Below are 142,888 nucleotides of genomic sequence, written 5' to 3' on the forward strand. Positions count from 1 at the left end.
ATTTACACGGTTTTCGGTCTCGTTCATATTCGGTGTAGTGCACTGAGCAGGTCCCCAGAGAGGAACTCTAAAGAAATCGTGAGCACTCAGTCATACAGTCGCTAGTCCGGCTGTTTCAACTGCTTCCCCATACAAAGGTGTCCGCGCGAGCCCCAATGAGTCCTCCAGGTTGAGAGAAGAGTATGCCTCACCGGGCGCTGTGGCCAACCCCTTGCTCCTCGAGAAGCTGCAGCCCATTCCGATGCTAGGCTGCAGGGAATTCCTCTCTATGTATACAGACGACCACGCTGGCGAGAAGTCGCGGCGAAACTTGCTACCTGAACCAACGCGCCACATTCAGCTTGCCTTTAGTTGCTATGCCGCAGGCCTTGGCTTCTAAAAGCTGGCCTTCGATGAACGGGTCAGTGGCATTATCTCGAAAGCATGTCCCAATATTGTTAAAATCATTATCAAAAGTGTGAGTCTGTCGCAGGTCTCAAAAGGAAATCTCGATAGCACATCTCAGCAGCATGTCCCAATAACATTTATCAATATAATTTCTCGAAAGAGTCTGCAAAAGCCTTCTTCAAGAGCGCCGTTGAAATCATTTTTTAGAACCATATGTCAGGGCTCAGTTGCTGCTGCTATTAGCGGCCCGTTTCGGTTAATCGCTGGCAACTTTTTCACGGCGCAGCTGCTAAGCACCCATTACTGGCTTTGGTGGCGTCCTATGGGGGTGTAACAGATGACGTGCCGTCTCGTGGACATGACGTCATCGGGTGCGCGAAGCCGTCCGAGTGAGCTCGCATAGGTGTTGGTGGATTCTCGTAATTGGCGTTGTTGAAGTATATCATGTGACCATGCTTCGTGAAGTCACTGCGACCATTCAGCTGTCCGAGCGTGACCAGCCCCGGCCACGTGATCAGCATCGGTCTCCTGACCTCTCGCCGTGACGTCACCACGAGCATGTAGCCGTCCGAAAGCACTTCCCACTCACTGACCACGTGACTTCTCGACTACGAGCGCCTGCATCGCCGTTAGTCCCATCGGTCAAAGAAGGGGTGAGAACACGCTAAAAGCGGCTGTGGGGCTCAATGGACGCCACGCCGTTCGCGCCGCAAAAGCATGCAACAGGTGCCTTGATCCAACGCATTAATGAGAAAGTGTAATAGCAAAGTCATTTTTTTTACATCACTTGCTGTATAAGGCAATGTGGACCGGTTTCGCGCTGCCCGTAGGCAACCACAAACACGGCACGCTTCCGTTCGCGGCACGTTGGCTCCTTTAGAGTGCGCCAAGCTGCACACCGTTCGGAAAAAAGTTCCGGAAAGTTTGATAATTGTGGAATGCTATGGGAGAGCTGTCTCTCCAGCAGCGAGCTCGAGGTCCAGAGGGCCTTGGTACAGCACGCTGTTGAAGCGGCACGACTCAGTGGAGCCCTGGACTGAGGGCCCACCCTTGCTCGAAGACTCAAGTCGCCAGCGCCCAAGCAGGACGACCAAGAAGTCTTCATCTCCGCGAATCTCTTGAAAGAGCAATAAAAGTTTTCTCTCTCTCTCTCTCCGGAAAGTTCACTTCACATTCGATTCACTTTCGCCCTCAGGTTCGCCGTGGTTCCCGGTCGGTATTCGCCTGAGTTTGCCGAGAAAGGGAGTTAAAAGCATTTAATGCTTAAAATGACTTTCCCAGATTACAGTGCGTGTAGTGCGTGGCTCGTAATCGTGCCGTCACTTAGCCGCTCGCCACCGCGGTACAGAAGATGGGCTGCCGGAAACCCGAAACAACTCGCAACAAGAACTTTGCGAACGTCGCCGCGAACTCGTGCGCAAGCGAAGACTCTTGAAGATTCGGAGTTGCGCCCCCCTGAATTGGAATGAAAGCGTCAGTGGCGATAGGACACGGACGCGTGAGCTCGCGATGCCGAGATGCGGCAATGACACCAGGCTGTCCCGCATTCATGAGCGGGCGTCACGTCGTCGCTCCTTTTGTGTATGAGAACCAGCGCAAAGATGTTCCGGCCCCGGATTTGCAGTGACGAAGAACGTCGCCAGTGTACGCGAGCGAGATCGAGAACGCAACCACTAGCAAAGAGGAGACCTCGGCCAGCCCAACCACCTCCTGACACACCGTAGTTGAAGAGTTGCAGTTCACTCTTCCAGCTGTCCAGAGATCAGAGCAGACACAGAACACATTTCGTATTTATGTAACACTACTCCTGTTCTAAAGTGCCCGGTGCAAACAGTTCACCACAAATCCACTGAATTCTCTGATCATAAAACTATAATTATCATCCTGGAATAGTTATAGATTACGTGTGAAGTCATATGTGTTGTCTTAATTAGCATATGTCTTACCTCTGCGAAGACAGCTTGCACAACATTGTCATCATCGATTATCAGTTAAGCGAAGGTACAGTGTAAGCGAAGGTTAAGCAGATTATCATGATTATCAGTTAAGCGAAGGTTAAGCATACAATTAGCACAAAAATGCGCAGCATATTTGATGGTTGCCAGGTAATTTTTCTCTTACCGTTAACGCACTTCGTGTTTGTCATGCTACACCACGGTCGAGATCGAGCGGTCGTGGCTACACCTTGTCTATGTCTTAGCTTCGCCACTGCTCTCTGTATCTTGACGACTCAAATGTTTGTGCTTCAAGACAGTTCTTGCGTCAGAATTGGTGCAGAAGCTTGCAAATCTGCACTATATTGGCTGACATGCCGAACTGATACGACGTACTCAGACGTGGCAGTAACACGGCCTCTGGAGCGACCATAGTAATAATAACACTGCTCTGACGACATGATGATAGTGAATATGTACAGCTGTTCAGTGGCAATAAACTAGTTCGAAGCTGCAACATTCCGAAATGCTTTTTTACTTTTGCTATTGCCACCTACAATGCAGGTACATCACACAGAAAATTTCGAAACATTTTCTGAGTCAAGGAATACACCCTAACTATTGTGTAGACAAACCACCAAAAAGCAAAATGTGGCAGACCGTCGTCTGGCAACGCTCCGACTGTCACTGGTATAGTGTGCCGCAAAAGCACCACCGACGCAGACCGAAGCCAGCAAATCGCGCTTAGAAGCAAAACTAAAAGTGTCTGATAATAACGATAGAAACTGCCACTCGCGAACACTCCGTGATACATCATCTGGATGACGTTTTAATCAGTCTCGACGAAGAGAAAAATGAATCTCGAAGCTCGCTTCACTGGCGCGCATCACGCGGCAACGTGCCCTCGAACTGCGTTCGGAGGTCATCTTAAAGCGAACGTGCCAGGCCTACTGCGAGCTGCTTCGAAGTCGTGAGGTTTGCGACTGCTTCTTCATTAGTATGACACCTGCGCCTGCAGTCGGTACATGCTGCCTGCAAGTCCGGAGCATTGTCATGGCGTTTCCGCGTGCTCTTAAACCGCAACAGGCAGTGACGGCGGGCTTTGGACAAGGCAGCATCGAAGCTTGGCACAGCTGCGAAGCCTTACCAGTCGAAGTTCCGCGCAGAACTCGAGCCGAAGGCAGTGCCCACAGGCGAAGCATTCCTACTCTACTGAAGGCTTGCGATGCGAGATTCGCTGCGACCGTGCAGCCCCGCAGGTTTGAGCTGAATCAGCGCCGGCCAACCAGGAAACATTTTCCGGCACTTCGTAAGAACTTGCCAAGGTATGAGTCGTTACAGTTCCCTAACGGAACGGGCGTTGCTTGGAGAGCATTTGCAAGAGTTCGCTTTCTCAACTCTCTACCGACGAACGCCCTGACGAACGTCACCGAACGCCGCCACGAGTTTACGCAGAAGAAACACCTTCTCTCCATTCACCATCCACGTAAACTGCATATCCCAGATGATAAAGAACGCCCTAGTCAGCATCAACAGCTGGTCGGGATCGGAGTCGGCTTCACGCGCAACGTCACCGTCGTCCGCACACAGCGCGTAGTGGATCTTGAAGCAAATGGCCCGCAACATCATCACGGTACACGAGAACGCCACGTGCTCCCGGTCCTCGACTACGCGGCCGGTCCACCAACCCATTTTACGGCACACCAACCTGGAGTGCTTACGCTCGCGCTACATGGGCCATGCTTCGTGAAGTACGGGTTAAAGCTCGCCGATCCACTCCAAGGTGCACGGGTCGGGATGGGAGTCGGCTTCAGGCGCATCGTCATCGTCGTCCCCACTCAGCGCGTAGTGGTTCTCGTCGGAAATGGCCCGCAACATCATCGCGGTGCATGCGACCGCCTCGTGCTCCTGGTCCTCGACTACGCGGCCGGTTTACCAGCCCATTTTGCAGTACACCGACCTGGAGTGCTTACGCTCGCGCTACGTGGCCCATGCTTCGTGAAGGACGGGATAAAGCACGCCGACCTACTCCAAGGTGCACGGTTCGAGATCGGAGTCGGCTTCAGGCGCAACATCATCGTCGTCCCCAGTCAGCGCGTAGTGATTCTCGTCGACAATGGCCCGCAACATCATCGCGGTGCATGCGACCGCCTCGTGCTCCTGGTCCTCGACTACGCGGCCGGTTTACCAGCCCATTTTGCAGTACACCGACCTGGAGTGCTTACGCTCGCGCTACGTGGCCCATGCTTCGTGAAGGACGGGATAAAGATCGCCGACCCACTCCAAGGTGCACGGTTCGATATCGGAGTCGGCTTCAGGCGCAACATCATCGTCGTCCCCAGTCAGCGCGTAGTGGTTCTCGTCGCAAATAGCCCGCAACGTCATCGCGGTGCACGCAACCGCCTCCTGCTCCTGGTCCTCGACTACGCGGCCGGTCCACCAGCCCATTTTGCGACACACCGACCTAGAGTGCTTACGCTCGCGCTACATGGCCCATGCTTCGTGAAGGACGGGATAAAGCTCGCCGACCTCCTCCAAGGTGCACGGGTTGGGATCGGAGTCGGCTTCAGGCGCAACATCATCGTCGTTCCCACCCAGGGCGTAGTGGTTCTGGTCGCAAATGGCCCGTAACATGATCGCGGTGCACGCGACCGCCTCGTGCTCCTGGTCCTCGACTATGCGGCCGGTACACCTTCCCATCTTGCGTTACACTGGCCTGGGGAGTTTACGCTCGCGCTACGTGGCCCATGGAGGACGTGATAAAGCTCGCCGGCCTAGTCCAAGATGCTCGGGGTGATACTGAAAACCTACTTGCGACGGACCCTGTCGCTGGTGCGCGGGCGTTTCTGCCATCTAGCCACCAAGGTGTGAAAGAGGAGGAGGAGGAATTTGTGGAACTGCAGCTGGCTTTCGTCCAGGCTGCAAATCGGCTCCTGCGCCTGGCGGCAGTATGCCCCTTTGCTGAACCTGCTGCTCGTGTGGCACCTGGCCTTCGCGTCGTCGACGAAGGAGGTGATGACCTTGCGAGTCACGTTGTGCAGTATGATCACTCCACGGATGCGGCAGGCGATGGTCATCGGGGCGTTGTCGCCGTACTGATACGGCTACGGAATGACTCTGATCATTAGGAGAAAGTATTTGCTTTCTTCGGAAGTCAGCACTTGCCCCATCTTCGTCGTGGTGACACCGTTGCCGCCCAGTATAGTGCTGTCTTCATTCGCGCTGGTCGCTGGACAGCCCCGATGTGTTGCCATTTGCAGTTGTGATGAAATAGCGGCGAGAAACCGACCCAAGCGCTGCGATGTAAAAAGAGTGAAAGCTTCTATTTGATACGCGAGACTTGAAATTTAGATCATGGTTTTGTCGTCTGCAAACTGCTTGCAAACGCCCCCCATAGTAAGTTTTCTCGTAATTTGAGCCCAGTCACGCCTTATGTGCCGTGCGCTAATGTCATCTCCGCCAGAAGTTCGAGTTTCCACAGTGATTCTACCCAATATGCATCATGTAATCGGTAATATATTAAAGCTTATAATGACCAAATATGTTGAAAATGTACGACATCAAGCCGGTCTGATTAAATTCTTGCGCTTGACCAAGACTGCCCTCCTATTTTTATGAACTGAACTCAGACCTGCGCTCTGTTTTCCGAATCAGCACTAGAATCCCCTGGGGATGTCTGAGGCGAGAACGTGAACAACGGCCAACGAACTTGTAGCCTCAGATACCACTCTCTTTCAAAAACGAACATTTTTTTTTATGCAGGCCGCATCACGGCGTGAAATTAAACAAGCGGTACCCCTTCAAATGTGGCTTTCAAACAGGGTGGCCTAATATGTGCCACTGGAACAGTATTCGTGAGACGAAGATAGAATGTAGTCATCGGGTCCCACTGGAGACACCAGGCACGTTCATTCCCATCAGCCCACATCGCCCACCTCCTTTCCCACCTAACTGCATCCCCACACCATAACACTATATCTGGGGATACCCTCACCCAGTAAGAGTAATCCCTATTCCTAGTCCCAACCGTTTCTTCCGGTTTAGCCGCCCTCTGTCCACACAGCCCGCCGAGCAGCTCCGTATGATTAAGCGCGCCGTGCTGGAAGGGACAGCCAGAGAACTCCTGGACTGAGGAGACCTCCCGGGCGAAGGCTCATCACGTGTGCTGATACAATTAAGTTTCTTCATCCTCCTCCTTCATCGCGACTTACGTGAAAGGCTACTCGTAAGGCTCTGACAAGTCCTAGACAGGGTCTGGACGTGTTGGGGTAGACCTGCGAGTTAAGGGGCAGTTGGAGGTTGGCAAGACTGGCGTGAATACGATTGGAGGGGGCTCAGTCGTGCTGAGTCGGCTCGCTGTCGCAAAGAAAGGTTTTGTGCGCCGTCAAATATTCGCGTTCATTTTGTTATTGAAAAGCATTGTATGAAAAAATACTGCCCCCCCCCCCCCCCCCTTTAAAAAGAACATTCGTGCTTTTTCCTGGGAGTAATCGCAATCTGTGACGCGACCTACTTTTTGAGCGAGTGCCATTAATTTCTGAAACGTCACTGTCATACGGATTTCCTTTTGCCCTGGTGTACAGCCCATTCATGCTCGTCACACCTACCCCCATTGCGCATCCACGCTTGCAGTTGTTTTTGGTTGGTTGTTTTTTGAGAAAAGGAAACGGCGTAGTAATTGTCTCAGCTACATCGGTGGACACCTGAACCGCGCCGTAAGGGAAGGGATAAAGGAGGGAGGGACAGAAGAAAGAGAAAAAGAGGTGCCGCAGTGGAGGGCTCCGGAATAATTTCGACCACCTGGGGAAACTAACACTGACACTGGGGACACTGACGTGCACTGACATCGCATAGCACACGAGCGCCTTTGCGTTACGCTTCGATCGAAACGCGGCCGCTGCGGCGTGTTTCGAACCTGGGAGCTCCGGATCAGTGGCTGAGCGCCCTAACCCCTGAGCCAACGCAGCGGGTGCAGTGGTTTGCCTTTTGTCTTTTCGGACATTTTAGTGCGAAAGCACTACTTCACGAGGTCTAACCGGCCCACAAAGTTTGTGTGAAGCTTGACCTTGAGTGTGAGCGTAAATAAATAAAATAAATATTACCACGACTGGGATTCGAACCCGCGGCGGCGGCGAACAGATTACCTTCGCTGGCCACTGCACGAGAGTGCTATGCTAAAGCCGTAACCGATCACGCCTCGTGTTAAAGGCGACCCTCTCGCGCTGTGCATCGAACATCGTCGTCTTCAATACTACTATCGAACTAATATTGCCAGACGTGCAGACGACGCAGCAAAGCAAAACCATGAGCCAACCAGGCTAAACACATGCTTTCGCACTCTACTCGGTTCAACCACGTGAAAACCCATCACTTCTTCACCAACCCCACTACAGCTCGCATGCTTTGTAGCACGAGGTGGGTATTGCTACCGGCAGCTTTGGACTCATCGGAAGATAACTCGCATCACTGATCTGTAAACACTATCACGTTAGCCAAATACCAACGAAATTATATATTTCCTAATTCGTATAGTAGTGCAAAGCAAGTATGCATTAAAACCCCGGGATGTCCGACGTGGAGCTGCAGCGTTTTTGCGGCGAGTAAGCCCGGTGTCACCACCAACATGAGTGCTGCAATAGATCATGCGAATGCCATTGATACCTCATTTTCCAAGCGCGTTATTAATCCTAATGTTGTGCCCGAAGCATTCGTGGCATGACAGCCAAAGTGCTAACAGGTCATGAAAAAGCGTGCACTGTAGATTTGTTTAGGGGAAAGCCGGCGGTCCCTGCACCAACGTGTCTGCCACCAAGTGCTTTATTGTGCCCTGTCTCCTGGCACAGCGCAGCGACGCGTAGCCGTTCGCTTAGGAAGGCGACTTCATGATGCGCTCCTTGAGCATGGCCAGCTGGTCGGCGATGGCCGAAGGCAGCGAGCGGCCCACTTGCTCGTCGAAGAAGGTCTTGATGTCACGGCACTCCTTCATCCAGAACTCCTTGTCGACGCGCATCAGCTCCGCTATGTTGACCGGCTCCGACAGGCCGCTCAGGTTGAGCGCATCGTCGGTTGGCACGTAACCCAGGAACGTCTCCTGAAAAAGAATCACATGTAGCGTGCGGTGAAGATGAGGAATGCCTTGCATAGTTGGAGTGTTTCGTTATCTCGTACTTTCTATTTTATTTTCGACAGCCTAAGCGTAACGCGCAAAAGTCTAGATGCAATTGTAAGTGCGTATTGAAGCACACTATTTTTTGAGCTTACATAGAAAGGTTGCTTTTTTTACGGCTTGCAACCTATTCATGAAAGTATACGTTTCTTATTGTGTTTTAACCCTAGATGCTGGGCTTAAAGTCAGGGGGGTCTCGGGGAGTCTCAAACTCCCCCCCCCCCCCCCCCACACACACACACACACCTGTATCGACAAGGGATCAGACCCTCGTGCTAAACTGTACAGACTGCATGAATCTGAAGCAGGCAATCATTTTTTTTCTTGTCAATGGTGGTAGGACCATTTCTTATCTGCCCCGCCGCGGTGGCTCAGTGGTTACGGCGCTCGGCTGCTGACCCGAAAGACGCGGGTTCGATCCCGGCTGCGGCGGCTGAATTTCGATGAAGGCGAAATTCTAGAGGCCCGTGTAATGTGCGATGTCAGTGCATGTTAAAGCACCCCAGGTGGTCGGGCGTCCCTCATAGCCTGAATCGCTTTGGGACGTTAAACACCAATAAACCAAACCAAACCATTTCTTCTCTAACGCTTCGAAAATTTCCCCCTTTTTAGCAAGAATCATTTACATGTGTTCTAAAACCCGAGACTGAGAAAAAAAGTCGGCAGCACTGCACAAAGGCTGGGATAAAAATGGAAACCCATGCCGTCACACCACGAGTCTGCCCAGAGTTGACCACTCAGCTCCAAGGGTGCACAACGACGAGTACACAACGACCACACTGGCGGAGCGTGGGGATCGCAATTGTTCTAGGTCTGTCATAAACTGTGCAAACGACGACGTTTAAAAATTATTTTTCTTCCCTTTGCATAAAACGATGTGTAAACCAGGGCGCCAGCCGCCACTTTCCCTCTCTCCGTTTTTATTTTTCTCTCGACCTTTGCTCGAATCACAAGAGACCCCCTTCGACGGAGCCTGACTTCGAGCACTGCCAAGATGTTCAGTAACCGGTCAGCACAGAAAATGTCTGCACCCAGCGCGTTGAAATTTCTGTACACGCAAACGAAATCTTCCCGGTGTATTTGGACAAAAAGGGAAAGGACATGCCCTGGCGATGTTGACTTCACCGTCGACGCGACGTATAATCCAGTCCAGGACGCGGCTGTTCTCGCCGAAGCCTGGCCACAGGAACTTCCCGTCGGCGCCTTTGCGGAACCAGTTGACGTGGTAAATTTTGGGAAGGCGGTTGCCTTCCTCTTTGGCGAAGCTCAGCCAGTGGGTCAGGTAGTCGCCAAAGTTGTAGCCAAAAAATGGTCGCATCCCGAAGGGGTCATGCATGATAATTTTGGCTGAAAAAAAAAAGAAAAGCATACGCGTATACAGCGCAAGGTGTTAGTTATGCAGCCAAAGCGAACTGTTAACCGTGAGCACATGATATCGCGCGCCGTATGTCATGCAACTCGCGTAGTTCCGTATGTCATGTACAGCTAAATCCTTTCCCAGCTCACTCAGCCCAACTAATCAGGCGATTATCTAAAGAAACTGAAAGAACGCTTACCTTTGTGCTCGGCAGCTGCCGTCGTTTCAGACCTCATACAGGCGCCTAGGAAAACGCCATGGTTCCAGTTGAAAGCCTCGAACACCAGAGGAACTCCTGAAACGACGTCCGCCGAGTCAAGCTTTTTAGCCTCCATATTTGGGCACAAAAAAATATATTTTTTTTTTCAGCAGCCCAACGTGCAAGTCTCAATTTCTAACCCATTCATTATTATGTTAGAGCTAATGCTGAAATTAAAAACAGGCAAATGCGTTTACACTCTTCCTCAACCTGGTTGCATTCGCATCCAGTCCTTCGCGCGTGTCTCGCAATCGCCTTGTGCACGTTCAGAACTGTCCGCGAAGAAAATGGACTGTAGAGTATGTGCACGTCAGAAGAGCTCGCCAATATACGAGTCTTATCGAAGACCGGACCTTCAGGCCGGCGGCCACCAAAGATGATGGCTGAGACGGGCACGCCTTTGGGATCCTCCCAGGCCGGATCGATGATGGGGCACTGCCCGGCCGGGGTGCAGAAGCGCGCGTTGGGATGCGCGGCTGTCTTGGACTTGTCGCCAGGCTTCCAGTTGAGCTCGTTCTTCCACGACTTGATGGTGATGTCAGGCGGCGGCATGTCCAGACCCTCCCACCAGACATCGCCGTCGCTCGTCTCAGCCACATTCGTGAAAATGGTGTTGGTCTGGATGGTCATCATGGCGTTCGGGTTGGTTTTCATCGACGTTCCTGCATGTGACCCGGGTCCAGAATGTGAAACCAGGCACAGAACTGAGCTCTCTTTTCGTAGTTCAAGAGACCGGGGCTGGGAAATCTGTTCACATGCCTTAGCTCCGTTCATAAATGACTGGCGACCATGACAATCAGTCATAAAGCGATCATATAGGTCTATGAAACATTGTAAAGCTAACCCCAGCACCTCAATTTTTTTCTTTTATTAGAACACTTATTAACATCAATCCTATCCCTTACCGAGGAGGTGCAAGCCAATAGAAGGATTGCCTTTTGTTATTAAGAGTGTAAATGAGTGAGTGGCACTGGATACTCCATTCACCTCGGAAGCCAAGGCATTATTTTATCGAAGAGGCTGGCCGTTAGCGTTAGGAGACGAGACCCCGCGCTGTGTCTCGTCTCCTTCGTTTCTATTGTCCCTGTCTTTCTGCGCTAAGAGTCCGGCAATCTATACACCAACCAGCCTGCAAGAATGTTCTGACGCTTTTGCTTGGGGAGCATCCAGCTTGGCGCGGAGGAGGAGGAAAAACTTTTCTCAAGGCCAGCACTAAGGCCCCAGTGAAAAAGAGCGCTTGCTGCGCTAAGGCCCATTCATTATCTGCTGAGTCAGAGTGAAGCCAAACACTACAGGAAAGAGGGGGAAGGTAAGCGAAATAAGGAGAGGTAATGGCAGTGTTACATGAGTAGAGAATGTGGTCTGTGACTGCCCTCACCTCCGGACGGTTGGGACAGTGAGCTGTGTCATGCCATCCGAAGCTGCAGAGCATTTGTAGGGTGAGGAGATCGTTAAACTTTTCGAAGGACATGTGCTTGTCCCGTGTTGAGTGACTGGTGAGTTTTGGGTAAAATTGTACCATTTTCCCTGGTACTCCAGTATACGTGTTCAGCTATTCGCTCTTTGTATATTATGCCGTCTTCTATTGACGTTGGATTTGGCCAGGGTATCGAAGGCGCCCGGATGTTGATGTCGCGGTCCCGTTGATGAACCAGCACATTTCCCCCGATCCCAGCATAACCAGGCATCCAACACAGGCTGATTGTAATGTTCGTACTGCAGTTATGGCACTCTGTTAGAATATGATATAGGTGGGCTTCCGGTAGTCGGCGTTGTATATGGCGCATGACTTTGCTGGAGTCGGTATAAATGTCTGTTAGTGGACAGTTGTTTAGCGAGTAGACATGCTTCTTGTACGGCATATATTATCGCGTGAGTATCTTGAGTGGTTAAGGCAGACACTGACCGTAGTTCTGGTTGCCTCTCCAAGCGTTGTCTATTCTGTATTTGATACGCCTGCACGCTTGTATTTTTGTACACTGACAATCTTCAGTGCTATCCCCTCTAGGCTCACGAAAAATACAAATGACCCTCTTTTCTTTCACACACGTTTCACTACTAGCCTTATATTGAACACTGAGTTACTCTGGATTGGCACTAGTCTACTTCTAGCTCAGTAAGTTCAACTAGTCGCCATAATTTTCCTTTTCATCACATGAACAGGGTACTTAACATATGATACCTAATGAAAAAATATACTCGACTCCTTTTCCATCTGGTGCTATCACCACTCGACTCGCACCCTATCAAGTACAAAGCTCGATCACGCGTTCCCCTGCGAACATCACGCGCACCCCCGCACAGGCGGCAAGTATGAGCACAATGGTCCAGTACATTGCTACGCGTTACGAGCACGGGCGCTTCCTGACCCCTCCTCCCCTGCCATCGTCCCGCAAACGCACTGAAAATTAGCAACAAAAATTAAAACCTACACCTCAGCCAGCCGTGAAATACTTCCTGCTCTGAGGTTACACGCACCCGCCACGGCAATGAATTCAGCGCTGCTGTTAGACACCTTTAGCATGCCGTGTACCGTGCTACCGTTACCGCTATGCCGGTAGCCCGCCTATCGCCCGGAAGCCCGCACTGATTGGTCCCAATGCGGCTGGCGCGCGCTCAGCTGCCGGCTACCTGGCGATATCTGGAGCCCTCAAGGCGCACTGACGACGCACGGGCTCCTGGTGCTCCGGTAACGGTTACTGTAGACGGTACACGGTACCGCCTCTTGTTAACCATCCGCTCTTTGTAACGGAAAGTCATATAAACGTCACTGAATTGTTTTGTGACCAACGCGGTTATATGATAACCTCGAACTCAGGTGGTAGATTCACGCGATCCAGCTCGTTGACCGCGCTCTGAACGCTGCGCAAAACTCCAAATTACGGCGATGCGTCGAGAATCCGCGCTCGAAGCTGCGAGACTGTCACGATGCCGGTGCGCGAGTACCTGGGCAAACGCCGAAAAAGCCGTTCTCCGGGTTCACCGCACGCATGATGCCGTTCTCGTCGAAGTACAACCAGGCTATGTCATCACCAACGCACTCGGCACGGTAGCCGGGCAGGGTGGGTGTGATCATGGCCAGGTTGGTCTTTCCACATGCGCTGGGGAACGCACCCACGATGTACTGCTTGCTCCCCGACGGCGTGGTGACGCCCAGGATCTGCGAGTGCCATCACCGCGCTCCTTTGTACTACGTGCCGCGCTCTGCTTTGCCGTGCGCTTGGCAGCTCTGCGGCAAAGCTAGCTTTAAAGAAGCATCAGTAAACCAATGAAACACGGCTTTGAGAGCGCGAAGGAACCGCTAAGTCCTTGACGCTAGGCGAGGACACGGAATAGATTGCTTAAAATATCGGTGCCAAAATAGGTAAAAAAAGTTGCTGCTCAAGATCTTTCAGATTGAGCAGGCTGGCTTGCATTTTCGACCTTTTTTTTTCATAAGCTTCACATACTTTGGAAGAATATAGATTTACGCAAATCTTACGTTGAAAATCCAAAATTCAAGCTGAATTGGATTACTCGAGCAAGCTCAAGGTTCCTTTGCTTTCTCTGTACAATTTCAATTCAGCCGGTTCTGACTGACAATTGTGGTTCCCGAAGGTGTACGCAGTGTGTGGATGACAAGCTGAAAGAGCTCTCTCCGCAACCTGAAAGAGATCTTACCAGCATGTGCTCGGCGAGCCAGCCTTCGCGCTTTCCCAGGTTGCAGCCGATACGCAGGGCGAAGCACTTCTTTGCGAGCAGCGAGTTGCCGCCGTAGCCGCTGCCGAAAGAGATGACTTCGTTGTCGTGCGGTATGTGCGATATGATCGTCTTCTCGGGGTTGCACGGCCAGTTGTTTACCAAGGACTCTGCAAGAGAGTCGGTCGTGTGCGCGCGTACATAGCGAGTAATGACGCGCGCAAGAAGCCGCACTGGCGCTTTATTGGGCTCAAAGCAGTGATATTAATTTGCGGATTTCACTACTTAAGAAACGCGAGCCTTCTGCGATGTATTCGACCATGGTAAACTACGTGACGACAAGTAACGACAGAACTAGTCACGCACTACTACTCGCGTACTTGCTACTCACGTACTAGATAACTGCGGTCAACGTTATCACTGAAAGTAGACATCGTGTCCCAGCTGACGTGAGCCAAGGTTAATAAAATCTGGTACAGGTCGCCGTAATGAACCTAAAACAGTGTTGGTGATAGTCGCCCAAGTTTTAATTGATGCCAATTGAATTAATATAAATTACGTAGTCACCTTTTGAATAGCTGCAAGTGCGCAAAATTTTTCAACTCAAAAAATCGTACAGCGTCAGGACTCGGGAGGAACCATAAGTGGCGCAGGGCCGCCGCTTCATCGCGAAAGTGCTGCTTCGTACCCCCGAATAAAGGACTATAAATTCAGAATATTCCGTGCACGAGTGCGTGTTTTCAACGTACCACGGCTGGAAATACTCTTAGTGGCCGTTGGCTCAGCGCGGCAAAGTTCGCGCAGCGGCCGAAATCATCTACCGCTTAGGGTCCACGCGTTTCGCTTCAGAGCGGGGAAAAAAAAAGTTAAAAATATAGTTATCATTTGAAAAATTAACGCGATTCGGAGTTCATTTTGACGCTACACAACTTTCTAACTGGAACCTGTTGTGTAGCTCTATTTTATTGAAAGATTAATTCTAACAAATTACTTCCAGGAGGTCGGAATATAACATATATGCGTCTGTTTCAGGCTACCACCAGCAACGCTGTTTTAATTTTATTTCCGCAACTTGTATCAGATTATTTTTTAACCCTGCACTCATTTTAGCTGGGTCACACGCAAGAATTAAGCATAACACGCATTAATTACGCTGCTAGCTTAGCTCATCCTAAATATGCAAACCCAGCTGGCGCAGTGACTGGTTAAAGGTTTGTGAAAGTGCGCGTGCTGTGCTAGAGTTGAGCCCCATAATAGCCCCAATGCTGCTGGACCGAAAACGAACAGGCACATCTGATCATCCAAATGCAAAGCTATATCATAAGCGCTGAAAGGGCTGCGGGATGAACTGCTAACATTCGCTACTTATCGCCATGGCTGGTCTTCGTCCTCTCACTTTGTTAAATTGTTTCTTCAGCTAAGTTGAAACTCGATTCTACTTCGGTGATTTGTCTGGATGTCGTAAAATTGTCGTTGCGTGCTTATGTTTTATACGCAAACTATACTTAAATACATCCGCGGCCTTTCTACAACATCCCCGCGCTCGCAGCAGCCGTGCTTGCAATCAGCGGTCGCCCTGGAACTCAGTTTTGCAATTCAGCATCTCTGCGGGGTTAAAACGAGGCTCACGGAAATATTCACTTCGTTAGTAAACACGCTTTCTGAGGTGTGTTTTTACGAAACGTTGCAGCGTCACTTGGGCGGAAAGCGCGGTAATTGGAGCTAAAATTACTAGTCCCTTAAAAACACTAGTTCCCGCTGCGGTATCCACTGTCCGTCGCTTGCTTTTCACACTTTGGCTTTGGCTGACCCCCTTTTAGAGAAGAATGCTGCTAGAGCATCGACACCACTGAAATACCTGCACCGCGTAATGACGAACTACAGAGTCGCACATGTGGCATGATGCCCAGTTCATATGCGTGCCTCGCCTGTGGGGCGGCGCCGCTGAGACAAGCGCACCTTTGAGTGGCAGCGGCTGGCCCATGCTGTGCACGCACTTCACAAACTCTTTGTCCTTGGTGGCCGCCAGCGGCTTGGCTCCCATGCGGGTCATGATGCGCATGCTGGCCACCACGTACGGTGAGTCCGTCACCTGGACGCCCAGCCTGGACAGCGGCGACTCCACGGGGCACATGCTGAAGGGGATCACAAACATGGTGCGCCCTGCAAGGCATACGCAGCCCCGCAGTGGAGCAGCTCAGGCGTTACGGCCAGGCTAAACAGGCAGAGCCAGCAAATTTTTTTTTTTTTCTGCTGCGGCTGACTTCGACAAAAGGTCACGTGCCACCAATCTTTACGAGACATGCGCGGACCAACAGCACCCGACCGGCTGCACGTGCATTCTCTGTACCTATAGCAGCTCCTATGGATGACGTCGGAATAAAAGAGATCAAGACCTCTGTTCCAAGGGGAACATCAACGTCGTCTCCGAAAGTGCAAACCCATGCGCCGTCCTCCTTGGGAGCTCGTACCTTTCATGCAGCCGGGCATGCACTCGGAGAGGATTTTGCGAAGCTCCTCGGGGGCTATCCAGTTGCCGAGGATGCCCTTGACACCCGGCGCTGGAATGGGCGCGGTCTCCTCTTGGCGCGCCGTTGCTATGCAGGTTCGCCCTTCGACGCGCGCCACGTCTCGAGGGTCCGTCCGCACCAGGTAGCTGCAAGACGGCCGCCGGCTCACGACTGTTGCCTATAGCCGCATATTAAGCTCTTCTCTCAGAGAGTTGCACTTATGGGCAGTGCGAACAGATGACCCGTCGCTGTTTAGGACAGCAGCGGAAACACGCCCACGCCGCCCGAGCGGAATGTTTCTGAAGCAGAGATAAGCACTGGTCTGACCAAAACTACTATAAAAAAATATTTAAGCGGCAGCTCTTAGTGATGCACTGGTCATTACAGTAAGCAAACCAGGCTTCTGCGACTAAATACGCACACTTCTGCTCGGTGCATGTTTTGCATTTGAGGGCCACATATGAGCACCTGTGCGCCAGCAACCGATATCGTACGGCGACTTTTGTTTTACACCGTCCAGGCCCCTGAGCACTGAAATACATTGAAAAAAAAATCTTATATCAAAGTATTGCTCGGCCATATGGCACACTATAGGAGACACTAGACTCAGGAGGCGATTACAATTCGATGACGCAGAGGCAAGACGCACCAGTTGGTGTGCTTCTTCAGAGGCACCGCGAGTCCCAGCTTGATCATGAAGGCTATGATGGCCTCGTTCTCCTCGCTGCTCCCGTCGCACACGTACACGCTCGCCGGTTGGCAAAGGCGGCGCTGCTCCTCAACGAAGTGGCGCACTTTCTTGGGCAGGTCGGTCACGTCGTGACCCTTCCACACCGCCGGTGGCTTGAACACCCAATCCTCGTCCACGGGAGCAGCTGGCTTGTGCTCCGCGGGCGGAGGTGGCGCCGACTCGGGCGTTGGGCCGGTCGGTGGTCTGCTCGTGTCCTGCGCAGCGCGCACACAAGGGTTTCCGCAAGCGTGCTCGGATTACGCGGCCCACGGGAGTGCAGCGCCCCCCTTTTACGCGAGTTACACATGTACGACCTAATTTGACTTCTCTTTCATGTGCTTTTCAAGAAGTAGGGATTGTTGGCTGGTTGGCAGTAACGAGCTTACATGCTACTGACCTAAACGATGATGCTGCAAAGAAGTGATGATGGAGGACAGCCGGTAGCCAGAACATGCAGGGACACATAGCCGGCCGAAACTCAATAGGGTGCGGCCTCCGAACCTGTAGCGCGACCGTGGCAAAGCGGGAAAAAATGCGGATGGCAGCGCAGGTGCGTGCCGCTATGCGACACAATCGACGGGCGCCTCTGTCATTCATCCGAATTCCCCACTTAAAGTCTCCACCCCGAAAGTCTGACAAGCACGAATGAGGACCCCAGCCGCGAATTCGCGCGCGAATCTCGGAGGCTGCTTCCCTCTGGACTGCACTGGACGCTGGTCGAACCTAGCGAACGCGTGCACGCGACCAGCGAGATGACAAGGATGCATTCCACGGCTGTCGCTTGGAGGGAAAAAAAATAGAACACGGACATCTCCATGCTTCGCGCGCTGAAGGTCGGCGCAAGCCCACCGAGCCAAGACAGGGACAGAGCTCTACTCACCATCATACCCGCTGTGACGCAGAGACGGCAGCAATTTTGACGGACTGGAGCACTGGTGCTTCGATGGCGTCGTAACAGCGGCTGGGGCTCGAGCAAGCTGACACGCACACCTCGTGCGTTCAACCTCTTCGTCTTTTGCGCCGCCTAGCTCGCGCCTCCCGCGCAATACAGGCGCAAAAAATTAGCGCACCATAGCGTCTTCGAGAGTAGGTGGACAAGCAGAAAATACGCACGTACACATTTCTAACGCAGTTCATAATGAAAGGCTTTATTTCGAGGGCTCGTACCACCTGCAGTTACTGCCCGCATTCACGGTAGTACTATAATATTTTCGTCGCCACTTCCATCATTCTGGACAGTCACAGCGAACGCAGTGTCATGACTACTGCACCTCGTTTGAACTGCTCTGCGGCGCACTGTAAGGATGCAGTTTTCATTCCTCGCTTGGCCATTGTGAAATACGATGGTGCCTAAACGCTTGGTCTGAACGCGAATATGTAGTAAACAGTTTAATACGCTCCAAAATGCTCGTTTCTGGTCGATGATGTCGAAACCTGGCGGCTATTTTTGGCAGCTCATGTGAGGTGGAAAGCGTCATTAGGCAATATAGCGTCATTCACCGCTTTCTGCGCGACTGCTTAGGGCCGTGACTCATTCGCACTCGCTCATTTCGACTCGCGACTCATCTCGGCTCACTAATTTCGACTCACCTGGAGTCATTTATTTTGACTCGTGACTCATCTGTACTCGCTCATTTCGACTCACGGCTCATCTGCGCTCACTCATTCGGGTCCACTCGCGCATTTCAACTCATTACTCACCCAGGCTCACCTTGGCGCAGGTCTACTATAAGCTCACACATCGGACGCCCAATGGCCTAAGTTACGCGCCTAAAGTGCAAGAAAAAAAAGTTGTTAAAAACACGGTGATGCGATGAGCTCTTAACTGCAGCTAGCCTGTCACCAGGCCTGGCTGAGAAGCTTGTAGTTGCCGCTCGTGGGAAGTAAAGATCTAAGGCCGCTGCATGTGCTTTGCAACCAATTAAAACACAGCAAAAGAAAAAACTACAGCAACCACGATACAGCAAGCCACAGCTAATATCCAACGAGACGAATCATGGCGACTAGTCAACTTTTCTCGCCTCTCAGTAATGTTCTAGAGTGCAGCAACCACAAAGATTACATATCACGAAACAATGAAATTGTTCTACATCATTATCTCGAACAAAAGTGTATTCGTATTACGAGTGCTCAGGAAACTCGAGTTTATGAACGTTACAAACTCGTGCCCAATCGGCATCATAGATTCGCTTGGGATCATGGGATTGTTCAACCTCACATCATGGGCTTGTTCGATTTTATAGGCCCAGACTACCGGACTGACCAGGAGGCCTCACATTCGATCTGAATGTGAGCCCACTCTCACCACGACTCAGATCATGATCTGAATGTAAACCCCCACTCACTACTCGAATCATGATCTGAACGTGAGTCCGGACTCACTCACGACTCAGATCATGAACTGAATGTGAGTCTGGGTTCACTCACGACGCAGATCATGATCTGAAACGAGCCCGAGTGAGTCGACTCATGAATGAATCCGCCGACCTATGCAACATAACAAATGTAAAGGGGGATAGAATCAAAAGCTGTTCTATGTGCAAAGGCAGCGCACAGAGGATCCTCAGCATTAGAGAACATGGGGCTGAAACGTTATAAGTAGACCCATGGTAGCTGTAGAGATCCAAAACAGCAGCCAGAACGACACTGTGCTCCGCCACAAGATCAATGAATGCATGAATGCAGATGTCGCCCGCTTTGTGTGGTTCAAGTTAATCTAAAATATTTCATAAGAGCGATGAAAAGATGGAAAGAGCCTTGTTAAATGGAAATCCAACAAAGTGGGCCAGTTGCCACAAATAGGGACAAGAGACCACGCAAGGCAGGAGGCGACAGCCTAGTCTAACAACAAAACACGTGGACAGCAATGTTCCTGTTTTGTACTTAACATCTTTATTTTGGGGCATATAACGAATTCCCCATCCAGATTCCTCGTAAATATTCCGGAGAAAGCGCAATCGCCCTGTCACCGTAGATATATTTGATCTCTTTGAACGCAAAGAGTGGCGTACACTTGAGCAGGAAGTAGAAGAAGCCGCCCTCGTACGGCTCGCTGTCCATCGCCACCATACGGGCGCGGATATTGCTGCCACCGTACTCCTCTGGCACGACGAAGTCCACGAATCCAGTGCTTGAAGACAACCTAAATGGCGCCCGCATAACGAAGACGGCACCGCCGAATCCAAGAGCTCAGCAGGCCCAGGTGCGCCTTGCCGTTCTCGTGGCGGTTCGGTACCACTCGCATCCGGTCTGCAGCAGCTACTGTCAGGCTCTCGCAGGTTTTAAACTTGAGCAGGAAGTGGAAGAAGCCGCCCCAAAATGGCGCACCTGCGAGTTCCACTTTGCGGGCTTGGATCTTGGTCACGCCGCGCTCCTCTGGTTCCACTCCCTGCTTTCGATGCTCGGTGGTGTCCACAATACCGCGCAGAAAGGCCAGAGACCATCTCCCGGTCCAGTGCTTCGGCACGCCGTGGCTCGAATTTGCGTTATTGTAGAGGCTTGGTACCAAGGGCATTCGGCCTGCGAAGGTAATTACCTGGCGCTCGCCGCGTGGTCCGGCCGCCAAGAATGTCGTACACTTGACCAGCTGACTGAAGAAACCACACTTGTACGGTGGCCCACCGAGTAGCAGGATGCGGGCGTGGATATTCAAGTCGCGCCGCTCCCCTGCCTCGACGACGAATCCCTGGATTCGCTGGCCGATCACGTCCACGGCGGTAGGTTCGGCCGCCGAAGACCATAACCGGCACGGCCGCTCACGACTGAGTTGGTCGAAGATAACATCCCGGAAGACCTCAGAATGTGCTCGTGCCGCGCCTTCTGAACCACTCAGTGGCGCTGCGCGTTTGTGCATCTTAGCCTAGCTTGAAGGGTTCCTAAATCGCAGCCTGTGAAGCGTGATCACGGTGATGATGTCCTCAGGCTTAATGGCGCATACCCACGGCCAGATTCGTTCTTCTTCTTCTTCTTCACCATATGAAAATGGCACATACCCACGCGGGGGGATTGGACGGTGGTGAATGCCAAGGAAAAAAAAAAGCGGGAAAAAAAAGCTAAGTAAAATAGTAGAATGCTTGAAATTAGCTCTACGTTCGTCTTCTTAGTTTTCACTGAAATTTTCCGGCTCGTATCCAATGCAGTCATGAAACTGAAAACTGTACGAAAATTTTGCTTCTAGTTTATTTTTAACCGATCGCAAATGAATGTCTTGACTTTCTCTCAGCTGCCACCCATGTGGCTGTGGCATGAATGTATGCCTTCCCGCTTTGAGGCGTTTTAGTGAACTATCACTAGATAGGGCACTATAGCGAAAAAGCGATGTGCGGATGAAGCCTCGCAGTAACTCCGGTAAGCTCGGAATGCCATCATCACCATCATCAGCCTGACTACGCCCACTGCAGGGCAGAGGCCTCTTGCATGTCTCTCCAATCAATCCCGTCCTTTGCCAACTGCAGCCAATGGGAGGAAGCTCGGGTAAGCTCGGAAGAACGTCGCGCCAGCTGCTGCAGCCGAGTAGAGAGAGGGCGTGAATGAGAAATGCGGTTGCGTGCACATGCGAATGCCAGAAAGAACAGGCGAAGGAAGTCGCCGGAGGAACGTGTGCAGTGGGGGTATGTACCATCTTTTGTAATTAGGCCAACGACAACAACAAATCATGGATGAAGCCGGTCCTTAGAAAGATTCGGAAGCCGAACGACGTGCACGGCGATCTGAACAATGCAAACGGGGAGAGCGCCAACGTGCGTCAACCGATCCAGTGGATACAGCGAGGCGGCAAGCCGGAGCACAACGGCGAAGACAGTTAGCCTTGCTAAACGAAACGCGGAAACAGATGAAGAGCGAGAAAGGAGATGCGAATGAAGACGCCGGAACATGCAGCAGAGAGACAAGTGGCTCCAGAGACCGCCCAACAAAAGGTACAACTCGAATCGCAACGAGCAGCTCTAGGCGGCTTACCGCAAGAGGAAAGCCGAAGAATGGCTGCAAGAACATTTAGGTGCAACTAGAATTTTCAGGCTGATAAAAAGCTATAAAAATATACACAATTATAAACAAGGGCAAATGTGCTGGCGCACCTCATAGCATTTAGCTTGACCATGGGTAAATCTGGGGGTGGAATTTGGCCCTCATGTTTTCTTTTTTAGTTTTTATGTCTGTTCTAGTCATATGTTTTAATGTGATAGCATCAGGTGTCCGGCGGGGTCGGCGGCGCGCCTGTTTGAAGCCACCAGGGATATTTGCCTCTTTCCACCTACCTCCTCTCAACCGCAACCCTCTCCACTTGTAAAGGACCGGAGGGAGACGTCGAGGCCGAACGAAGAATGACTCAGCAAAAATGAAAATGACTTAGAAGAAAAGGACACACAACAGCAGGACTACCTGCAAAAAAATAAACAGCCTCCCATGCAAATAGAATCTGAACGCAATCTGCGCAAAAATGCGGTTATTCCTCCTCGCATTGCTCGGGAAGATCAACCTGGGGTCTCACGCCTCACCACGGTGGCTGTGTTTGAAACAGCCACCTGCCAGTGCAGTAGTGCATCGCTTAACCGCTGCGCTGGTATTGGTACGCGGACTTGCCGCGATTATGAATGCGACACATTCTGCGTAACTGCGAAGTCGGAATTGGAACAGATTGAGAATTAGAATAGATTCTGCAGTGAAAGACAATGAACTCAGAATTCGAATAAAACCAGAACAGGACCATATTGGCGAATGAAAGAAGCACGCTATCGCATTTCCCCCACATGAATCTAATTGATCGTCCCCGATTTTTTTTTTTTTTTAATTTTCGACTACACTTAAATCTTGAGAAGTTCCTATTTTTAACGCAGGAATGCTTTTAACATCAACATTCGCAGCTTGCAATGTCCGTCACGCCCGAGGTTTTCCATCCGAGCACCATGCAAATAGCTGCACGACGGCCAAAATGGAAGAACACTTGTCCCTATATGCGAACACGGCGTTACGTCTGTTTTGTTGCCACCAACAGTGGGATTGTCTATTCGAACGAGGAAGCAGTGGGTGGCGTGTCCTGCTTCGGCAAAGTTATATCTACGATAATTTAGAGGCGTAGGGTAAATCACACAGACTATTTGCAAGGTATATAACGGGCGGGCTACACGCACATCGTACGCGGTTACCTCGGCAACGCACATTTCTACGACTCGCTGGCTGTGCCGGCTCTCCTTCAGATCGTCTGGCGGGTCGTGCCTAGACTCCTCCCGGGAGCAGGGTGGTCAGCCCTGGCCTGGTTCTCCCTTTTTAAGGGGCCCTCCCGACCCTGAGGCTATCAGTTCATGGAATAAGGATAATCTAGGAAGGAAGCAGGGGCTCAGTAGGGGGTCATAGAGCCGATCCATGTTCCAAGAGTTCGGGCTTTCCTTGCTCTCGCCGCACATCCCACTTCGAGTTACGTGCGCCACGCGGAAAGCCAATCAACAGCCTCAGAGGAGCACCGCTCGGCAACAGCGCATGGATCCAGGATCAGGTATAGTGGAGGCAATGGTATAGTCTATGGTATGTATAATGAACTAGATTGTCAGGGAACGAAGTGGTCGCCACATTTACGCCGCGCGGAAACCGCGTTCGTAGGCCTGCGGCTGCATTTTCTTTCAATGTTGATTTTAGAGTTCTGCTACGCAGCTGGTTGGTGAGGAATGGGTTCCTTTTGTGCTGTGGGATGCTCAATTCGTAGCTCGAAGAGATTTTGTGTAACAAATACATTTTTTGTCAGCAAAAATATCTTAGACTAACATTAAGCAAGTTCTGACAAGTTTCCAGGAATCTTTTTGAACAAATAGGAAATATGGTAGAGCGCAATATCCGGGACGTTTGTCGTGGAATGTGACCCAGAGGCCAACCAAAGTACCTAAATGTGCTCGAAACAAACGGGCCAATGCTCAGTTGCTAAACCTGTGCGAAATAGAAAAACAAAGTATCTACAAGTGCGTCAGGTTGGCTCGTCGCATGCATGAAATGTCTAAATATGCTTCTGCCAGCGCTACCCTCTTCGTTGCATGCCTGCGCCAGATCTACCTTACCTGCTGGAAACACCGGTGATTCTAACTAGCTTTCACTGAATAATGTGCTAAGCCAGCAAGCTTAGCTATACTGATTTTTTATATTTTTCTGGCACGTCTGCATGTGTATGAGCTGAGACAGGAGAGGAGTCATTTTTAATATATTCAGTATTAATGATGCTAGCTTAAAAATTTATTAAGCACGGCGACCAGTGATGGAGTTAAGATCACTCGTACACTTTTCCTAGCATGAGTCCATATTTTACGGTAACGAGTGCTGACATCACACAGTACACTAATTTCGTATTCCACCTCCATCGAAATAGGGCTGCCGTGACCGGGTTCGAACCTGCGACCTTGGGATCAGCAACCGAACGCCAAAGGCATTGAGCCACCACAGCGGGTCACCTTGGGTGTACGCTTTTGTTAAAATCTTCAATGAACTTTATAATACATAACATGACACAAGTGGCATGCTGAATAAATATGCTTTATTACAAACAAACTTAAAATTTTTTCTGTGCGTGTGAGACCTGGCAATGTTGTGGCTTTATGTCTGGAGAACCACACCTGAAAAAAATTTGGACATTCCATAAAAAATGAAAATAGTTCTTATTTCCAACTATGAATATATTGTATTAAACTTTTTACTAGTATTCTTGGCACACATTCTCTGTATAATCAGTGCCTGAAAGTATTCAAAAGTGCAATTTGACATCCCAAAGTAAAACAAGAGCCATTCAGAGACAGACAGCACAAGGGAGGGATTTAGATTCATTTTAAGCACCTGGTGTTCTTTAAAAGGGCTCTGAAACGTCTGAGGCAAGTACACTCTGCGTCAGCCTTGTGTATAGCGCTCGAGAGGTGCACTGCCCTGCAAACAAGATGCCACCTCACTGCAGCTTTTGGGCTGCAAAGAAAATGCTCACGTGAAAATAGCACCACAGACCTAGAAGCCACATGGGCAAAAAAACAAGCCGAAAATTATAGCCTGCTGTACTGTATTTCAGTTTTTGTCGAGTGGTGCACGCTGACTGAGCATTCTACACAAGGGTGATGCAGACTCTACACAAGCTAGCTCAATCACTGCATTGTATTGTCATGGACACCTGAACAAAATAACACTTCTACATGCAGCAGAGAATACGCAATCATGCGCGAAAATTGGCAAGCCCTTTCCAGTGACTCATGCTCGCGCCCTCCTCCATTTCGCACTCCTGCATATGCCAGTTAACAGATGGCTGTTAATTCTTTCTGACGTCACACAGCTACGATGGCTCCGGCGATCAGGAAGCAATGCCCACATGCGTCGGTGATGGGGCCGATGAATGAGTGCTGACCTTTCAGCGTGCAAAAAGTGACGAGAGAAGAGGGGAAGGCGTGAAGACGCTGAAATTTTAATTTTGTCTGCTGATAACACAGCTACTGTAAAATTCCGAGGAAGTGACCCCACCCCCGCAAGTATAAATTACTGGCAAAGTAAGAAGGGGGGGAAGGGCGCTACCCTGGAACAGCGCTGAAATTCAAGATGGCGGCGACATTTTCCCGCCAGAAAAAAAAAGAAAACGTAGTGCACATGGATTTAAACCGTCCTGACGTTCTTTCCCGCTCGAAGAACGCGAAAAGAGCGCATCGTCCACGTATTCACTAAACACCGGCGCGCCGTTACTCAACTTTGTTCGAAGTTTTGCCTTCCCATAGTTTTGCTGTAGCAACTTCTCGAAATTCTTGCCCCATTCCTATATCCGTTTCCAGTCGAACTTGAAGTCTTGAGACGTTTGGTGAACGTTTCTTCCACTTTCCCGATGCCATTTTATGACCACAAGTCTCTTCCCCACTGTGCACGAATGCATTACCGAATTGACAGCACCAAAACAAGACAAATTGGTTTGGTTTATGGGGTTTAACGTCCCAAAGCGACTAAGGCTATGAGAGACGCCGTAGTGGAGGGCTCCGGAAATTTCGACCACCTGGGGTTCTTTAACGTGCACTGACGTCGCACAGGACACGGGCCTCTAGAATTTCTCCTCCAAAGAAATTCTAGCCGCCGCGGCCGGGATCGAACCCGCGTCTTTCGGGACAGCAGCCAAGCGCCATAGCCACTGAGCCACCGCGGCGGCAAAACAAGACAAATGGCACGTGACGAATGGGCATGCGAATGGCTTGAAAAGCAGGATTAGATTGGATTGGATTCTTGGACTGCATGGGGTAGGCCAGTGTTGCCTAGGTGTGATGCGTGATAAGGACGCGGAGCAGGCAGGGGGGGAGAAGAGCCCTTACCCGGAATGGCGCAGAAATGTGAAAGTAACAGTGAAGTTAGGGGGGGGCCCTTGCATGGGCAGGGGCGCGTGTTCGGAATTTCACGGTACTATGAAGCGCATTAAAAAAATTCTTGCTGGAGGATATTCGTGAAGTGGCATCCTTTAACAACCCAGCTGTACCACAACTTTATCTAAAGTCCCTTTCAGAGCCCTTTTAAATGCACTGAAATTGTGCCGTGTATGGACATTTTCACATTTCCTCTCCATCGAAATGCAGCTGCCACAGCTGGGTTCAATCCAATGTCCTTGGGTTCAGCAGCCAAACACTGTAGCCACTTTGCCACCATGGCTGGTGCCTGAATATGCTACTATTTTCCTTAACCCCCCCCCAACCTCTACAGCAGGCAAAGTAAAAATGCAAATGATCTGTTACTGCCCAATAAGCCTCAGTTACAGCTGGCCTAACTCCAATTTTCTTGCCTGATTGATCAAATTTTCTGTCCTGGGAACTACGTCACATTGCAGATGAAAATAAACAAATGATAAGCACTTCAAATTCATTTTTTTTTACACATTACCTTGGTGAGTTAAGAAAAGAGCGAACAAGACGGAAAACTCTGAACCTTTAAAAAAAATCACCCTCACCTACTTACCTTGACAGAATAAGCCTGATCCTCCTCTTTTCCAGCTTTCAAGAAACTGCAAAATCATTTTTACCCAAGTTTAGTTCACTTGTGAATTTCCTCGTCTTAAAGGGTTACTGCACTAAGGTTTTTGTCTTCAGTCTACCTCAGCTAAAATTGATGCCTAAACTAATTAAAACAACACTTTTCCTTTGCACAAAAAATGCACAAACAAAGCACAAGCCATTTATCACTTTTTCTTGCACTAGTGTACCAGGCAGTGCCTTCTAAAACAAATGCTGTTTCGTGGTTACAGCACTGCACATACTCAATGGGTGCGTCTGTTGCAGCTGTGTTGGCCCTGTCAGCACACAGGAGCTGAACAGATTATGCTGTCAATGCATGCCATAGCTTTTACAACGGTGTACGATGCATCTAGCTATTTGGTAACAAGCAAAAGAGGACACAAAGGTGCTACTTGTCTCAAGTTGTAACAACAGTGCGGTGCGGACACGCCTCGTGTCATTCAATTCTGAAAGGTGAAATGCAGTCATTCTGCAGGCGCTTGATTGCATTGTTGACCACAGACACACAAACCATCCAAGAATCCACCCCCTTTTCCCTCTGCACAATCTCCATTATATTGATAACAGTCTTAGTCGCCCTACCTGCATGCATTGCGGTGGCTAGCCAAACTTGTCACACTTACAGCCTCGAGTGGGATTCGAACTCACGGCGGCACGAACAAATCAGCTTCGCTTGCTGCTGCTTTAGACCATTCAGCCATCGCCACAGCCTTACACCCCACATGTTAAACTGCCGGCCTCTCATTAACTTTCATCAGTGCACAAATTATCCAAACACAAGAACACTTGGCACTTGCACGTGCAAGCCCAAGTTTGAATGTGTGGCCTATTTTGGGAGACCTCTTCGAAATGAATGAGCATGCGGGCACTCGGAACCCAAAAAGTACCCCTCAAAAAAAGTCGCACGGAATGACGGGAGATTTAAAGCACCGGAGCAGGGTAACAAAGAAATTGTCATCATGGTTTATGGCTTATGGGGTTTAACGTTCCAAAGCGACTCAGGCTAGTGCAAATGAACTCAGTTTGTCAACACAAAGCGCTACACAATCAGGAGCCCACATACTAAAGCAGTCTCCTCTGCATTAATTGCATTGATCGACTGTTAATTTTAATTTTTTTTTCTGACAGAGGAAGCGTTTCCCAAGCTTTTTTACTTTTTTTTTCTCTCCGGCCCGTGCCAATCACCATTCCCGTGCCTATGCGATTTGAATACTTTATGCGCAAGCCGACTGTGACAAACATATTCAAACGTATTGAGTATTTAGCGATAACAGCTGCTAGAACAGTGACCATGATGCTGTGCTGCTGCGCCTTCGCATGAAAACTTTGTTTTGTGAACAAAACCAAAGCTTGACATTGAAACTGCCAATGTTCATTGGCAGCTTTTAGAAGCAGGTGTGTTATGTTCCGATTGGCAAAAAGAAAAAATCAATAAAGAAGAGATCAAATCTGATAGTAGCCCAACGTATGCATACTGTCACAGTGGCTTCTTTCTTGTTGAAAGCCCCAATAAATATAGTGTGTGAAAGGAAAACAGGATATATGGTTTGGACTTGCTGCACAGCAGTAATGGGACATCATCCACCTGAGCTGTAGAGTGAACTGGGAATTTCATTTCCGCTATCTGCTAAAACCATGATGTCAACGTTGTGAAGACCAGTACAACACATGCGACTACAGCTCCTTCGGAGCGGAGCGTTGCCCCAAAAATAAGAGTTCAGAACCACATCAAAATGACTACCATAATATCCCGAGTCATCCGCCATCCTCCGTTTAGGCAAAATATTGATACTGTGAAAACCACCGAGTCATCACTTGCCCCTAAAAAACGTAAACCAAGAGCCTCGAAATTTGCGAAAAATACCCTCCCAAACATCGTGACCACAAAAAAAAAAGTACAAATAAAATAAAGAGGAGACAAACTGTTTTGTTCCTGCATCCTCCCAAATTTTCATGACCACAAGGCTGAAAGAAGGACGTACAGAAGAAAAACAATTGAGATAACGAAAGTAAGCATTCTTTTGTTCGCAAACGCAAGGAAGTCTGTTTGCATCCGATACAGAACAGGAGGTCGCTATCTCTTTGTACCGTGATATGCAGCTCTGATACAGACATTACCGCAATTCGATTGCCGGTCGACCCCTGCATAATGATGTCAGGACTAGTTGCAGTGGTGTGCACTTTCGAAGGGGTCTACAGTTTTGCAGTCCGTATTCCCACTGTCTCTGTCGCTGCCAGTGGTGCTGCTGCCTTTTTATAGGAGATGAGGGACAGCTACACAGTGAAGAAGAAAGTGGAGGTCATCGAATGGCACCAGAACCATGGAACAAACATGAGTGCAACCGCACGTCATTTCAACGTGGACCGCAAGCCTGTGCGGGAGTGAGACGTTAAGTTCGAAGCGCTGCTGCAAGAGTGGCATAGGAGTACCGTATAAACGTGTGTAAGGGCCACACCCGTGTATGGGCCGCACCCCGTTTTCCCGAAGGAAATGTTTAAAAAAAAAATAACTCCGTGTAAGGGCCGCACCCGAACTTTCCATGACCCAGGCGGGTATAGCCTTCTAAATGCACGCGCTGTGGCCTCCGCGATCGGCTCCGGCTGCGAACAATGGTGCGCTTGATCGTAGAGGCCAAGCACGCGCACAAGAGCTTCCAAAAACCGTCCATGGATGGCGCGCGAGGCCACAGCCATCATCATCATCGTCAATCCCCCCCCCCCCCCCCGCGTCTTACTGCTATCTACATCGGCATCAGTATTGCCAGCTCCAGCCTTTTATGGCGTGTTGGCGCGTTCTCCGTAGTTGTGGCTTTCGCGTGCTGCCGCCAAGTAGTTTTAGCACGATGGGCAAGCACGTTATCAGCTACACGGCTGGGAGTTAGCTCTCGAACGCGGCAAGCGTGCGGCGGACAGGGAATGCAACGTGGCCGGGAAGTGCGTCCGATGATCGTGCTATCAAAAGGGGGCATTGAGAAACACAAGCTGCAAAAAGCGCGCTTTGGACAGGGAATGCGACGTGGCCGGGAAGTGCGTCCGATGATCGTGCTATCAAAAGGGGGCATTGAGAAACACAAGCTGCAAAAAGCGCGCTTTGGACAGGGAATGCGACATGGCCAGGAAGTGCGTCCGATGATAGTGCTATCAAAAGGGTGCATTGAGAAACACAAGCTGCAAAAAGCGCGCTTTCCGAGGCGAGCCGTGCAAGTTTCCCGAACTGTAAGAAGAGCTGCTCTGCTATGTGATGAAAATGCGGAGCAACGGCTATGCGTTGACAGCGGACATGCTGCACGGCTTCTTTGGGATGAGCGTGCACCAGAGCACAGCACCAGCTCAGAGTCGAAATACTCCGCGAGTGACGATTGAACGTAGAATAAATGCCGCTCATTCCCTGATTGGTGTTTTTGCTTAAAATTTTTTTTTTTTTTCGTACGTCGCGTGTATGGGCCGCACCCCGAAAATTGGCCCCCGAATCTCGAAAAAAAAGTGCGGCCCTTACACACGTTTATACGGTAAGTATAGACGCACCATTAACAGCAGCTGTGCAATCTTCAGTGAAGAAGTCAACATGGAACTGATGGATTTCCTTACAACAGAAAGAGCAGCGGCGTGAGCGGTGAGCAACTGGAGCCTCCGAAAGCATGCGAGGCAGCTTGCCAGGGAGATGGGCCCCTCTCCTGATGGAAGAAGCGGTGCAACGTTTCACTGCGTGCTGCCACCAGCGACAGCCAAAAGCTTCTGGCAGACTACACAGAGGAGATCGCCACCTTCCGGAGTGCTGTGCATACATTTCAGCGTCAGAATGAGTACAGCAACTTCAGCACAGAAAACATGTGCCAAACGATGGTGGGGATGGATGCCCCTGCCACTAAAACCAACAACCCGGTAAACAAGTCCAGCATCCAGGTATTGCACTTCTTTCTTACTTTTAAGTTATTTACCTAAATTTTGTAGTGTAGAGAGAGATGGCAAAGCTTATGATGCTACAATCCTTAATCGACAATTACACTGATTGCAGAAAACGTTCCAGTGACGTGCTCAAAAAATGGCTGGATGACGTCTTCTGTGCTGACCCAATGGGTCACCAAAGTCTGGGGGCTAAACAAGGACGACGTCCGGCACCTTCTTGTGCTGGACCAGGCATCCATTCACAAGACAGAAGTAATCCGGAAGGCCCTAAACGAGGTGGACATCGACATCGTGTTCATACCAGGCGGATGCATGTCAGTCGTGCAGCCTGCACATGTGTCCTAGATCAAGGGCTTTTAAGGCCCATCGGCAATACATATGGGCCAACTTCATGAGCAGTCAGCAACCACGCCTAACAGGAACCTCAGGAAGCCCTCCAGACAAGACGTGATTAACTTTGTGGCAGAGGCTTAGGCTGCTATTTCCAAAGAATTGTCCATCGGTCTTTCAAGCAGTACGGTCTCTCCACTGCCCGCGGCAGCTCGGAAGATGGCGAGTTGAACAAGCGACTGGCGGCTGCAAATGAAGCTACAGCTTCAGCACTGGAGCCGGAACACCAAGAGGGGTTTGGACAACGAAACCCTCAGAATACCTTTTCATTCGGAAAGCGATGTTTCCTCTGATGGTTTTGACGAGGACACCGAGTACATACTAAAGGTTTTCTCGCACACCAAACACGAATGTTTTCTTCCAGTTCTTCCACGAAAGCCATGTGTTCGTCATGCTCGATTTAGGTCGAGTGGTGTGTCATCCACGCTTCCCAGACACCCAGTCAGCCACCACTGAGTACATAAAGCAAGCAGACATGCACGCATGCACGCCACCATGACCGACGACGAGCTCTCCAGTTCTGTTTGCTTACAAATCGCTTCCTTATCTGCATTTTGTGATTAAATTTGAGTATCTCTAGTCAAGCCAAGCTAGATGCAAACAAAAAAAAATGCATATTTTCTAGCTTTTTCCAATATTTTTTTTTCATTTGGTCCCCGAGACATGGTGCGCCTCACTTTTTCTATGAACTTCAAGAAGCGGAGAGGGGGGGGGGGGGGGGGGGATATTACGGTAGGCACACTTTTTTTCCGACCACTGCAACCTTATGATCTTACCTGCTTACATTGGTTAAGAAGCTTCAACAACACTCTTTAGGGTTTGTGAAACAGTGTTCAGCTCCTCTTCAAGGTTGAGTATCATGCCTAGAAAAATGAAAAACAAAAGGAAAAATATCAGCAGTTAAACAAATGTAAGAAACAGGCCACACAAAATAAGACAAGGTGTACACAAAGACATAGCAAGATGCACAAACAAACTAGACACAAGGACGCTGCAATAGCAGGGCACGGCGATACAAAGCAACTCTCTTCTCTCAGCTTGTCAGCTTGGATAACACAGCTATTGTTGGTCACCAATATGGCATATATACTGGCTACCCTGCCAATAAAGATTTTTGTTGTCAGTAAGCACAGCATTGCATATTCTTTGCTTTGTCCATGTCTGTTGAACTGTAGCTACGGCAATCAGCTGCTGCCCAAAGATGCAGTTCTGAGTCTTCAGGCAAGATGCTTTTACACATGTACAGCCTTTGTCAAAAATATACAGTCCAAAGGGTTTGACTTTGGGGCAGTGCAGTGAGGCCCATTTCGCACCGTCAGCATTTCAAATCTTTTGAAGCCTAGCGGAGCTCTTGTCCTCACTTCTTCGAAGCTTAGGACTTCCAAGCGTGCTAGAGGCCCCAACCACACACTGCTTAGTAACTAAACCCTTGGGCTGCATCCTTTTGACAAAGGCTGTACTCCCTGCAGTATATTTTTGTGTTGCACAAAATGTGCTTAGCTTCTTATCAAACAGAAGACCCAGCTAACTGCTTGTCATGGGCAGTGGACAAGGTCACCTTAGAATGTCACATACAGGCACAGAGGGATGTAAACTAAGAACCAAGAGGGTTTCAAATTGGGCTAGTTGGTAGTTAACATGGTCAAACATAATTGCGCTTTTGAAAAGATGGGACAAAACAGGGACGACACAAACTCTTGTGCGCACGAGAGTTTGTGTCGTCTGTTTTGTCCCGTCATTTCAAAAGCGCAATTATGTTTGACCATAAGAACCAAGTACAGGAACGTTGCAACAAGCAGCGACATTATGATAAATTGCATTTGAGAGCAATTTTTGGAACACTACCATTTACAATTTGAAGCACTCTGGAGAAATAAAACTGATTAAGAAGACTGTGTAGCATGCAGTTTTTAGTTTCTCAAGCTCTAAGAGACAATACTAATAATATAGGCTAATAGTTCCGTTTACAAATTTCTAACACTGGAAAACAATGCTGTAAATGTCTGAGCGTACTATGAAGGTGTGCTACACTATTATGTTCGTTGCCATACAATTGAAGACCTCTTAGTTTTATGTCATATAATTGAAGCTGAGACACTTTCAGGAAATCGGCCACCTAAGTTTTATTCTTAATTTTTATTTGAAGAGCATGAGGATCACATGCTTTGCACATAATGCCCTTTTTCATAGAGAGACCTTTTTCATAGTTTAAGAACCATTTTCAAGCCACTCTCGGCGATTGCTGAGGCCACAAAAAACTGAGCACCGAACGTCGGAGAGATAGGCTTCCCCACAAACGACTGCAGCACATGGCGGTGGCAGGTCAAACAGGTCAGCACATTTAGTGACCAAACACGCGTTTGCAAACACACGTTTGCAAACACACGTTTGCAAACACACGTTTGCAAACACACGTTTGTAAACACACGTTTGTAAACACACGTTTGTAAACACACGTTTGTAAACACACGTTTGTAAACACACGTTTCCAAACACACGTTTCCAAACACACGTTTCCAAACACACGTTTCCAAACACACGTTTCCAAACACACGTTTCCAAACACACGTTTCCAAACACACGTTTCCAAACATTTGTTTCCAAACAAACAAGTGGACTGAACTTGAAGTGGCACGACAAAACGAGCCGAAATGCACCGGTAATCCCCTACCGTAGTGGCTTCGCTGCAGTACCTAGATGCAAAAGGGCGAAAAGCACACACCCAAAAAAAAATGCGCTAACCTAGGAAGGGGGCCATTCCTGCAGGGACATGACATGAAGAGGAGAAACGCTCAGGCTCCTTTGCAGAGCCGAAGTGTTAGGGGGCTAAGCATTTGAGAACTACAAAGATGCACTTAAAAACGAACGGGCTGAGTCTGGGGAAGGCAGCATGAAAATCAAGAACACCGCGACAGCCAGCCACTGCAGCAGCTTCCCCATGCTGCTTAGATGCAAGGGGGGCAAAGCATTCGAAAAATGAACTTGGCTACTCTAGCCATTTCCTCCTAGGGACCGAGTGTGTTGTGAAGTTCCTTCCGTGCTTCAGACAACGCAAATGTGGACCAAATTCTGCGGGCACTACAAAAAGAGCTGTTTAGCCCTTGTGCCAAGAAATGCTAATCGACATTTTTAAGAAGTGAAATTGTCAATGAATGCCTTTGGAGTTCATTCAGCAGTTAACATTTTTCAAAATGAAGCGGTTTAGATCATACATTTCCTGGGATTTATTTATTTATTTATTTATTTATTGGAAATACCTGCAGCGCCCGAAAACATTATTGCAGGGGGGATGAGGATACATAACAGGAGATTAGGCCGGAAAAAAAAGAGGAAGAAAAAAAAAGCAATACAACAAGGCATGACACAGCAAGTACAAAATGAATGAAATATGAAACAACAAAAAGACATGACGAAAAAGAAAAAAAAGAAAGAAAGCCAACTGCGCACTCATACATCCGACAGCAACGCGCGGAACATAGACTCTGAACGGCACTCAACAATTTCATGGGGTAGGCAATTCCAGTCATGAATGGTAGATGGGAAAAATGCGTTTTGATAAGTGTTAGTTTTGCATTTAATTTCTCTAATCTTCCACCCATGGTCAAGTCTGTTTGACCTGAAATGCGGTGGAAGTAAATAATTTTCTTTATCTATTTTTATTTTTCGGTGAAAGATTTTATACAGCATTTCTAACCGGGAGTTGGTACGGCGTTTCCGTAACAGCTCCCATCCCAGCGTTAGTTTAATGTTAGTTAACTAATGTTAGTTAACTAATACGTTTTTCTGCACTTCTCTTGTAACTATCAACAAGGCTTTATAAATGAGCAATGAAGTTGTGGTATAACTCCTGGACCATGCGACTAACTTGAAAGCAGAAAAATTCTCAGGAAGCAAACAGCACACGTTAGCCGCATGGCTCTCTCTAAGGCATTAAAAGCAGAATGTCAAACTTGAGAGCACTGTATTATATGCACACCAGTACCAGGTACGGAAGCAAATCAACAAAACTGCTAGTACTAGTCCTCCTTGGAGTGTAGCAGATAACATATAGTAAAATGACAGCAGTACCTGCAATGCCAGCACCAGTGGCTCCCAAGGCACCATGTACAGGTGCAGTCAAAAGTAAATGGAAGGCAACTTTGTCAAAAAAATTTAATTTCTTTAAATCTACAGCATAGTGGTCCATGCTTGTTGGTGCACAGAGCAATTCGCAAAATCACAATCAGGCTGCACATATGTATTCAAGGATGCATGAATTGGGGGGGGGCCAATGATTAAATTTTTTCGTGAATATTGCCTTCCATTTACTTTTGACTGCACCTGTACTGTACTGGCACTGCAGTAAAGCTACGACAAGTGGTGTGATCACGTACCAGTGTTTGCTGAACTGCTCGCAACAATTGTGATGGTCACAGGATGCCTGTTGAAGCTAACCACCTGTGCAACAAATAGAAAAAAAAAGTCAGCATAAAATAAAAACACGATGACACAAGAGCAGTTTGGTGCAACAGTTTTTCATGAGTACCTGATTCTGATAACAGCCACTACACACTGAACATAAGTTCAAAACAGCGTGTTCAAATTGCAGCGTTTAATATTAATCAGAACAATAAGGCAGCAAGAATCTGCGACACAAAAAAAAAATGAGTGCTAGACATCTAGTGGCAGAGGGAGGAGATAGGACACTCTTACTAGACCATTCCTACTGGGGCCAATTGGTGCACACTTAGCTGGAATGGTCAGTGCAGAAAAACACAACACACCATTGTGGTCGCAACACAGCACTACTAACAACTAAGCGTTTTATTGAAAGATCACATGACCACTTGCTTTTATACACCAACTGCTCCTTAACAAAAAGAAAACATACAAGCATACCCTACTGCCTACCTCCCTGTCTGCTTATGTGTGTTCATAACTGTGTGAATCAGGTCCTAGACCTAAAAGATCATAGAAATTGACAAATGAACAGTTAATAAGAGATAAGGTTTGGTTATTGGGGTTTAACGTCCCAAAGCAACTCAGGCTTTGAGAGACGCCGTAGTGAAGGGCTCCGGAAATTTCGACCACCTGGGGTTCTTTAACGTGCACTGACAACGCACAGCACACGGGCCTCTAGAATTTCGCCTTCATCGAAATTCAGCCGCCGCGGCCGGGATCGAACCCGCGTCTTTCGGGCCAGCAGCCGAGCGCCGTAACCACCGAGCCACCGCGGCGGGTAATAAGAGATAAAACCTGGGGCCTTCTTAACCACATTCTTAGAAGAAAATGCGATATCATTTGGAAGATGGCCCACCCCCAAATATTCTGAAGGACCCACCAAATTTTGGAAATAGGCCAACCCCAGAAAATGGATTACAGATGGATTAGTGTGAGGATTATGATGGATTAGTGGGTGCATTAAAGGTGCACTGAAGAGGAATTTGAGCTTGTCTTTTTGCCGCGGGAACTCGATCTACGCGTTCCTAGCATTCTTAGAAACTGCGACTTATTGCCCTGTATGACCGATTTCCCAAATTAAATCGAATTAACGGCCGGCTCCCGCCCTTTTTTTTTAAATTCTGCCTCGTACGGTGGGCGGAGTCGACCAACGCGTGGAGTGCCTTTCACCCAGTCCCGTGGCGGCTTGCCGCTCTGCCATCGGCGGAGTAATACGTAGTAGTCCGTAGTAGCAAATAGTCCGCGCGTATTTTTATTTCTGCGGGCTTATTTTGCGGCTATATTATCTGCGAATGAAACTATTTATTCATCGAAACCTAAAAAACAAAATAAAGCGAAAGCAAAGCCTCCACGGAGCTGGCTGAAAGGAACTTCACGCGTTGGTCGACTCCGCCCATCGTACGAGGCAGAATTAAAAAAAAAGGGCGGGAGCCGGACGTTAATTCGATTTAATTAGGGAAATCGGCCATACAGGGCAATAAGTTGCAGTTTCTAAGAATGCTAGGAACGTGTAGATCGAGTTCCCGTGGCAAAAAGACAAGTTCAGAATCCTCTTCAGTGCACCTTTAAGGTGGAAAAGTGGGTCTGGTAAGTACAATCCTACATGATAATACAATGGAAGGTACTGGAAGATTCTAGTTCTCAGATTTTCGAATTCGGTGGCCCTTGTGTTTTTGTCTTTTTTGGCTGGTTTTCTCCCTTGACATGCCATACCAACAGGCCCACCATTCTGCCCTGCTGACGGCATCATGACCCTCTTGACCAACCAAGAGAATTCTGTTAGGGAGAAACTGGATGGCTTTTGCAAAATGACGACCTAAATTCTATGGGCCTCGTGCGCTGGTATGGAAGAGCCACTGCTCCAGAACAAGTGGCGCCACCTCATGTGCGATGCTCACGAAAAGCGATTGTCCGCCGTCGTGTGAGGCAGTGGAAGGAGCCGTGAAATGCGTGCTTCCCAACAACATTGTGGAAAACCTGTTTCCCCCCCCTTCGTTTCGATGCGGGTGACCACCTACACCATGCATCAGGACAGCCCCGGCTGAACGAGGAGGGAAGTTTCTCCTCATGGGGCAAGCGACGGGAGCGCCGCATCAGAGGCTACGCGGAGCTCTGCAGAGCCGTGGAGACTCTCTTTGGGATCCGGCCAGCATGAGCGGTTGCAGCTGCACGCTCTTGCCACCTTCCGCGGCAGGCGCACGGAGATCTGTTTGTGCCTTGCCGGTGGACTTCTGGTTCCAGGCAGCGAAGCGAGCACAGCAAACGCGTGCTCTCGTCACCTCCCCCAGCAAATGCTCGGGAATGGCTTTGCCCCAAAGAATCCGGCGCGCACGGGAAAACCCGGCCGCCATTGTCGGCGTGTACAAACGTTCGGCGCCGATACCTCCGAAGTAGCGCCCCTGCCCCAGCCGGTAAGTCGGAAACCCTTCTTACGTTAGCCTTTTATTTCCGAGGAATGCCTCGTTAATTTAACAAACCTTCTGTTTAGGCTAGATGGTGCATAGCTTTTTTTTTTTTTTAGCGCCCGTCCAGTGTGTTTCCTCTTGTTGTGTGCGTGTTCTTGTGCGTTTAAATTCATTTTAACAAAAAAAAACCGCCTCGTTGATGTTGTGTAGCTAGCCGGCCCGCTCTGTGTATTAATTGCAAATGTAATAAATAGCATATTTGTGTTCACGCTTTGTCGTCCCTCCCTTTGTTCCTTCGAGCACAGACCCCTCCGCGGTTAGCGAGCTGGAACGCTGCATCCACGGTGTGGAAGTGCGGGGGACGGAAGACTGACCCCCCATATTTCCACAACGTCACTGCATTAGAACAGAGCTTCTTTCGGCCGCTTTTGTGCCATTATGTTGTAAACATGCATGCACCGTGTTTGTGCTGCAAAATGAACTAAAAGCAAGGCCTAGAAAGCCACTACCTGCTTTCAGCTGGGTGTGCCTTTTGTCTACCGGTGCTTTGGGTGTGTCTCCTGGCGCGAGCGCTTCTCCTGGGGGCACTTTGTTTTGGGAGTTTGACTTGACACCCGAACAAAAGGCAGGAAGCTGTCACTAGGAAGGCGCTCAAAAAAAATTTTCCACGGGGTGGACAGACCACACACTCCTTCAGTAACACTGGTCAAATCTGGAGATTTGCCCTGAGGCATCAGGTCAGGCATGGGTGCATACAACAACAACGCTCCAAGAGCTCCGTTGGCATCGACCAGCAGGGTAGACCACTACCGCCGTTCTTTTTCTTTCGCGCTTGCATGGTCCACAAGGGTGCTTGTCCTCAGTTTTCGCAGGTTGCCATATGCTCAACAATATGCAGCAATGGCACACATATCTCAGCAACAGTTAACAGCAGAAGCACTGAATAACTGTGAAATGCACATATTTCCTGCCTTAGCTGCAATCTCAGCAGCCTAAAGGAAAAAAAAAAGGCCAGTGGCTCACAACACAAACCTGGTAGTTACCGTACGAGGAGATCATCTTGTTGCACTTTCCTAGGCCGAGCTTGTTACCTTGGGACATGGCCATGCCCACCGTGGCCAGAAAGCCAGGCCTTAGGGCATGATCGGGCACTCCATCTGTGGCAGCTGCATGTACAGTCACGAGCAAAAAATATTAGCACAGATCACTGCCGATCAGAATACGTATATCTCACCACGCGGCGCTGCGCTATGCAGACCTGCCTAACGGGCCATTTCCATTCTTTGCAGCCTAGGGGGGGACGGCAGGAAGTAAGCTTTATCAAGCGTGCACCTCCCGAGCGTTGAAGTGCCGACCCTACGTGACTGTGCTCGCGGCATTTATTTTGGCTCGGTTATCATGAGCAAAGATGGCTTCTTTTTATTACTGTTTTTTTTATGTCCGCGATGGTTTGTCAAAGGAACACCCGGGAACAACAGATGATAGTGCTGCTTTTAGCCAGCAATTTTGCTGGTCCGTGACAGTTCGCTGAACCCCCCTAATACTGTAGAATGGGAACGACCCGGCACTCTCGTTATCAGTCTCTTCGCCACCCGCAGCGCCCCGCATTGTCATTCCGGCGCTCTGGTGTTCCGTCATGTGTGCTAATCTTTTTTTACCTGCGACTGTACCATACCACTTCACTAAGCAATGACGACCAATTCAACACATCCTGCCAATACCAAAGCATAAATGGCCAGACAAAATCATTTGAGTAGAGTTACAAGGGCACTTAATTGCATTATTATAATAGACAAACACTAACAACGTTGAGCCAACACTATATGATACCACCCAAGCAAGCACTGAACGTGCCTTCAGTGAATCCAAAAAAGAAACTGCAGCTACATAACTACCAACATTCTGGCTGCAGTCACTAAGCTGCGAGTGTTGTTAACGTAGATCTTTTCTCCTCCTATAGACCTTATGCAAAAGTGCTGCCATCTACCGGAAGAAAACCGAAACAAGCAAGCGACGCCATGTTGGGGGCTTGTGGTCACGGAGTCAACGTAGTTGCTTGGTGCGGACCGTGTGCGATCGCTTTACTTTAAGTTTTTATTTTTTATTTTATTTTAAGTTTTTTATTTTAAGAGCTTTTGGTGGCTTTCGTGTTTTCTTCGGCATGGAGAATGCAGACATGGATGACACAGCCGTGACAGTTAGCCTCCTGCACCCACTAGCTATGTTCCTCAGGAAGTCATTTTCTGTGAAATGCTTTGAGCAGATGCGGGCAGTCGCAATGTTGAACAGGGAATCTCTCTTTATGGCGATTAGCCATACTTTGCGCATGTTCAGCTCATCTGGGATGCAGTGGAAAGACACCTGCAAAAGAAAAACGCACAGTAAAATATGCTGCATACCTGGAAATAATTTTTGTCTGCACTTGGCTCAATGCATGCTTTGCTAAACATCTTGTTTACATTGGAACTAAGAAGAGATTTTGTGGTTATGTTCTTCTGAAAACTGCTGCTTAATGGACAATTGCAAGATAACTTTGTGTACCATGCTACAGTGAGGTTAATTATCTGAAGAACAACAATTAGTCGAGCATTAGGGACGATACGTTATGAGCTGTTTTCAAATTTACATAAAGCCTAAAATGCCTGGTGACAGCATAGCCACCTAGTGGCTACGGCGTTGTGCTGCTGAGCCGAAGGACGTGGGTTCGATCTCGGCTGCGGCAGACGTTTTTCTGATGGAGGCGAAAAACGAAAACGCCAGTATATCGAAGTTTCGGCACAGGTTACAGATCCCCAAGTAGTCAACATTAATCCGATGCCCTCCACTACTGCGCGCCTCATAGCCCAGGTGTAGCTTCGCCGCGTAAAAATAATAATAATAAAGACGACCTGAACATCTGTGTTGCTCGCATTTCTGCTCCCCACGATTCGTATTCGGCAAAGTGATCGCCCAACCATGACTGGCGACGATGCACTGTGGGTCATACCTTGGAAAATACGATCTTCACAAAATATGCGACGATCGAACAGCCGACCACGAACGGTAAATGATCGATTTACGCTGCCTACTACGTACGCAAGTCACTGACACGGGCTACACGAAGGTCCGTTGCGGATCCGTTCGCCTGTGACACTTCCGAAATTTAAGATTGCATAAGTCTTGCATAAAAGCAAACCGAAGGTTCAGGATAAAAAAACGGGCACATGAAGCCGAGCGGCAGACACAAAACTAATCCCGCGTGAGAAACTACTAGCTGACCGACGCAGTGCGCCGTAACTGCTAGCAGGCAGAAGCGCTCCTCGGCAAATACAAGATGAGCAAACATCCGACTCATTAGCCTTTTTAATTCTGTAAATGTTATTTGTGTTCAGACTTCGTCTACGATCTGATTGTTAACTCTCGAAAAGCACTCGACACCCGCAAGAAGCTTCCTGCTGCCTCGCATCGTGCTCCAGGCGAGAAATAAAAAAAAAGTGCACGAAGCTAGCACTCTTACCTTGTTTCCTTGGTTATCCGTGAGTCCTCTTTGTGTACAGCAAGGTACAGAGTAATATTTGGGCATCTTGGACGACGATAAATGCCAGCGTGCGCTTCGCTATTCCCGCACTGCCATATAATGCGGTATCCGTAAGCCCCCAACATGGCGGAAACGCGAGCGGTCAACGCAAGGGGGCGCCAGTTTTTGCATAAGGTCTATAGTCTTGTTATGGCCTTTCACCTTTCTCTCTTTGTCACATCGCTTTTCTACATCCCAATTGCTGCTACAAGAAAATAATACACTAGCCTTGCAGTAACATAACAGAAACAATGCTCGTTTAACTATGAATTAATTAAGAACACTGCTTTCACAAAACAATTTCACTCTGCACCCTTTGGCTACTGCTGCTGTCCAACCTGGTTCATTGTTAACTCTTGCATTGGCCTCTGGTTGTCCAGTAGTTTATAGCAAGAAAAATCACTAACAAATTGAGAGCAATGGCACCAGTGTAAAACATCACAGGCTCATTACCCAGTTGACCCTTTTGAGAAACACGAAATTTTGCTGTGTCTCACATGCATACAAACAGCAAAACTGCACTCAGAATGCACTCTGCCATGATTAATATACTTGATCTGTTGCTAAACTACTGTATTCAAACCACACAAAAACTCAAACAGAAAACCTGCCACACACATTTTAAAGGCAGGTCTCTCAGAAGCTCCTGATAGGATTTAATTGTATAAAGAAAGTGACTAGCACAGCTGAAGTTCTATGAAAAGTACTCCCACATTAACGCAGCTCCATTGGTGACAAAGGTCAACTATACAAGTGCTTTTAAAATGTGGTTTCTTTAGCTTATATCACTGTCAAGCCAAAGCTTTTCTCTGCAAAGTAAACAAAAAAAAACCTGCCAGTCTCTTCAACTATTCCTTTAAAAATAAAAGCTTCAATGGCTGCTAACAGAAAAGAGTATGCATGCTTTCTCTTTTGTGCACTTTTGTGCATTTGTCAAAAAATGACCCCGGATCTACTATGGCACTTAATGACAGCATTGCTTACGGCCAGGGAGGATGCAGCAAGAGCTTATATGCATTAATGCGGAGCATCAGCAATGAACCACAATACTATCACAAGTTTTCTGAAAAATTTTGCCTTTCGCAGAGCTCTTTAGCACAGCAAAGAAAAAGATACAAAGTGCATGCAAGGATCACACAACAGTGTTTAAGAATCATTCAGAAACCTCAGCAAATAGTGAAATTGTGAAAAACTGAACCTATGAAAGAAAGTCCACCAAGTATTTTTAATCTCCAGGTCAGTGGCTCGATAATAACCCAAAAGGCTCAACAGGGTGTACAGTCAGGACAAAATGAAACATGAACACACATATGCCATACTTTTAAACTTTGCAGACACTCCTTTACAATCGATGTATGAACATATACTTCTGTTAGACTTCTTGCTCTTAAACATGAATCAGACGAGTTGTGCACTGCAGCTCAAAATACACAGGTAAGATATTTTGCTTTGCTGACAGGCGTTGTTCGCATTTCATTCTGGCCTGACTGTACATCAGCTTTATGCTGCATTGCACTCCTGAGCATATACGTTTGTATATGGTTCATTTTCCACTCAGGTCTCTTCTCTTTGCAATGACATTCATATGCAGTACTGCTGTCCCCATCCAGCAGACGCTCATTACAGGCACAAATGTTTTTGGTTGTGAAGTTCACACAAAACATTTGTGCAAGACATGCAAATATAAATCAGGTACGCCCAAAATGAGTTTCCCACATAAGCAAGCTCGCCTTGAAATAAAGAAAATGTAGACAGAGTAAAACAACACCGTCAAACAGTAATACTAGGCCCCATGAAGTCTTAGGGAAGCAGACGCTCAGGCATTACCTTTGATTAGTGGCACACCATCTCGGTCTGCGAAGACAATAGCCTGGAGACCTTGGACCCTTAATATAAGAAGACAAAAACGCCCACATCCGACAGCACCATGTCAGAAGACACACAAAGGAATTGATAGTTTTCACGTGAGCAACACGATTTGAGCTCGTACTGCAGATACTTGACTTCGAGATATCGCAAGGTCAATTACTTAAACAAGAATTGTGACGGAAAAAAAATTTTGGAGGTATCAGAGCGGAGTGTCTGGAAAATAACTGTGCACGCAAAAAAGCACCTCGCAACAAAATGATAATGCCACGTGTAAAATAAAAACGCGGTTGCTCACTGCAAAAGAAGCGACCGACAATGTTGTTCACACAACAACGCCAAAGCAACTGCGGTCCCAAAATGTTTCGTCAATTAGAAATGAGCTTACTCGTTACGAAACCAATTAGTTCTCGCCAAATGGTGCTGAAATATACAGCGCAAAAATGAAAGACAATTGAGCAAAAATTTCTCTACCTGGAAATAACTTGGGTAAGGTGCTTCTTCAGTTCCTGCAAGGACACAGAGAAGTGGTAAGGATCCGGATAAAAATACACTAGCGACATTTGAAGGGCGGATGTATAGCGACAGCGATGGGACGGTAGAGAAATTGAAGGTGGCCAAGGAATACGTGTTTCTCAAGTATTTAGAACCTGCCAACGAAGCACAGAATGCTTACAGTTTCCTCTACTGCTAAGCTTCAGCACCGCACTTAGCCAAATTGATAGCCTAATTAAAAACAAGCATGCACAGCTAAAAATCATATGACTTACATCAGCCATGCTGTTTACACGGGACAGCACCCGCAACGCCACCGCGCAGACACGTTGCATACTAGCAAGTAAGTAAAAATTGCCGCAATAAAAAAAATAATAAACAAGCATAAAAATAAAACTTTTGAATAAATAAATAAATGCACATTGTTTTAAAAATAGCATAAAGTGTTGTTATTTTATATTCGGCTATCGTAAGGAATCGCGTGCTGCGTGTGCGCGAAGTGAAACTGAAAATACCGAACTGGCTGTACTGCGTATGCGCTGCAGTCGGTTTCACATGCGTTTGACCTAGTTTAACGCGTTGTTCACCGTACTACGAAGTGCTGAAACGAGCAAATTTTAGCAGACGATGGATGTATTTTTCTCGCAGTGTATAAAGGCTGACAGTAGGCTATAAGCGACCCTTACATATGCCACTGCGCACAGCCCGTCTCAACACGATCGCGCTTACCATTGTCATTACTTTGGTTGCATTTCGTTCGAAAACATGGTCTGAAACAGAGCATAGTCGATGTCGCGTTTGGTTTTACGGTGATGCAGTACAATCAGCGATGTTGCAGTACAAATAAATTAGTAGAACAAGCGATTAGAACAGTGACTACCACGAATCAAGCGAGCAGGGGGAGAAAGTTGGAACCGAAAGCAGCTGTAGCAGACGACTTTCCTGACTTTCCCAAATTTAATTCCCATGACCTCACTCATTATACCCAGATTATACCCGCAACAACCCGGGCGTGCGCATGCGCCTCGCGTAGAAAGGTTGACGCACCATGTTTTGTGCATGGTTGGCGCTTATTTCGAAGACTGAACCAATTTCCTGAGAGGAAGCACCGCCCCCTAACACAGCGGCGGATTTTCTTCCGCATCTCGTGGCGGTGCGGGAGCAAACCCGCAAACCTAAAGACCCCACATACGTCAGTTGAGCAGTGGGAGGCACAGATGGCCAGCGTAATACCTTAAGCTTATTGGAGGGCCAGCAGGATCGCTGGGCGGCATGGGCGTCCGGAGGGGGGGGGGGGGGGGGGGGGGGGGGGGCAAGGGGGGGGGCGGCTGCACCCCCCTGGAAAATCACTCCCTCGAACCGTGAGTGATGGCCGCACGCCAGGGGCCGTGGTGGGCTCAGCCAAAAGGGTAAAAGCAGCCCCGCTTCCACGCTTTGGGTCACATCTGCGAAATGCCGCGTCCGGGCACGCGTCTTGTGCCGTTTTCAAACCACGCCATCGTTAGCTCTGTTGAAGGCCGACCTGTTGCAGACATACAGCGGCACCGGCGAGCATGTGTTTCAAGCCGTCTTGAAATGGGTGCCTGTTTCTTTGATCTCTAGACAGATAGCGACACGGAGGCAGACAGTGCACAGTGCATCTTGTTTTCGCCTTCGTTATGCCGGCCACCGATGAATTCTTCAGGAGGGAAAGACAAATCAGCCGTGTCCACCCCCGCTTTGTCGGGCTGCTCATGGGCAAGCGGGCGATCAGTTGGCGCCGCCGCCGCTCGCTGTGCCTCCGATCCACGGGAGAGCGCAGTGCGGTAGAAGCGCCGCTATCAGAATCTTCGGCAAAGGAGATTAGCATCTTTTGTTCACGGCGACGCAGTCTCCAGAGGCGCCCCCACACCAGCGTCCCTTGCGTCTTCTCCGAAAACCAGCGCCTTTGGTCAACGCAGCCCGATGGCGCCTGCCTGGCTCGCCTGTCACCTCTGGCTGGGCCTGAAATGACAACAGCGCCCGTGTACTGTGCGAGGTCAGTGCCCGGTAAAGAGACCCAGGTGGTCGACATTATCCGGAGCTCTGTACTACTCCGTTCCTCATAACCTGAGTCGTTTTGGGGCTCTGAACCCCATAAAAACACACAAAACAAATTTTCCTACCGGAGTGGCGAGTGTCCCTTCCCCTTGGAAGTCGCACGGAAGTAAGCCCTTGCACGTGTGCGCGCCTCTGTATTTGTGCTTCGGTGTTTTTAGTGGCCGTTTGTCAACGAAGCTGAGAACAACCAAGACAGTGGACGAGAAAACTACGAGCGGCGAGCAGTGTGCGTGCCCCAAGCAACCACCGATATCCTTCGGACGGCCGACAGAGGTCTATTTCGGATGTTCTGTACGTCCGCTGAACATCCGCAAACAGCCGGTAGACGTCCGTCGGCCATCCGAAAGGTGGCCAAAGGTATACGGTTCGCCCGCCGACGGACGTCCAGTTGAGTACGTCCATTGGCGGATCTTTCTCGAATATTCGCATATATGGTGCATGCGTGCTTTTTTCACTCCGCGCAATGCAATAAAACCAAAAACAATTTGATGCATAGCACGCATATTTTATTGTGGTTGATGATACATCAGCAGAGCAATGGGTTACATTCGGAAAATTTCTTAAATGTGACAAGCTTGGGACACACATCCGTAATCTTCCCACCCACAGGATTTCTGAAATAAAAAAGAACGCGGCAAACATCAGTCATGTGAAACAAATGGCACAATGCAGTAGCCCAAGTAAAAACATTGGAACCAATTAATAGAAGTGTTTAATGCTGCAAGTATAACAGACAATGCACTTTAACAAACACCTCAATAAATATAAGGCAATAACAGCTCTCACTTTTCCACACCATATTTGACAATGTATCTGTTCTTTATTTATTTTCATGGGCCTTAGGGCACTAACCTGCGCAGCACTGTACGCGACTGTGCACAGAAAGCCGCAAAGCTTCCGTTGCGAACCACTGCGACCTCACGTGCTTCCTATGGTCTGCCTTTCGCGCGTTGTCACTCTTTATCAACGCCTCCTTTAGGCGTTGCTCTTTATATAGGCACAGTGAACATAGCGATGCCTTAAAAATTAACAAGATGGGGAAACACTCTGTCCCGCAACTTTGAAGAGGAGTGGGAATTAGTCGCGCGAGTTGAGGGCTCCCGCAGCTGTGTGATGTAGGCTCCCGAAAGTGTGAGAACAGCACACACTTGTGGAAGCCATCTCCTCGCGCTTACTGCTCCCACTGTCCTGTGAACGAATGTTATATGAGCATGCTGCATTGTCCTAGAAGCAAAGTTCCAAGAAGTGTACTGGATACATACCTTCGTAGGCAATCACATGTGCACTAAGCCTTCTTTACACCAAGGTCGACGCAGTACGGGATTCTGGTGTTCCAGAAGAGCTTCAGGCGCTTATCGTATCTCTCGAATTGCTTAAATACAACTTTCGTCCACAGACCGAACAAAGCCACATTTTATAATAACAGAGCTATAAAGATCTGCGCGACAACACTACGCGACATAACAACAGCGCCACGGAGCCGTACTGATGGATTGGATTGGTCTGACCGCGAACTGACATCTATGATGATGGTGATAGCAGAATGCAAATGAGTTTTGATGCTTACGAATGGTTTCAATGGCAAGTTTAGCTAGCAAAACAGTGGACATGTCGCGCAACTCCTCTAATTTGGAGAAGTTTTATAAATATAAAACTAGTCATTGAGTTCTTGCAAAATTCTGCAACACCTGCTTCTCCACTTAGATAAATTTAGCTCGTTGGCGGCTCTTGCACTGCAGGTAGGAGTGGAATCGTACCAATTTACAAACGTATTCGCGTCAAGCCCTCCAACTGATGCAAATAAAACAGTATACATACACGAAAGACTCGAATTTTCTGTGAAATAAAACACGTCCATACTCATGGCCTGGGAAAATACTCGACCTTACATCCTTCGGACGTCCACCTCGTCTCTCATGCGGATATACAAAAGTGGACACTGTCCGTACGTCCGGCGGATGTACGAATACGGATATCCGAAATCGGATTGTGTTCGTACGTCCGATGGACGTCCCATCTCGGCAAAGGACGTTCGGATCTAGCTCGTACGTCCGACGGATATCTGTGGTTGCTTGGGGCGGTTGCTCGACTGTGCGGATGCGCGAGCAAGATGGAGCGAGGTGTATGAAGCTGCGAGCGTGCATTTATCTTGTAAATAAGTTTTCGTTGTATGTATAGACATCTTTTGTTTTCAACGTACGCGTTCAACCGTTTCTCCAATCAATGTGTGTGACGAGTGTACACCGAGAGCGTGTAATGAAGCACAGAAATGAATTTATCACCCGTGTAATCACGCAATTCGCCCAGAAAAATCCGTGGAGTCTACAGTTGCTGTTCAAGGAAGACTGACTGAGTGACTGTAGTTGCGTGTTTGTGACCATATTGTGCTGTGTGCTGGTCATCAATCCGGGTGAGTCGAGAACCAGTATGCAGCAATACTGAGCACTCTTCTCCACGAAGTGACAGTATATTTTTGGATTTTTTATTAATTTTAATTGTTTCTTCGTTGATAAACTGCAATGTATCTCTCCTAGCCACACTTTAATTTGCTGTTTGTAATTTTTATTTCATGTGTGTATTTCACTTATTTTTTATTTATATATAAATAAATAAATTCATACCGCAAATAGTGCCTTTTTGCTACGAACATGCCCCCCCCCCCCCCCCTCCGGCGCCAACAACCAATGGGCCCACCCCCTGCAAAAAATTCTGCGGACGCCCTTGCTGGGCGGCCAAGCTATATAGGCTAGCTGTGGAGTCCTGGAATGAGGAATACACCAACCAATTAAGCTCAAGAGAAGCCCTACCATATATATGGTCCTAAGAAAGTTTATTTTCTTTCTCTCTCTGGCGCTGCTCGGGGTTCGCACGCACCGCTCCAAATATGTTCCTTCTGCCCGGAACCGACAACCTCTGGGGCGCTCGTGCGGACACGAGGGACATGTCTCTCGGAGTGTGCCGATGAGTTCGCTTCATTCGTCAAGGGCCCCGCTGGTGGCCAGGAATAACCGATACTTTCGATTTTAATCCTTCATCTTGCGATTGCTTCGCGCTGTGCTAAATCGACATTGTTCGGCAGCTTCGAATATTTTAACGCGATAGCGTTAAGCAGCCCGTGTCGCAGAAAAGCTGGCGTCGTCATATCGGCGTCCTTCGTTGACCATGAGCGAAAAATCTACGAAAAAATCCCCAGAGAATTGCAATTAACCTACGTCACTGGCGTACGTGTTCACAACCTGCCACCAGATTATATCGTTGCGGCGTCGTAGACGCTATTAAGAAATGAGCAATAACAGGCGAAATTCTAGAGGCCCGTGTACTGTAGTGCACTTCAAAGAATCACAGATGGTAGAAATTTCCGGAGCCCTCCACTACGGCGTCCCTCACAGCCTGAGTCGCTTTGGGACCACCGTAAACAATAAACAAATTAACAGTTCGTTTCACGGACATGAAATGAGAGCAAGATTCGCCGCAGTGAACAAAAATTCCACGCACTGCACAGTGAAGAAAAAGTCGGCAGAGACAATTAAGACTGCTCACGCGTGAGAAGGCGTATAAGCCCGCCCGCTCACTTGCAACGCAGTCACCGCGCGCTGCGGCGTGATGTAATATGCCACGCAACTGGCAATTGTACCTACACATACGTGGCTATACGTGGCCGCTGACCCCCTCCCCACCAGATGCCGCATCAGGTTTCATTCGGATGCGCCGCCCTCCTGCATGAGGTCATCAACTTTACATAGAACCCTGGGAGTCCTAACTCATATATCACTCCTGGCGCAGTGCTGCAGCGATTGAGCGGTGCGCCACTGCCCTGCGATGGCAGGTGATGCCATCGGTGAGATTTGTGCGATCCAGGTTGCTCTTTCTGAGCAACCTCTCGCGTCCAATCATTAATTTAACCGTCACCTGCCAGGTTGCATGAGGACGCATCTTAAAAATTTTTGTAAGCTTCGCCTTTAGGAGTGGAACGCAACGCAACAGCGTGTTGCAGCGCTGCCAGGGAGTCGACGGAACGCTCATCGCCCGTTCGGCGCGACGCGGGCCCGTTGGACAAATCAAATTTTTTTTAGGAAAGGAAATGACGCAGTAACAGACTCACTTAAGTGAGTATCTTCTGTTACTTAAGTGAGTCTGTGAGGTAATTATCTTGGTGGACACCCGAACCGCGCATGATACGATTTTTTTTACGCAGCCCCCATTATAGGTCGCCGGTTCGAATCCCTGCTGCGAGCAAGGCTCTAACATAACTAGTAAGTTTCTGCTGCACGAAACGCTGAATCGTATGACACTAACCGGAACATTCTACAGCAATTTTTACGCAGCCACCGATTATTTCCGACACGCGGTGCCGACTACTACGCCGACGGCTTTTCGACCGAACAAGCTGTATACGCTGACGCGTAAAACTCGTATCGCCGCAGTGCACAAGGGCTAGGGCGGCCGGCTGAGCCAGTTCAGTTGGGCCTACCAAGCTACCATAAACCATAGACTACTATAAACCAAGCTTTCCGTAGAAAAAATATGAAGGTTACGCAACAGCACTATAACAGTACAGTGCTTTTGTTTATGGGTGTTTAACGTCCCAAAGCGACTCAGGCTATGAGGGACGTAGTAGTGGAGGGCTCCGGAAATTTCAGTATACGAGCCTCTAGCATTTCGCCTCCAACGAAATGCGACCGCCGTGGCTGGGATTCGAACCTGCGTCTTCGCGATCGGGTCAGCAGCCGAGCGCCATAACCACTGAGCCACTGCGGCGGCATACTTCCAATACGCTGGGTAGGGTGTGAGAGGTGGTGGTGTAACACTTTATTCAAACAGGCCCTGGGCCAAGGTGACGAGGGCGCGCTGCAGTTTCAGATCTAGGGAGGCGAGCCAGATGGGCCACGGTGGGGGTGGGGGGAAAGGATAGGCGGGCGACTGGAAGGCTGAGTGGCACTGTGTAAGGCAGTGTTCTATGTCTGCATACGTGGACAGTTTGGGCACTGAGGTGTGGAAGCGTACCGGTAAATAAAGTTTGGCTTGTGTATGTAAGAGATTAAACTGTATTCGGTGAAGAATGCGAGCTTCACGGATCGATAAGGATATATCGGTGACGGTGCGGCAAAATTTTTGCTGCGTGTAGTGTTTGTCGACAGTGAGTTCGTAAGCCCTGACCGCCTGCGTACCATGGGCTCGTCCATGGGATTCCCGACGCCCGGTGTACCGCAGGCAGCTGCATGGTGAGCCAGCTCATTGCCGGGAATGCCCATGTGACTGCAGGGATCCACCGAAGGGTCACCGGTCGTGGGCTCAATGCTGTGAGGGCAGCAGTTAAGGCCGATCGAGTAGAGAAGGGGAGGGCTCTTTCGTGGAAGGCGCTGCCTGCGCAGGGGCGGGGGTTAGCGTGGCAGATGGCATCGGCGATCCCGTGTAGTTCTAGGGCGAGAGTGGATGGTGGGGAGGTGTATGGACCGGTTGTGTGAGTGCTGGTTCTAGAGAGGAAAGGTGGAAGAAGGCTGCTGTAGAGCCAGCGGTTTTCATGAGACAGGCGGCCATCGCCGCAGCGTCCAAGGGTGGTTTGTGGTTGTATGCGTATGCTTGGGAAGGTTCTTGAGAGTTGTGTATGTGATTTTGTCTGCGCCGGGGGCAGAGTGTACGTGCGAGTGTCAAGTTCTGTGTGCGTGAAGGGAACGCCAATTGTGCGGGAGGGGCTGGGCCATGATATGGTGAGTTTAAAGAGGATTGTGAGCACGGGAAATAAAGTTGTTGGAGGTTAGTGAAAACTTCGGTTGAGGCGTTCGAGAGTGGGTGCGGGTTGCGGTCCTAGAAGGGAACGGAGAAGGTGCCAGGATGATTTTTGGTGTGAAGTTCCGTCTAAGGGGTCCCATGTTCGTGTCCAGTGTTCGGAGTCGAGTCTAGATAATGTCGTTGCGGAGTGCTTGCATTTTGTCGCGGAGCTGTGTGTTGTGTTGCTAATGCGTGTTGGAGACGTATTCTTCGCTTCCAAAATTGTAGGAGGTGAGGATCAGGGTTGTCACGGGGAGTAGTTGGAGGGGTTAGACGGGGGTGGGAGTAAGAGGTGAGAGGAGTTCGATCGACGATACGTGCTCCGTAATATAATGGCTATGACTGCAGATGCGAAAACTAAACGGTATGGAGCTACACTTCCACACAGCGAAAGCCAAATCTTATTCACATCGTCTTAAGCGTCAATATCAGCTGTTTCCAGCCAATCCAATTCATTGATCGATCCAAGCCGGCAAGGCAAGGTGGGCAGGTCCCTAGGAGGAGAGCTGGTCCCTAGAAGAGGCAGGGCAAGTGCGCGGCGTGCAATGCTACGGAGTCTGTGGTTCTTGGCGTTGAAGCTGTCCTTCCTGATGTAGTGGTGAGTTTATATCCCTTGTATTATCACCATTCTGTGGTAGTTAACGTTCCCATGTATATACGCGAACTGTATAATAGCACACAACACAGCTATGAGTGTTTGCCATTGCAAGGCAATGCGGTCACACGCGTTACTGCCGCTAGAGCTATTTTTGCCGCTGTCCGTTTGTGAAAATATGCGAGTTTCACCTATAGCTTGACTAGCGCAGCTCTGTAGCAAGCTGTCATTTGATATGTAGAGTGCTTCACGCGCATCCCTTGACAAGGAACTGCACGCTACTTTACGAGTGCCATTTGCGCCGTTTCGACATCGGTTTTAGGCCAGCTTTTTTTAGTGGCAGTTCGCAGCGGCTACTCAGGCTGTTCTTTGCTTCATTCCCTCTAATATCTCGGTGCATTTTAATCATAAATAAAACAACTTTGGCTCTGCGTGTGCAGTGTTTCTCTTTCAGTCGTGTATATGAATTCCAGCAGCAGTGCATTCCAGCCTACAGATAGTTCTCCGCAGCAAGAAGGATTTCTCCACTAGCTTTATTTAGTTCTGTTATGCAGCTATAGGCAACCCAGTCGAAAAAAAAAAACCATTGGAACCAATTGGATTTCCAATTGGTTCCAATTGGACGAGTTCAGGTTCCATTTGGAGTAGTGTTCCAATTGGATGGTCCAAATGGACTATCCAATTGGACCATTTGGGTTTCCAATTGGAGTAGTGTTCTAATTTGATGGTCCAAATAGACTATCCAATTGGACCATTTGGGTTTCCAATTGGTTCCAATTGGAATAGTGTTCCAATTGGATGGTCCAAATGGACTATCCAATTGGACCATTTTGGTTTCCAATTTGTGAGCCCAATTGGTCTTACCCATTGCATCCAATTGGTCCGCCAAACTGCACCCAATTTATCCAATGAATGTTTGCATGTTTGACGAAAAAGGTAGAACTAATATGGTACTTACAATAAGAGCTATCAGCAACTTAGCCTAATAAATTGTACTCATCACCTACACCACCACTGGAGCTGAAATTAAATTAAATATCTGCGCTCAGTGGGCAAGCGCCACCGGCCCCAGCATGAGAGCCTAATAAATTGGGTATATAAGTTGGAGCAGAAGTGTGTTCTCTGGATGTACATATTGAGCTAATGTACTAGTGCCTGAATGTGCAGTGTTGCTTGTGTGTGATGCATGTGTGTCTGTTGGCTTTGATTTCCATAAAAGCATGTTATTTTCAATTCTGTATAAAAATGTTGATTGGCACTAGGCAGAGTGTCTCCCCGCAGTCCTCATAAATCAGTTTTCCTTTTGCGCATTACAATTAGAAATATTGATCCAAGATCCTAGAACATATTATTCAAACATTTAGCTACCTTTCTCAATGAACGTAACATATTTTGTGAATATTTTCTGGGTCAAATAACTGCCTGGCCTAATGGGTCCAATTGGCTGGTCCAGTTGGACCCAATTGGTCGGGGGCTAAAAACACAACTGGAACCAATTGGTTCCAATTGGGAAATCCAATTGGAACCAATGGGAATGTCCATTTAGTTCCAACTGGAATGTCCAATTGGTTCTAATGATTTTTTTTGACTGGGAAGGTAGCGGTCTGATAGTGCAATGTTCATGCAGAAAAATATTTTCTGCAGTAGGCTAGCAGAGGTTTCATTTTAGCGAGGAAAGCCTGTGAATAAGGGGTTGTGACACAACTGATGCAGCTCGCTGATGTCCACGGATTTGACTGCAGTCACATTGGTCATGCATCATTTTCATCCTCGGTATTCTCAGTCTTTTCGTGTGCTCGTTTTTTTTAAATTCTCTTTACCGCTGTAATTAGCATTGTCAAGAATGCACCTTTCCTTTCCTTCTAGTAGCCTCATGCATGTCTCGTCTCATTTTGTTACTCACAGATATGTGATAAAACTATAAGAACAGGAAATTGAGGTTAAGAAAGGCTCAATAATCACTACGCTCTTTATATGCAGGGTTTGCATGAGGTATCATTCCCTTTCACAATTTGTGGCTGTACGCCGTTTTTCTTTTTTTTTAGCTAAAGTTGCAGGTTAGCGATACAAAATTCAGCTTTCTGCATGAAACGCTTGGCTATACGTACTTGTGCACTAGCACGTCGCTGACAGTATACAAGGCTGGTAATGCATCATTTGGCAGCGTTACAAGGTCAGGATGTGACATGAGTAAAACAAGCAAAGTGATCTTTAATGCCCATTGTAAGTTGACCATTTCGGCTTTTTTTTCGGACTTTTTTCATTACTTATTGACTCGGAAGCAGCACCAGCCAGTGATGAAGCCAAGACAAGGAGACAAGGAGGAGACAAGCGTCTTGGTTCTGCAAAACTGGCGGAGTTTGCTTCCCTTCAATAGTTTTTGCTCTGTACAGCAAGCTACACAGTTACATGGGAAAGACGGGATGAGTGTTGCACACTTGTTTGATAGGCAGTCACAGCCGAATATCTAAAAAGGGAATATCCACCGCAAAAACATTTACCCATTGCACAAATCAACACTCGAGAGGCATGCACTATAAGGACTGCCTTCACCTAGCGTAGTGCACTGTTATACGATGGGGTTGTGTGTATATTGCAATAGCCATGTGTGGAAGCATGATCATTCGGTTAAAAACAAAGGATGAATTTGTCATTAAGGTAAACTGCCTGCATTTGTCAGTAGTGTATGAAGGCTGATAATTTACATCCAAGGGTAGAGCAGTAAATGTGTTTATTATACAGGCGAGGAATACAGGAGCCACATTCTTGAAAATTTGTATCAGTAATAACCTTTGTAAAGCTGTGTGTCCAACATGTATGCTTTTTTGTTGTCAATTTTTATTCTGTGAGCAGGCACCAAATTGTTTTTGTTTTAATATTTAGATATGACTACCTACTGCATACTAATTGAGCGCAGTGCTCATTATGTTTTGCACCATTACTGGATCTTATGCTAACCTTTTGTCACCATATGCTGCCAGTGTGCCTGGTAGCTTATGCCTTTTTTTGCGATGTTCTCATCATTCAGGAGTACTTACAAATGGACTGCAGTCTGAGCTCACCGAGAGCTGCCAGTTAACTCTCAGCACATTTTCTTGATTCACCTCTGGCTTGCAAACTGATAGCCTCATTGGTTCCAAATCTGGCACCCAAGCATAATTCTTTTTTTCACATTATTTCCATCTATTTATTTGTTATATATTGTCCTCCTTGTCATGGTTTATATCAAGCTTAATACTGCGTATGGCCTTTGCACTTATCGAAGGTTTCTCCCAACTGCTCACATATGAATTGCATGTTGGTTTGTTTTTAAATAGGTGAGCTTTTTCTGTTCTTGCTTGGAGGCCGGGACTTGAGATTATTCCTGTCTTGAAGCCTGTTTATCGCTTCTTTGAACATCAGCCACCCATCGATAGGTAATTATAATTTATTCTTTCTTTAAAACATCCTTCTGTTTTGTATGCTTCTCATCTTTCGTTCCAACCAATGGTCTCCCCCCCCCCCCCCCCCCCCCTTCCATTATTTTGTTTTCTGAAGCTGCCTTGTGGTTTATGTAAGAGTACAACAGCTGAAGAGTGCCACATACTAAGTTTCAGCACATTCTGTTGCTAGGTGAGCGTCCTCATGATTTCGATGTTGTCAGAGTTTAGTTTAGGTTTAGTTTTGCTCTGTGTTTTTACAAGCTACAAAAGTCCAGAGTCATATTTCGGGCTCTTTCTCTGCTAACAAGACTGAAGTCTCTCCAAATGCTGAGCTATGGAAGTTAGCTTTATCATGGCTCAGACTGTCTCTTTGAAGAATGTAAGTTGCCATTTGATTTGAGGCATTTCGTTTGACATGTGCTCCCTCACACAAAAGTAATATACAGAGTTCTAACTTTATTAGTGTGCTGCATTGAGAAAATATAACTGCTTCTTGTGCACTGCGCATGAGAGTACTGCATGCGCGGCAACACATAAGCATTACGTGCTTTTTCAAGCTCCTGCAAAGGCTGTTGAGAGTTCTGAGGAGGCAGTTCAGAATAGGCAATATAGTTCACATATTCTGTGGTCTGTGCAGTCATTTGAGCTGTCGGACTTTTAGGCAGTGCAGGAATCAATTTCTCATAAGGGTTATTTTTGGAGAAATTGTTGTTGAGAAGGCAGTTGTGGCGAAATTTATCAAATCACTCGAGACGTGCTGATAACTTAACGGAACTGTGGTGGAAGGAACAGTACTAATGCTATATTGCACTGCTGAGCATGAGCAATGTATTAATGCCAGCAAAATGAGAAAATGGGTGCTAGCTTCAGCCTCCCACATTCTTCTCAAAAAAAAGGCTGTCCAATATCCATGAAAGATGCTTCACGAATCATTCGAGAGAGGTGATCAGTGTCCAGAATATCCATGTGGACTGCTCAGAGCGATTAAGCCCCGCTGCATGTAGCATTTATATTCGCGCTGCACAGCTTTTAATCCTTGCAGGCATTAGAATTGATGTCAAGAAGCTAAAGAAAAAGTTTTCTTGTGATCATCACTTCAAAACAATTGCTCATCATCATAGGCCGGTCATAGCATGGAAATCATGGTCGGTACAACAGCTTGTTTGGTGATTACATCATCTCATGTATAAAAATACTGTAGGGCATATCGGCTAACATCAGTTTGTGCCAAGGGTGTTAGCAGAGCTTTGTTGCTACAGACAGCTAGGTGTTGCTCAACTGTTTTTGTATCATCAAATGTAGAACTGCAGCTAAAAGTATTGGGCTAACCTTTGATGCTATATCACAGAGCATTGTGTGATTTTATTTTCCTTCTCTTTTCATATGTGGCATTTCTTGCCTTGTTTGCATTATTGCTGCTGTTATTTTCATAAATGGCTCTCTTGCTCATTCATGTAACTATCCACTATCTAATCAGATTATTTTTATATAATGTTGTCCAGCTATTTTGTTTGACATCATGCTTATTCTTTGAACTTCGAAGCAAATGAATATGAAGGCGTTGGTGTATGTAAACACTTAAAGGGATGAAACGGTCCTGGCATGTAGAAGACCTTTCTCTCAGAATCTTGGATTAAATCTGCATTTTAATTTTGGTGGCAATGATTGCTGTGAAGATTGCACCATGCATGCTATTTTTATGTATAAAGGAATGTTCCAATGCTGAGTGGTTCCAGTGAGCCTTTTGGGGTCTGTTCACAAATATTTTGCTGTCTTCTGGTGCCATGCTTCTTTATTACCTGTGTCCAGAAAGCAGTTCTCATCAGTAACAAGTGGAAATGAGAGAAAAGAAATATAGATATTTTTCACCTACAGCACGCTTTGTATTTGGTAGCGGCAAATGAGACTTTATTCCCTTTTCTTTTTCATATCTGAAAAGAGTATGGAGTTTGTACTCTGTTGTGTGCATCTCGTATGTGTTGACAGCCAAGATACTAATTGTTTTGTAAATCTAGGCAGTTTTCAAGTGAATGCAGTCCATGGAAGCTAGTTGGCATATGGGCAACTCGTTTTGGTGTTTGAATTTATCTGCGGTATCCAAACTCTTCAGTCCACTCTGGCATTGTCCTTCTTTTTTTTTTTGTAGTGCTCTGCAGTATTCTAGAGGAATCTTGAATTGGCGCATTCTCTTTTTGTTTTTACATAAACAAAGTGAAAATAAAAACAGCAAAAGGGAGAAGAGCCCTGAAGTGGGGCTAGTTGGTTACTTTAAGCATGGCGACATAGAACCAGTGTTACTAAGAGACTAGGACTGAAGACCAGCCACACACTATGAATGCTGGACACTGAACAGAAGTCACTAGCATTTATGGTGTCCAGCTCATTTTCAGACCTTGTTTTCTGGCACTGGTTTTTTCTCTTATCATTTAAAGTCCTTGCTAAAAATGCCGTTTTTTTTTTAGGTTGGAAGCCTGTCTCCTGACATCTGCTTTGAAGTGTAAAGTTGCACTTTGAATACTCATACCAGTCTCTTGTTGCTTGCATGCTCTCCTCTCTGCAGTGCAGCTTATTGAAGTCTTCGCATTTGTCATCACATATGCTGCATGTTCATGGACTGTTACAACAAACCTATGCCTGTTTACTTTGTTTTACAGATACTTTCCCGGCTCACTGTATTTAGTCTTGCATCCTATCACTTCACCTTCAAATGGGCTATTACTCTACTGTCATATCATGTTCTACCCTCTCTTCAACATGCAATTTGTACCTTGAAGTATTCTTGAAATGTAGTTGCACATATTGCCGCGAACATGTTCACATGTGCTCAAAAAAAGCAGCTTTGATGATGAGACTAGTCATTGTTTAAGACATGATTTTCTAGCATTGAAACCAGAGGACGAATGTGATGAAACAGGGTAAACGCTAGATATAAAGAAAATTTTATTGACTGGGGGAACACAGAGAAAGTGCATGCATACATGTTGTTGGCAGAGTGACGATAAAACAAAACAGTATTACTCGAAATGAACTGCTGTCATGGTTCTGGTTGTGCACATGTGTATCTCTGTACTTTTCCTTTAAATGTGTGCCCCAGTCAATAAAATTTAGTTGTGTCGTGCTTATTCAGTTTCATTTTAGTCTTGTTTTTTGTGGTAAAAAATTTTTCTCAAACGCCTTAAATGAGACTTACTGTGTACTAGCCAGAGTCACTTTGGGACGTTAAAGGGACACTGAGGAGAGCTGTATTAATATTTTTTTTATAGCAAAATCCGATAGTTCAGCATTTCATGGCTTTGTTGCCACTTGGCCAGCAGCGAAAGATGCATTTATTTCTAAGAAATTTGGATTCGAAGTTGAAAAAGTTTTTCCCGCCGCTCTGATTCAAACTTGGGATTCTCCTATGACGACACAGGACTAAGTGACGTGAAACATGACGTGCACATGACGTAACGCAGACTCCGTGATTTCTGGCGGCCAGCAGTGCGGCCCAGCAGCAGCCGAAAAGAAAGCTATTGCCGGCCGCACGTTGAAGGCATCTATTGGCTATTGTGGCCGTCGCTTCGTTTACGTTTGCACCGGCGTTTTGCCAGCGTTACGATGGATCCCGCTCTCGAAGTCGTCAACGAAGTTCTCACGAATAGACACCTTTAGCATACCGTGTACCTTGTTACCGTTAGCGGAATACCGGGAGCCTCCATACCGCTGTGAGCAGGCGCTGATCGGTCCCGGCGCTGCAGGAGCACGCGTAGCTGTCGGGTACGTGGCGCCATCTGGCGACGTCAAGGAGATTTGCGCATGCATTTGCTGCGCCTCAGTGATTCGTAGCTTCTCGTGTACTAGTGTTGCTAGAACTATTGGTTCTAGCAACACTGGTTTGTCCTATGACGTCATGAAGCTTGTACTTGCGAGTTTGGCCTGTGGCGGTGATACCTGTATTTTGGTTCTTGCTCTTTTCTACGTTACAAGAGCTTTGTTGTCAGTATGAATGGCGTTTTTGTAATCAGGAGCTGGTACTCTGTCGATGCAAGTCAACTTCAATTTCTCCTCAGTGTCCCTTTAAACCCCATAAATAAACAAACCTACTCTGTACTGTATTAGACCCATCTGGTGCTCTCGGAGGACTAGAGATAGTGAAGCATAGAACATTTGGCCAAATTGCTTGAAAGCATCACCTGGTGGCCTGGCACTATAATATTGAGATGGACCTGTTCATTTCATGCTCATGCTTAAAGGGGCAATTATCTGACTGTGTATGCATGATGGCTGTTGGAATTGGCACCCATGATTGCATTGAAACCTCATGATGTGTACCAGTGTCCAGACAAGGATTTGTGCTCTCCTTAGCACTTGAGGCGAGCGAATCGAAGTGGGTTGTGCAGAAGTAAGACAAATATTTGTGTGCATGTGAAAGGGGAGAACTGGTGCCATTTTTATTGCTATGGTGCTGGGCTGCATTTTGGATCATTCATTCATGCAGTTTCAACAGTGCGCATGTTCTGCATTCTTTTGTCTCTTGTAATCCCTATGTTGTATGTAACTAGTCGTAGTTGATGTGTTGCAGTCATTAAGTATGAATGAATGTGCTTTTGCCAGCTGTTTCTGCAGTGAACCATACGCTTAGCCTGAATTGACTAGGCACAGTTCTAATGGCATTACACAGGAGATACTGGGCATGAAAAATAGTGTTGATTGGTGCTTTGGGGCAGAGACTATAATTTAGCTAATAACTGGTAGTTGGTATTATAAATAGTTATGTCTGCAATTATATTTATTGTTTTATGGGCTAATGCAAGTTGAAGAATGGAACAGATTCTGTGTGCACGTCTGGAAACCTGTGCCAAGCATGACTAAGGCCCCTAACATTCTAACATTCTAACCCTAACATTCTGTGCCAAAAAAATGTATATTGTGCAAATTGAGGGCAAAAAATCAGTGAATTTCCATGGGAGACATCAATAATTCTTTAGAATGCACCATTATATTCGGAACCAAGGTATGAATATAGTATGTATTCTCTCTTTATTTCCAAGCTTTTCAAGGTAGCTAAAGTGACCTTCCTCACCAGGCTTGAGAGCCACTGAGAAGCCAACTTTTTTATTGGCCTTGGGGCAAAGCAAGTGGTTTGCAAGTGCAAAGGAGAAGGCAGCAGTGGATATGGAAAGAATATGATGCAGGTCATTGAGAAAGAAAAGGCACTGAGAGAGTCGACTGGAGTAGGAAAGGCAGAGGAGGGCAAAGCAGCGCAGAACTGGGCAGCTCGAAACACCGAGTAGCAACAGCACAGAAGCTATGGTGGCTACTGCAGGGTGTGAGGCTGCGTGCATGAAAGTATTGGAGGCCTGGCTTGCTCGATTATGGCATGTGCATCTGAAGCATTGCCATAACTTACATATCCGCTGCCTCCATATTGTAGTGTGCCATCTGCGCTTCTTGAGGGGGGCCCTCGGCCATGGTCTGCATGAAAAGATTAAGATTACAGTATAATCATACTCTTTATGTTAAGAATTTTTCCAAGTTTTCAAACTCCACCCTCATGTGATTTGTTCAGATAAGGTAAAATAGTGATTTTCCCATCATACTGTCGTTCCTATCGATGTTCATAACTGGAGCATTAAAGAATGGGGCTGCTAACGTACAATTCCGCAGAAAATGCTTAAATCCGTGATTTTTCGCGGAATGGCAGGAAACTAGGAGTCTTGCACGTGGCATTGTGCTTACGAAGCCATTCATCTATCATTTATGCTCGTACTTGGTGCATCTTGTAACTGTATATAGTGCAAAAAATTGAAAGTTCATTATAGAACATATCAGTTATGTAAATTTATAATGACATCAGAACTATGGTGGCATGTTATGTGGGGATTTAACATCCCAGAACTGCACATGGGCTGTCATACATGTTGTACTAGAGGGCTCGAGGTTAATTTTGACCTCCTGAGAACCCTTAAAGGGCAACTCCGACATTTTTTTCTACCTCCTTTCATCTTACTGAAACTTTCACGGTATGTTCTGTGCAGTTTTCTGGTCTTTTGCGCCAAGTTTCACAATGGGGCTGCGTTTTGTTGCAGCGCGAATTAATTTTAAAATTTTCCATTTCGTGACCTCTTTCCGGGAAATTTCTATAGGCAGCTTTGCGTGTCCGACGTCGCTGGACACATGGCCGTCGATATTTCCTCTGCGTTTGCGGAATAAAGCAGTTTCGAGCTCGCTTTTGGTCATTTCAGACACATAATGACCTAAGCTCTCACTTGCAGTTGCCAGTTTGGCCAATCAAAGCATACATGATAGGTTTTTGTGACAGTGCCTATGACATCGTAGGATGGTCTGTTGTGACATCATCGTTTCGTCGAAATCTGATTTCGGTTCCTTCTCTTTTTTGCTTTTAAAATTCTCCTACTAGGTATTTTGAGTGTTTTTTTTTTGTACCAGAATGAAGGGACTCTAAAGAATGTGATGTGATTATCAACTCAAAATGTTAAAAAAAAAGAAACCTGGAATTGGCCTTTAATTGGCACGGACATGGTACAGCACACGGGTGTTTTTGCACATCACCTCCATCAAAATGTGGCTGCTGTAGCTGGGATTCAGTCCTGTGTCCTTAGGCTGAGCAGCCAAATGCTACAGCCACTAAGCCGGCTTGGTGAGTGATGGTGCATTTCACCAGTGAACATGAGCCAGCTATTATTCCCAGCTGAATGAAAAACTGATGGCAGGCACTGCTTAGTAGTGCCATGCTGTTGGGTTAGTATTACACCTTCAGTCTAGTTTCAGACTCGCTGGAAAAGCCTGAAGCTCTTTTATTCTGGTTCTTGAATATGCTTAAGTGCTGAGAATATACATGTGCTTGTGATGTTATAAACACACTGCAATGCTGTTTTTATTTTTGCAGGTATTGGAGCTCTTATTGAAGCACAAGGTTGGCAGGAAAACATTAGTACTAACCACCCCTGGCCATCTTCATAGGCCTAATATAGCTTGGAAGTCATAGTCTGTAAAATAGCTGGTCTGGTAATTGCACCATCTGGTGTACGTGGCCGCAGTGTGGCACTTCTGTGCTCATCTCATTATGCCAACAGTACTACTGTGGCCGTGCATGTGGAATGATACTAACGTCTAGTTTTCACAATTCTTTCTGCATGGTCTCGTGTATGACTGCATCTGGAGCAGTGTGCTTAATCTTTATAGTAATATTCAATAAAGCATGGTATGATCTCTTGTTTGTTCATGGTGTTCGGTATCTTGCCCACACCGTTACAAGAAGTTAAGTGGTGTGAGCCTATTGTTTGTGCTGCCTTCTGTGCAAAAGCGTTTGTCTTGATTTTTTGTTGCTGCTGCCATTCTTCCAAAGGGCTGTCTTATTGATAAATTCCGATTTGCCTTACTTTGTGACCAAATCCTTAAGGTTGTGCTGGTACTTTTTCCTAATGCTGTATTTATGCTGTAGCCTGTATGCAAAAAAATGTATGGACGTCACGGTATGTCATCGATTGGAGAGAGAGAAAGAGGCAACTGTCGTGGCTTGTAGTGGATCTTTTTCTCGCAACATAGCAAGCATCAAATTGGCTTTTTGGTCTTGTTGGGAGTATTGATGTAGTGAACAGTGCAGCATAAGAGCTACTTCTCCGTGCAAGGGTATATTTCATTGTTATTGTCATAAACCTCTTGTTCTGGCTCCTCTCTAACACTTTTGCTGTCTTCTGGTATTACGCTTGAGTTAGTTACCCATGCTCAGTGGCCAAAATACTTCTTAATAACAGAGGCAACCCAAAGCAAGCAAATGCTTGGAGCTGTGTTTTAAAGTGAGAACATAGCCTTTGTTTCATTAATAAAGGGTGCACTGTTGGAGAAATGAGTCGCAAGAGTAGGTTCTTCTCTCATATTGCATTTATCCTGTGCTATGGGCCTCTTACACTTTACCAATTAGCCCAATTCTAGCTTGTTCATGCCATTTTCAAGTTAGCGTCATTTTTTTTTGTGGTAGTGCATGCTATTTTTGTACCTGTAAACCTGTAAAGAGGGTTTAGTTTGCTCTTGGTTTTGTTCATTTTGTTTGTGACAGTGAGGAAAATACTAATTAGTTGCAAAGGTGGCTGGTTCTTGAGGTCTGCACAGCACAAGTGTCTGGATCCTTCAACACCCAGTCGAGTGACCCACTTTTTTTAGTGTCTGAATTCATCCCTCAAACCTGAAGTATTCAGAATCGAACACAAGTCATCCCCTCCTTTATATATATTTTTTTGCTGTTGCATTCTGCAATGGCACCAAGAAACCTCAGCTTCTCATATTGTCTTTTCATTTTTCATAATTATAAAAAAAATTTCATCGAAAGCGATGAATTTCCTGCCTAGAGATGGTGTTCCAATTTTTTAGGCTGGCAGCCTAACACTCAACATTTTGGATAAAGTGCCACTCTCCATTTTACCGATCAGTAGATTACTCATAGCAAAGCTATTGTTACTCGCATGCTCTCCTTGCTCTGTTGCAACTTGTTGAATGTCTCAGCATTAACTGACTTTTCCATTGCATGCTCAGACTGCCGCAACAGTGGCATTCCTCTATTGTTTCGCATTATATTTGACACCTTGCCAAATTCTTGTAGTAGTGCAGATTTACCCTGCATATTCATTTTACCTTGACAGGAGCAATAACTCTCCTGCCATTTCACCCTTGACCCTCTGTGACATGTCAACTTCACCTTAGATGTGTATATTGCCATGAAGGGGGATGCAGGGGTTGAGGGGGGGGGGAATGTACAACATTTGAATAATTTTATTAATGTATCACTTGGTGATGCAGCACTTTATTATTAAGACCATGCTTTTTTTGTGTGTATTTCATACTGTGTGGAGTGCCTTTGCAGTAGCATCTATGTTGCTAGAAGTGAGGGACTGTCAGTAGAAAGACCACATGCAGCTGTTCAGAGGAGGTTGCATATTGTTCAGTTTGTACTCTGCATTCAAACCCAGGGAATTTAGGGATGCCATGCAGAAGCCAGATGGATATTTTTGTACATGCAAAACATCAGCATTAGTCACAGCAGCAGGATGCCAGGTATTGAGATGAAGCATTGATGCAGTTCCAGTATGCATGTTTTGTATGTAATCTTTTGTCCTCCATAGCGTGTGCAACAAATCTGAGAGTTGGTACATTTAAGGCTATTAAGGGCTTGTAAAATTTAGCAGCTGTTTTTGCACTTATCAACTCTTAAAGTCACCCATATATGGCGGCAAAACCCATACACATTAACTTTGTGGAACAAGACTCAGTTTTAATTCTGCTGCAGGCACTGGGTGTGAGGCACAACATTGGTAACTCTGGTGATATCAAGCTAGCTAATGGCTTATCTACATCTAAATAGCAATAACTATTACAATTATCTCATACAGCAAACAAATCTCAGACCCAAACCTGTGTCGGGCTTTGTTCTTTAGTGGTCATTCTGTGAATTTATGTGTTCAGGCTTGAGCCCCTTGCAGTTCTACAGATTCACAAAGGAAGAAGTAACGGGCAATGATTAGAACGTATATGGAATTTGCATTCCTCAAGGCATTGAGCTATGAAATATGGAATTCTTTTTGGTTACCTTTCCCTGGTTTCTAGATGTCACCTGTAGGCTTTTGCGTGTTCCACTTTTGATTTGTGTCAAAAGTAGGCTTAAGCACATGGTTGGGCATATTGTAATTGCAGTAGTACTTAGCTGGCAAAGGACAGGGTTGATTGGAGAGACATGGGAGAGGCCTTTGCCCTGTAGTGGGTGTAGTCAGGCTGATGATTGTGAGGCATTGTGACATTTTCGTTTAGGTAATCTTGCGAGAGTATTGCCTAGTGGTGTGTGTTAATGCTGCACAAGTCTGGTTTTGAGAGATTGAGAATTCAGCAAAGCCCCATTCATTTTTACAGCTTTGCTTCCAGCTCCTGTGGGAAAAAATTTATTACTTTGGCCTTGTTGCCAGCTGTGTCATGCTTTTTAGCATAGTTGCGGCTGTCATTCAATGGGTGAAAGTATCTCTCTAGATACCTTTTTCGAGTATCGGGGCTGTCGATTAGACATCTTTGAAACATGTAGAATGGTCGCAGGATTGCCATTGGAATCTTGTGGCTGTAAAATTGGTGCCATCAGATGTGTTTTGGGATTTTTCGCTTTTTCATGAGATGTGGGCAGTGTGTGCAGTTTGCTGTTGCATGCACCTTTTGTGAACAAGAGTGATTAGAAGTCTCGTAGTGGCTCAGAACATCTCTAGGTTTTTACTTGGCTACAATTTCAATGGTCTTTATTTGATCGGTTCTTTGTAAATTGTCATGCTTATAGGAAATGTGTGTCAACTTTGAGACAGAACACCTTATTTTGAGACCATGTTGTCTTGGGCTTTTGACTTGCTCAGTTTGACTCATGCCAGCAAAGTAGCAAGACTTGAGTTGGAACATCCTCACCGTGCATTAATGCTTCTTGATAGGTGTATCAGTGATATTCATGCATTGAGGTATATCTCTTACTATTTATAAAATGTACTTTCTCCCATTGTGCAGGTTTAGTCGCCACTTGGAGTGGGAGCAGCTCTCTCTTTCAGCAAAAGTCGGCAGCAGGAAGACGGCAACTTGTGTGCCCCGAGTGTGGCTATACTACGGTTGACCGGACCAGCTTCAAGAACCACCAGCGGACACACACCGGAGAGCGCCCCTTTCGGTGCAGCCATTGTGATAAGAGCTTCACACAGAGTGGCTGCCTGAAGGCACACCTCCGCACCCACACGGGCGAGAAGCCATACCAATGCGTTCATTGCGGCAAGAGCTTTGCAATAAGGAATGACCTGACAAAACATCTTCGCATCCACACAGGCGAGAGGCCATATCATTGCAACCTGTGTCCCACGGCTTTTGCTTTGAAGGCGAACCTAAATAGGCATTTACAAACCCACAAGGTTGAAAAACCATTTACGTGTTGCTTTTGCCCGAAGGCATATGCACGCAGGGAAGATCTGAAACACCATGTGAAGAGTATTCATCCAAAGGCACCTGAACTTCCGTAATGCCATGGCATGTTCTGTTAGTAGTCAGTGATGGCAAGACACTTCTGTGTCTACGTGGCTTGTGCCCAGCAAGAAGAACCAGACAGATGTTTCAAACCTATATTCATGGACCTAATGGTGAAACTGTCACCTTCTAACACCTCCATGTGCTCTTCCCATCCAACAAGATGCTTCAGACCTATGTTCATGGACCGAATGGTGAAATTACCATCTTCTTACATCTCTTTGAGCTCTACCCACGTGTCTGTTGCAATCAGGACGTTGTCGGTATGCAGTTCAACATGGTGGAGCCCATATAACTCTCTTAACCAACTTTGTGAACTGTGACCCAGGGGCTATAAAACAAAAGGCAAGAAGTGGGGAAGATTTCTTTATGGACATGAAAATGCCGTTCTCTCCTCAGCTCTTTTGTAAATGGGGATCTGTAAATTTCCACTTAGCTATGTCCAACTTTGAATAGAACTGCTGTGAAGCAACTGTTGCAAAGACAACATCCACTTTTGGTCTTGACTGCGAGTCTGAAACTAGCCTATTATTCAGGCGCCTAACATCTACAGCCTGTTCAAACTGTCTTCAAGACAAGTGCATTGTAGGTGGAAGCCTACTTCCTGTCCTCAGAGTAGCATCTCATCTACTTTCTTAGTGCTGGGCAGCCATTGTGCATTGTATGTCCTACAAATCTGTCTACAAGGTTCTGTTCAAAGGAATCTATGAGGATAGTTTGACAGTGACATTCAGAATGTTTTGCATTGTACCATGTTTTGATACATGAGGTTTGAAATGCGAGGTCTAGTGAGGAATTTTGGTTTTCTACTCGTGAACAGTGGTGCGAACGAAGCATACATACTAGCCGAGGTGTTTGCTGCATATTAAAGTTTTTTTTTTTCAGAGTATTTTCCTGCATGTTCTTGACTTTTCTGCACTTAAAATTGTGTGTTCTTCCTTTTTCTGACAAAGGGCTACCCGCTTCGGAATACATGTCGATGCTGGATTCTTCGACACGACAGTCCGCTCAAATCGTAGCGGTTCGCTTTTATTTCGCACTCTCGTCCACATGTAGAGGTATAAGTGATAACTAGCGCCTGTTTTTCAGGTAATTTGGAGATTTCGAAGCTCTTAATCCTCACTAAATACAGTGTGTTTTCCTCGTAGCAATGACACCTGGCGAAGCAGTTGTCTAGCTTTGTCAGTTATGTTTTCTTCTATTTGCGCAGTTTTTTATTGGAACGAAAAAAGGCTCGCAATGCACCCACCCTAGTTATCAGTTGCGGATGAAGATTTCAATCCAGTGTTGATGTGCTTTGACGTCTTGTCACTAGATGGCGCTACTGGTTACGCGTGCGATTGGAGGATTGGTGGTTGAAAAGCAGAGATGTGGCATAAGGTTAGAATAGTAGGAAACCGTAGGCAAAGTTGATGGAGAATCTTAATGAGAATTGCCAACACAGTAAACAAAAAAAATAATAAATAAAGAAAAGCTGAGCATGGTGGCAATTGCCACCACCCCGTTTCAAAGGGGGCGCTCCTATCCATCCATCCATCCATCCAGCCCCTGAGGGACGCCATGGCACGGAGTGGCTCGTTGAGAAAAGTTCAGAGGCCCTCGCTATCTGAGCTGCATGGCAAAAAAAGTGCTGAAAGTCACGTGCTCTCGCAAGGACTACTGAGAGTATGGCCGATGACGAGACCGATAGTAACGTTGAGCGCAGCGGCCATGGCGCGATCCGCTACCGTTGTCCGCTTCCGCGAGGCGCCATTGCGCGTGCGCAGAACGCCACAGGGCGACAGATTGCGCCACGTTCCCGTCAGCTGCGTGCGCGCCTGCCGTGTGTCGGGACCCATCGGCGCGTACTCAGTGGTTCCCAGCGGAAGCCGACCACGGTAGCGGATCGCGCAGTATGGTGCGCATGTGCAAACGCGCCGAGGCTGCGGCCAGCATGGAGGAAGGAAAGCTCAGGAGGCCCCCTCCCCGAGCTACACGCCAAAAATTCAGGGGGCACTTTGGCTCTCTAAAGTGCTGCAAAGCGAAAGCCTTTCCTTGCGCATTGGTTTGCATTGATTTCTTTATTTTTTGTTTCTTTTTTGTTTTTAATTTATTTATTTTTTAACTTTTTACCTTTTATTTTCTTATTTTTATTTCCTTACTTTTCTTTTTTCTATTAATTTTTTTCCTAGCTTTTTTTAATTTTTCCGTCAGGGAAGGGAGGAAGATGGGAGTGAACGAAGACACCGTATTCATTAGACGCGCCTTTGTTCATTGTAGCGCGGCTTTTTGGGCTTTTTGGTTAGCGTGCTCGTCTCGCCCTCCGGAGACCCTGGTTCGATTCCCCATCTTGACCAATTTCCTACTCGGTTTTATTTATTTATTTATTTTACTTGTAGCATGACTATACCATCCCTTTAATTGGTTGCATGGTTACTAGCCAAAGTACAATTGGCCCAGTTTGGAATTTGCGCACTCTGACGTCACGACCATTTCCACCAATTGAAAAGCGTGACATTTCTGTCAACAACTCCTGCTTACAACGATGAGGCATTAAAGGCTTCCGCCTTAAAAAGCGTTGCCGGAAGTCATGCGCTTTTGCAAGGACTACTGGGAGTCTTTGGCCGACGGCGCAGCCCATAGTAACGCTAGTAAAGCTGGATGCAGCGGCGTCGTCTGCTACACTGCAGCGCATGCCCGCCAAGACTGCGGCCAAGTAGGGGGGCGGGGAGCAGTGGGAAGCGGCTTCAAAAAATGTGACGTTAGCACCTCTCCCGAGTTTTCCTTCCTCCATGGCGGCCAACTAGCGAGGGGGGAGCCCTCGCGTCCAGCTGCAAAAAATGATGTAAAGGCCTTTCCTAACTAATTTTCGTCCATGGAGTGACGCGATTTAAAAATTAGCTTTGAGAAAAGGAACGCGTCGCGGGCGCTCGGCTACTGAGCCGGAGTTCCCGGGTTCAAACCCGGCCGCGTTTCAATGGAGGTGAAACTCAAGCGCCCGTGTGCTGTGCTATGTCGGTGCACGTTAAAGATCCCCAGGTGGTCGAAATTATTCCGGAGCCCTCCACTAAGACCCCTTTCGTTCACTCCCACCTTCCTCCCTTCCCTTACGGCGGATTTCGCGTGTCCACCGATATGTGAAAATTACTGCGCCATTTCCTTTCCTCAAAAACCAATTTTTCAAAGACGCTGTAACTCGCTACTTGGTGTACACCTGAACCGCGCCGTGAGGGAAAGGGGGGGGGAGGTGAAAGAAGAAAGAGGTGCCGCACTGGGTACTGGAGGTCTCCGGAGTAATTTCGACCACTTGGGGATCTTTAACATGCACTGTTGAAGACGGCGCTTCGATCCCACCGCTGCGACCAGTGTTGAAGACGGAGGGGTCCTGGAGTTGACTGACTCGCTCAGCCCCGCAGGTCCCGGCTCCGAAGGGCGGTGTCGAACTCTGCTATGGAGGAAACTGTACAGAAGGTTTATTTTACATATTTACAGTCGAGATGGCAGTGCCCTGGTCACAAAACATCCCGATAAATAGGATTCGTATTCCCCAGATCCCTGACTGGGGAATTAAGTTCGGAGAAAGATGACCAATCAGGTGGGCAGACGTAGACAATGGTGGTACCACCCACGGTAGGGGGCGCTGCTGGGCTCTCTCGCAGCTCGGTCGATGGGGAGGGGAAGACAGTCATCAAACACTGATGCGTCATCTTGACCACTGCGGCCAGTCTGTGCGTAGCCTCCGCGGGAAAGGAGTCTCCTGCATTGTCCCCGCAGGTGAATGAACGTCCTCGAACTCCCCCGCCGGATGACCGAAGCACGAGACCTCTGTCGATGACACAGCCGTCTTTCAATTAGCACCCTCAGCTTGACCTTGCGTAGCACCACACCGTCCGGCGACCCGAGGACAGACTCGGCCGCACTACCGCCGCCGCCATCGTCTCTGCTTTCGCCAGCACGCGCCGCATCTTTGCGATGAGTCACGTCCGGTACTAATTCTTCCCAGGCCCGTGTTCGCCGATCTTAACAGCACTGACATCGCCAAACACACAGGCGCTTTTCACGTTTAGGCTTCACCGATACACGACCGCCGCGGGTACTGCGGCTCGGTAGCCGAACGCCTGACCAGCTAGCCACGGCGGCGGGTACGCGATTTGATGATATCGCATTTCTCTACCCACAGACGCGCAGTTTTCGAATGGCGCAAGAAATGGCCTAAATTTGTTGAGCCACAGAGGCGAGGGTAATCGCATTTTCGAAAAGCTGATATGGCTACTACTATCGGCCAGCTACAAATATTCAATTCGGCGCCTATCAGTGGTAAAAAAAAAGTACAGTCGAGCCCACTTGTAGCAGCCGCAGATATAACGCTCGGTTATTTATTACGAACCAGGGCGGTACTAGCATCAAAATATGTATTAGGGCAATGGTGATACATCAGAGCTCGGACACAACGAACAACTGCGGCCGCGCTACTCGGTTATAACGAACGGGGAGGCACCGTAAACTGGCACCCGCAGTCGAAAAAAAATGGTAGGGTTTTCATGTTGGAGTAGGATGTGAGAAAGCACTATTAGCTGTGTGCGTTCCTTCTCCGTTTTTTTCTTTTCCTTGCTACATGTTTGAAAACTTTAAAAGGGCGCAAACACACACGACCACAAAGTACAAGAGACGAGACACAAGCGCACCTTGCTACATGTGCGACTGCGCGCGGTGCCTGAAGAGCTGGTCTGTCACAAGAACGCGGCGTGATTCCGGCGCCGATGGCTCTCGCGTGTCGAGAGCCATCGGCCACCCTTCGCCCGTCAGTCAGAACGACGCACCAATGGAATGCCTTTCGTGAAGGTTTTCAAGATGACGTCAACTTGAAGGCTCAGGAGCCAGAGTATACAGAGAATGATGTTTCCTTCCCGAAGGAAACAGCGAACGGGTTTTGATTTGAACTTTTACAGCTTTTTAGGACGCGTATGGCTCCAGTATTTTGCAGAGGTTGTATTCGATGCCTTATTTATGCACTGGGCTTATTTGTCTAAAATGTCCAAACCCCTGGTCAGTGGCCCTTTAAGGCTGTCGCGTTAAAAAGCGCTTCCAGCAAGCGCGAAGAGCGCCTCTAAGTGCCCGTGACACCAACCGGAAAAGAAGATGGTGTCCTAAAAAAGGTAATAAAAGAGGCAGCATTGAAAATCTAAATCACCGGCCAAGCGCACGCCGACGGCCTATAGATGGTAAATCATTGCGTGCATGTGTGCCGGCTGGGCGAATCTAAAAAAGGAGCGTGGTGGGCGTGAGAGAGGGGCGGTGTCGAAAGCTAATGGCGCATTCCACTGGCAGAACAGGAGCACTGAAAAGCATCCCAGAAGTACTCTCTCAAAAGTAGCTGCGTTCCAGTGGGCGAACAGGAGCAATGTGATCCAATTGCAGAACAGCAGCAGTTTAGAGACGCCGAGAGAAAGACGGAGTGCGGAGGAAGTCAAGTGACGCAAACGCGTCATATCCTCTATTTTTGGTCGTGTTTTCGTCATTTTGATTGGATTTGTTTGCGAGAGCAATGACGGCTCAGGGCCGAAGTTCGGGTGAATATCAGCGCGAATTTGTTGCTGTTGAAAGCAGCGAAGACACTAATGACTCGTCATCTGATGTTAAGCCTCTGCCGTTGAGTGAGCGCGAAATGGAGTCCAGCGTCTCAGGCTGGACGAAAACAGCAGTGACAGCGTTCCATCCGTGTCGCGAACGCGTGTGGAACGCGCGCAGCGTTGCACTCGCGACGCATTATACTTCGGCACATATTGGACAAGACGGCAACAGCCAGTCAGCGAAGTTGGGAGAAAGGGGTTCGGAAAGAAAGGTTGGCTTTAATAATGCGAAAGTTACGATGTGTAACGTCTAAAGAGAAGTTATTTTTGCACCAATATGCGCGGTTTTTGCTGGTCGTGGCAGGGAACGTCAAACGCGTCTACTCTGACCGCCGTACCGGCTGCACATTGCAAGCGCGTTCACCGCACAGGATGCTGGGAAGGTAAACAATCCGGTCACGTGATACACCGTCGCCCTCGCGCCTGCTCTGAGAGAGCACGGAACATTTTCATGGGAGAGCACTCAGTTGCACTCCCGTTGTGCTATACTGCCATGGAGGAAGAAAAACTAGGAGGGACCATGACGTCACAATCTTGAAGCCTAGTCATAAAAAATATAATGGAAAGCATCATGGGAAATAGGCCCTCACGTGACAAGGCAGTGGTAGCTCTTAGCTGGATTTCGGTTTCGGTTTCGCTCTCTCGCTGTACGAGCAACTAGGCGACCATCTGCTTGCGTTCACTGACGGCTCCGTGGTGAGCGCAAACTGCTCGCTCGCCGCAGCGGCCACCATCCCCGAGCGACGCGTGCGCTGACTGCGGCGCAGTGGAGACACTTGGAGCACATGCTCCTTCGCTGTGCCGCGTCGCGAGATTCTCGCGGCCTGCAGGGCGCTGGGAATCATCCCGGACAGTCTCGAAGCGCTCCTGTGGCCGCGCGGCACTGCGCGCACCCGTGATATTCTAGCCTCTATACCCGTGACAGAACAGTGGTGAGCCTCTGTGCGTTCATCGAACAGGCGGGCTTGACTTCCCGCTCGCTCTTCGCCAGGTAGTGCACGCGTGACACGAACGCTCCGTGGGTGCTACCTCCGACGGTATACGCGGCCGGGCGCCCCACCCCGGCCGCTAGTGCAGTATGCCGCGCGCGCGATTAGTCTGCGACAGGACGCTACGAGCGCGCGGCTATGTATACATACAGTTTACTTCTTTTTGTAAGTGATTGTGCGCAGTGGCCGGGAGACCCCGCGCAGGGGCAGACGTAAAGCCGCCGGCACTCTCTCTCGACAGCGAGAGAGAGAGAAATATTTCACTGCTGAATTTCACGTCGGAACCGCCTATGTGCGCGCGCGTATTCGGCACGACTTGTGCCTTGAGAATAGCGGAGAACGGAGGGCCCATGGGCGGGCCGAAGTCCGCCTGCCCGAGAAATAGAATCTTGCGCAGCGCGCCGGAGCGCTCGTTCAACACGTCCGTCCGCCGTGAGCGCTCTGGAAGCCGCTGCGCCCTTTTTTAGAGGCTCGTTTCTTCGCCTACTCTCGAGTTCTCCGCTCATAGCATGCGCTGAAATAAACGCTCCGTATGCGTGTATAACGACGAAAGGAATTCCTCTCCATTCTCTTTATGAACCACAGTTGAACAGTGACGAGGTCGCGGCCGCACCCTTTGATGAAAAGTTTACCCGCAGTTTTCTACAGTGCACCCAAAAACTCAAGAGTGTAATCAACAGAGACGCGGAGCCTGCAGACAACCTCGAGGTCGGTACGCATTCCGCCAAAGCGCTGCGTTGCGCTACTTCGGAGCACGGATGTTCACTAAAAAGCACCGCTGGCTGGCAGTCTGGTAACTGTGGAGGAGGGCCTATTTCCCATGAGTCAGTGCGCAAAAGGGCCCTCGGCAGCGGCGTCAGAGGAGGATGGCTTGCAGAGGCTGAGCGCACTCCCTCCTAGTTTTTTTACCTCCATGTATACTGCTCTGCTCCTGACTGCTCGTTGCTTCTGCTCCTGTTCCGCTAATGGAATGCGCCATAAGTTACTCCGCATGGTTTAAGATCGACCGACGGCAACGATTTGAAAGTTTAATTGCCTTGCTGGCCCCTCTGGTCACATGGTATGCGTCGCCTTTCCAATCGGCTTCGCACCCTGTTTTGCTACCGCGAGCACACAGCGAGCAGACAGTGCAGCCGATAAGCTCTGTGTGCACCTGCGCTGCGCTTGCTTCGCCACTGCATGGGCCCAGGAACGACAGATGACACTTTTGGAACCTCACGTGATCAGGCGCATACGGATTTGTGTCAGCGCGTCGTCGACGCACTGCTGGTCGGATGTTGCGTGGCATGACTCCGATTGGGGCGAACACCAATATTGCAGTGCCGCGCTCTGACGACGACGTTGTACGCGAAGTACAAGCACACTTCAACCGCCGGGAATCTGATTAAGGAGGCCGATCTGGCCCTAGCTGCAGTAAATGCTTGAATTGTGATTAGTTAAAAGAGTATATCGCGTCCCTAAAACGGATTTTCCGAGCAAGGGTCGCGGCGAGGAGACTATGGCCGCGCTGGAGATCATGAAAAGCGCACCGATAGGGTCTTTGAAGAAGTAGACACGCATAACGTACAGCCTTCGTCAAAAGTTTAGAGCCCAGGGGGTTCGCTAGTAAGCCGTGTAGTAGGGCTTCTCTAGCATTCTTAAAAGCCCTGCCCATCGGAGGGGGCAGGACCAAAAATCTTACCATCAGGAGATTTGGAACGCCGCGAATGCATTGCGAGCCACATGGCGTGACTCGGAAGCAAACCCCGTGGGCTGTAAACTTTTGACAAAGGGTATATTTTTTAAAGAAATAAGCGCGACTTTTGCCGGACTTTGTATTTTTGGCTGTTGGCTTGGTTAATGGGGTTTAAAGTCCTAAAGCGCGACTCAGGCTATGAGGGACGCTGTAGTGGAGGGCTCCGGAAAAATTCGACCCCTTGGGGTTCCTTGCACAAACATCGCACAGTACATACACAGGCCTTTAACATTTCGCCTCCACCGAAATGTGACCGCGCGGCCGTGGTCGAACCCGTGTCCTTTGGGTCCACTGAGCCACCGCGGCGGCTTTATTTCTGACTGTATTATGGGAAGTCCACTTATACGAACTTCAGGTATAACGAAGGTCACTCGCGTGACCGTCATGTTCGTTATAATTGGGCTTGACTGTAGTAGAATTTAGTCTCCTGTTTTCTGACATGCACCAACATTGGTATTACTGTACCACAAAACACCTCTTTGTCTGAAAAAAATCCTGGGGCCTTCCAACCATATTCTTGAAGCAAATGTGATAGCATTTGGAGGTTGGCGCCCCCCCCAACCCCCCAGTTATTCCAAAAGACCCCTCCAATTTTAGAAGTAAGCCCACCCCTGAAAATGGATTTAGGTAGATCAGGGGCAGATGAATGTGGATTAGTGGTTGGATCAAGATAGATTAGTCGGGATTAGTGGGTGGATTAAAGTGGAAGATTGGGTGGGGTTAATATAATTCCATATAATAATTCAATGGAAGGTACTCAAACACATTAGTCCTCAGGTTTTCAAATTTCTGATGACGTCACGACCTCGACCAATCAGGGAATATCGTTGTGAAGAACCACAGTGCTTTTAGAGCGAAAGCTCTATTACCACATGTCTCCCAAGGTCAATCTTGATGCGCTTTTGACCTTGAGGCCACGGATCGCAAGGAAACCACATGACTCGTCAAGCAGAGGCGCACCTGCGCGCGCTCGTCGGCTCCGCCGCTGTGATACCACGTGATTAGGTAAGGGCAGGCTGGGAGAGGCGCAGCTGCGCGCGCGCTAGCCGGCTCGCCGTTGTGATGCTACGTGTCTAGAAGAGGGTGCAACAGTTGCTACGTCGGCTGTTTCTGCTTCAGTTTCGCCATGGATGAGGCCTTCGTCGGACCCAGTGTGTCAACTCTTTGGCGTCGCCGTCAAGCCGAGTCCGATCATTCAGCCAGTTGAATTAGAACACTCGAGAGGCCACATGAGTGTTGGTTGTCGAGAATGAAATCCTGCCAGAATGCAATCGAGCAGACTTTATTGCGGAGGAAAAATTCGCGCCATTCCTAACTGTATTTGAACAAAGCTGATCGCTTTGAAGCTCTGTCACGTTGCCAGCACGAACGATCACACTTGGATTTACAAGGATTCAAATTTATTGACAGCTTTCGTGAACGAAACAGGTCATTGAGGACGCTAAATATGTGAGAGCGACCTGTACCCATTTAACGAAAGCTCAAACGCATGCAAACGCACTGTTTTAATACATCCAACGTTATACTTTGGTATGCAAAACACTGGCTGATATTTCATTGCGATTTGCACATCAAAAGAGCCACAGACTAGCCAACGGTTCAGTCAGGCGCATTAACGGATTAACCGCAGTAGGCTGAAGCTTTCACCACACAAAAGAAATGGAAGGTGACTTACTTTTGCGGAAAACGAAGTGCATTTCAGCACAGCGCTGGTAGTTAAATATACTGCCAGAAAACTGCAAACAGCGCCGTGACGCGCCAACCAGCGCGAAACAAAACACGGAGCCAATGGAGCGTTCACTTCGCGCGCATAGCTGCGGCGTGTAGCACACAGGCGGCGTGTAGCACACAAGCGTGTAGCAAGCGCCCGGCGGCAGCCGGGCGCTGCCGCCGGCCAGCCGAGGCGGAACAAAGAGGCGTTCGCAACACGAAGCAAATTTCATCACTCGCGTAACTACCGTCGACTTTCAAGGCCCGCATGCTACCTAAGTCCAGCCTTACGAGTGGTCGGTTAGCTGTACTCTATCCGGACCGTGGTTAACATGGTTTATGGTTTACGGGGGTTTAACATCCCAAAGCGATTCAGGCTATGAGGGGCGCCATAGCGAAGGGCTCCGGAACGACCACCTGGGGCTCTTTAACGTGCACTGACATCGCAGAGCGCACGGGCCTCTAGAATGTCGCCTCCATCGAAATTCAACAGCCGCTCCGGGATCGAACCCGCACCTCTCGGGTCAGCAGCCGAGCACCATAGCCACTGAGAAAAGAAACAATCGTTTGCAATTTTTATTGCGTGAGGAGGATGTTACTACAGCTGAAACCGGAAAAATAATAAATAAGCGTTGAGTAGTCAATCTTTTTTTCGAGACCATGGAACTGTTTCACCGATCGTGTCTCTGCTATGGCGCCCCAAATGTGTACTTCAGCCTGTATAATGAGTCAAAAGCCGGGCACAGGACCCATATATGTGCGGACCCAGGCCCGGCACGGGGCCACAATTTTAAGCCCGGACCCGGCCCAAGCCTGTCGAACCAGAGCATTTTCAAGCCCGGGCTTCCCGGCCGGCCCCGGGCAGGGCTCTATAGTTCCGACTACGTATACAAAGGGTAAAACGCTTTCCCATCTGGGCGTGTTTCGGGCTCAACAGGCGAAATAGAGCGATAACATTTTGGTTAAAAATGGTCTTAATGTGAGCATGTGCAGTTCAACTCCTAGGATTCCAACTCCATTTTTTGCCTTCCAGGTCGCTGCGGCTTTGGGAGCTGCGGAACACGTTTCCGTCGTTCTAAAGAAGTAAGGCGCAAGCCTTTAATGGGCTCATACTGTCGTCTGTTAACAAAGCGTGTCACACGCGTTTAACTCGGGAACTAAAAAGGATAGAAGAAAACCAATGGTAGCTTCAGATAGAGCAGGAAAAAATGAACCTAGAAGCCAAGTTTGATAACTGTAGATTAATTACTTAGTTAATTATATTAAAAAATGTCGAAATAGCGTGGACGTCGATATAACCACGGAAACAATGTGACGGCACATCCACCGAAAGTCGTCACGGCATAGTAAAAAACAAAGTGGTCAAAAAAACGTCGGATTTGTGTCAAATTAAATTGAATAATGTGTAATTAAGAATAATTAACATTTAAGATCCCCGAAAGATGTATAATTTGGGTATCAATATAGCCACGGGAAGGATGTGACGTCACATCCACCGGAAGTCGTTACGGCATAGTGTTCTCGGCTTTCGCGCCTCAATACTTTAGTTGCCAAAGTGTCCTCGCAATTTTTTTTGCCCTCTGTACGCATTTCTTTTTATTTAACTTTATTATGTTTCATATGTTTGGTTTCGAATTACGACTTATCCTTCGAATAAAAGTTTATTCCCTTTCTCTCTCTCCGTTATGCTTTCCCTTATCATTACGTTTCTTCAAGTACGTTTGCTGCCTCATTTGACATGCCTTCAATTTAGTTGTTTTATTATTTACGCACTTTGCTGCCGTGTTATTCAGTTACCTACCTTACTTGCACACATGCATACCCTGGCGCTGCCTTCGCTCTCGCACTGCTTTGCAGACGTGAATCGGGAGAGCAGACGCTGAAGAGGAAGAGGCAGAAACCAGCGTACCGCCACGCGACCGCCTCTCATTTGTCGGTGCAGTACCGCTGAAGAAACGCCAGCCATGGCCAGCGGACGATACATCGGGGAGGAAATGGCCTTGGTTGAGCTGTCGGGCAAGTTTCTGACGACCCATCGAGGAGACAACAAAAGCAACGACGCTCCCGAGCCATGGGCAGTGGACAAAGACTATGCGGAAGGGCCCCGCCGACCTTTCCAAGATCTTGCAGCCGCCGAAGAAGACTTTGGTGGCGTGCTGATTGACTCCGGCCCAGGGTCCCGAGACAAGTATACGAGCAGTGAGGAACTGAACATCCTCGAGTCGGGCCCAATGGAGACCTACACTGAACCCCCGATGTGTACCGGCCTGATGGGGCGGTTGGTGTTCTGCGTAGGGACGTCACTAGGCTTCTTGGCGCTGCTGATTGCGTTTTCGGTCTACGTGTACCAAACGAGATTCAGCACCCAGTCTTCACCTGCAGCCCCGTGACTGCCTAATGTGAGTGATGGGACACTCGGACTCTTCCCTCCCCATCACCTGGCGCAGCATTGCCGATCAAGGGGAGAGCTCTTCTGGAGTGAAGCCGGGCCTGCATGATTCTTTCTGCGCGCGTTTTGTGTCCCGGAGCCCCCTTTACAGGCTGGAAAAAAAATAATAAAACAGCTGGTGGTGTCCCAATGTTTGTCTTTGCCGTCCTAGAAGGGTGGTACCTGTTCGAGTCGAATTAAGCGTCTCGAAGGTGCTTGAACTTCAGTGCACAATCTGAGTAGTTGCACAAGGATGGTTTAGTGGTCCTGGTTTTTTGGCAGTCACACATGTCTGGTTTTCGCTTGTTAGGATATGTCGCCTAGTGGTGGGACCATGAGAATATCCACAAGCAATGAAGAGCAGGCGTGTTTGGACTACAGATATAAAAATTGGCGAGCTGCTTCCTTATGTCGCATGAGGCAGCATGGTTTATTGAAACAGTTCCATTCGAAATCCTGTTTTATAAAATACCTTTCCGGCATAACACAAAGGAATCGCCGTAGAACGTGTGCCAGCCGGTATAAAAACCGACGGTTAGGCGGTATTATTCATGCTGTCGCCAGACTGTGGAAACTGATTTCACTTGTTTCATCAGACCGGTCAACGATGGCGGTTTCGTGGAAATTAGTGACTGCTCTACGATTCACTGACAACCCTTTCAGTAGATAATAAGCAGGCTGGCAACTCAAAACCCTTTTTTACCCCCCCCCCCCCCCCCAAACACTCATATCTTGCTTACGATAACTTACCTCCAGTACTCGTCGAGGTTTGAATTACGATTTTCAGTGTAGAAATGTCCTTTTTTAGGTTTTACTGTTTATGCACGAGGAAGAGGAGGAAGAAGAGGACAATCAGGTTGTATGGTGAAGAAGAAGAAGAAGAAGGTTAACCGGAAGAATAATCGGTTTGTTACCCTACAGACCATTGCTTATGGCTATGAGCAGAGATCTCGTCCGTTGAAATGAGCTTGCTTGTTCATCGTTCTAGTTTTGCAGTATGCACCCAATTCACTGAGGATGTTCTTTACTGCCTTCCGCTGTCTTTTTCGTCTACAAATTCACCTTCTTCTTTATGGCCATGTACACAGCGTGTATGTTTAAAAAGATAGTGCTTTCTCTATCAGCTCAAGCTGGGCCTACGATTGATCTGCGTGATTCAGGAATCGGCCACGTCATCAAATGAGACGAGCCATGTAAGCACCATGCGCTTCTGGAGACATTATCGGTAAAATGCTTTCAAGCAAATTGGCAGCAATGGTGGTCAAGTTACCAAACCATTTTCCGGCTCCAGGTTTGAAGTTCAGAAACGTCTGCTTAATGCGGAGGTGGGCGGAGCAGCAACGCATGCAGATGAAAGATGGCAGGGTCCTGAAGACCAGTTTTAACAGTCTGAGCGCTGCTATACAGCGGTACGCAAACAAGTTGGGGAGGTCGCATTGTGCCTTCTTTTGCACTAGCTTGCCAGTGTTTTCTGTTTTCTCAGACGACAAAAAATAGCGAGATACTAGGAGTCTTACTGGGGGATTCTCGTTGTTTGAAGCATTTTGATGTTCTTGCTTTGCGCAAGCAGAAGCCTCTGGCAGGCCTGACAGAAGAATTTGCAGCTGCCTTCGTACGTGGAAATTCTGAAATTGAGCCCTATTCTCCTTCGGCTTCGCATCCTTCTGTCATGCCTCGTTGGCTGTTATGCAGGCAACCCTGAGCAGCCAGCGACTCCGACTTCCGACAGCATCACCAACCAAACGGTGCAAAAGCTCTATCTCAGCCGTAATCAAGCATGAGTGATTGGCGACTTTCTGACGTCATGGAAACTCGCCTTCGTTCTTCCGGTGTTAAGGCCTGACAAAGAGATGATTGCCCTGGCTTCGTATAGGCCTGTGTCACATCTTGTGTAACTAAGCTGATGGAAAAGCTGGAAATTGCTCACTTTACATGGTGACTAGAGGACAGAAAGGCACTTCCATTGGGCATGGCAGGTTTCCGTCTAGGTTTGAGTGCGCAAAGACAGCGCCTTGTACCTTACAAGCCGCACTGAACATCAGAGCGCTTTCAGCTCCATGCGCGGCTGAAGATAGAGCTCGGCAGCTCATACATTCTCCACTTCCGACACATGCGCTTCCTTGACGTCTTTCTTGACTCCAGTCTCCAATGACGAGGAGCTGTAGACTCAATGGTCTCATTTTATTACCACGTCTAAATGTGATCCGTAAAGCCTCAGGCGAGCAATTGGGCAATCCTTCATGTTACTAAAACTTATGATAGAGCCCATCAAAGTTCTATACTGAAACGTTTACAAGGCATGGGTGTACAAGGTCATCTCCTGAGATTTATCAACTCGTTTATCTGTGGTCGTTCAATTCGTGTAAGGTGAGACAGCACTTTAAGTTGGGAAAGGTCTGTATCGCAAGGTATGCCTCAGAGAAGTCTTCTCTCCCCTATGCTTTTTAACGTGGCAATGGCTGGTCTTCCCACTGCCTAGAAGAGAAATCGCAGATTCACATGTCAATATATGCGGACGAAATTTCGTTTGGTTCACTGGCTATCAGTACAAGCGTCTGGCTGTGATAGTCCCTTATTACAATACAAGGTTATTCTCGATCTGTGGGATTGTCTATACCCACCTTAAAGTCCGGCTTCGTCCTACTCCCAGGTGTGGGGAGACTCCATGCGCGGCTAAGATAGAGCTCGGCAGTTCATCCATTCTCCACTTCCGACACATGCGCTTCCTTGGCGTATTTCTTGACTCCAGTCTCCAATGATGACGAGCTGTAGACTCAATGGTCTCATTGTATTACCGCGTCTAAATGTGATCCCTAAAGCCTCAGGCAAACAATTGGGAAATCAATCTTGCTCAGTGGCTAGACTCTATCAAGGCCTAGTGGTGAGCTGGATAATGTATAAGCTACATTTAATTTCCTCTTCTGAATCACAACTTGAACGTCTAGAAGTTTTGCACCGAAAGAAACCAAAGGAGAGCTCTCGGTGCTCCGCGAGCCGCTGCGAGTGATCTTGGTCTACAAGAATCGCTATTCTCATTACTACACCTTGTGGCTTCCCGAAGGTTATTAATGCAACTCGGCCACCTAGGAGAGACGGCAACCGGTGAGCTTTTCTCCTGCGTCTCCAAAGGAGGCCTGGATTCCGGGATTGCATGACACTAAAAACTCTTGAATGAGCAAATAAAACTTGTAATGAGGTGTTTTAGCCCGCAGGTCGAGTCCTTAGTCTAGGACATCATAGGATTCTGGCGCACTAAGTCTTGATTTTCGTAAACCACGTCTACGGTTAAATCCGCCTTAGTCCTTTGAGATCCACGACTGCACACTGTCCACATTTCTCGCGTTCGCACTAAGCGAAGTGGTAGTGTGGCGGAAACACCCTCGTTGGTGCTCGAGAATCTTGAAACAGAATGTGAAAATTATCTGAAATTTATTACGGATGGTTCAGTGGATTAGATTAGCGCAGCAGTGGGGTTTCACATGACATCCTTGAATTGTGGCTCGTCAGCCCGCGTTACCTGTGCTGTGTCCACCGCAATGTCTGAGAGCTTTGCCTTGGCACTGAGGTGGCCTTACGAAAAATTGTCTTTCTCGGTTCGGCGTGTGGTAATCCTGACGGACTTCAAATCGGCACTTCAAAGGTTAGAGTACGGCTTCTCCTTCAAAAGGTTATGCCTCAGCTCTCTGGGTTTGGTGTAAGCACTGCACAGCAGGAAATTTCCTGTTGGCTTCAGTAGATTTCTTCGCGTATAGGAGCCCATGGAAACAAGGTGGCTGACAGCTTCGCCCATGAAGCACTGTCTGCTGAGCCATTGAGAAAAGTGTTTCAAGATTACAAGAGATTCTCTAAAGAAACAGTGGTCAACCATTTCATATCTCTGTGGTACCGGTGCAACCAACCAAATTGTGAGACCAGGGGGATGAAGAGGGCTCAAGCCACCCTACCACAACGCATACGCATGGGTTCTACTCGTAGTCCAGCGTGGATATACAGGGTGTTCAAAGTTACATTTTACTGATAAAAAAAAAGCGAAACGACGTACGCTAACGCCGCTTTTGTTCCTTGGTAATGTGGCCAGGCGGACACAAATTGGGGTAGTAACTGTCCGCAGAAATTCAGTAATTAGCTAAAGATCACTAATTAACTTTTTATTGCCTGATGTAAGCATGCATATTCATATTGAGAACTTGGAGGCATTTGCTTTTCAGGGCTATTCCATTTTGTACAATTTTAGTAACACGCCTGTGCCCTGAGATACGCATGTCTAAAATTTCGTCCCAGTTCGTCTAATTACGCATGCGAGACCGCGACTCTCGGCGTGAAGCACCTCCATCGTGTGACGCATCTTTTGCGTATGGCACTCTGCCTTGCAAGAACGACCGGCGACACGGATGAATTTTCGTGATTCATTGGTTTCGCGCGCCAAGAAGGAAAACGCTGCCGAGAACGAAAAGTCATCTGCGTCGCCGCTCGCTGTACACTCTTGCAAGGCAGAGTGCGATACGCAACAGCTGCGTCACACGAAGGGGGTGCTTCACGCCGAGAGCCGCGGTCTCGCATGCGTAATTAGACGAACTGGGATGAAAATTTGGACATGCGTATCTCAGGGCACAGGCGCGCTACTAAAATTGTACAAAATGGAATAGCCCTGAAAAGCAAATGCCTCCAAGTTCTCAATGTAAATATGTACGCTAACTTCAGGCACTAAAACGTTAATTAATGATTTTAGCTAATTACTGAATTTATGCAGACAATTATTACCCTAATTTGTGTCCGCCTGGCCGCATTACCAAGGAGGAAAAGCGGCATTAGCGTACGGCTTTTGGTATTTAAAAAAAAAATCAGTGAAGTCTAACTTTGAACACCCTGTATAAGAAAGGACTGAATCAACTGTGCTGCATTAATCTTGTGGTGTTTGTATAGGGACCTACAACATTACCTCATGGTTGTACCGATCATTAAAAGTTATTTCTCAGCGAATCTTCTTTCTGAATCTAAGAACCTATCCCGAAGCGGAGCCCTGCTCACCTCTCTCAAGGGTGCCACATAGATCTCTGCAGAACATTGTTCACCCGCGTTTTGACCGGTCAGTTAGGAGAGGCTTTCCTCATTCTCCTACAATTTCTACTGAAAACTAAAGTGGACTTCAACTGATGACAGTGACAGCTTGAATCTTGTGGGTGCTTGATTGCTTGGCTAAGTCCAAGGACTGTGTCACAAGCTCTTCTCAATTTTTTTTAATGTGCCTCTATGGTAGCGCAATTGCCGGCCAACTCAACGCAAGGCTAATCTAATACGACATGTAGCCAACAACAACCCCAACCTCTCGGATAGGAAACCGCTGACATAACAGTTAGACGCCGAAAAGCGAAAGTGTAGACATTAAACGGCATTACTCAATTAAAAATGTTAAACTTATCAACAATGCGAACGTAGCCGAAATTAAGGAAAACATAAAAGTAGAACCGGCATAAAGTCTCCTAAAAGAAGGAATACCGAGACAGCCATCTGGATGTCTCAAGGGAACCAACACTTTCAACATATTTGGCAGCTAAAGATTTGAAACTTTATAAACAGTTTTTTTTTTGTTTCAAGCCTGTCGAAATATCATCGGCTGCTTGAAACTCCGCGTCAGAACAATCGCCGCATTCCATTTTTTTTTTGTCTCCGCATGTTGGATACAAGTCGCGAGCTCTCTGTGAAAACGAAGAAGACTTACACTCAGCCCGAGGACATCATCATCATCATCATCAAACAACAACATTTTCGCTTGCCCATGCAGTGGATTAGAAACCCATCAGGTTATACCAAGATGAACAAACGCGCAGCACTTCGAAAAGGCACGCCAAGAGCACATCCTGACTTCGTCCGGGATCCCAGCTGCTACCAGCACGAGCGGCCGTGCCTGTTATCGTCTTCGGCGCCAGAACCTACCGTCGTGAACGTGATCGGCCAGCGAATCCAGGGATTTGTCGTCGAGCCAGGGGAGCGGCGCGACTTAAATATCCACGCCCGCATCCTGCTACTCGGTGGACCATCGTACAAGTGTGGTTTCTTCAGCCAGATGGTCAAGTGTGCGCCATTCTTGGCGGCCGGATCACGCGGCGAGCGCCAGGTAATTACCTTCGCAGGCCGAATGCCCTTGGTACCAAGCCTCTACAATAACGCAAATTCGAGCCACGGCGTGGCGAAGCACTGGACCGGGAGATGGTCTCTGGCCTTTCTGCGCGGTACTGTGGCCACCACCGAGTATCGAAAGCAGGGAGTGGAACCAGAGGAGCGCGGCGTGACCAAGATCCAAACCCGCAAAGTGGAACTAGCAGGTTCGCCATTTAGGGGCGGCTTCTTCCACTTCCTGCTCAAGTTTAAAACCTGCGAGAGCCTGACAGTAGCTGCTGCAGACCGGATGCGAGTGGTACCGAACCGTCACGAGAACAGCAAGGCGCACCTGGGCCTTCTGAGCTCTTGGATTCGGCGGTGCCGTCTTCCTTATGCGGGCGCCATTTACGACGTTCTCGAGAACCGAATTCCTGAACTTCGTCGTGCCAGAGGACAACGATATTAACAAGATAGGCCACGCCCGTATAGCGGCAGTGGACGGGGAGCCGTACGAGGGCGGCTTCTTCAACCTCTTAGTCAAGTGTACTGAAATATTGGTGTTCAGCTTAACGCGCGAGCTCAAAAATAGCTATGGTCACAGGACAATTATTTCAGTTTGTCTGGAACATTTACGAGGACGCTGGATAGCGAATTTTGGAACTCCCAAAATAAAGATGTTATGTACAGGTGCGATAACACCGGGTGCTTTGTCGGGCCTATGCAGTAATTAAATACTGCAGAGAAGCTTTATTGTATTCATTTTTTCGCCGCTGGAGCGCGGCCTTAAACATTTTGTCTCCTCCGCGAGACGTGACCAGATTGCAATCACGTCGCATTTGTGCGTGGGATTGTTACGCGTATCGTCAGATGCCCCTGCGTATCACCATACTCTGTCATCATCCTGAGTATTGTGCGTCATCAAAAGAGGTAAAGTTTGCTCTTTGCTCTTCAGCCTTCGTGCTGTACGCAATCCGTATCCCTCGTCGTCGCTGCGTATGGTCTGACGACGACCCGATGTACCGCTACAACAGATTATGATCCCGCATTACAGCTTCTACTATAGGGGCGGGAAGATTCTCAGCGTTTGTGCTGTTTATTTGGAAAGTTCGACGCCATTTTTAATGTATTGCCTTCATCTTTAGTGCCGAGGACTATAACTTTCAATTCTTCTCCCATAAAATTTTTTTTACAACGTACACGATACACGAATCAGTGAGCTCGATTCATAGGATCGAGAAGAGTGGCTTTGTAGTGAATACAATTTGTTGTTGTTGTTGTTGTAGCCTTTGACAGAATTTGCGGCTGAGAGAAGGAAGTCTGATCGTTATCGTCTTTGTTATCATGACAAAATGGAAAACTCAAGGGTTAAGAAATGTACCCTGATTGCTGTGCTTTTTTCCGTCTCCTCATGCTCAACCTTTCAGTATTTTTGTTTTGATTAGCACGGCTGCACTAAAGCAACGAAATCTGTGTTACTCGCGCCTGCGTTCCCGTGGATACTATAACTCCCTGCGAAGCAAGCAGGGCCTGGGAGTGAAGAAGCAGAAACTAACCTCCCACCCCGCTCTACGACAACAGCTGTGCACGGATCTACTCTCAAGAACAGCTGCCATGGCCAGCCACCATCGTAGTAGAGACGATACAAGCGCGCTCGCAGATGGCAGCCAGACTTCGGAGAATGCTGCCGGTACGTCCTTGTGCGACGTGCCGTCTCGCCGCCACACGGAGCGTCAAGCACCGTCCACACAACGTCAAGCGCCGTCGACGCAGCGTCAAGCGCCGTCGACGCAGCGTCAAGCGCCGTCGACGCAGCGTCAAGCGCCGTCGACGCAGCGTCAAGCGCCGTCGACGCAGCGTCAAGCGCCGTCGACGCAGCGTCAAGCGCCGTCGACGCAGCGTCAAGCGCCATCGACACAGCGTCAAGCGCCGTCCGCGCAGCGCCAGCGCCTTGGATCGCACGCCACGACATCTGAGCAGCAGCACCCCGAGACCGTCAACTTACCGCCACAATCACGTCAGGATGAGGGACCTCGACACCCGGTGGACGCCATCGAGGCTCTCACCATGACTCATCCTCTATGGCAGCTTCCCAACTGCACCCGAGAGCCCGCTTCGACCACGTTCGTCTTGCTGGCGTTGGTGGCCGTCGTGACGGTGCTGCTGCTGGTAGCATTTTATATCTACTTCACGCGATTTGGTGTCACGCCTCTACAAGGCAACCTTACATTTACGAGCGAGGCAAGCGTCGCTCCTTAAGGACTTCTCCCAGGCTGCAACGGTATGGACGGTCGGGGCTGGAGGTGTTCTGCTCATTTTTTTTTCACCTTTTCTGGAGGCGACGTACCGTGAATCTACAGCATTAGGACTCAGGCACAAAAAAAAAGAGAGAAAAAAGCGGTTAGCGCTCGTATGGATGCATCCATTACGTGCCAGAGGCGTTCGGAGACACGGCCTCAAATCTGCTGGGGCAATTCCGGGCAATTTGCTATTCCGGGTAAATTCGTTTGCGGCGTCCGGACGATTGTGACTGAATTTCGTTGAGGTCGCGAGCCGAGATGGACGCCGACACGTGCGGAATGCCGATATTAGGTGTTCACTTGTGATTGTAAGAAATGAAAACTTAATGCTGCCATCAATTTCGTGCGTGGTCGGGAACAGTTCATAGCTCGTCACGACCAGCATCGGTGCGCTCCATTACGGTCTGACAAGTGTCTCACAGCGCCCATGCAGTGACTCGTTCTGTGGTGATCCTTGCGTGGAACTCGTAGCTTGGACCGTTCACTTGTTACGTACAGGTTTGAAGCGCAACAGGGCCATGCCTCGTGCCCATAGTTGTCCACAGGACTCTGCAATCTTGGCGTACGCAAGTATGAAGGAACAGCTAACTTCAGGTGCCTCGTTGCTCTATGCATAATTGCTTTTAGCGTTAAGGAAAAGAAAAAAATTATATCCCTTTTCCTTTTGTTCTTGGTGTTTTCCCGAAGATTGAACTTCTGTAGCGTTACAGCATACTCTATAGTGCATATAAGAAAGTCACTTATTGCAGCAACCAAGCTTTTTATTTTGTGCCCCAGTTGAAAGATTGGTTCATAAAGGAGCGTGAACCCAGGAGAAAACCTGGGGGCCTTCTTGACCCCATTCTTAAAGTTGGAAGTTGGCCAACCCCAAAAATTCCAAAGGACACACAAAATTTTGGAAGTAGGCCCACTCCAGAAAATTAAGGCGCATCAGCGAGGATTAGTGGGTGAATTAAAGCGATCAGTGATATTAGTGGGTAGATAAAGATGGATTAGTGGGATTTATAGGTGGAACAAGGTGGATTAGTTGGTCGCAGTAGTATAATCACATGATGATCCAATGGACGGCCCTCGAACATTCTACTCCTCAGATTCTCAAATTTGGCGGTGCTGATGACGTCACGACCCTCTAGACCAATCAGGGAGTCTGGTTACGGAAAAACCCGGTGTTTTTGCATGACGAAAACCTAAATGCTATAGCATTAAAAAAAACACAGTGCGTCCAAAAATGACTTTACCCGTACACTGCATGCAATTTGGTTTGTGGACGTTTTCTTTCCTGATGGTGTCTAATATCCGTCAAGCTTTTCATTGAGCACACACCAGATGACGCTGCATAGGGACGCCGTCGTGGAGGGTTCCAGATAAATTTACACCCACTTGGAGTTCTTTGCCGTGCACCAACATCGCACAGCACACGGTCACCATGATCGAGATTCGATCCCAAGAACTTGGGCTCAACAGCCAGCTCCAAAGCAACTGAGCTGAGGGTGTCGAAGCGGAAACGGAAATATACCGAAAACCGGAGACGAATCCATACTTCTGCCTGCAGGAACCGGAACCGGAGCCGAACCAAACCCACATTTTTAAACTACAGTCAAAACGGAAGGAACTTTAAGAACCGTTGCGAACGAATTCAGGACACCGTTGAGCCCTACGTGTGGTGGAACGCGGCATAGAATTATTTATTTCAGGAAAAAGTAGGTGTTTTACCTCGCAGATCTAGCCACCGAGGGCGGTGCTGAGCCTTGCAAAAATGTGAACTTATCTGCGAGAAAATAAAAATTCGAGTAGAGTGGCTGTTCAGAAAAAAGCTTCGTGTTTCTCGACTGCGCATTCAGCAATTCTAAAATATTTTGCACAATTTTAGTATGCCGCTTTCACACGTTTCCAGAGAATCCTGCTGTAATTGTTGGAGCTACTCTAACTCGTAAAACACCGAGTGAGAACAGCTTTCCTTCCTTTGTGTCATGGGCCGCCCACACGAAAAACATAGGTGCAACGATCGAGTCACGTTCTGTAACATTTACCTTCGAAGGCATTCGTTGTCCCAGGCAGCAGCTACAGATAGTAGGTTTGGTTTATGGGGTTTAACGTCCCAAAGCGACTCAGGCTATGAGGGGCGAGTCCTTTAGAGAGGACTCCCCGCTCCACATAAGTAAGGCAGCAGCTAAAAAAAAACATCTACAGTTAGAAGCAGTTTCTTAGAGCGGAAAGCCCTCTTAAGGAACTTAGTTCGAGCAAAGCTACTGCAGCCGCTGCGGTGGCCCAGTGGTTACGGCGCTCGGCTGCTGACCCGAAAGACGCGGGTTCGATCCCGGCCGCGGCGGTCGAATTTCGATGGAGGCGAAATGCTAGAGGCCCGTGTACTGTGCGATGTCAGTGCACGTTAAAGAACCCCAGGTGGTCGAAATTTCCGGAGCCCTTCACTACGGCGTCCCTCATAGTCTGAGTCGCTTTGGGACGTTAAACCCCCACAAACCAAATCAAACCAAAGCTACTGCGTAGGCCGTGGAAAAACTACAGCTACAACGCAGCACGAGCACACCTCACGCGCCCGTCTGCTTCGTCGTATTTGCGGCTGAGAGCGGAGGTCGCACGGGCCGTGCAGCTCCTTTGCCATGGTAGACACGGGATGGCAGGATAAGCCGCAGTCAACAGTAGAGATTCGGCCTGCTCGTGAGCGTGAGAAGAAGCGTTGTCAGCGGCAAAATTTAGTCGCCCGTGAGGCGGAACTCGAAGCCGCTTGGATTCACGGTCAAAGGAAACGTTGTCGGCAGATGAACGCAGCATATTTTCGGGAGCAGGGCAAGCGTAAGGCATAAGGCCCATAGCTGCTCCTTAGCCACGCTCGGACCGTCGTCGGAGCCATCGCCTGCTAAGCTTGTCGAATAGCAACGAGAACACCACAGCGGGTACAGCTTTTCGCTGAATTGTTTGCGATAAGCAGATGTGGATTTTTTCAGAACCCGGACATTTCTTGTTGTAGGCGACTGAAATGAACGCGGAAAGTTGGGTTCGGAGCCGCTGTAAAGGAAGTAAAAACAAAGCAAGAAGTGACAAGATGGACACCAATGTGTAATTTTACGATATGTTGAGGTACCAAGTGCCAGGAAATGCGATTTTCCGACGAGCGCACGCCGTACACAAGCTATGGCAGGACGTGCTTCAAGACAGAGCAGAGCGAGAACCGGGTCATCCTCCAACATGGCGACGTTCCCTCGGTTTCGCTTTTCTGCGATATATGGCAGCACTTTTGCATAAGGCCTACATTCCTCCACTCAGGTGATACTCTCCCTCCTCCTTTCATGGTAACTACCGTCCAGATGGTTCCCGTGGTAAACAACCTACGCTTACGCATTCAAACGCTCTCGCCATACCCTCCTGATTCCACGGTAACCCTTTTCGACCTCGTTACAAGGCGACTACCACCTGCTTACGTCTTATGCTCTCGCCGTACCTTCCGCCTTCCATGGTAACCACCCTCTGGTTAAGCTTTCCTATGCTCTCACCATACCCTCCTCCTTCCACGGTAACCATCCTCTGGCTGGCGGTTCCTTCGACCTCACAACATTCTACTCCTTTCACGGCATCCATCTTCGCGACAATTCCAGTGGTAACCACCCTTCGGTTACACCTTCCTACGCTCCTGCCCATATCATCCTCCTTCTATGGTACACCTCCTCCTCCTTTCAGGGTAACGGGTGATACCTGTGGCATCTACCTACCGGCTGTGCCTTCTTATGCTCTCGCCATGCCCTACTCCATCCACGGTAACCGTTCTCGCCCCATCGTCCTCTTTCCAGGATAACCACCTTCCGGACGGTTCCCGTGGTAACCATCCTTCGCTTATGCCTTCCTACTCTCTCCTTATAGCCTCCTCCTTCCACGATAACCAGCCTCCGAGTGGTTCCCATTACAACGCAGTCGCCGGTTGTGCCGACTACTACGACTATCACGACGGCTACTGCTACCACTACGACGCGAACATCAAATCCATTTGTCTTCCTACGTCACTCATCACGGCCATCGCGGACGGGTCGCGGTCACATTCGTTTACCGTCGGAAAACGCTGAGTCCCAGTACCTCTTTCAGCGTTTGTTCTTTTAAACTGCGTGTCCCATAATGAATCTCAAACAACAAGCCAGTCTAGCACCCTTACTTAAACAGATTTCTTTGACAATGGGCTCCGTCTTGTGTCCATATGAGGATTATTGTAACCTATGTTCTTGGTCTTGATTGTTACGGTTTTTGTACGCAAATTCAGAGATGGAAACGATGACTTTTTTGAATAACCGCCTATCCTAAGCCTCCCCATATGTAGGATCGTGGTATGACACCTTCAGAGAGACTCTCTTCCATAGATCTGCATTTGATATGCGGGCCATTCTTTTCTTCAGACAAAGCTCATCATCATATTCGCAGTTTATTTTGCACTGTATGTCGATGGAGGCGAAATTCTAGAGGCCCGTGTACTGTGGGATGTCAGTGAACGTTAAACAACTCCAGGCGGTCGAAATTTCCTGAGTCCTTCATTACGGCGTCTCTCATAGCCTGAGTCGCTTTGGGACGTTAAACCCCTATAAACCAAACCGAACCAAACCGAACCGCACATTGAATCGCAGCCAACTTGGTCATGTAGCACCTTTATTTGCGAGCATCATGGATCTCAAATCACCCATATCGCTAGAAAGTATCAAGAAGGAAGGTCGTACAAAGTTAGAGCAGAAAGGACATGCCCGCGTCGCAGCGAAATGTCCGCAATGTCCGCATTGCAGCGGCACTGTGCCCGCAGTGGCAATGTCCTTCTTTCGTTGGACATTCCCTCTCTCGCAAGGAGGAGCTCAAAGTAGGCGGTGTTTGGACGATCTGGCTTCAACGTCGCGTAGAAGCGTCCGAAAATAAAGCCCGAATTACGACCAACATGGCTCTTGTTGGGAAGCGACCTGTTCTGCGACGAAATTTTTCTAGGTCGTCGATACCCCGTTCCGCTCACCAGAGAAGAAAAATGTCGAACCTAACCGCATCTGCTCAGCTCAAGAAAACGGCTGCAGGGACCATTGAAGGCGATCAGGTGGAGCCTCAGGCATCACATTCTGAGGACGCACTCGACGCACGCGCTCTTGACCAAATACGTAGGCACGTAAAAGCTTTCTGCATGTGTCACCCGTCAGGAGTACCTAAAAAAATTCTCAAGCGTAATAGGTTTGTATATATTAACGCGATATTAACGATAACGCTACCTCTGCACCACTGAGGAACGTTCGTTCCGTGGAATAAATGGAGGCCATGTACGAGCACCTTACAGCGCAGAGCAGGCGAATTACATTGCAGGAACACTTAGTTAATTAGGGTCACGAATTAGTGTCGTCAGTTATTATGAACGATGATGTGTAATACAGCAGCACTCGGTCCCAACAAGCGTGCCAACGTCTGGGAAAGGGTGCGCCCGGGTACCAACAAGTGACTGCAGGGTCCCTTTAACGCTGTCGCCTCTCAATCTAAAGGTGAGCCCCCAAGTATTTTGGTCGAACAAAATCTATGTAGTGGACAAAACGCTCATCGTCGCGCTTTTAGGAGCAACCAGAAATGAAGGTGGTATTAATCGAAAACAAGCGTTTCGAGCCTAGGCACCCTAGGAGAGCGCAGCGAGCAGAAGTTATTCTTATGCCGCAAAACTGGCCGTGTTCTTCTGGCGGCAATTTATATTTTCCACAGAATGAGAAACGACGAGTCATTAAACACTAACCTAATCGGACATGGCTGCTCTCTTTTCCTTTTTTAGCACTTGTGCACTTTTTAGCCAAAAGCTGATGTGAGGGAGCGACGAGGCACTCAAAGTAGCTGTCTCTATTCATGTGCGAAAAAATCTTCTGTTTCCGAAAGCGCAATTCCTGTGGAGAACTCCACGCACTGAGCGCTATCCTGTTGGGATCCAAAAGCGTGCCCCATGAGTTCCGCGGCGTTTTTTCTGCTGAACACAGATACCCTCGTTCGATCCCGGCCGCGGCGGTCGATTTTCGATGGAGGCGAAATTCTAGAGGCCCATGTACTGTGCGATGTCAGTGCACGTTAAAGAACTCCAGGTGGTCGAAATTTCCGGAGCTCTTTACTATGGCGTCCTTCATAGCCTGAGTCGCACTGGGACGTTAAACACCCATAAAGCATTAAACCATTAAATAGATACCCTTGTGAATTTGCAGCGTGAATATAAGGTCCCTATAAGTACCGAACACTTTCGGCACTAATACCATGTCACAGAAGCCTTGAACGTTAATTACTGATAATAATAAATTGAAACAGCCGCTCAATGCCACAACCTCATGTGTGTCGTCTGCTATATCGGTGATAAAGCTGCGCAGTATTCAGCCGCAATTGTAAATAAAAAAAAGAACTAACCGGGTATTGTTAAGTACCCGAAATGATTTTAAGGGTTTTTAATGAACAGCCATGGAAAGTATTTAGTAGATTACGCAGCTGCCACAGTTACAAAAACGTTTTCTATTTTCTGTCTCCAGTGTTGAAAGCTTGCGGGAAAAAAAAATCACGATGAAAACATTCCCGTTGTGGCTTTGCTACGGCCCCCTTCTGTCCTGACCGTTCATGCCGTGGAGCTCCGGGTGAGGTCTCTAGAGGATAGTGCTTGCCTCGCTCATCACCGAACGGTTTCCCGGCATCGTAGTGGTCGCAAGTCGAACGTAGAACATGTAAAATGATAGCGTCAGTATTATCGTCAATACTGCCACCAACGCCAGCAAGAAGAATATGGTCGAACCAATCTCCGTGGCGCACATCGGGAGCTGCCACATGGGATGAGCCATAGTGAGCGCGTCGATAGCGTCCACTGGAGCCCGACGTGCAGCAGCACCCTCCCGCGGGCCTGGCGCGGCCTCAGCCGCGCTGGCCCCGTCGGCGACAGCGGCGCGCGGAGCAGGCCGCTCATGAGGCTCCGGTGGTCCTTGGCGCCCTGAGGCGCGGTCCGGCTGGTGGTCGCCGCCGCGCACTCCAGCAGGATCTTTCGAAGAACGGCTACCTTCCCTGGTCCGGGTTCCGTCCTCCTCGCAGCGGTGTTGGTGTGCCATGACAGCGGTTTGATGAGCAGAAATCCACGGAGAGCCGGTGGGGAGCCCTGTGAAACGTTTGTTTCTGCTTCTTCACTTCGCGCCTCTGCTTGCCGGATCATGGGCCTCGTAGCCACGTGACATGTCTGTGCTGGTCGCGGCAGTATTTTACAGAGTCTGCAATGTGACCATCCTAATGACAAGAGAGGGATTCAAAATGACTCGAAAGAGAGGAGACGCGTTAGGAACACAGCAGTGCACAAACCACTCAACGCATCGACTACTGCACACAGTAGTCGTAATAACGATGATTGCCACTACGATATCTTCGGGTGGCGCGTGTGCAGCTGTTTCTTCTTCTTCATCCTCTTTATAATTGCAGATATGCACATGGAGGGATGTGTAGTGGTGTAGCTGCAGATGGACCGTCCTCTTCCTCCATGACCGTCCCACAATTCTTATGCGAAATACGGTGCTATCTAGCGGCCGCCGCGCGTAATCTCCCCTGTTGGATATCTGTGTGCGCACGTCGAGTGCTCTGATCAAGTTTCATCTTGCTCAAGATGCCCACATATTGCTTCGTGCCTTGCTGTACAAAGGGGAACAAGGGCGACTAGGAAAAAAAAGGTAAGGGCGCTTGATTCGAGATATTTCTATTTTCGTCCCCGGTGCGACACAGATATTGCAGAACAGTTGCCACTTGTTGATCGAGAGCATCGCGGTACACATTTCTTCATCGCTAGGTTGCAAACGAGATTAGGAAGAAAATATTTTGTAGGCACCAAGAAAATATCATACAAAAGCTGTTTTGTCCCTGGGGTTCAGTGTAAAGAGCTGCAAATATCGACCTCACAAGGGGCCATCGTGGTCCGCTGTTATGGTGCGTGCCGCGGCTTGTCTCAGTTGCCGCTGCTACCGCTATCCGACGCCGAGTTTTCACGCGTGGTTAGTTTTTGGAGCGAAAACTCCACTATGCCATGTTTCACCAAGGTCATTGTGTGCTGCCGCTTGACCTTCAAGCTAGAGGCGCGCCGGAGGCGTGAGTATGACGTCATACCACGTGGCTTGCCAAAGGAGCGCCGCCACGCCGACCCGTCGCTTCGCCAGCTGTGGCCACGTGACAAACACGTGACTCGCCATTCGCTTAATAAGAAGATAAAACCGCTGTTCACATTCAGTTTCGCCGTGGATGAGAGTGCGGGAGGCAGTGCGGCCAGAACGCCTGCCCTGGCACTCTTGCGGTCTAGTGTGTGGCTGAGATACAGACAATGGCTAACGGAGCTTGCGCGCTGTCTAACTAGGTTTAAAAGAGTTAAACCTCAGCCAATTTGTGTCGAACTTTTGTTTTGCGGTAAGGCTATTGACGGAAATACACACGAGTGCAAGTGGTTAGCTTGAGCGCCCGTCGCACGAAGCCTTTGCGCTACGCGATGTCAGTCAATCATTTATGTTCTCGTAAAGTGTTTGACCGATATACCTTTCCTGCAGCTTGTTCCGGGCACAATCACGGAAAGGTGATCTTCTGCGGAGCGACGGTTTGCATGCAAGTAGCGATTTCACCGAGTATCGCATCACAAGCCGCGTCTGCTACCCGGCCGGTTAGCCACGCGAATTTGTCGCTCTGCTCAAGCACTTCTCAACACTGCCCACAAATTTGAGCAGTAGCGCAATTATCGAAAAAAAAAAGATAGCGCAAGGTTTAATTTTCACTGTAAGCAGTGCGTGGTCACTTCTCTTCAGTGGTGGCGGCTGCTGACCCGAGGGGCGCAAGTTCTATCCATGACGCGGCGGTCGCATTTCTATGAAGGCGAAATGCTAGAGAGCCGTGTGCTATGCGATGTTAGTGCTGAAACAAATACGGATCATGAAGGGAGCCACTGGGTACAAGTTTCAACATGTACCCTGTATGCATGGCGCGCATAGAAGTCTCCAAAAAATTCCTCGCTAACTGCAGTGTTTGCTTAGAAACGACGCAGTGCAATGTTTATCCACAAGTACGGGACCAGGCGAACCTAGAGCGTGATGTAGGTGGTTGGCGGAAAATGGCGTACGTAACAGGTATGCAAATAAACCTGCCGCTGTCCAGACGGAGCAGTTTTAAGCACTGAGGCAAACAAGTAATTAAGCTATAATTTCCGCATCAAGTTTGTAATCTGCCTGGTTGTAAAGTAATGAAAGGAAAATTAAAAATGCGCAGGGTGAGAGTCCGCTATTTTTGAAAATTCCAGCAAACAGGAGTGTTAAGTTTACTATCTCCCGCCTACGGCTTCGTCCAAATGCACAAAAAGCGCTACCATAGCAGCAGCTACCTGAGAGGCAGGTCCGTTCGCAAAACAAATCGAAAGAAACAAAAGCTGACCCAGACTAGACCAAATTCACACGAGATTTTTAGCAGCAAACGAAAATTGTACTTGCCTGGTTCATTTCTTCGTCTTTAGCGTCTCCAGGCTGACGTATGACTCCATGCAAAACTTGTCGCTCCCGTGGCGCTCCGAGTGTGTTTTGGACGCGTAATAAGTCTCTGCAAAATCACTTGGAAACTTGGGCAGCACGGATAGGTCAACTGACCGCTCATCCCTCGTTTTTACAGCCTCAAGTGCCAGGAAACGCGACTTTCCGACGAGCACACGTCGTACACAAGCTATGGAAGGATACGCTTCAAGCCAGAGCAAAGCAGGAACCGAGGATAGCTCACTTTACCGAGGAGTCATACTCCAACATGGCGACGTTCCCTCGGTTTCGCTTTTCTCCGATAGATGACAGCAGTTTCGCATAAGGCCTAGGGTGCCCGCTCTGGCCATACTCTCCCTCCTCCTTCCACCGCAACTACCCTCCGGATTGTTCCCGTGGTAGCCACCCTCCGCTTACGTCTTCCAGCGCTCTCGCCATATTATCCTCCTTCCAAGGTAACCATCGTCCGATTTGAGATTCCTCCGATCTCGCCACACCCTCTTCTTTCCACCACCTTCCGGACAGTTTCCGTGGTAACCTTCGGTTACCCCTTCTGACGCTCGCGCCATACCCTCCTCTTTCCACGCGGTAACCCTTCTCTTTCTTGGGTACCTACCCTCCGGGTGGTTCACATGGGAACCACCCACCGGATGCGCCTTTTTACGCTCTCGCCATACCCTTCTTTCATGGTAACCATTCTCTGTTTGGGGATTCCTCCGCTCTCGCGATACCTTCCTCCTTCCATGGTAACCATCCTGCGTTTGTTTCCCATGGCAACGCACCCACCGGTTACGGCAACGACTGCGGCATACTACTACCGGGCGCTTACCCAGGAACGAGCGCTTAACACCCAGGAACGGAACGGGAGCTAAACAGCTGTCACTGCAAAAATCAGCATGAAATATTCAGCCAAAACAGGTAGACAAAAGAGGTAGAAACAGGTAGATAGAAAGAGGTAGAAACTAAACCTCTCTGAGCAGCGTATCGTCCAGAGAGGTTTACCGTAGTCAAATCAACTCATGCTTAAATTTGAGATTTTAGAGCGCAGCTCTTTGGCGCCCGTTTCAGCGTTTCGCGGCGTCGCCGTTGTCCGTTGTAACGAGCAGTGGACACCTTTGTCGCGTTTTATACTGCGAAATCAATGGAGCGGGAGCTTGGAAAGCAGAGGGAAGGCGCATAACTGCCCTCTTGGAACAGTGCACACCTCAATCGTGTTTTAAGCTACGGGGCGGTGAAATTGGTAAATTGGTTTTTGAGGAAAGGGGATGGCGCAGTATCCGTCTCACATATCTCGGTGGACTCCTGAACCGCCCCGCAGGGAAGAGAGGAAAGCGGGAGTGAAAGAGAGAAAGGTGGCGTAGTGGAGGTCTCCGGAATAATTCCGACCACCGGGGATCTTTAACGTGCGCTGACATCGCAAAGCGCACGGGCGCCTTTTGCGTTCCGCCTACATCGAAACGCGGCCGCCGCGGTCGGGTTCGAACCCGGGTACTCCGGCTCAGTAGACGAGCGCCTTAACCACTGAGCCACCGCGGCGGGTGGTGGTGGTAGTGACAGATGTGCGCTGCATGCGTTGGCAATGACAACGTTGTGCCAGAAACGCGGCGCTGAAGCCATAGGCCGTCGGCGTTCATTGTGTTCATTTGCGTTGGCGTCGACAACGTTTTACAATGCGACCATTTTAAGGAAAGGAAGTGTGCATAACTGGCTCCCTGGGTCAGTGGACGCCTGAATCGTGCTTATAGGTACGTTGGGTGATGAGACAGAGATGTGGGCTGCATGCGTTAACGCTGACAACGGTAAGCGAACTCTCGCGATCAACCATTAACTGCCACCTGCCAGGGTGGCTGGGGACTTTAATGGAGATATAAAAAACAAACAGGAATTTCTTACCACTTATGCAGGAGAACATCCCGTTCCTCTCGCTCGTAACGCCTGCCACGGCTGTGACAACTTCGCGAAATACTTGCATAGACCTCGTCTTTGAGAACCAGGCATTGGTGCAGCAAGTGGAGCATATATCCATCTATTTCTCTAACCACAAAGCTTCCTTCCCGACAACCAAGAACTGTTAGTGGAGTGTTTCTTGAAGAAGGAATATGAGGGAAAAATGACAAGTTGTCTGTAATTGTACATACCAGGTGTTTTTTTTACAAGGTCCAAAATTAAAAAAAAAAGGTAAATTGCTTTAGATTTATTTTAGCACTGGGGCTATACTGGAGGCTACGGCAGGCGCCAGGCGAGAGGAAAACTGCTTTAATTAGTTCGCTGATTAACTAAATATGTTAATAAACTTTTCTGATTTTTATTTTAGGGGGTATGTTGTATTCGCAGAATTTGAGATCGTCCTCCAAACAGTCCAACCGAGAAAAAAACAATTTTAATTAAAAATATTTCACGCACGTTACGAGCCGCGAAAAAGTCACCCTGGTAGGCATCTTCACACCGTAACTCAGCGGCGGTGAGCGCCTCTGACGTAGTTCCCTCCGCCCTGCGTTTTGCTTCACACGGCTGACGTCACCTGAAGCCCGGACGGGCGGCCTGCGCTATCGCTGCTTGTTTCGCTTCGCTCCGCGGCCTCACGGAATGCCGCGTTCGAACAAAAACGCACTGACACAAAGCGCAGGGCGGAGCGAACTACGTCACAGGCGTTCACAGACCCTTTGTTGCAGTGTGAAGCTGCCTGCCAGGGTGACTTTTTCTCGCTTCGTAACGCGCTCAAAAAATTTTTTCATTAATTTTTTTTTCTTGGCTGGACTGTTGGAAGACGATCTCCAATTCTGCTAATACAACATATCTCCTAAAATAAAAATTATAAAAGTTAATTAACGTATTCAGTTATTCAGCGAACTAATTAAAGTAGTTTGCCTCTCACCTGGCGTCCGCCGTAGCCCTCGTATAGCCCCAGGGTTAAAATAAATCTAAAGGAATTTACTTTTCTTTAAAAATTTTGGACCTTCTAAAAAAAAAACACCCGGTATATGTCTTGCTCGAATTCTTTGCCTCAATCTATCGAAAAGCTGAAACAGCTGATGAGCTGCGCTCAAATTTCGCGTTAGGAAATAACATAATCGTCGGCAATTTTTTGTTCTCCTTGCTGAACAGACATACGCGCAAACACCGTGACGTTCGAAACTTTTGTACAGAAGTCTTCAGAGGTGCTGCTTTTCGTATTTAGGATTCGATATCACGAACCTCAATAGCACCTGATGTTGTAATAAGGGCTTGCGTCCCGCAGAAATGCGTTGAAAACTGCCCTCGTCAGGCGAACACTTCAGAATCGTGTCGGCCCTTTGCCATGAGCATTCATGTTCAGACAGCATAGTTCGCATCCTGTCGTGTTTCCGGACGTCGTTGTCAGCCTCCCGATGATGCCGCGGCCGTTATATGGAGCCGCAGAAAGTAGACAGCGATGTTGCTGTCACTAACCGTGCTTTAGCCAAGATTGGGAATTACGTGCCAAAAGCACGGAGCAACAGAACGAGGATTGGTATGGCAGCATGTATGTTCAGTGTGCTCCTAACAAAGGGTGCCTCTCAGCTAAACTACGATATTGCAACATTGATTCATGCGCTTGAATTGCTTTAAGGCTGTCACGTATCCCGTGGCCTTCTCGATTCCGCCCAGGTGAGAATCTGGGACGCAGAATGCCACTTGACATGTTCGACGCCAAATGATGTGCGCTGGTTGGTATATGGCTGCGCGAGCCTTCACAGCCACGCGCTTTTAGAACGACGAGTGAGATGGAGAGAATTCGAGGCGCTTTCTGGGCCGACCGCAAAATGTGTTCGAAATACTAAAATATGATATAGCGTTAATGAGGGACAGCACAAATCTCTACTTGCGTCCTGGCACCTAATGTAATAATTACATAGTTAATGGTCAGAATTTAGTTTGCAGCTTACTAGTTAACATGATTCACCTGTTTTCTCATGTCCGCCACCACTGGAGTTAGCATGCCGAAAACGCCATTTTCCCATATAAAACACCCTGTATACTGTAACATATAGGATAGACTGTTCCTTGCGTTCATTGTGAGGCGAAGATCCGAGAAAGAGCGGCTCAGCATTCCTCGAACCTTGATAATGTCGCGCTATTTGAGTGTATTTGTGCTTTGCTAGCTTCCCGCGTTTAAGCCTTTGCGTTTATAAAAAAAAAACAATGTTAGCTTGAGCTCATTTATTATTTTTTTTTGGCCAACGAAAAGGAGCTCTACATTTTTTTGGGGTGTGGAACATAGCAGAAATGACATATTACGCTTAATGCGGATCTCCTTTGGGAAATGCCAGAGATATCTCCACGAGCTATGCCTTGGCGCTTCGCACTCGCAACTTCGACGCGAGCTCCTGAAGGCCCGAAACATTTTTCTAGTTACCGTGTTGCATCCGTTAGAGTTGAGGAGTGTCATGCGAGAACCATCGATTGATGCCCGCCCACTTGCATACAAGCGTTCAGAGGGATGAAGGCATCAATAGCTTTTTTTGTCTGATAACTGCTGGAAATAAAACGTCGTTGCTGTTGGTAGTTATGGAGGATGAACTGAAAATATAAGGTGTATATTGTGTACGTGGAGGCTAACTAAAAGGGACAATGCACGAGCTATGGGTAGGAAAATTATAGGAGTAATGTTAAGAGACAGGAACAGAGCAGTGTGTGTCAGGGAACAAACACGAGTTAATTACATCCTAGTCGTAATCAAGAGGAAGAAATGGACTTGAGCAGGGCATGCAATGCGAAGGCAAGATAACTGATGGTCGTTAAGGGTAACGGACTGGATTAAAAGAGAAGGCAAGCGTAGCAGGGGGCGGCAGAAAGTTAGCTGGGCGGATGATATTAAGGTATTTGCGGGGATAGGGGGGCCGCAGCTGGCCCATGAGAGGGTTAATTCGAGAGATATAGGAGAGGCATTTGCCCTGCATTGGTCATAGTCAGGCTGATGATGCAATCGATGCTTGTTTTTTGTCTAACGTTCGCGGTTGACAAATCACGTCCGGTTTACTGCATTTACAGAGAGACTTTAAGTCGTTACCAAAGGTACACCCAGTAAACTCGACCTTAGATGCTTGATCTGCGTCGGTTGTGTCTAGTTAGCTCACCGTTACTTATTGCAGGCTTTTTCTTTTTCGATGATATTCAGACATGCGCGCACTGCATCCGACAGCTCCCATTGCCGTTATATCAATTCCGCCCCGCCGCGGTGGCTCAGCGGTTAGCCCGCTAGGCTGCTGAGCCCGAGGACGCGGATTCGATCTCGGTCGCGGCGGCCGCGTTTCAATGGAGGCAGGCATCCGTACCTGTGCAACGTCAGTGCACGTTAAAGAACCCAAAGGGATCGAAATTAATGCACAGCCCTCCACTACGACGTCCCTCATAGCCCGTGCAGCTTTGGGACGTTAAACTCCATTTACCATGTAATATACCGTGCCGCTATATCAATTCCCTTTGTCAGCGGTAAAGGCTGCGCTGCTCACGTGGTGTCATCGTCATTACCACGAAGGAATGCAAGCGATCAAAATGTGATGGCGATTCCTGCGCTTCCCGGCTGCTTAGGTGTTTTTCTCATCAACGTGATGCTACTCGGCTCTTTTTTTTTTCCAGGGTGAAGACATCAGAGCGAGTTGTGCCCGAGCCTTTAGCGTAGTGTGCCTATCAGCCTATTGCTCGCGCGCGCAAGCGGACGCTGGAAGCGAAGAAGTAGATGTCACTATTCTATCGCTTGGCGCTCGCCAGCCCTCAGCGCTCAGGCTGACTCCGCCGAAAACTCCAGTGATGGCCGACAAAGAACCGGCAGCGGACGATGCCATGGAGCTGACCGTGTTGGCGGCGAACGATGAATTGACGAGCGAGGGCGAGGTCAGCGCCGACCTGCAGGTCGAGCATCAGCTGTCCACGGGCACACCCCAGCGCCGGGCGCAGGATCTCGGGGGAGGGGACGACCTCCTTCCAGCCGTCATCGTGGATACGGGGACGGAACCGCGAGACGACCGAGTACCTGATAACGAAGACATCCCCGCCGAGGCGCGCGCTACTGCTGCCTGCAAGCAGCCGTCTCTCTGTGGCGCACTACTGGGGCCAATCGTCTTCTGCATACTGGCGTCGTTGGGATTCGCGACGGTCTTGATAGGCCTACTGGCCTACATTTACCGAACGCGGTACCATGACACAACTCCGGCGGACCTGTGACAGGTGAGTGGGGGAGGTGGAATATTGGCGTTTTCCGCCGCCAGTAGCAGCGTTGGAGTTTGTTGCTCTTACTTGCCGCTCCTCTTTCGTTTTGCATCGCATGCGCGGCTTGAAAGCCTTCTCATGTTGCAAAAGAGAAAACAAAAAAGATTGGAGGACACACTTAGGCACCGCCTTAAGGGTATGACGCGATAGCGCAATGGGTTAATTCCCATATATGCAGAAGGCATATTTCCTTCCTCCATGGCAGAAGGTCATTCTCTACTCTACATTCATAGATCCCTGGGAGTCCTCACACCTTTCTGGCGCATTGCTGCATACCGCGCCTCTGTGCTTCGATCGCCGGTGATCGAAAAATTCGAAGCGCTACGGCAGCGCGACCGTGGCCGCTACGGTCTTGCTTAGTCATTCGGTTTTGTTCACAGATTGAACTTAAATTTCCTGTTTAGTTTTTCTTTCTGCCAAAAAACGGCAATTTTTGAGACGCACTTGAAGTTGGGGGTGCGGCGTCGGGCGCTCCGAACAAGCCGCCAATGTCGGGAATGGCGCTCGCTCGAAAAAACCAAGTTGCACACACTTCTGCTGCGTTTGCACCACATATTTTTTGATGCATCGATTAGCACGGGCCCTGACTACGATGCTGTATCATCAGGTATTGTTTCGAAGCTCAAACTGCGCAGCGAGAGTCCGGAACTGTGCTCTGTGCGTACAGTTTCCTGCTTCCGGTCCGTTTGTGCGAACCGGAGCTTCTCATACATGGAGGGAAAAAAACTGAGGAGGGAGCGGCCGGCGACAACCTTGAAGCCTAGTCTTAACAAGTAAAGATATATTAAAAAAAGAGAGTGTGTCCCCCCCCCCCCCGTGATGACACCACGTGATAGCGTGCGGTAAAATCTAGCCCCGCTGCGCGCGCGCATGCGCAGATTAGCGCCGCAGACTGACTGTAGATATTCTTACACCGTGCTGTAGATCAACCTCCTTGCTGTAGACGCCCGCGCCGCGGGTCGCACATACGCGCGCACTAAAACATACCAGAATGAAAACATAAAGGACAGACTCGGAGAGCGAAAAACTGAGGGAGAAAACGGCTTCGTAAACCATGGAGTCGTAAACACTCGGCTTGCGAACGCTGGCCGCGTGACGTCACGCTCCCTCCTTAGTTTTTTTTCCTCCATGTTCTCATTATAGCCGTTGCGATGATGTGGCGCCATCTAGTTTGTTCTTCAGAGACTGCAGTTTCGGTTTCTGTGCTGACTGCAATTTTCCCATGACGCGCAAATTTTTTTAATGCCCTTGAAGCAGTGCGGACGGCGCGCGCTCGGAAAAATCCTTGCTGCACGCAGTTCTACTGCATCGACTGCAAATATTTTCTATGCTACGAGTAGCAGAGTCTCTGGTGACGATGTTGCATTGTAGGATTTTGATTCAGACGCTGTAACTGCACAAACCGATCCTGGAACGTTGGCCTGTTAGTTTCGCTTTCTTTTTCCCGTCCGTGTGCGGGCGCATCTGGTTTGCCGTTGAGACAGTTAGTTCAATTTTCGACCCAGTTCGTTATTTCACCACGAGTCGTGCATTTTTGAAGTGACCTTGGACCAGAGGTTTATTGCGACGTAGCACGCGGTGAGGATGGCGTCGAGCTCGGGCACTTCGCGCGCTCGGAAGAGCCCCGCTGCACGTGATTCTTCAGCCTCTGCAGCTGATTTTCAAGCAGCAGTGACTCGGACGACGATGTTTTAAAGGGGCCCAGAAACGCAATCTTAGTTAACTGTTTTGCCTGTTGATTGCATACAGTGAGTTATAATGGTGCTATTAGCGTCGGTAATACCGCGTACATTCCGTTTTTTAATATTTTAATGTCCTCCCAAAAACAACTTCATGGCTCTGATGGTGTCGCCACACAGTGGCGAGTTTTTAGCAGCGGATATGACATCACCTGGCGCGAGCTTGATGACCAGACAAACAGTAAATATACTGCAAATTGTGTGAATAAATACAGACACATTTTGTCACCTGTCTGCGTTTTATATTAGATCAACAAAAACAACTTGCTTGTCTTAGATAAAAGCCCTGCAAAGCAAGTAAAATAAAAATACACCACCAGGGGCGCTCTGGCATGGAAACAACGCTGTCAGTCTCAGCAAGAACGAGTTACAGAGAGCAGGCAATCATGGAGTACAAACTTCCGCGACGTGCTCTGGCTGGCTGTTTTGATTGGTTGCGCCAGGTGCCGTCATTGGGAGAGCGAAATAGGAGTGGGAAGCCCCGCCAAAATCGAGTTGAGGGCAGCGTTTTGTTAGCTTGTATTTTGAAATTTCTTCACTGAATAACTCCCGTTCCAGTGCATCGATTCCTGTAATTCTTTTTAAGTCAGCATCTGTGCGACATAAAGAACCCACCTGAAGTATAGCCGGTATTCCCCCAGGCAGTGTTTCGCAGCCCCTTTAACGTCGGACTTCGATTCTGCAGCTATATAGCAGCTATGCTTATCGCATACTATATATCGCTATATGCCTGCTATACTTTGTTGTGTTTTCATTTTTTCCCCAATTCTTTTGGTAAATTAAATGAGTTCCAATTTCTGTTTTTCTAAGCCACGCTTACCAAGCTTTCATTTCGCACATAACATTACACTTAAATTTTTTTTGTTGAACTGTAAAAATGATATCAAGGACACTCTCAAATGAGCCTTTTGAAGAAGCATAAAGAAAAAATTTCTGGCTCGAAAACTATTCAAGTTATAATTTTAATATTTTAATGCCTTGTTTTAGAAAGAATTTGAATTGTTTTGTAATTTCTAGAATTTATTTACTAAAAGTGTTCTGAGAGTTATTGTCATATAAACACAAAAATTTTGTTCGTTTTTATTTTGTGTTGCGTTTATTGATTTTTTTTTCACATTTCGAGCCAGAATTTGTTTCCAAATAAATTTACTTAGAAAGCGCATTCTATCTCAATCATATACTTTAACCTATCACACTTTTTTTTAGAAAAAAATGTTTGTCTGAAACATACAAAAAACGGTCTTTTTTCTCGTGGTAACGAAAGATAAGCGATGCGCCACTGCCCTGCGATGGCAAGTGCTCCCAGCGGTGGGACTTGTGCGGCCCAGGTTGCTCTTCCCGAGCGATCAATCACTAACTGCCACCTGCCACGGTGAGCAGTTTGCTCACAATTCGGCGGGAAGGTTGCGATGACGCCACAAGGTCACGTGACCCAGGTAGCACACCTGCCTCCTAGTTTGCTGTGTGGGCGCCACCTGCCAGAGTCATGCTCGTGATTTTTCGCTCGCAACGCCGACAATGCCGACGCCGGATTTTCTGGGTAACGGCTGCTTTAACGCTATCGCGTTAAGAGTGACCTCTTGCGACTAATCATTAACTGACCTGACTGCTACCTGCCATAGAGGGCAGTTTGCTGACAATAATCCGGTGGGCACGTTGTGATGACGTCACAAGGCCCACTGCCACCTAGGGCAGTTTGCCCACAACGAGGTGGGAACACAGAAGGACCTTCCAGACAACGGCTAAGCGGCGGAGTGGAAGCTCTAGTGCTCACGCACTAGAATTTTTTGGTTTTATGGAGTTTACGTTCACAAAGCTTGAAGGGAAGCATCAATTGGAATTATGCAGTTCGAAGCTGCTTTGATGCTAGGAATAGCCGATATTAATTGGCCTTGTTCAATTATTTGGACGCGATAGCGTTGAGGAGCGCCGGTCGCTGAAAAGCAGGCGTCGTCGTCGGCGTCGTTCGCTGTGAGCGAAAAATCCACGCAAAATTCCCCAGAGAAGCAACCTCGGTCACGTGACCTTGTGGCGTCATCACAACCTGCCCACTGGATTGTGAGAAAACCGCCCACCGTTGCAGGTGAGCGTTAAATTATTGAATGGTAGCTAGAGGTTGCTCGGGAACTGCAAGCTGGGTGGCACAAGCCGCACCGATGGCAACACCTACCATCGTAGGGCAGTTGGCGCACCACTTAACCACTGCACCACTGCGCCAGGAGAGGTATGAGGGGACTCCCAGAGATCTATGAACGTAAAGTAGAGAATTCCCAATTCCGCATATATGGGCATTAACACATTAGCACTATCGCGTCATACCCTAAGGGGGAGCTTAAGTGTTTCCTCCAGTTTTTGTACAGTTTGGTCACTGCCACTGTCGGTACAGTAGTATCAGCTACTTATGCTAGCCACGCTAGAAAAATGTTTTTAGTACGAAAAGCACTACATCACGAGGAAAGCTGAAAAACTTGAGATATGTGTGAAGCCCCAACCTTTGTCCTTTGAAGGAGCGCCAGCGGCGGAGGCCTTACGCAGCTGCTTCGTCAATGTGCGGAACCGGCACCCCCGCTAGTGCTCCTAGCGCTAGCGGCTGCCGAGGGGCGAACGGCTGGTTACGTTAGTAGGCGCTTACCTTTGAGGCGATGTTGCCTCAAGTGCGTTTGCACGTCCTACCTGCTTTAACTACGTTAAAACCCTACGATTTTTTTTAGTTCGCAAGAGCGGCCTTTGTGAAGCTCGTGCTTTGAAGGGTGTAAAGGGCGATCATTGTATAGAAAATGGACTTCCACTAGAGGGAAGCTTTGGCACAGAAGAATACCATTGCAGTCTAACGAAACGCATTTGAGAAGGAATTCCCGCGGTCTATGCAATCTTTTAATGTCTAAGTGCTTGCACAAAAATATGATAGCACGTCTTCAATATTACAGGAATTAGCGCTAGTTCCGCAGCGGCGCATACCCTCTAAAGGAGCTTGTGAGAGTATTTGTCGAAGCTCGAGGTTAACGCTTAAAGCTCAGAATGACCATATGCTGCCAAGAAATTATTGAGAAAGATATGAAAACAGCCAAAAAGCGCTATCCCCGGTGTTTTCTTTTTTGACTAAAATTTCACTTTCTCTCGCAGGAAAGAAGCTGGCATGCCTCGCAACAGACTGGACATCGACGTCAGTGGAGCGTGCTTGCAGCACCTCCTCAGTGTCCAGACGCCGGAATTTTGAGTTCGCCAGCAAGAACCCCTGAGACTTGTTTTGGAAATGCAATTAGTGCTTCTCAACTCGAATAAATTACAAGTCACAGCCCTGTAATTCAGTCCTTGGCTCGTTTGGGAAACGCGGCAGTTCCTTGTGAGTTCAGAATTGATTCGATGCTGCTAGCAGAGAGCTGCGTCCGCGATTTCCACTGCCTTGACAGTGCCCGCCAGAAAAAGGAGTTTTTGTAAGAGTCTGTCAGGGATGTGACACTCGTCCAGAGGCATGCAAGGTCGGCTTGGAGGGTTGCCTCAAGCAGTTGGTCATGAAATTTCCCGAATTATGTATGTAGATCTTCTCGAAGCAGTTGTTTACAGCCCTTACACAAAAGGTAAACATATTGTAGGTCCGCTAGAGTGAAACTTTCAGCGCGTTTTCGTTTCCTGCTACTCCTCAAGTGCGCAATAAGTACCTGTTTTCGATGCAGTTGTCCTGGCGGTAAACTGTGAGCATTATACTACTTCGCCAGGAACAGATCAGAAATACTAAGAATTAGGTCTCCTTCCTTGCGTTCATCGCAGTTTCAAAGCTCTGTTTTAACTTGCCTCTTTATCTGCCCCGTTGGTCAACACAGTGCACGGCGAGGAAGCGACGGCGGTTCTCATTTGTCAATCATCGGATGCGCGCCGCCGTTGCTGTTCCTCACGATGAGAAGAGGGGCACGGGCAGTTGGAAGCTCTCTCTCCATGTAGGGGATAATTTTTTTCTCGCTTGCCTTACTCACTTGGCTATCTTAATAACCAGACCTACTAACACCACCTCTTTCAGCATCTTACGTATTGGGCTTATTTTCAACATGACACTTGATGAAACGATGGTATATACAATCAGTTCGGTAGTTGCAGAGCTATAAACAAGATGTTATGTTTACTGGTTTATGTTTTGTGAGGGTTTAACGTCCCAAAGCGACTCAGGCTATGAGGGACGCCGTAGTGCAGGGCCACCTGGGGTTCTTTAAGTAAACTGACATCGCACAGTACACGGGCCTGTAGAATCTCACCTCCATCGAAATTCGACCGCCGCGGGACCGAACCCGCATCTTTCGGGTAAGTAGCTGAGCACAATAGCCACTGAGCCACCGCGGCGGCTGTTATGCTTACTATAGGTGTGTTGCTTTCCTCAGGGTGATATCGATAGGTTATTTTTCGTGCAATCTGTTTGGTCTAAACCGATTCCTTGGTACTCCATCTATATTTTTACTATCATTGGACTTCTTCGCATGCTACTGAGCAAAATTTAATTCTCTTTTAGCGCTCGACTGGCTTTATTTCACAGATTTCCACAAGTTTCAATTTCAGCTCGTTTTTTTTGTCGCCCCTTGGATCACCAGCTTAAAAAAATTCACGTTTCATTGAGAACTAATATGAATCCAACAAATAGTTCTGAAGAGGGGCATCGTAGGGGTGTCACCTCTAACTCCTGGGTTTACTGTCCTTCAGAAAATTCTACTGATTTCGCGGTAGGATTCTCACTGACGCCACAGATTTGGGCACACATTTTCCTGTGGTTATCGCTTTGTATCCTTTAGAACTAAGAAGTGCCGTATTATCGCACTCTATGGCCGTATCGTCGCAGCTTCTGGTCTTATGATTATTAAAGTCATTCAAGACTTCATTATCGTTTCGTAGAGGTTGCTACGTAGATCCCTATTTTTCTCGTCTTTTCCTTTAAGGCAGCACGGTCATTGTGCTGTAATTCAGGAAATATAATCCTAGCCGTTATATTTTAAGAAAAATTGCATTCAGTAACGTCTTAACCCACTGATCTCCAACCTCCTGGTGGAGATCAGTGTCTTAACCTCGCAGGTGTTTCCTTCATCGTCGTTGGGCGGATGGCACTGGCTGACATTTCGCTCTTTTTTTTTAAGGAACATCGTTAAATAGTACTGATGTGTGAACAAAACTGGTTAAAAAGCTCCATTTATCGTCCTATGAAGTAAGTTCGTCTTTTCGGCGGATAAGGCTGCGGAACGTGCGATTGTCATCATTGTTGTGGCTACGAAATTCATACTTTCAGCGCGCCAAGGCTGCTTCTTTCACATGGCGGCATTTTCACGTTTCCTTTTTTCCACTTCTATTTGGATTGTAACTCTGCCGACGTTGGACTAGCTTGAGCTAAATGCCACACCTCAGCCTTCCGCCTGGCATAGACATCAACCCACCGATCGCGCATGCAGAAGGCGAAAGTGAAGAAGCAGAAGCCACGTTCCAACCGTGTGACGCTCGCCGGCTTTCAACGCTCCGGTACGTTCCACTACCAGAAACCTCAGCGATGACCGGCATAGCAATCCACGGGGAAGAATCGGGAAAGCAGCAGAGAGGGACGAGCGAGGGAGGCGACGACGTCGGGCGACAGACCCTACACCAGCCACCTCCGGAAGTGTTCGAGCACCGTGATCCCGAGTTAGGAGGCGACATTCCTTCGGCGGTCATCGTGGGCGCTGGGCCCAAGACGCTGGACAGTGGTGTAGCAAGTGATCAGGTGGGCCCCGCCCCGCCGCGGCCCATGGAGAGTTTCCGACAGCCGTCGCTGCGCAACGGACTGTTGGGGCCATTGGTGTTCTGTTCGATGGCGACCATGGCCTTCCTGACGATCTTGGCAATCTTCCTAGTCTACGTATACCAGACACGATACCGCCCGTCAACATCACCACCGAGCCTTTAGATGACTGGGCAGTGAGCAGGTGCTGCACACGCTCTCCGATGATTTCCTTGCCTACGAAGACTAGGACGTTCATTGCCAGAGCTAGTTTTGAGGGACACCACTTCGGAAGAAGAATCGTTATTCTCTTCTGTGCTTCTATTCTGGACCGTTGAGGCGTTCTGCAGATGGCAAAAAAGAAAAAAAATTGGTGGTTCCTCAACATTTCTGTCTGAAATCCTTAAAGCGCGACATCTATTCGGATTACGGGTGTCTGGTTTGGTTTGGTTTATGGGGTTTAACGTCCCAAAGCGACTAAGGCTATGAGAGACGCCGTAGTGGAGGGCTCCGGAAATTTCGACCACCTGGGGTTCTTTAACGTGCACTGACATCGCACAGTACACGGGCCTCTAGAATTTCTCCTCCAAAGAAATTCTAGCCGCCGCGGCCGGGATCGAACCCGCGTCTTTCGGGTCAGCAGCCGAGCACCATAACCGCTGAGCCACCGCGGCGGCTGGATTACGGGTGTCCCGCTGCTCGGTTGTTCGCAGTAAGCGTTATGTACAATGCAGTTACCGGCAACGCCGCACTGTCCTTGCAAGCACTGATATATTGTTGTGGAGCTTTACGAGGCTGCGGTGACGCAGTTCTCGATTTGCAGGAATAACAGCTATGAGATCTGCGATGCTATGCAGCTTGTAAACCTTGGAGGGAGAGTCAGGTAATGTGGTGCACTGTTAAGAGGCCACTTCATTATTAAACTCAGCGGTAGCGCGGACAACAGCGACTTCCGCGAGCAATGAAGATGGCTAAATTGCTTCCTAGCCTTGACCAGAATAAACTATCCGGATGGATGCTGCGCCTGAAGATGTTGTAGAGTTAGCTGCCTATTTTGACGTGCAGTCCGTTTCCGTAGACAAAGACACGTGAAGACATGGGACGAGAGGACTGGTCTGAAGAAGTGCTTCTCCTGTCCAGTTCTGTCATACCTTATGTCTTGTCCTGCGCTTTGATGTTTTCAACATGCTACACGAACTGACCGATCACTCGTTTTTGGGGCTCGCAATGACACACCAGCCTTTATTTTTATCATTAAGGTTAAATTTGAACGGGCGGATAGTGTAGCAGCCGTCAGTTGCATGAGGAAGGTGAATCAGGCGCAAAACGCGATGAAAAAAGGGCCCCGCGATAAGCACGAAGACTTTTGTTTAACCCTGCACGCACCCTTTGTTGCGAAAAGGTTTGCAAAGCGGGGATAGGCGACCCTATAGTAATATGGAGAATATGCGCTCTCACGGGGTCAAGAGAAATTGTACGTAGTGATTCGATGCTCACCAAAAGCGACAGCCATGCAGTTTATTTTATTTATTTTTAAAGTTATTTACAAACCCACAATCGCTGCTCGGAGCATACAGTGGCCGGTGGGGAGGGGGGGGGGGGGGGGAGTGCACGGGAAAAGTGAGGAAAATTGGAACAGTGCACAGGAGAAAACGAGAGGCTCTTGCAAAGTTCAGATATTAGACTACTCCAAATGCAAGAGGCATACTCTAGCTTAGGCATAACGAGGGCTTTTTAGGCAATGAGTTTGGTGAAATGGTGTTAGAAAAACGCGCAGACAGATGGAGAAAACACAAGTTACGACTAGCGACCAATAATACATTATCGGTGTGGATATCCCAAGAGTGGATGTTAGGCGCACACCCAAGAACTTATATTGAGACACTGTCCTCAGGCACACCATGGTGAGAGTGTAGTTGTATACAACAGGCAATTCGCGAGTCGAAAAGTTCATGTGCTTGGTCTTAGGAGTATTCACATCCATTAACCATTCACGGCTACAATACTATAAAGATAACTCATCGAGCTCTCCTTGAATACCCTTGAAGTCTGTTTCTCACGCGTTACGCAGGATGCAATCGTCCTCAAAAAGACGTATTGTTGAGGACATTTGGGAGGACAAGGAATAAATAGGGGCTCCAGTGCGCCTCACTGAGGAACGCTTGAGTAAACTAAAACATTCGAGAATTCGCAGTTGTCTATTAAACGTATTGATTTAAGTGAACTGCATACCTGACCTGTCCTCCAATATTTGTTACTGAGGTCCTTGGATGGAGACGTTCGAGAAATGAAGCCACTTTCAGCTTGCGAGCCAGCTTCGCTGATTGGCTGCAAGCTTGAGAAAATTATGCAGCGTTCGTCTCAACTTGGCCAAGTGCCGTCACGGCCACTGCATCATACGCTCGCAGACCTTGGAGGCGCTCACATCATAGCTGAGAACCTACCCAGCCCACATAAGAATCGCGTCGCAGGTTAAGATAGCCTAGTGTTCTGGGAGGTTAGGTTGGGAGGCTCTGAACAATCCGAACTACCAACGTCGCGTGCTGAGCCAATATGCAATGCCGCGCCACTCGCTGTGCGGGTGGCGCTGTAGGGCAGCTTATTTCTGAAGTCACTGGTACCCTGAAAGTACCGTAGTAGTGGTAAAACTCCATTCTGCAAGAGAATTTGAGGCACACAGTCCCCCTGGATCTCCGCACGACCCCACTCACGGTCTAAACATTCATGTGGTGTTGGTCCATGACGTATGACGGCGATCTTCTGCCTGACCAGTTCCGCTGCCCGCAGTGAGGTCTCCCAGTACACCCAGGTTTGGAGGGCACATGCCCAGCGGGGGAGAGGACGCAGGGCAGGGTAGAAGAATGTGGGGCCAGCGGGCGGCGCGCGGGTAGCATTGGGCTGTTGTCACCAGAAATGATCCAGCACTGCGTGTTGATCATTTTTGCACATGGAATAACGAATGAAAGTATTGGTTAATTAAAACCTAGACGAGACGCAGGCTTACGAAAGCCTTGTATGCGTCGCACGATAGCTGCGTAGCCTGTCGCTTTCTGACTCCACGGGCTTGCACTCACAGCGCAAGAAGCAGGCCAGTTCTAACGCTTCATATGTCCTTCTCGCTCTCTTCGATAATAGCAGCGCAAAAGACGTTGCTTGATACCGTCGAAGCGTGCTATCGTAATAGGCTCACGAATGCATGTTCTCGGGACGAGGCCATCCTTTTTTACAGAAGGCACGCTGCGTTCGTACGAGCGGGATATTAAAACGTTTAGGAAATCGGTTCACTTAGAAATTTGACGCGTACAAAACATACTCTCTTTAAACTTGCTGTTCCCTACCCGCCTTTTCTTCCCTCCATGTAAGGACTCTGGAACGTGGGGTCTCGCAACTCTCAGATGGCCGCCCGATAAAATCCGCTGCCAACTATACTTACAGTGGGTGGAAGAGACGGGCGGGAATTCGGCTTGGCAGCGAAGGAAATGCCGTGCCGAAGAGAGCGTTTGGGGAATTCTTAGCTTGCGGACGTGTCAAGGAAAATGGTCGGCTCGCGGAAAACTCTAGCCGAAGCACGATTCGTCAACCGCGGGGACACATTAAGCCACCCGCAGCCAATGCTCCTTCTGACCGAACCATCGTTCCTAGTGAAGTAGTAACCCGCTGCTCTGCCGGGCATTGTGCGCCTGCCGACGTAGGCCTGCCAAATCACAGATCTGTGCCTAAAATTGCCGATTTTAATTAACGTCTAAGTGTTGCTACGGTCAGTCAATTGCCGACAGAAACATTTGCATGGCTAATGCCACCAGTAGCTAACAATAACCCCAGCCTTAACCTAGACCTCCGCTTTTTCTCGCTCTCACCAACTACTTTCTTTTGCGTTCTCCTACATATACCTCGACTACTATTGTTTCCTTGTTCGCGTAACGTTCCGTTCTCTTTTACTTCTTATGTCATCCATAGATTTTGTCTTAACATCCATGCACCTGTCAAGGCTGATATTGAGCAGGCTTACACTGCTTTGTCCTAGCATTTGTATATTGTAATATTATCTGTGGCGCCTTGTTCTGGGTAAGCCCTAGGGAAGCACCGATGCTTTGGCCAGTTGGTGTTGATACATAAATAAGGAATTTCGGAGCACAAGCAAGACGGGGACTAAGATAGTAAACGCAGCGCTCGTCCTGTCGCGTTTGTTTACTGTCTTAATTTTGTTTGTGCTGCGGAGTTCTTCTGCTGGGTAAGCCGTTTGTTATGAAACTTCACATTCACCGCCTTCGCGCCGAATGCGATGCGCCCACACAGCCCTTCAACAACTGTCAAACTTCCCTCTGGGAATCTCACACAGGGCTTTACCGGGTTCTTACTTGTTGCTGAATCTGAAAGCGCAGCACCCCGGTGCCCTTTGCGACCCAGATATACTACGCTGTTCACGTTTTATGCACACAGCGCGGTACTGAAAAAAAAAAAAAGCTACTTCACAAAACACGCCGGCCAAGAACCGCGGAAGCACTGCGCTGAGTCACCTCGAGCGAACGGGCCATCCATGGCGGAGCTTGATCACATGATCCCAAAGTGGCGCGCAAAAGAAAACCACGGTATTTTCAAAATGTAAAAAAAAAATTTGTTGTAAATTCACTGATGCATTGTTGGTCAATATTGAGAAATTCTATTGGAACGTCGTATTGCCACTGCGGAAAAAATTTGAGGGTGCCTTAAAATTTTCCGAAAATTGCACCACGCCTTATCATTAGCACCGGTAATTATTGCCGTAGTGAGATTTTATTGTTTTGTTCCTCGACATTTCCTTGAGAAATCATGACATCTCCCACTGAAACATCATTGAAATATTGTTGAACTGCTGTTGTGCTGCTGAAATATTGAAATGTCGTTGAATTGCTGTTTTGCTTGAACCAGTTTTATTACTTTAATTACAGCAATATCCAGCACAGGCGCTGTATTTTTAACAATCCAAGGATCAGAGCGCGAATCCTGTCTAATGTATTTGTAACAAATAAAAGCAAACCACGTTGTGCTAAAAAATAAAACATATTCTCGTGAAGGAAAAAAAAACGGACTCGAACTTGTATCTCTTCCTAATATTTCCTTAGTTCCCTTTGAAAAGAACTGTCAATATATTCACTGCAAGGAAATGAAAGAAAGGTGATAATTGAAAGAAAAGCGATTGCCGTGCCGGCAAACCACGGGGTTCTTCACAGCTCGACGGGCTCACGCCTTCAGCATTTCCTTCTTCTTTTTTTTTCTTTTTTTTAGCAATGAGACAGTGCGCGTCTTGAAGGATCTGCAGCAAGGCACGGTCGCCTAATCGGCTAGAGTTACCAGTGCGGTCCACTGATCCGGGGCATTCGACGCGGGCCGCACGCGCATGCACAGAGAAGAAGAACACCTAGCGGGTCAGGAGAGGAGCCTGAAATTACAACGCATTGCCCCGAGAAACGTAGAACCATAGACAATTCTCTTCCTGGCTGCGTGTATGACCGTGATGTCATGAAACCGGCAGATTTGTTTTAGCGCTTACTAAGTGAAAGAAAATAAGACGCAAAGCGGTGTCAGATGGCTAACAGCCGGAAGCACATAAAAAGCAATGACAAAACGTGTCTTCTAGCACTTACGGTTTCTACTCTATCTAGCTGGTTTTAGCGAGCTGTCACGCACTGCTGGTGCAGTAGGCATTTTCCCTCAACTATGCCGAGCAAGCAATAAGTACAATACCAATTTTTCCCAACCTATGCCAAGCAAAAATACGACAATTCAACACCCAGCACGCAGAAAACGTCTCCTTTGTTCCAATAGCGAACCGGTCCTTCAGTTAGCCTGTGTTGAAAAAAAGAATACAAAACACGTTCTTGAACATGCATGGCACTCACCTCATGGGAAGACGAAAACTGGGTGATTATCGACGCATACAGGATAGGCAGCACGCACGTCGAACAAATTCGCATATCCTTTCCGTATTCCAACGTCAAGACAGCAAGCTCTCCGGCAGCCAAGAACAAAGAAATTGCGCGCCCAAGAAGCTACAACATCGGTTCATACTCGCCGCGCACTTCATACAGCGCGCTGACAGATATACGCGTAGACATACGAGTACAAGCTTCTACGATGACTTATGCACATGAAACACACGACGCTTGATCACACTGCGTCTCAAAATACTACCCAGCAAGCACAAAAAAAAAACACTTTGGCGCGTACAGCACCATGCCGTTGAAGGTGGGAAAATGAAACCGGCCACCGCCGGTTCACAGGAACGATCGCGTGGTAACGACGCAAGAGCGCAAGATGGTGCGCGACGTTGCTGACGCTACAGCTATGACAATAAAAAATTAAGAGCTACTACTTTATTGCAAAGTGCTCAGCGAAAAATTCGTGCTTTCACGGCTGATAGAAATCAAGGATTCTAGATGTCTTACTGAAAAGTTACTGGGTCAAGAAAGGCCCAGCAAAATGTCAACGAAAACTCGGGGCTTATTCTTGTAAGGGCCGGCTCCAGTGATTTTAGTTTAATTCCTCGAGTAGGATTCCTCGCCGCAGATAAAGCAGTTATGTATGCGTAAGCTGTACTCAGCAGTTGTTGTTGTTGTTGTCCTCTAGGAAATGGCGCATACCCACTGCGGGGGATTGGCCAAGACACAGGGGGCAACTGATAGGTGTACAAAATGTTAAACAAGAAAATAATGGTGGGGAAAAATAAAATAATCATGATAATAATAGCAATTAGGAAATAAATGAAAGGATCTCAGATGTGTAATTGAAATAGGCTAAACAAATGCTGTGAGATCGGTGACTGAAATAGAGAACGGGGCTAAATATTCCACGTTTCAGAAAGCTTTGATTCCAGAGAAATATTGATCATGAGAAAGAGCACAGCTTAAGACGGCAGCCGTTTAGTGTCTGTAAGGAAGTTTGCTTATACAGTCCTTCCTTGATGATGATGATGATTTATTCGCCTTCGTCGTCGTCGCCTCTCTGGCTACGACTTCATTCTCTTTCACCCGAAGATTTCCATCGTCATCGCTTGAGGCTGTTCTCTTGGAAGACGTCTCTGGCGAAAGGGCTAGAATAAAAGTCTCCGTGAAGTCTTCCCTTACAATATGGCCATTTGTGTCCGCAACAAAACGTGTCCATATATCGGGTCGTCCATAGAAATAGATATCCGTGAAAAACCAGCAAAGTGCTTAGCGAAAAGAAGATGATGAAGGTTGGTTTCTGTGCATACCGAGGAGCATTATTACTCAAAGTAGACACCTGGAGCGAGGGGGCCCGAGTGAGCGGATGCGTTTCGTATCGGCTCCACCAGTGTCCGGTTCCTGTGCCCAGCTAAGTCCTTTCTAGGACCCACCAAGGCCTTCAACGGATGCAGGAAGGTACACGGACCCTAACCGTTACCATCTTTCAGATGTGCCCGATCGATGATCACGGTGAACTACCCGGTGAAAACGTCTCTAGCTGGCAGCGACGCCGCTGCTCCAAGCGTCGCCCATCAAGGCAAGCCTCGCCGGCGCTCTGCGTTCCGCACTCCCCAACAGCCATGGAGGTGCCCGTGGATGGAAAGACCATTAGCCCATTGGACTATCACCCTGGTGAGTGGAAAACTGGGTTTTCTCTTCGCAGGGTGCCTTGTTTTTCCTTACTGCTTTCTCTCACTTCCTTGTCGCTGTTTTCACTACGTTTTTTCTTTTTCTTTTCTTTTTTTTTCAAGGTTTCACTTCTGTTGTTGCCGGGGGCCCCTGGTGTGTTATTTCGTTGTTTTACTTTCACGCGTTTGACTCGGCGTTTGCCACGCTACTGACTTCCGTGTATCAGTTTTTGACACGAGATTACATCCTGTTCTGTTGTTTTTTCATGATTCATCCGGTTTTGTAAGTAGTTGCACATGGCTTCTAGTGATTATCGGGCTGTGTGATATCCATTTGAGTGGTTTTGATGCTGGCATTATATATTCTTTTAGCGAGTCATTATCTTCTTGGAATTGTGATGACCTGTTGGTATTTAAAGCTCTGCTGTTTTCAATAAAATTTCAGTCGTTAGTTCAGCGTCAGTCCTGTTGGTTGTGTGTCTCTTGTGTCCCCGTCTTTTTTGCACTGCTGTTACCTTCCTTAGGAAAATTGGGCTCTGTGCTTATCGAAATCGGACCCCGGGTTCGAATTCACCCCCGAAACACCCCTCAACGGCCTCGGTTCAACCTAAGCCAAACGCCAGCAACGCCTGCGCGCCACCGGACGCTGCATCTGGAACCTCTCGATCAGTGTTCAAGGAGACGCCGAAGCTGCTACGCATGACGTGCGCGGTCGTAGAAGCAAACAACTTGCCATACTGCCGGCGGGAACGATCAGAGTCGTCTTTCGCCCGCGAGGCGGTGTCTCCCTGGAGAAGTTCCCAGCTCCAAGTATCCTGCAGGCACTTTACTCAACACCCAGCTGCTCAGTGATGGGCGAACTGCACATCAGAGTTTATCCCACCAGCAACACCTTCACCGTGGTGACGGTGGCGGAGGCAACAGGTCTCGCTTTGGTGAAAATACAGGAAATCCCTTTAAATGGGAAGCAATACCCGATTACCGCGTACATCGCGGCTCCTCCAGCGGCAGTCAACGTCTCCTCGGAGCCTTCGAAGGGAGCGGACCTGCGTCACTCGCTTCCCTGTTCCTCGCTGCCTCGTTTCCGCCGGGTCGTGCCAGTCTCGCCCTAGCAGTCAACGCGGCCGGTCGCGCGCGGCGCTCGCTCAGTCGAGTTCGTTCGCGCCTCGAGGCTGCGGCGTGTGCCGCCGGCTCTTGCGGCCCTCCGCCATCCTGTGCCCACCGTGATCGTGTGTGCCTTGTGCCTTGGAGCCCTGGTGTATGGATTACCGCTCCTAACCAAGTGTTCCTCGGCCCTTCCACCATACCAACTACCTGGCGTGGTTTTCCTCGTGTCTCTTTAGGGGCCTGGACTGACGGCCGCAAAAGCAAGTTTTTGCCACTTTTCTTAGGCCTTTTGCCGCCCGCCCATGTGGTTCGCGCCTCCTGATTTCGCCTTTTTCCGATCTCACTCACTTTACAACTAGTCTTCCCTCACTATTTTCTCTTTTCCTTCCAAATCTTCCTACCCTTCGCGTATTCACTAGTGTTTTTTATCCCCAAGAGCGCGCATTCTCTCTTGTCGTTCTTGTCTATTTCCCTGACCATCCCTTTGTCCCACCCCTAGCCCTATTTCTTCCACACTCGTGTCCTAAGCCTTTTCTCGCCCACCCACGTGGGACTCACCTGTCACTTCAGCTTTCCTAACACATTTACTTCAACACTAGTCTTTTTCTCTTTATTTTCTCTTTTCCTTCCAAATCTTTCTACTCTTCTTTGCGAACTCGGTTGCGTCTTTGTTTTTCCTCGAGCGCAAACATTTCCCCGCTCTTGTGTCTTTCCCTGACCATCCATTTGTCCCTCCCCTAGCCCTATTTCTTCCACACTCGTATCCTAAGCCTTTTCCTTGCCCACCCACGTGGGACACACCTCGACACTACAGCTTTCCTATCTCATCTACTACAAGTCTAGTCTTTTCTCTTTATTTTCTCTTTTCCTTCCAAGTCTTTCTATCCTTTATCACGAGTTCACTCCTGTCTTTTTCTTCTCCAAGGGCTAACATTTCCCCTTGTAGTTCTTGCCTTTTCCTTCTTGTTCACTCCTCTTTTCTCGCAACAGCACACATCTGCTCTGATAGCTCTTGTGTCTCTTTCTTACGCTCACCTCTTATTCCCTCCCCCACTTCTTTCACATCCCTCTCCCCCTAAGCCTTTTTCTCTCTTTTACTCCGTCCGTCTGTCTTTGTTCTCTTTTTTGTCCTGCTGTTGGCTTTTCCCGCGCTCCTTACTCGCAGGCGATCCCCATACCATCATGGGGGACCACACTGTGAGGGATGAGCCCGTCCCTGGCACAATCCACTCCCCGCGCAGCCCAAGGCGCACTCTCCGCCACCAGCGGTCCGCCAGCCTGGCCGTTGATCCGGAGTTCTTCCTCCGCCACCTCCGCCTGCGGGTGGGAGCCCTTCTGGCGGAGGCCAACAAGGGTCAGTGGGTCCTGCAGATGCCGGACCTCCCGGACCGCTTCCAGGCCCCCCCCACCCCCCCTGGCAACCAGCGACCAGGCTACTGCCAGCCTGCAGAACAGCCCTGCTAGCTCCAGGCACCCCCCGCCTGCGCGCAGCCCTTCTCCCTCGCCGGCAGTCACTCGCCAGAGGGCCCAGTTTCTGAAGGCCCACCCGGAGCTGCCCCCAGGTCCCAGGCGACAGCCCAGGAAACCCCGACGTCCCAGGCCTCACCTGGAGACGGCCCCGGAGGACCTGCCTGCAGGGATCCCCCGAGCAACGGTGCCTGCTCAGCTGCCCGTCGCTGACGCCTCCCCTCTAAACACCCCCTCCGTAGAGGTCTCTTCCCCAAGCGGGTCCACAGACGAGAGGTCCCCGGCACTGGAGAAGCTGCTCAACGCAGCCAGTCAGCACTCACAGGCTGCCTCCTCCCGGACCGGCACCCAAACCCCACCAGTCCAGGAGTCCCTCCTCTCCCCCTCTGGCCATGGCTCCACAGAGGTAAGTGGCGAGCCTTCGCTCTCTCACCCTCCCCCCTCGGTTCTAGCCAGCCAGAACCAACGTGAGCCAGATGGATGGATCCAGGTGAACCGCAGGGCCAGGAGCCCTGCAGCTCGCCCACGCTCCCGCCTTGCCACCATCCTCTTCCAGCCCCGCCAGAGGTACTTCTCTCTCCGGGACGTCGTCAAGGAAGACTTTAGTGCCTTAATGTACTCCCGGCCTGGCGTCATGGAGGTAAGAATTAACCGCAGGCGCAACATCATCGCTGCGGACGTCGCCACCCCTGAGTCCAGGGCAGCTCTCCTTGGCCTCAGCTCCCTGCTGTCCACCTCGGTCCGTGCTTTCGAGGCCTCCCGCCCGGACGGCTTCGTCGGCGCCGTCTTCGGTGTCGACCCAGAGGTGTCTGACAGGGACATCGCAGGCACCATAGAGGCCTCCGTCGACATCTTGGGTATCCGGTGCCGTGGCCGTGCCGTCACCGTCCGCTTCGCTGCCGAGCCCCCGGACCAGGTCCAGATTGCTGGGATGCTGTTCCGGGTCCGCCCCTTCAAGGCCCGGCCGTTGCTATGCTCCCAGTGTGGGGCCTACAACCATGTGGCCGCCTCCTGCACGAGACCACAGCGCTGTACCTTCTGCGGGGGCCCCCACCACCACCGGGCCTGCAGAGCGGACGTCCCCCGATGTCTACACTGCGGCGGTCGCCACTGTGCGGAGGACCCTTCCTGTCCCATCTGGAAGGAACAAAGTAAGGTGGCGACTGCTCTCCGCAGGTATGCAGAGCCTGAGGCCCGCCGGGCGGCCAAGGCCCAGATCCGCCACCAGCAGCAGCCCCCCAGGGAACCAGGACCCGGGCCCTCCAGGGTCATCGGGGGGCTCAGCTATGCCAAGGCCCTGCAGTCTCGGAGCCCCGGACCCTCCCGCCCTGCTGTCGAGGTCCCAGCCCAGCAGACGGTGACGGCTGCCCTACGGCTTGCTGTGCAGGCCCTCCTGCCACAGCTGCCCCCTAACTCGGGGGCGCGCCAGCTGTGCATGGCTGCCCTCGCTGCCGAGGGCCCCGCCACCCAACATCATGGCTCGCCGTAACCCGGCCCCCTCACGGCCTCGGGTCATGCAGTGGAATGTGAATTCCCTGCGTGCCCGTCGGGCGGACCTAAAAGACCTTGTCCTCCAGGGCTCCCTGGACTACGACGTGATGGCTCTCCAGGAGACTCGGATTCCTGCAGAGACGTCCCGCCTCCCTGGGTACGCTGAGTACTCGGGCCGCTCCTGTTGCTCCCTCCAGGACTGCAGTGACGCCCCCTGCCTGGACGAGGCCCACCCCGAGGAGAGACCCCGCACGGCCATCTATGTCAGGAATGGGATTCCCCATACAGTCCTGGCAGTCGATGACCCTGACCTGGGTCACCTGGAGATCTGTGCTCTGCGTGTCCGCATGGGCAACACGGACACCACAGTGGCGTCAGTCTACCTCCCTCCCAGTGTGCCTTGGGATCCTTCCTGCCTTACGGCCCTTCATGCACGTCTAGGTAAGGATGTTCTAATCTGTGGAGACTTCAATTCTCACCACAGCGATTGGGGCAGCCGTACCACGTCCGCCAGAGGCAGGAAGCTCCTGGACGCCATCACTGCAGCCAGTCTCAGGGTCCTGCAGCCCAGGGCCCTTACCTTCATCCGATCGGGTCGTTCGTCCATCATCGACCTGGCCTTGCTGTCGCATGCCTGCCACTACTCCTGGGATAGAGCTCCGGACTCCCTGGGCTCGGACCACTTTCCTATTTTTCTAAACCCTTCCTCCCGAAGGCGTAAGAAGGAAAAAGTGCATAAGATCACTAAGTGGCCCTTGTTCAGGGATCTCGCAAAGGACATCCCCCATGCAGAGGACTTCCTGACTCTGCTGGGCAAGTGTGCACAAAGTGCTACTGTGTCCTGCTCTACCCCAGTGCAGGCCCCTGCTCCCGACCTTCGCCTCCTGGGCCTTCGAGCTGCCAGAAGACGAGCCGAGCGGAAGGCGGAGAACACGTCGCTGCCGGAGGACTGGACGGCCCACCGGCGGATTGATGCTGTCTGCCGTCGCCCGGCGAACCGCCGTGCTCGAGAGGGTTGGGCTGGCGTCTGCCAATCCATCCGCTCGGCACGGCAGTCGGCGACGGCCTGGCGGCTCCTGCGGTCCCTGCTCCAGGTCACGGCCAGTCGACACCCGGTCCTTGGTGCCGCCATAGCCCGCGGGGTGTCGTACCAGGCACTGGCGGAGCAGCTGGCCGACCACCTCACCAAGGCAGCCCACCCGGGTCCAGGCCCCCCACTGGGACCTCCTTCCCAGCGTCCAATCCCATGTCCCCCTGTCCTTGCAGGTTCTGTTGGCGCGACCTCCCTGTGCAGTGACCCGATCACCCCACACGAGCTCCACAGGGCACTCCATCGGTCCAAAAAGAAGAGCGCTCCTGGGGGGGAGGGCTCACATAGCAGATGCTGCGGAACCTGGATTCCCCGGAAAAGGACCGCCTGCTGACCGTGTTTAACGACATCTGGTCGAGCGGCATCCTTCCGGAGAGCTGGACCACAGCCATCGTGGTCCCTATCCTCAAACCCCGCAAGCCCTCCGGGGAGCTGTCCTCCTACAGACCTGTCTCGTTGACCTCAGCTGCCTGCAAGACCATGGAGTCGGTGGCACTCCAGCGCCTCACCTGGATCGCTGAGGCCACCAACTTCCTCCCCGAGAACCAGAGAGGTTTTCGCAGGCACCGCTGTACCGGAGACTCCATCGCGGACGTGGTGTCATCCCTCGAGGAAGCGAAGTACCAAGGAGACGTTGCCATTCTTGTCCTCCTGGACGTCCAGTCGGCCTTCGACGGTCTGCCCCACAGCACCATCGAGATGGCCTTGGACGAGCTGGGGGTGACAGGTAACCTCCGACGGTTCATAACCTCCTTCCTCTCCAACCGTTCTATGCAGGTTCGGGTTGGCCGCACCCTGAGCAGTCCTCGCCCCATCACCACCGGGTCCCTCAGGGTTCGGTCCCTTTCCTCTTCAACCTGGTCATGGCAGGCCTCCCTCGCTCCATCCAGCGGGACCGCCGCCACAGAGTCCTTTGCTCTGTGTATGCGGACGATGTCGCCCTCTGGGTCCGAGCTCCGAGGAGGCAGATCACCTCTGCCAGGCAGGCCCTCCAGCGTACCCTCAACGGGGTGCAGCAGTTCCTGGCGACCAAGGGGCTGTGTCTCTCAGCCACGAAATTGGAGGCTTTGTTTTTCCATCCGAGGGGAGCACGAGCCACGGCTCAGATTGCTACCCTCAAGATTGACGGCACTAACCTCCCTTGGAAATCACAGGTGAAGTACCTTGGTCTCACCATCGACCATCGGCTCTCCTGGATTCCTGCTGACAAGGCCCTCCTGTCCCACATGGACCCAGTCGGCCGAGCAGTCCTATCCATCCCAGCCCGAGGCAACGGCTGCACCCCCACCTGGGCCATCCGACTCTGCGAGGCAGCAGCGACATCAGCCATCCTCTACGCCCTCCCCCTAGTCACGCTCTGGAGCACCCGCCTTAATCGCATGGAACTCTCTCGCAGGAAATGGATCCGCCGTTTTCTGGGTGTTCCACTGCGATCGCAGGTCCCGGCCACGCTGGCAGAGGCGGGCGTCTACCTGCTGAACCTCTTGCTCCTGCAGAGGGGCCTGACCCACACGGACCGGCTCGCCCACCTTCGTGATGGCGGGGCCCTCCGTGCTCGTCTGCAGGCGAACTCCAGCTCCAAGATGGGGAAGCTCCACGCTCTCTACGTGGAGACACTAGGCCCTCCCCAGGGTCTCCCAGTTCTTCCCCCTCCCAACCCGACCTCCTCTGCAGGTCACCCTGGGCCTTGACGGAGTGACCAAGCGTCACTCCCCTGCTGCAGCACTCCACCAGACCACTGCAGCCTTCCTGGAAGAGTGTAAAGGGACCACCCTCCTCTTCACCGATGGCTCGGTCCTGCCACCCACGGGGCAGGCAGCAGCTGCTCTGGCAGTGCCCCAACTGCAGCAGACCCGGTCCTGCAAACTGTCCTTCCCGGACAGCTCTACCGCAGCTGAGCTGGCGGGACTCCACCTGGCAGCGGGCTTCATCGGGTCCACCACACCACCTGGCCCCGTCGCTGTCTTGTGTGACTCCCGGCCTGCCCTCCAACTCCCGAGCAGGCCCCACATCTCAGACATCGACGAGTGTCCTGCGTATCCATCTGCACGCCCTTGAGGATGCTGGCTACTAGCTGCGTGCAGGCCCTTCCACCGGCTCCCAGACAAGATCCCCCGCAGGGAACGTGCCCTCCTGCAGCGACTTCGGATCGGTTGTTCATGGACACCGACACGAAAGTTTGTTGTTGGAATGGCCTCCTCCCCTGCCTGTCCATCGTGCGGTGATGCAGGCACCCTGGGACACCTGTTGAGTGCATGTCCTACTTTTGATCTGCCCCGTAGCCGGCTCATTACAGGTTACCGTGCCCTCGGCCTGCCAGCAGACACGGAGGACCAGCTGCTGTTCCCGGCCCGGAACCTCCTATCCGCCCGCCGGATCTTGCTAGCCTACCTCAAGGAGACAGGCCTTGACATGCTCCTCTAGCCCGAGGAGCCTGGACCTACAGCCCGAGGCCTGCGGCCACCTGGACCTGCAACCCCTGGACCTGGACCCTTCTAGTTCTTCGGCTCCTCCCAGCCTCATGAAGGTCTAGAAGACTGCCTTCCCCCTGCCCGATGCTTGCACACAATCCCAGTGCATCGAGGCTTCCCCTCCGCGAGCTGTTGTTGCGGCGGCGGCGCGCCTTCAAGACCCCTCCCTCCCTGTGAGGACATGGACCGCTCCCGTCGCGGCGACGACAATCCCCCCTCCCTTCCCCTCCCCCTACATCCCTCTACCCCTTCCCCTGGTCTCCAAGAGTGATGCCACCACCTGGACAACATACGTCGGGACCAGTATCCCCCCCCCCCCCCCCCCCCCCCCCCAAGAATACCTCATAGTAATTCAAGTCAAGGGTGTGATTTCCCGAGCATGCTGGAATGAAACACCAGAGCAAATTCTAAATTACTTGCAATACCGAAACCCGGAGGCTAACATCACAGCGGCCCGATGCATGGGGAAACCAGCATCGATTCTAATAACCTTCGCCTCTGGTCCGTGTGCCTAACACCGTTAAATATATGTGTGTGGTACACCGCTGCACCAAGTACAAGGGCAGCCCTGATGCTTGTACGAATTGCAGGAAACCTGGTAACAGGTAAGACGTATGCCCTGTCCCAAAAGCTTGACTCTGCCCGAAGTGTGGCTAGAAGCACAGCACTCAAGAGGCCCCTTGCACACCGAGATGCATTCTTTGTGGTGGGAACCACCTTACCGGTACAGGCTCGTGCAAAGCAGGACCCCTCTACCTCGAAGACAGACCGCGCCCAAATACAAGTAAGCAGTGCCCACGCCAAATGACTTTCCACCGCTAGTGCCTCATCAAGACCGCCAGCGAGCCTGTACCAAAGCCACCAGTGCACCCCAAACCTCACAGCGGGAGGAAGAGATAGCTCTCCTGCGGGGAGAGGTAAGGCATCTTAGGGCAGCCGTTAATTCTGCCTCTTCGACCATTCCTCCCCCCACTCCTTCACCAACACTTCAAACCCCCACACCCCCTGCGCGAAAGAAACGCAGACAAGACGACATTCCAGACATCGATTCTAAATTCAAAAACTTTGCCCAAGAGCTGGAAGCCAGTACTCTGGCTCAGACTCAAAATTACATTGAAGCCGCCATCCCTAAGCTTACTGAAATGATTATCAGTCAACCACCATCATTCTACAACAAATTCCACAAATAATTTCTGGAATGTCTTCACACACTCCAGCCAGCAACCCCATAGCAGCTCTCATTTTTCGCCTCCCCACCCTCCAGCATAGCCCAGTTGACGGGAATTAATCTTCAATTAGGCATCCTACAATGGAACTGCAGGGGGTTTCGCCGCAACGAGGCCCCTGCAGCAGCTCCTCTCTGCTTCCTTCCCGCCCCCTGATGTAGTAGCACTCCTGGATGTTGGCACAAATTTATTGCTGCCAGGATACACTCTGGTACCCTCTGACATCACTCCAAACCCCAGGGTTACCACGTATGGTCAACATTTTGTACCATACGCTTGTCATGTACTAACCTCTCTGGTAGCTCACATATTCCTAGAATTAATGCTCTCCACTCATAGACCTCATCCACTCTTCATCCTTAACTGTTACCTCTTTCCTAGGAAACTGGTCTTATCTTTAATGTCTCTCATTAAAGCTGCCTCCAACACTGCAAACAAGGACCCCGTCATCATCTTAAATGACTTTAACTGCGCACATGTAGTCTGGGGGTACAGACGCACCAACAAGAGAGGAGCGGAACTGTACAACACCCTTCAGATTCACGTGAGCACACCCACAAGAATCGGCAATAGTGTCCCTGCTGACACTAACCCACATCTTACTTTTTGGTCGCAACGTTCCCACAACGGTCTGGAGGGACTCAAATAAGGCCCTGGGCAGGGATCATTGTATCGTAACTATAGAGCATGACTTCGCCAAAAAGGCTAATAACTACCGTGTCCGCACAACTAGCTGGGATAATCTTTGAAAGGACAGAGAGGCCAATATAGAATCCCCCTTAACCTCCACACATGGATGGCAGAGCTGAAACAGGATGTCCGGGCATCCACGCAAACGTTCCAGCCCAGAGACCTCGGTTGCAGATAGTCGCTTAGCTACCTACTCCAAGCACAAAACAGTATCCTCACTCGCTGGAAAACTCAGAAACAGAATCGCAAACTTAAGCTAAAACTGGCTCAACTGCAAAAACAAATAGAAGAGCAGAGTGCCGCACTCAGTATCTAACTGGCATCAATTATGCGACGGATTACGAGGTAATCTGTCCTCCTCCAGGGCCTGGCATCTTCTACGACATATGACAGACACCACTCAAGCTAGAAACCAAACCCGGCTTACACTCAAAAGACTTACTCACCACAATTGACATAATCATAAAGCACTCCACTTACACCACTGTGGGCCAAGCTGTATCATATCCAGAGGCCCCGATCAACCCTCCCTCGACGCCCCCATTATGGAGGTTGAAGTCAGAGCAGCCTTCATCAAGCTCCGAAATTCAACCCCTGCTGAGGACCAATCACAAATGTCATGTTCAGGAATCTAGTTGACCGTTCTATTTCCCTTCTCACCGACTACTTCAACGAGTGCTGGGAAATGGGGGAACTACCTGCTGAATGGAAGCACGGGAAAAGCATTTTCATCCCTGAGCCCAATAAGCCAATGCCCAAAATCTCCGTCCCATCTCGCTGACTTCGTGCCTGGGCAAACTATTTGAGCATGTCATCCTCACCCGTCTCACGCAGCACATGGAATCTCATGGACTATGTCCCCACAGTATGGTAGGATTTCGAGCCCATCTCTCGGCACAGGACGCCCTGCTGCAGATTTCACACGCTATCCTCAATGACATATTGCATCACGCCAGAGCAATCCTGGCAGTTGACCTCACCAAATCCTTTGACAAAGTTACGCATAGCGACATCCTGCAGGGCATCCAACAGCTACAGTTAGGGTCTAAGGCCTATAGCTATATCCGGGCCTTCCTAAACGTCTGCACCACCTCCCTGCATATGATATACAGACCCCCTCCTTCACCCTTGGTAACAGTGGCACCTCGCAAGGGGCGGTGTTATCACCCTTCCTCCTCAACCTCACCCGCATCCCCCTAGCCAAGGGTCTCAGCCGCATCCCGCACTTAGGACACACACTTTACATGGATGATATAACGGTTTCTACCACATTCGGCTCGGATGGAAACATAGAATGGACCCTTCAGGAAGCAGCCACAGCTATAGCTACCCACGCAGCAAGCATCGACCTTGAATGCTCCCCCACAAAGTCAGCACTCCTCATAATCCGCCCACGGCGTGTCCCTACCGTCCCCATCACAATTTACTTGCATGACACTCCCATACCGCAAACACCTGCCCTCCGCATTTTTAGCCCGCATTTACAAAGCACGGGGAAAAACAGCCTTACCCTGAAAGCGCTACATATGTCCCCTCACTGCACCATCTATCTTCTGAGAAGGGTTTCACATTTAAGAGCCGGTCTAGACGAAGTCGACAATCCCAAGGTGTTGCATGCCTTTGTGCTTAGTCGCATTCTTTACGCCACTCCTTGCCTGAACCTCTCTTGTGCGGATAAAGATAAGATCAATCCTCTAATCATCATGGCTACCAAAGCAGCGCTCAACCTATCAAAGAGCGCTCGCATGGACAGGCTCTTAAAATTAGGAATGCATAACACTGTACAAGAACTTATAGATGCACATCGCCACACACAGTACCTTCGTCTGACCTGCACTAAAACAGGACGATATATATACTGGATTCTCTGGGAAATTCGCATACCTGCACACGCTACAGACTTAATCTCTCTCCCTCGCACCGTGCATGCGGCGCTTATCATCATATCCCTTACCAAGAATTTCCATCCTGAATGCCATCAATCCCGCCAAGTTGCGCGAGACAAAGCTCTCCATAAAGATGGTTGGTTTATGGGGTTTAACGTCACAAAGCGACTAAGGCTATGAGAGACGCCGTAGTGGAGGGCTCCGGAAATTTCGACCACCTGGGGTTCTTTAACGTGCACTGACATCGCACAGTACACGGGCCTCAAATTTCTCCTCCAAAGAAATTCAGCCACCGCGGCCGGGATCGAACCCGCGTCTTTCGGGCCAGCAGCCGAGCACCATAGCCACTGAGACACCGCGGCGGCGCGGTGGCTGAGTGGCTCAGAATATGGCACTTAAGAGGATGTGCGCTAGTTAGACGCCGCGTGAGGTCACACAACTCACACAACATGCACGCCTTGCCTATCAACTCTACCTCCTCCCCACCTCCGCCTATCCCACTCCCACAAATCTTCTGGAGGCGATTGCATACCCGAACTCTTCCTACCCCTCAGCTTCTATCCCTCTTCCGCCCCGTTTCCCCAGAGTGTACTCTTTGCGGAGAATTGCACGCCACCCTGGACCACATCCTCTTCAGCTGCCCTGCCGACCCTCCCCCGTAGGGACAGTCCGCCATCGGTACATGGAAGGAATGGGAGACCCTCCTTGCGTCGCAGGACACGGACACGCAACTTCACTGCGTGAACCGGGGTGCCAGTACCATGGCCCTACGTGACCTGGACACATGCGCGTGGCCCTGAGACCTTGAACGGGCCAAACTCGCTTGCTTAATAAAGTTTTCCATCCATATGCAAGTAAGCAAAAGCAGAGCTATGTGATGTGTGTTCTCTCTGCCGTCTTTGTCCTAAAAAACTGAAATTCCGTTTGTAGTGAGTGACTCACTAGTTACGGCAGCAGTGGCAGCTGGCTTGAAACTGGTAAAATATTCGCCGGTGGTGTTTGACCTCTCGGAATCAATACTTTTTAAGATTTGCCTCTTATCCTTGGCATAGCGCTTGGACCACATTGCTGACCTGCACGCACTCAATTATGCGGATGACATTACACTCCGGTCCGTTCATCCATCTCTCCATACTCAGGGCACAAGTTTACAACTCGCTCTGTAAATTGTAGATCAATGGTATTCTTTTGCATGACACACGTCGCCCCAAAAGATGGCTCTACTCCCCATCGCGATTCTCGGGGCCGTCGTGCGTTAGCAGCACCCCTATGGGCCTTTATCTGAACGGAAATAGAATTCCAGCCTTCACCTAACTCCGAGTCCTCGGCCTTGACATGCATGATTCCGGCTCCGCAAGCCCCTGGCTTCACACGGCACGCCAGAAAGCGTCCCAAATGCTGCATCTCATCCGCCGCATTTCTCAGTAGTCAGGTGGTGCCACGTATACCATCGCACGCCTCCTCATACGTTCTGTGCAACAGCAAAGGCTGATTTACCAAGCCCAATTCGAGCACCTGACACGCGAAGAGTGGGATCACTCTGCTCCGGTGCGGACCGCCCCCAGGCCGTCCACCAGATGTAGAATGGATTTGTGGGCCGCACCCCTGCACGTTACTGGACTTCCTTAGAGAGTCAGTGCGCACCTATACTTATAAATATTACTTTATGCCAGCAAGCACACTGTCGCAGTAGAAAAAATCATCTTCATCGATTTCCAGAGCTTTGTGAACCAGGACACCTGCCCTGGCCGAACGTTCATCACAGAGGGGCTGAGAGCGAAATGTTCAAACCTCGGGCTCATCTTATGGAGTTACCATTTCGTCTGTGAAACCGAAGTAAACCGCGGCGGGTTCATCAGGGAAGGATGGAAAGCAAAAATCACGGAATGACAGAACTTCAGAGAAGAGAAAGAGGACGCAAAAGTCAACAACATAAGAGGAATGGACTCAAAAAGCCAAGAGGAAAAGCAAAATAATCTCGACCTACCGGAGGACACCAGTGGCCTACCGCCACCTTCGAAACCTCTGGGGGCACGTAGGTCGCTTACTAGGAGAGGAAGACAGAAGCTCAGCAGAAAGCTGAAACAGAAGATCACCCAGATAGGCATTAGACCTTACCCGCGGGGTATTGAAAAAATATGCGACAATTTAAGCGGCAAGATGGGCGATGCCAATAGCTGGAAGCTCATGCGGTAACTCATCTACCCGAGTCAGACACAGAGGGAGAGCAATGAGACCGTAGAGAGAATCCTGCTCTGGCACGCTGGCACGGACGAGAAAATCGTGGAAAAAGCCTGGGCTAAGTACTGCAGTCCGAATAAAGAAAAACTTTGCCACACGGAGTATGACACCAAGAAAAACGAGGAATTGGACAAGCCCCTCACGGAGGAAGAAATCTTCGCAGCAGCCATATCCTTCTACAAGAACATGGCACCAGGACGAGATCAGATAAAAATGCCACAATCCGTAACATCGGAGATGAAGAAACTCGAGAGGTGACTCGCTCTTCAACCAGGTATAGGAAACAGGGGACATCCCCTAGGAGTGCAGGCGTGCAGAAGTCATTACGATACCGAAACCAAGCAGGAAGCCCGACCTGGACAACCTCAGACCGATTTCGCTAGCTTCATGCGCAGCAAAGTGGTTTGAGAGGGTTTTCAATAACTGCTTAAGCGACTACCTAGAAAAGAAAGATGTGCTTCCAGACACGTTTCTCGGTTTCAAGAGGGACCTAGCCACGCAAGGTGTCATGCTTAAGATTAAAGAGGAAATCCTTGACAATATATTAGCAAAACACGAAAGTGTCGTCCTGGCCATCGATTTAAAGGGTGCTTTCGATAATGTCAGCCACGCAGCTATCCTCAGAAATTTATCTGAGCTAGACTGCAGGGAGAAAATATGGCACTACGTCAGGAAATTTCTCTAAAATCGCACTACGACCATACGCATCTATCAAATCCGAGGAATAACCCCACCCCGGCAGAGGAACACCACAGGGCCACCCCATAATACTAACCCCGCTATTTAATATAGATATGATCCCTATCGCCAAGAAGCTAAAAGCCATAAACGGGATCTGGCATACACTCTATGCTGATGACGTAACGGTGTGGACAATCACCGAATCAAAAGGAGAAAAGGAGGAGAAGCTACAGACTGCATTAGAAGCAATCCACTCCTTCGCGAAAAGCAGTGGCATGAAATGCGTGCCAGAAAAAACTGAATTCATCAGTATATACAAGAGGCGATACAAGACCGAGGAGATTAACTTCCGATTGGACAGGAAGACTATGAAGAAGGAGGAGGAAGAGGAAAGGAGGGGAGGTTAACCGGTAGATGAAACTAGTTTGCTACCCTGCACTGGGGAGAAAGGGATATAAAGGTAAGGGAGAAAAGGGAAGGAAGTTAACGCTAGAGATCTTGAGAATGTGGCTCCAGAAACACAGCGAAAGACATCACACATTACGGAAACTAAACGAATCCACTTACCAATCCACATATCAAATATAACCGCCACGACCTTAAGCGCAATGTATCTCTGGCGCCATCTAGCTTTATTGAGCGAAATACTCACCGGGAATAAGCCGCAGTGACGATGACGGAGGTCGCCACCAGGCTGTCAGAAAGAGTCTAGTGACTGAAGTCATAAATGCCAGAAATTGGTAGCGCTTTTCGCGCTTTTCGTGAAAAAAAAAAGCAGCAAGTTTTCAGATGATGCTGTTTTTTAAACGCAGTGCACGCTGCACGACAGCCCTCCCGGTATGGCCGCATTGTGAGAGATGACAGCACGGGTGACGCGAGGCTAGAATTCATATCCTGTCAACGGGAGCAGAGTTGCGTGTTCACGCCTCACTTTACAGACTGCAGCTTGCGCAGCTTGCGTTAGCCCATAGTTGTATATAAAGCTTAAGTCGGCTGTACTCCTCCCAGATTCATAACCGTCACTCATCATCCCTCTGTGACAAGGAAATAGTCTGTTGTTAAAGTTTTCTTCTCACTTCAACAAAAAGCTGATCATAAGGTGATATCATGTACGCAAGAATTTTGGTGCGTGTGACTTGTTTGATGGAATGAAACATCAAAACAATGGTTTCGTTTTGTGCTGCGGCAAGTCAGCGGAGTAATACAAGGCTCTTAATTGGCTAGTTGGTTGCTACAATTCGACATAGTGGCCAGCGCACAAGGGAGACGCACACGGAAGGACAGGAGGCTGTGGGTCATGGCCCATTCTTTCTTTATTTATTATTTGTTATAACGCCTTGAAGGCCCCAGAAGGTGTTTCAGTAGGTTTGGGAATAAACATGGAGAAAAACAAAAACTCAGGGGGGAGTATGGAGGGCGTGTCCAGCATGGATGAAGAAAAAAAAGAACTGGCGTCAGGCGATAACCTTGAAGCCTAGCCATAAAAAGTAAAACGAAGAGAGTCGGTCCCCCATGTGGTCACAGCACGGGATAGCGTAGGGGGATATCCATCAACGCTGAGCGCGCGCATGCGCTGAGCAGGTCGGCAAAAGTGTAGACTAACCTTCGTGCTGTAGACACCCGCGCCATGGCCACACGTACACTGAAACATACCACACCAAAGCACTAGGGACTGACTCGGAGAGCGAAAAGCCTGAGGTGGGAACGACTTCATTAGCACTTTGCTTGCCAAGGCGGGCCGCGTGACGTCACGCTCTCCCCTGAGTTTTTTTTCCTCCATGGAAATAAAAATTGTAGTCACAAAGCACAGAAAAGCAAAGAAAATGTAATGCAGCAACTAAAAAGCGTCAGTTGACACAAAAGTCAACGTCAGATGAGGTACAAGGCAGTTTAATTGAATACATTGTTTTCAGCGGCAGTTTTAAACAAACAAGTGCCAGCAACCGAGGTAGGCAGGTGGTTCCAATCGCAGGCCGTCTTCGGAATAAATGAGTTAAAATATGAATTTACCGGGCAGTGTAGAATGCTTGCCTTACGGCGATGTTCTGTGCAAAGTGATACGAATGATGGTTGAGAAAGAAGATCTTCTTTTATCTGCTGATTTTGGTCATAAATCTTGTGAAAAGTTGGCATTCTCGAGAGTTTTCTACGCAAGAAGAGGCTAGGAAGGGTCAAGGTACCTTCCAGAAGAGGGACTTTTTGGTGCAGTTGCGCTAGCAGTACGGGAAAAGTTAGTCAATGTAAAACGCTAACTACGATTCTAACTGATTAGTAATAGTTTCATGGCCCGGACTGGTCCGGGTCCTATAATTTCGGCCGCGCTATAGGGTTTTGTAGAACAGTAGCTTTAATGAAGAAGAAGCCATGGAAGCAAATCTAAGGCTAAGAACCAAGTCTAATAACTGAAGCTGGTTGTTACCAATGTTACTAATAGGTTTGTACGTTGGCAACGTTGGTTGATACTGCTGGGCAGTTCACGAATAAAAGAGTGTCCCATCCCGCCGTGACCAAACGCTTCTGAAACATCAGGTGCAGCGTTGTCAAAATATAAATTTTGTTCCCTTCGTAAGCACTAGACAACCATTTACGTATCTGAACACGTGTACTATACGGTCGGTGTCAACTTTTAAGTGCTTTGCTCAAAGAGCGGTCAACTTCAGACAGATTGATATGCAAGCTGCTTTTTAAATAAGCTGCTTTGCAAGCTGCTTTTTAGATAAAGATGGTGGACCCACGCGCAGATCTGCTCCTGTAGGGCGCCGAGAAATTGCACGAGAGGCTATTTAGCGTGCTTGTTGCGGGCCAAGGTGTAATTATTGGAACTGGACTTGTAGCCATATGCTTGTGTTCCTGAGCATTTCGGGCAAGGCTCAAAGTCCTTTCAAAGACCTGCAATGAAAGTGTGAGACTACTCTGACAGTTTGCGCTCACCTAGAATGATCAGCTCGCGTCCTTTTTTTGTGTTCCGTTTGAGCCTGGGGGAATGAAACGGCGCAACAGAATAATACTTCAATCAATAAAAAAAATGCTTAAGTGGCGTTTTAAATTCGCTCATTAATCCCTCAGAGTGCGTTAGCCAAACGAGCAAGGCTTGCGGTCTTAAAATTGCGCATCGACTTGTGTGAGGTTTTTTTTTCTTTCTTGCGTTAAGCCACTAGCTCACTGTGCAGCTGCAGGCTATCAAGTGCAGCCATGTCCGCAGGCTACCAGTAATTACTAATGCAAAATGGTCGTAAGCCACACAATCCGCTCGGACGACTTGAAGTCAAAGAGTAATCAGTGGCTAAGCCCGGCTGTTCTGCTCCTGGCAAAAAAAGAAAGAATGCCTTCCCAGGCGGAGACAAGCAAATAATGACGCGAGAAATCTGGGAAAGGAGCTCGCGAATGACAGACATGGCCACCTCAAGTTATTTGTCTTGGAAAGCCGACACGAAGCCGGAAGTGGTCCGAAAAAGAAATGGATCGTTGGTTTCTGCGCGCCTTACGTCTAAGCGCTCTTTCAGACCATTGATGCTCGTACGTCGCAGTTTTCGCCGGCAGCGGTAGCTCACGAGCAATTTCTCTTTGCAGCCGCGCCGCTTTTGCACGAGCGGAGCGGCTTGTGGTCATCTGAGCGGAAAGAACGCAGTAGAGAAATGTATAACGAGGTAAACAGTTGAGGTCCTACGGACAGCGTTTAGGTTTGCAGAAAGATTTTTCTTTTAGGAACTTTCATTTCATTTCATTTCATTTTATTACCTTAAAGGCCCCTTAAAAGGGGTGTTACATAAGGGGTGGCAAGAGTAAAAACACAAATTCACAATGACAGGAAAGTTTCTACGTTATCGGTGAAAAGACTTGGGCAAGTGATGATGGCAACGTTGTTCGGAAGGCCGTTCCAGTCTGCGGCTGCACGAGGAAAGAAGGAATTAGAAAAAGTGACGGTGCGTGATCGTGGACGGGCAACTTGTAGGCGATGGCTGGTGCGGTGAGATATGCGTGCGGGTGGAAGAATATAAGGTGCGACGTGCATAGGGCTGTGGAAGAATTTGTGAAATAAAGACATGCTAGCAATGCGACGGCGGAGCGATAAGGGTGACAATCCGGATGCTGTTTTTAAGGACGAAACACTGATGTCATAAGAGTAGGATGAGTGAATGAAACGAGCAGCGCGATTCTGAACAGATTCGAATAGCCTCTGGCAATTTTCCTCGAGGCGGATGCAATTGGGGTGTCGGTGGTGGTGCGGTGGTTGTGGAGATGCTAGTAGTGGTGGTAGTGCAGTAGTAGTAGTAGTCGTAATCAGAAGTATAATAGAAGTAGTAAGTATATTATATATTAGTACTAGAGTGTTGCAGTGGTGGTGGCAGATATGTTGTAGTGTGAGGTCTGAGAGACCTCGGCCGAGTGCGGTAGTATAGTAGTTGTAGTGTTAGTGGTGGTATCGTACTAGTAGTAACAATAAACTTTTCATTTGATGCTCATCTGCTCCCTGAAAGTAAACTTCCACAGGCCAGCCAGAGCTGCTCAAAGAAACAATCAGGGCTGTCCTCGCTCTCCTTTGTACGTCCCGTCCATATCGCAGTTTTTCGCATTTCTAGCCATGAAAGAGCCAGCCTGCGTAAGCACTATTTTTCGATATAATTATAATTTCAGTGAGAGCTAACGAAAACCTCGCTTCATGTAATGCTCGTCGGATGGTTTGGAATATGGGAAATTCCTGTTTTAAGCTCAGGGTTTACACCTCGTGCTCTTTAAATTCCAGCTCTTTTGGCGGGCGTAACCGTGACCGCAGCCGTTAAATGCCCTATGTCTCTGAAGCAACGGCGTACACTGCTGTGCCCTCCTGCCGAGCTCGAAAGTTCCTCTTTGATTAATTTACACGACACTAACTCATACATGTTAAGATTGTAGTGCCATAAAAGTCTGTGAAATATACTTGTCTTATGCGGTCATCGAACCCTATTCAATCAAACGCTCAAGCCAAGTTATGCTAAATAAATTATGTCATTAAAGTTTCTGAGAGCATGCCTTCGAAGGAGGGGAACTGAAAGCCATGAACTGTTTAGTCACAGCTTTTTCTCATTTATATCGCAAGCAGATGCTAGAAGAACTGCACGCCAGGTGCCATCGAAAAGTCATCAGCCACGAATGGAGTTCCGACAGAGCAATATCTACTTTCCATTTCACGCAAAAAACTACAGCGGTGTTTGCGCTATGGCTAGCTACTTTCAGAGGCAGTTTTTTCACTGCCTATGCTCTATGCCTCAATTAACGTCCCCAATCCCGGCGGTGCAGCTTCTTTCCCTGTGCATAGAGGAATCGCATCTGCGAATAATGGGCAACTTGCCATGGAGTTCCCGTTGTCGACAAGAGCAGCGAACAGAAATATCCTAGCGAGCTGAGGAAGCAGCTTTGAGCAGAACGCAAAACGGATTTGGCACGCGACCTGCTGCAAGCGTTTTCGCTCGGCCGAAGCTATATAACCGCGGTACATGGTCGAGCTCGCTCCTCTTGCGCGGAAGGTGACTGGCGCGAGCTTGAGAAATGTCAGCACTAAGTCACCCGCTTTGCGCAATATAGGGGCTGAATTTTGTAATAATAATGCCGAGCGAGTTCAACTACGGCGATTGCTCTTTTATTGTTATGATCTTCATGATCGGATGTGATAGCATGTGCACTTCTCGTTACAATCTCTCATTTTTTTTGATTCCCTGGAAACGGTGTTAATGGTGATTATGGCGGGTATGCGTAATCCTTTTACCTGACTACTGGTAGGTTCGTTATTATTCCAAACAAGCTGCTGTAATTTGCTGGTGTAGCAGCCTTGTGGATTGTCAGGCTATCGAGGATTCTAGAGGGGCCAAAACGATGAAAATCTTTATTGAAATGCTATCGCATGTTAAAGTAACCTTTCAACGCGTGGAAAACAGGCAAATTGTAAATTGTGCGGTATAACACGCACAGCACATGGGCATTGTTCGTATTTCACCTTCATCGAAATACAACCGCCGCGGCCGTAAATCGAACCCGTGACCTTGGAATCAGCAGCCGGGCGCCAAAGCCACTGAGACACAGCGGCGCGTGAAAAAGATGCATTTAGGCGTACGTTTTAACGCGCAGGTAGCGACGAAATGAGCAACCAACTTCGCAACATTTGAAAACGTAAAAAGTGATTCACGACATGCAAAAAGACGCATTTCTAACTTCTCAAGTGGTATTCCGCAGCAGCCTTTTTAAATTGGTCGGTTAAGTTTTGTGCGTGTGTTAAAATGTTAAAAAGGGTGCAGTTTTAACACATAACATGATGCAGTGAGAAAAAAAAAATCAGGAATTGCAATGCTCTCAAATACTGTTTCCGAGAGGACTTTCTCAGAAGTATTTCACCACTGCGCCAGGAATGGTATGAGGACTCCCAGTGACCTATGAACGTAGAGAATAACCAATTCCAAACATATGGGCATTAACTCGTTCACGCTATCGCGTCCTATCCTTAAGGCTGAGTATATATGAAGGAAGCCAGCAGTCACCGAACTTCGTAGCATAGGGGAATGTTTCTATTTAAAAAAAAATATAATTTGCGGGTTTAACCGAGGAGATAATAATAGAGTTATTATTTTATCGATGAAAGATGAGTTGTTCTAAAGCAGAAAAAAATAACGACATTCCCCCGGTTGGATCCGAACCCACGACCTTCGAATTTCGTATCCGGTGGAGCTTAAGTGTCTTCTCCAGCTTTCTAAATCTCCGACTCGCCGATTTCGCCGATCTTATTCTGAAGCCTACTAGACCTCGAGAACCGAGCTTCGAACCGAAACCTAAGTGAAAACCGAACTGCTAGTGCACCTAATTTGTATTTGGCCCTAGTCACGCTGTATTGTCTGTCATTTGTTTTGCTAGTGACCCACCTAAGGCTTTTGAGTGCTAGGGCACTCAAAAAGAAATAGAAAAATCAATACCTACATATGGTGGCTTTTACTTACAAATCATGTAAAAGCTGCCAACTGAGTGTCGTGGGAATGAATCACAAAGGCAGGCTGCCTGCCCTTACAGCCACCACCTCCACCCATCTCACAAAGGCCAGCGCAAAAACTTTGGCCCATATAGTAGCGTTAATGAAAGACCACAAACACTTTGCCGTTTTGTATTCTCAGCCTTTCGGCATTCATTTCTTCTCAACAAAACATTCATTCATTCATTCATTCATTCATTCATTCATTCATTCATTCATTCATTCATTCATTCATTCATTCATTCATTCATTCATTCATTCATTCATTCATTCATTCATTCTCTGCTGCACTAAGAAATTTGGTGCAAGCTTTAACTGACTGTATGCTTCGGTCAGCACGACTTGTGAGGGCAGCGAAATGGCAGTTGGCAATAACGGGGCCGTTCTGTCATTGAAGCAACAGAATTTTCTAAGTTTGTGCTGGTTTCGCCCGCAAAAGGGTAAAGGCAATGTAACGCAAGAAACAACTAAAATCGCAGAACGCGCCGTTTTATCTCCATACAACGGAACCACGCACGCATAGGCAAAAGAGATCTGCGTGGCATACGGGATGATGGAGCGTCTTGGGCGCACGCTATATCCGACTCGGCTGCGGGGCCCGAGGCACTGCTCTCTCGCTGTTCCAGAGCCCCAACAAAACTAGCAAAGCGAAGTGCGAGAGACTTTTTTATTGCTATTATCACTATTCGTTCATGGAGATTCGGTTTACGCTGACAGCTTTTCCATTTTTCAGGCCGGAGCGGAAGTTATTGTGCAGAATCGTTCCGCATCAGTGATATACCACGAACGGAGAGATATGCGAAGAGCGGCGTCCCTGCAGCCGAGGTCGACGGAAGTTCGCATTTGCGGGTGGAGAGCAATTTGTGGGGCGGTATGTGTGAGAAAGAGAGAGGGATAGAGAGTGAGAAATGCGTTTTGTGGAGTGAACATTGAGCTTTAAAAAATGCAGTCGGGGCAATGATGAGGGGCTAACTCGTGGCCTGTGATGACAGCTTTACGAAAACCTTGCACGTCGAAATTCATCTCGCACATGACTGGCAATTTGCCAAGGAATGGTCAGTGTATCGCCACTAACGAGTAGTGAAGACGAGTAAGCACTTTGCTCTTGCAGACTTCGTCACTATTGAAGAAGCCGGGCTTGATGGGCCAGTTAGTGCATGACCCCTTCGTCACGTTCTGAGAGTGCCTTTTTGAAATCAGGATCACTTCCCAGAAAAAAAAAAGAAAAATTGGCAGACGATTACGATAGCCGCTAGTGCGAACTTTGAGTGTAGCCTTTCACACGCTACCTGCTCCCGCTTGCAGGTGGCGTCACTGTGTGCCTGTACCTAGTCAATGCGAGCACTACGAAGAAATGCAATGTTTCGCTGCAACCGGATAACACAGCCATTCTGCCTAAACACTGCAATCATTGTTCACACTGCAATCCCCCTTCCATGATTTCAGATTCATCGGCCGCTGAAAAACACAGCTAGCCGCCGCGGTGGCTCAGCGGTTATGGTGCTCGGCTGCTGACCCAAAAGACGCGGGTTCGATCCCGGCCGCGGCGGCTAGAATTTCTTTGGAGGAGAAATTCTAGAGGCCCGTGTACTGTGCGATGTCAGTGCACGTTAAAGAACCCCAGGTGGTCGAAATTTCCGGAGCCCTCCACTACGGCGTCTCTCATAGCCTTAGTCGCTTTGGGACGTTAAACCCCATAAACCAAACCAAACCAAACCAAAAACACAGCTAGAACGCGAAATCCTGGAAGCATAAAGAAGTTAGACACTGAATGCGTCAGCAACAGCTCGGTCCGATTTGCATCCAAATTACTCTTTATGAACGGTAGGTTTTCACGTGCAAGATAACAGCCCTGTACTATCAAACGACTTTTTTATTGTTGGTTTTTGTCGTTGTTATGTTTCGTAGGCGTTGTTGCTTGCATGCTTGCGCACCGGATTGTTGTGACAAATTTCACCGAGTACAATTCAGTTGTGTTCCAGCGTCGTCCTTTCTACTCCTTCTCCCTGTGAACGCGTCCTTTTGTGCAGTTTTTTTCCGTGATCATGCATCAACTGGCTCATCAAGCTACGCTTCCTCAATACGGTTGTCAGGTGGGGTGTTACGCCTACAACGCCGACTACGACGACTACGACGACGACGGCTACGACGACGGCTACGACGACGACGGGTACGACGACTACGACGACTACGACGCGGAACCCACGAACGGGCGCCTAAGAGCTGCGCTCTAAAAGCAACGTAGACGCGGAAAAGAAGGCAGAGAAGAGGGTACACCACAATACAAGGGACACCAATAAATGAGAATGAGTGCTGGAGTGTCGTCACAGATGTATTGCATGAGTACATTACAAAGCTTGTTGGGATTTAATGAACTCAAAGGAATGTTGTCGCAGCATTTTACGCCCAAAAGTAGCGTAAAAATGCTGCGATTCATTCTTTTTGTGCGGTTCTGTAATTGTTTCCGCCTTTGTGCTCATCTGTGCGTGCAAGCGTAAACCACTAACTACATTCCGGAGCTTCGACTTTTTGTCATGGACAAGAAAGCTAGCCCATGGGGGCGAGTTACGCGACGCGACGAATGTTGGACCAATGGCTAAGTGTGGCAATAGTTGAGTGGAGGTGATAAATAGCAATGAAGTGCGGTCAAGGAGCCTTTAGTCTCAGTGAAGTTTTCCGAAGGGAGTACGAACATGTGGAGCGTTAACTTTGCGGTTTAAGTTTTACGCACTATTCAGCAATCGCCTTGTGCTGCCTGACCGCTTCTAACGAGAGAAATGGCGGACAGCGACGGCTGTGAAACACATCTCTAAAACTGACACAACGATTCGTTGTCCTCATACAGTAATAAGGATAACGCGGGTATCAGAAGAATTGATTTTATGGCCCAATACGGCAATCATCCCAGGAAACGCCTC

The 142,888-nt window shown here is 48.8% G+C and overlaps 5 protein-coding genes, 1 long non-coding RNA gene and 1 pseudogene across 18 annotated transcripts; 3 read left to right on the plus strand and 4 right to left on the minus strand.

Annotated features, from left to right (window-relative positions):
• Positions 1 to 8,084: 8,084 nt before the first annotated feature.
• On the minus strand, positions 8,085 to 17,964 carry LOC149352130 (phosphoenolpyruvate carboxykinase, cytosolic [GTP]-like). Its single transcript, XM_089581294.1, has 10 exons — positions 17,902 to 17,964; positions 16,941 to 17,236; positions 16,253 to 16,437; positions 15,741 to 15,944; positions 13,764 to 13,951; positions 13,050 to 13,263; positions 10,457 to 10,765; positions 10,044 to 10,139; positions 9,593 to 9,834; positions 8,085 to 8,412 (listed from the first exon to the last, which is right to left on the minus strand). Exons 1-10 carry the CDS (start codon positions 17,905 to 17,907, stop codon positions 8,188 to 8,190), a joined length of 1,965 nt encoding a protein of 654 aa, XP_089437420.1. The 5' UTR covers positions 17,908 to 17,964; the 3' UTR covers positions 8,085 to 8,187.
• A 2,186-nt stretch (positions 17,965 to 20,150) lies between these two features.
• Positions 20,151 to 20,996, minus strand: LOC149352131 (uncharacterized; annotated as a pseudogene).
• A 3,519-nt stretch (positions 20,997 to 24,515) lies between these two features.
• On the minus strand, positions 24,516 to 44,421 carry LOC149352132 (ragulator complex protein LAMTOR3-like). Of its 5 annotated transcripts, none has more exons than XR_016290686.1 (8): positions 44,347 to 44,421; positions 44,051 to 44,085; positions 43,538 to 43,596; positions 39,187 to 39,320; positions 35,683 to 35,746; positions 32,094 to 32,172; positions 26,958 to 27,003; positions 24,516 to 24,613 (listed from the first exon to the last, which is right to left on the minus strand). XR_016290686.1 is itself a non-coding variant. In XM_089581297.1 (7 exons), exons 1-6 carry the CDS (start codon positions 44,404 to 44,406, stop codon positions 32,099 to 32,101), a joined length of 426 nt encoding a protein of 141 aa, XP_089437423.1. In that variant the 5' UTR covers positions 44,407 to 44,421; the 3' UTR covers positions 24,516 to 24,613; positions 32,094 to 32,098. The 5 variants fall into 5 exon arrangements, 3 of the variants coding, with proteins under 3 accessions (XP_089437423.1, XP_089437421.1, XP_089437422.1); XR_016290685.1 differs by having other exon boundaries at positions 32,086 to 32,172; XM_089581297.1 differs by lacking the exon at positions 26,958 to 27,003.
• Positions 44,422 to 46,634: 2,213 nt separating this feature from the next.
• On the minus strand, positions 46,635 to 47,953 carry LOC149352133 (uncharacterized). The gene is made up of 2 exons (XR_016289519.1): positions 47,413 to 47,953; positions 46,635 to 46,764 (listed from the first exon to the last, which is right to left on the minus strand). It is a non-coding gene; the product is annotated as an uncharacterized LOC149352133 (long non-coding RNA).
• Positions 47,954 to 52,233: 4,280 nt separating this feature from the next.
• Positions 52,234 to 79,710, plus strand: LOC149352134 (uncharacterized). 9 transcript variants are annotated; one of them, XR_016290692.1, is made up of 3 exons: positions 52,234 to 52,517; positions 54,800 to 54,872; positions 55,832 to 66,290. XR_016290692.1 is itself a non-coding variant. In XM_089581298.1 (2 exons), exon 2 carries the CDS (start codon positions 78,975 to 78,977, stop codon positions 79,398 to 79,400), a length of 426 nt encoding a protein of 141 aa, XP_089437424.1. In that variant the 5' UTR covers positions 52,234 to 52,517; positions 78,868 to 78,974; the 3' UTR covers positions 79,401 to 79,710. The 9 variants fall into 9 exon arrangements, 2 of the variants coding, with proteins under 2 accessions (XP_089437424.1, XP_089437425.1); XR_016290693.1 differs by lacking the exon at positions 54,800 to 54,872 and adding an exon at positions 66,464 to 66,593 and having other exon boundaries at positions 52,235 to 52,517; positions 55,832 to 55,930; XR_016290689.1 differs by adding an exon at positions 66,464 to 66,593 and having other exon boundaries at positions 52,238 to 52,517; positions 54,800 to 55,930.
• A 5,540-nt stretch (positions 79,711 to 85,250) lies between these two features.
• On the plus strand, positions 85,251 to 86,003 carry LOC149352135 (uncharacterized). Its single transcript, XM_089575663.1, has 2 exons — positions 85,251 to 85,546; positions 85,616 to 86,003. The coding sequence occupies exons 1-2, from the start codon at positions 85,251 to 85,253 to the stop codon at positions 86,001 to 86,003; spliced, it is 684 nt and encodes a 227-aa protein (XP_089431789.1).
• A 16,957-nt stretch (positions 86,004 to 102,960) lies between these two features.
• LOC149352136 (uncharacterized) lies at positions 102,961 to 108,586 on the plus strand. Its single transcript, XM_089577115.1, has 2 exons — positions 102,961 to 103,532; positions 108,437 to 108,586. The coding sequence occupies exon 1, from the start codon at positions 103,116 to 103,118 to the stop codon at positions 103,527 to 103,529; it is 414 nt and encodes a 137-aa protein (XP_089433241.1). The 5' UTR covers positions 102,961 to 103,115; the 3' UTR covers positions 103,530 to 103,532; positions 108,437 to 108,586.
• The last annotated feature ends 34,302 nt before the right edge of the window (positions 108,587 to 142,888 follow it).

The sequence above is a fragment of the Amblyomma mixtum genome, chromosome 3 (genome assembly GCF_055824585.1).
Source record: "Amblyomma mixtum isolate Tamu chromosome 3, ASM5582458v1, whole genome shotgun sequence".
In the NCBI taxonomy this organism is placed as follows: domain Eukaryota; kingdom Metazoa; phylum Arthropoda; class Arachnida; order Ixodida; family Ixodidae; genus Amblyomma; species Amblyomma mixtum.

Coding starts and splice junctions, on each gene's coding strand:
- LOC149352135 (XM_089575663.1), top strand. CDS start 85,251: ATGAACAAACGCGCAGCACTTCGAAAAGGCACGCCAAGAGCACATCCT. Junction 85,547..85,615: donor GCGGCCGGATCACGCGGCGA/GCGCCAGGTAAT, acceptor CGCAAATTCGAG/CCACGGCGTGGCGAAGCACT.
- LOC149352132 (XM_089581297.1), bottom strand. CDS start 44,406: ATGCAACGTGTCTGCGCGGTGGCGTTGCGGGTGCTGTCCCGTGTAAAC. Junction 39,321..43,537: donor TGGTGTGCCACTAATCAAAG/GTAATGCCTGAG, acceptor CTGTACATGCAG/CTGCCACAGATGGAGTGCCC. Junction 32,173..35,682: donor GAGCAGTTCAGCAAACACTG/GTACGTGATCAC, acceptor TCATTTTTCTAG/GCATGATACTCAACCTTGAA.
- LOC149352136 (XM_089577115.1), top strand. CDS start 103,116: ATGGCCGACAAAGAACCGGCAGCGGACGATGCCATGGAGCTGACCGTG.
- LOC149352130 (XM_089581294.1), bottom strand. Junction 10,766..13,049: donor CTTTTTCGGCGTTTGCCCAG/GTACTCGCGCAC, acceptor GGTCACATGCAG/GAACGTCGATGAAAACCAAC. Junction 10,140..10,456: donor TGGTGGCCGCCGGCCTGAAG/GTCCGGTCTTCG, acceptor ACGTCGTTTCAG/GAGTTCCTCTGGTGTTCGAG.
- LOC149352134 (XM_089581298.1), top strand. CDS start 78,975: ATGGCCAGCGGACGATACATCGGGGAGGAAATGGCCTTGGTTGAGCTG.